The sequence below is a fragment of the Apodemus sylvaticus genome, chromosome 11 (assembly GCF_947179515.1).
Source record: "Apodemus sylvaticus chromosome 11, mApoSyl1.1, whole genome shotgun sequence".
Lineage (NCBI taxonomy): Eukaryota > Metazoa > Chordata > Mammalia > Rodentia > Muridae > Apodemus > Apodemus sylvaticus.
Genome location: NC_067482.1, coordinates 36,740,053 through 36,852,325, shown reverse-complemented (window position 1 = coordinate 36,852,325; position 112,273 = coordinate 36,740,053). Strand labels below are relative to the sequence as shown.

Genomic DNA, 112,273 nt, shown 5'->3' with positions numbered 1-112,273 from the left:
GAGACAGAGAGACAGAGAGACAGAGAGAGACAGAGAGAGACAGAGTGAGACAGAGAGAGACACAGAGAGAGAAAGGCAGACAGAGACAGACAGAGACAGAGACAGAGAGAGACAGAGTGAGACAGAGAGAGACAGAGAGAGAGGCAGAGAGAGAGAAAGGCAGACAGACAGAGAAAGACAGAGACAGAGACAGAGAGAGACAGAGACAGACAGAGAGACAGAGACAGAGACAGACAGAGAGACAGAGACAGAGAGAGACAGAGACAGAGAGACAGAGACAGAGAGAGACAGAGACATAGAGAGGAGAGACAGAGACAGAGAGAGACAGAGACAGAGATAGAGACAGACAGAGAGAGAGGGGGTGGTCCTGGGGGCTCAGTAACCAGCTAATCTAGCCAGCCAATCAGTGAGTGCCAGGCTTGGTGACAGACTTGTCTCAGAAAATAAAATGGGGAGTGACAGAGGTAAACACCTAATGTTAACATCTGGTTTCTACATGTACAGAACATGCACGCATACACACATATGTGCACATATGCACACATCTTACTGGTACAAATAAAGTAATTTTATTTCTATCAATAATCTTACAGACAGGCAATATGAATGAAATTATTTCTGCAGTCAAAGATGCCTGAGTATAAACCACCATCAGTAGAAACAACAGACAAGAAAAGCAGACCTAATGAAGCTTCTAGTATGGGATTTATCAGATCTAGTCAACAAAGTAAATGCAATTTTCAGGTTTAAGGAGAAGCCAAGTTGGAACATTTTGGCAAGAAACTGAAAGTGTAAAGACTTACCTAACAGATTGGAAAAGAGAAAAATAAATCCTAGAAAAAAAATTACAACTGAAATAAAAAATTCACTGAAATGATTTAACATCAGAATAAACAAATAGTTGAAGGAAAGTTGTGACCTAGAAGATAGGTGAGAAAACAAAAACAAAATCCCACTGATCCAGAGACATAAGGACAAAACTCAAACACACTGCACAATGTCTACACAGACAGTATCGCTGTTGTCTCTAAAATTATACATATTGACAACCCCATTGATACTTTATACAACAGTGTGCTCCGTTCAAATCAAGTACCCATGTCTAGGTGCAGGAAGTGTTTAACGCTAGGGTTATGTAATCTCTTTTGATTCATGTCTGTTATCCCTGTGCCTCTAACTACCCTGGCTTCACTGATGTTGGCTGTGCCAGATCAATAATGGATAAAATAATGGCCCTGGTTGTTTGAGTGTATGCATGGGGGAGCGGTGCGGCTGAGCAGTGTCTCTGGTTGCGGGCCTCTCACAGCACAGGTATCGCATTACTGTGGAGATGGAGAATCCAGCCTATGGTAAGTGGTGGGGCTCACATCCCGGTAACTGATGGCAGCTGCTTTACAGATAAAGGTACCCGTGATTGAGATCATCAAACACTGTTGTCATCTGTGAGCTCAGCGCAAGGTCACGTGGTTTTAGCAGTCCTCTTACGACTTTGGAAGAAATCTATAGATATTAAGTAACTTGTATGGAAATCTGGGCCACTTGCTAATCCTAACACCAGAGCCAGTGTTCTATGGTTGAATTCAAGATCATGAGTTGTTCTGGGACCCAATTCCTTCCCTTTGCAGAGAGGGACAGTGTGCAAATCACTCCTGTTTGCTCTGCCTATTAGCAAAGTAAAACACTATATAAATATTTCTCCAGTATTTTTCCATAACAGGAACTTCCTAATAATATCTCTGTAAACACTTTCTAATATTTTTTTGGAACATATCCACTTTCTTTTTTCTTATAAAGTACAGCTGGCTGACAAGATATTACAGTTGGCTTTATATTTTTCTTATATTTCAGATGAGAATAACAGTTTCTCTCGTTTTTTCCCTGTTCCCATTTATTTTTGATGTGCTACTTTTAAACTTCTATTTTTTTTCCTCATTTGTTCTATTGAAATATAACTCTGGCATATCTTTATGGAGTGGGCTCTCATAGCTTGATACAGGACGGGAACATATGACAAACTAGCCAGGGCGTAAAGCACGTTTTGTGTGGCCTTGTGTTTTTATGTGTCAGGAATCTTTTATATAGCAGTTGTTTGGAGATGAACATGGATTGCTTTACCCAGTGCCCGCAGTGCTATGCTGCAGAGACCCAGACATGCACTCAGTGCCTTCTGTGTGTCTTTCTGCTTCCCCCACACCTCCCAGTCTCTAGTGCCCATGGCTCTGCTCTGTCGGTCTACATGATTGAGGTTACAATTTTTATTAAATTATTCTTTGGCAATTCATACACGCACATACTGAAGTCTAGTTACTCTCTTTTTCTCTCTTCCCACCCCTCTCTTCCCACCCCCACCCTTCTCTTATTCCCATCCCACCCCTCTCTTCTTCCCACCCCACCCCTCTTCTTCCCACCCCCACTCCTCTCTTATTCCCACCCACCCCTCTCTTCCCACCTCACCCCTCTCTTCTTCCCACCACCATCCCTCTCTTCCCACCCCACCCCTCTTCTTCCCACCCCCACCCCTCTCTTCTTCCCACCGCCATCCCTCTCTTCCCATCCCCACCCCTCTCTTATTCCCATCTACCCCTCTCTTCCCACCCCACCCCTCTCTTCCCACCCCAACCCTCTCTTCCCACCCCACCCCTCTCTTATTCCCACCCCATCCCTCTCTTCTCACCCCTTACCCATACCCCCCTACTGTCCCTTTCTAAGAGTCATGATTATTAGTTCTGTTTTGTTACACATTCATCTTAACCAGGGCCATCTGTGTGACACTGATGCTAAATTAAAAAGACAAGGTACTTATCTACAACACACCGCAGTAATGAATTTATCTGCTCTTAATCATCTGGGCCCATACAGTAGCCTTCCTTGTCCATAGATTTTTTTTTTCTTTTTGTGACTTCAGTTACTTAAGTTTAACTGTGCCTAAAAATAGGAGATGGGGAAACTTCAGAACTAAACATAGATTTGAAGTTGGGTGGTGTTCCAAGTCGTGCGGTGAAGTGTGTCTCTGTCCATCACAGGCATTCACACCGCGTGTGCTGCTCATCTTTTGTCAATAGCTGCCTTGATGATCAGATCCACTGTCACAGAAACACAGCGTATCTGCATGAACTCTTCCTGAATCTTTTAAATGTTTATTTATTTGTGAAGGGGGTTTACATAAGGGGGGGGTCAGAGACAATTTGTGGGAGTCAGGTCGTGCCTTCTACTATGCAGATCCTGGGAATGAAAGTCAGGTCTTCAGACTTGGTGACAAGTGCATCTACCCACTGAACCATCTCACTGGCCTAAGTGATCTCTAATCTCCAATACTGCTAGCAAAGAGCCAGAGGAGGGCTGCTGGCAATTTGGCTATGTTAAAGAGAAGCCACGAAGTGTTTCCCTTAGGGGAAAGGGGGAGAATGCTATAAGATATTTTCAAGGAGACTGCATATAGTTAATTTGTTACTATACTGTACTGTAATAATTATTCTGTTTTACTTTTGGTTATTTTTATGAAAATCCTATGCTTGATTTAGAAATTGATATCTATATGAAAATAATCAATATGTAGGTATAGAATTAGACAGATGGACAGACAGACAGATAGACATACAGAGTTAGGTACTATTTGGGGTGTCAGTGTCAGGCATCTGCTGAAGGCCTTGGATATATCCCTTGTAAGTGAAGAATAAGGGAGGAGGCTGTGATATCACTTTGATTCCCACGGATTTGGAGAGTATTTGATTACTATGACTACAGCTTTTTACAATCTAATAGCGATGCCATTTAATGTTTTCACTCTCTCTCTTACAGAATTAGTCTGTATTGAGGAGCTCTTGAAGAGTGAATCCCTTCAGTTCCCTTCAATTTATGATCTTCAAAAGAATTAAATAATGGCAGTAGAAAGACACTGCAGGACACGTGGAGCTTGCTGTGGGGATGGACGCCTGACACCTAGCACTAGGGAGTCTGAGGCAAGAGAATTTTGAGTTTCAAGTTAGCCTGGATTACAGAGTAAGTTCTAGGTTAGCTTCCATCTTGGGTGACAGTGAAATGCAGTCTCAAAATAATCATCAAAATTAAAAAAAAAAAAACCCAGAAATAATTAAGAAAAAATGGGAGGCACTTAGCCAAGCATTGACTTGATACACATAATCTGACATGTTCAATACATTTCCCCTGTACTCTGTTACTAGGCAAATCATAGAAATAGGCAAATCATTAGAAAATATTCCCACAGCATCCCTTCCATAGGGCTGACAATTTGCAGCCATCCAGCGGGTAAACCAAACTGGGTAAACCTGAAAGGGGGCTGGAAATGAAAAAGGACAGGTGTGAGAGAAGGATGAAGACAAGACAAAGCTTCTGATCAAGGCTCGAAGTTTAATATTCAGTGCTGTTTATATAGGGAGAACCCACAGACCCTACCTTTGTTTTAGCTGGATTATGTTGTAAAGCAAGCTCAGCGGGCAGTCTATTCCTGTAGCAAACTGCAAATGCAACGAGGCCAGAGATTCCACCTAGGTTGTAGAACCATTGTGGGTCTGTTTAGCCTACTCAAGGCGGGGGAAAGGGCACAATAATTCAGCTCTCCTTACAACCCCAGGTGAGGAAACAGAATTTTGAGGCCTGAGGCAACTTGTGCAAATACAAGGCTGGTAATAGAAATTAGGTAGAGTATGGCAGCTGCTGGACATCTATCTGGTCTAGCCTTCTATCTTCTCTGTAACATTATCTCTTTAAAAAAAAAAAAACAGCAGAGAAAATATTTTCAGGGCAATCTTGAGGACTATATATATATAGTTCAAACTTGTATACCATGAAAAGCGACATTTCTAAATACCAACTTAGCGGCCAACCAAAGTCTCTGATATCTGAAGAGGTTAGTGCTTGGGCTGAGTCTGGCTCACACATGTGTCAAACACATAGAATGCATACAGCCCCAGCTCTTCATCCGGTCATGACAGGAGCTTGCCCTTCACCTACCACCCATTTCTAATTCCTTCTTGCCCCTGGACCTACCACAAGATCACCTTTCAATCTCAGCTGGAGACCCATTTCACAGCATCCTCTATTTTGTGAGTTCTAGTGTTGACATTCTATTGGAAATTTACTCCCTTGTCTAATGAGACAACCCTATTAGGTTTGAATGTGTGAAACCCTATTAGGTTTGTTTTATTTAATGAGCAGAAACTCTCACCATTAGTATTAATATAAACCCATTTATATATGTGTGTGTGTGTGTGTGTGTGTGTGTACACATAAAAATATAAAAAGAAATAGAAGCAGTTTCTTCTTGTACTTCCTCTCTCTACCTGCTGCTGCCTGCTGAGTGAGGTAAGGTGCATGCTGGGTGGTGCAGGGACATCATGACATCATGACAGCTGCCATGTTTAGAGTTCTTAATGTATAGCAGGCCTTTACATAAAATCCAAAATCCATCGGATCTCCACAGGTGTTCCATGTGGGAGACAGTGCGGTTATCATTCTTTTGTTAAAAACAAAACAACTGAGGCTGTAGGTGCCTGAGCTTTGCACATGTGTCTCTTGCCTCTGACAAGAGACAGGGAAGTCAAAGTGAGTCTCTTGGACCTGGAGCAGGTGCCAATCACGGGGCCACAACTCTGCAGGGCTCGTGGGTGAACATTTGCTGATTGTTTCCTTGTGTTATCTCTGTACCAGCACAGGGAAGAAGACAGATAGAGCCTGGGCCATCTTAAACCTCTTCTTCCAGCCTCTGATAACTTACGGGTTCCCCAGATCTGAGTAAGCCTTTATCTGGGTGAATGTATTTTATGATAAATATTTTAAAGTGACTGCATGACATTGGTTGCGAGTTTTTCTTTTCTTCTCATCTTAAGATGTCACCTGGTACACAATCACAGCATGTTGGGTATCTGCTGACTTTTTATCTTAGGATCTTGACTTGTGGCATGATTGCATTGGGCATACACATTTTGAGTTTCAAACTTTCACCTTATGAATAGAGTTATAGAACACAGTGCTGTCAGGAGTTTAGGTTTCCTGAACTCTTTCCTAAGATGCCAGGCAACCTTAACAGGCTGGGGCTAGATTTCAAGAGATAGTCCTGGCATTCTCTAGAGGAGGAAATTATGACTCGATTGAGTGATTTGCCCACACAGTACATTGTGTAGATGGGGAAGCAGACCACAAAGCCCAGTGCCAGTGGGTTCTTTACCCTGCAGCTGTGCATATATTGCTTGACACCTTGCTGCCCGCAAAGAACAGCGTAACATTAGTACAGCTTTTTTTTTTTTAAATCATTGACCCCTTTTGAAGTAAGTTACTGGGGACAGGGTTGAGGACCCTTGAGGACGATTGTCCATCTCTCTATCTCTGCTGACGTCTCTGCAGCACTCGCCTCTTCCCATTCATCACTGACCTTTCTGAGGTGGGACCGACAAAGGCAGCATTAGGGGAAATGAGAGGTCTTTTCGATTAAGAGGAGGGAGGTGGGACATTGGGGTGGATTCTGCCTTTACTGTTTGCCGTTGTGTTCAGCTTATTTTACCTTCCGAGTAACGATTTAGATGAGCGGGGAGTGGGGGGTGTGAATACAGGAGATAAATAATAGGTAGAGAACTGAGGCATCGCTAAAGCGATGTGTTGACTATATATGTTAGCTTACAGGAGATTCCGATAGGTTCCTCCCAGAGACCTAGCGACGGCTTATATCATCACCTGCTGCCAGGCGCAGGTGGTGCACTGGGTGGCATATCAAGAGGAATCTTTGCACCTCAGATCTCTTTTTGCCCTTCTTTCTTTCCTCCTCTGTCCCCACTTCTCTGCCCTCGTGGCTCTGCTCCCTCTGTCTCTACTCCTTCTCCAGTTCCTTACTCCCCTCTCTTCCCCAAAATAAACCTCCCTTATGCTATGTCTGTCGCATGGTGTGATTTCTCAGGGGACCCCTTGACACGTGCCTGCCAGGTATCCTACCCACTGCCACATTATATTTCATAATACTAATCAATACTAATAAAATATTAATACAATACTAATTAGTCCTTAAACTGAGACATTGTCTGTGGAAAGCAAGAGCACATTCCACAGCAACTTTCTTGCCCAGTAACAATGACTGTTTTCCTTCTCTGAGGGCAGAGTTTCAGTCTTGGTAAGATAGTGGTTCTCAACCTTCTTGTGTGTGTGTGTGTGTGTTTTGTTTTGTTTTTCGAGACAGGGTTTCTCTGTGTAGCCCTGGCTGTCCTGGAACTCACTCTGTAGACTAGGTTGGCCTCGAACTCAGAAATCTGCCTGCCTCTGCCTCCCAAGTGCTGGGATTAAAGGCGTGTGCCACCACTGCCTGGCAGTTCCCAACCTTCTTAATGCTTCTGTAAGACTCTGGTGAGCCTTAACTTACCAGAGACCCCTGAGTGAACAACATGGAGATGGGAAGCGATGCAAAAGAGGAATTTTATTTAATCCAGCATGCTAGGGTCGCCGCCCTGCACATGGGAAGAGAATGACCATGCCCAGCCTGTCTAGCAGGCCTTTATACAGTTCTCAGGGCAGCTGCCGTTAGGCACAATGTGCTTGGCAGAAAAGTGTAACTTTTAAACTGACTGGCCTCTAGGGAATGAGGTAGGCGGCCAAGGGTCCATCCTGCGGAATGCGTCCCTACCTGCAGGTCGGTCCCCACCCCCCATCCCCTATGGTCTGAGGAATGTTAATTAGCTTCTCCTTCCAGAGGGGCAATTGATCTATGACCTTTCCAAAGTTCCTGAGCTGACCCTTTCACTTCAACCCCTTAAATCCTCATGTTGACCCCCAACCATAAAATTATTTTATAGTTGCTGCTTCCTAACTGTAATATTGCTACTGTTATGAATCATAATGTAAATATCTGTGTAATCTGATGGGTCTTAGGTGACCCCTGTGAAAGGGTCATTTGACCTGGAAGGAGTCACTGCCCACAGATTGAGAATCTCGGGCCAGGAGCTCATTAGGCTCAGGGTGACCTTGAATTCACCAAAGCCCTCCTTCTTCCTGGGATTGCAGCAAGTTACCACACTAGGCACAATGGCTTTTTCCGCATGACTTCTGTGCTCTGCTCAGCTGTAGGAAGTCCTGCCCTTCTCTAACAGGAGGCTCTTTGTATTTACTGATAAACTCTTTCCACTTTCCTTTATCTCTGACTATCAGAAGAAACTTCCTTTCTTTGGCAGAAGCAGAGGCAACCACCAACCTTTTCCTTGGTTCTTGTTAAAGTGGGATCTTTTCAGAGTAGCCTTGAGATTTAAGGTGCAAACACCTTCCTTCAGTGCTCTGGGATTTGCCTTATTTACTGCCTAGAGGCTTTCCTTATTTTACACCAAATGACAACATTGTTGAAGAGAATCTGGGAAAACTGGTTCACACAGAGAGGGGGCGAGGGGCGCCCCTCCAGGCACTCCTGGCTGTAGCTCTGCTGCATAGCCCATCACATACACAGAGCCCGGACTTCCAAGGTACAGGAAATTCAAATTCAATCAAAGCACTATTCACTCAGAAGGCTGGTCTTTGTGGCTATCAAGTCGAGTGTGTAGTTGCAGCCTCTAGAAACAGCGGGCTACAGATTGCAGGTTTAAGAGTGGCGGTAGCTGCTCTCATGAAGAGAAGAGAAGGAAAGCAAGGGAGAGATTGCATAAGCAGAGTCAGGTGACAAAGGAAAGCAGGTGCCCGAGCGCTGTGCAGCTGTATCGGTGGGAACTTGAGTGAGCTCTGCCTGGTGGTAGCATCCTCTTCCTCTTCCTTTCCGGCAGTGTGGGAGGCCTGGGCAATTTCTTTGGGTTTCCTTCTACCTAACCTCTCTGCTCAGTAAAGCCATGTGCCTCGGGTTAGTGCAATGGGTTCTCAAAGAATGTTTTCTTTTAGATTTGCCTGAGACAATTCCATGGGGTATAGGAAAACTATGAGAGAGAGAGAGAGAGAGAGAGAGAGAGAGAGAGAGAGAGAGAGAGAGAGAGAGAGAGAGAGAGAGAGAGAGAGAAGAAGGAGGAGGAGGAGGAGGAGGAGGAGGAGGAGGAGAAGAAGAAGAAGAAGAAGAAGAAGAAGAAGAAGAAGAAGAAGAAGAAGAAGAAGAAGAAGAAGAAGAAGAAGAAGAAGAGAGCATATGTTTGCATGTGTGTGTCCAGGGGTCTGACTATGAGGTGTCGTCCTCCATTGCCTTCCACTGTAGTTTTTGAGACAGAGTCTCTCATTGAACCTGGAGTTCCCTGATTCAGCTACACTGACTGCTCAGCCAATTCCAAAACTGCCTCGACCTTCCCAGCACTGGGATCATAGGCATGTGTGCAGCTCTCTTACATGCATGCTGCACATCAAACTCAAGTTCTCATGCCTGCCTGGCAAGTGTTGAACCAACGGAATCATCTCCTCATTGTATCTTATCGTATTCTAATATTCTGGATTTCTACTTTTAGCTTATGGTTACAGTGATGCCTCCAAGGAGATCCTCACAGGCAGAGTCAGTATATCTTGTTAAAAATACAAATTCTGGGGTCCCAATCTCTGTCCTACTGCAGGTTGGAAATTCTGTGAAATCTGTGCTTCCAACTGCATGCCTGTCTGGTAGTTTGCAGAGCAAATGGGTTTCCAGTGTATAGAGTATGCATATAAATAAGTGCTCTAGAGTAAGTTTACCAGAGAGCTTACTAATGTGAGTCTGAAGCAGTCATGTCTGAAGACAATGCTATAGTGACAGCTGCAAATTCTCTTATCTCTTAATCTTGAAAGGAAGCTCTGGGATGGGGTGTGGGTGCCACTTTGAGTCTTTTACTTCCTGGGTCATCTTAGGTGAATTATTTTACTCTTTTGGAGAGAAGCATAATGTGGTAGATGCCACATCCTTGAAGGGATCCAGGGACTTAACCTGGCCGTGGCATTGAGGGAATAAGGAAAAGACCAGGACAGACCTACAGAGGAGCTGGGGCAGGGTGAACTGGGCTCTGTTGGAGAAGCCACAGAATCCCGGGAGCTCAGTGTGTCTATTATATACAGTAGAGCATAAATGAGGAGTTATTGTATGCAGCTGAACAAGGAGTCGTTTATTATGTACCAAAAAACAAACAAACAAAAGAAAACAAAAAAAAAAAAAAAAACAAAAAAAACCCAAGAGGCAGAGTTACAGTGTACGGCTACATCAAAGTTTAGGAGTTGTCTCTACAGGGGAACTATCTTCAGGCCATAAAATAATCAGGGAGAAAGTCATGGTGGACATGTTCACTATATATTATCCACATCTGTACTTGGGCCCACAGAAGGCTTTGCTGTCCCTCTGAGCATGCCCCCAGGGAGAAGGCTTTGGTATCTTTTCATGAGTCTGGAGCTAGAGTCCTTGGCACGGTAATGCTCATAGGACAGCATCCATTCACCCAGGACTTCATTCCCTCCAGGCTTCCTCTACTTCCTACAGTGAGAGGTTACCCTGTCCGCTGCTAGCCTGAGTATACACTCAAAGCATGCAGTGAGCTTGGGCAGGAGGCAGATGCTCAGATTTTCTCTTCCTGTGTAAGTTGGGGACCCCATAGTAGAAGTAGTTTATATTCCCCGGCTGTCCCCCAAGCTCATTAGAATATTCCATGTATGGAAACCAAACCTGATATAGTTATTATCTGTTCAGAAGCCGTGACGAGCAAAGGTGGATGGGAACAGTGGTGAACAAGGTCGTTCAACATCTTTGAAAGTCACACATAATTTCCCACCGACATTGCAAGCTGCACAAGACATCAATAAATTCAGCTGCGGCCCGAGGCAGTGGTTCGACACCATGTTGTCCCAAGGAACAACCAGTGAAGCTGTGCGGATGTTTGCCCTGGAGGACAAATTCCTGACTCCTGCCAGGAATGCCTCATCCTCACAGCTGGATGCAGCTGGGCCCGCTCCTGTATGACAATGACAAGTTTGACCGAAAATTTCCACTAAAGACCCCTAGCCACACAAGAGAATCACCAGGGGGAGGGAGTGTCTTTCTAGTTTTGTTGCTTTTGATGCTTTGTTGCTTTTGATGTCACCACCCAGGTGGCGCATGCCTTTAATTCCAGCACTTGGGAGGCAGAGGCAGGTGGATTTCTGAGTTCGAGGCCAGCCTGGTTTACAGAGTGAGTTCCAGGACAGCCAGGGCTATACAGAGAAACCCTGTCTCGGGGGGGGGGGGGGGGGGGGGAACAAAACCAAACCAAACCAAACAACAACAACAACAACAACAAAACAAAGAACACTGTCGCTTGTCTGGAGAACCACTTCCAAGTGTGATGCTGAAGAAAAGGGCAGATAGATTCAGGCCTGGTGTGCACGACTTTGGCCTGCAGTACATATTGAGAATGACTCCAGTGGAATACAGTAAAGTCTTAGGATTCTATTGCCATGAAGAAACATCATGACCATTGCAACCCATATAAAGGACAACATTTCATTGGGGCTGGCTTACAGCTTCAGAGGTTGAGTCCATTATCATCATGGTGGGAAGTGTGGCATCACTCAGGCCGACATGGTGCTGGAGGACCTGAGAGTTCTACATCCTGATCTGCAGGCAGCAGAATTGTCTCACTGGGCATAGCTTGAACATATATGAGACCTAAGGCAGCCTCCACAGTGACACACTTTCTTCAACAAGGCCACATCTCCTAATAGTGCTACTTCCCATGGGCGAAGCAATCAAACTCACAAGTCTAGGAGGCTTGTACCTGTTCAAACCTCCATAGTGTCTTTAACTCTCATGTTACAGCAGAGAACTTCAGGCTGAGTGGTTTAAATAACAGACTTATATTTCTATAGCACTGTATTGTAGAAAGACCAAGCTCAAGATATCGGCCTATCACTGGCTTCCATTAAGCATCTGTTTTCTGGCTTGCAACTGGCTATGTTCTCATTATGCCCTTGTTTGAGAGAACCAGGTAGTTTCTCTTCCTCGAGGAATATTACTCTTGTTATGGGGGCCAGCACCATTACTTCACATATATTTAATTCCCATTCAAAGGCCCTATCACTAAACACCATTACATTGGGGGAGAGGTATTATGTTAGGTATTTGATTGGATGCCATAGCAAAGCACCACAGACTGGTGTCCTACAAGCAACTAAAATTGATTTCTCACTTTTCTAGAGGCCAGAAGCCCAAGATCCAGGCATCAGTATACTTAGAATCTGGTGAGGGCTGACTTCCTGGTTCATGGGTATTGCCCCCTGGCTGGGCCTTCATGTGGTAGAAAGAGCAAGGTACTCTCGAGAGACCACTTTTACAAAGTCATTCATTCATTCCACTCATGAGAAAAAGGCCAACCATAATCACCTATCACAAAATCTGCTTCTTGAGACCATCATATTCAACATGGGAATTGAGAGGCACGGTGACAGGGTGGGAAGTGTTATTAAACCTCTAGTTTAGCTGGGCGGTGGCACACACCTGTAATCCCAGCACTCTGGGAGGCAGAGGACGGTGCATTTCTTGAGTTTGAGGCCAGTCTGGTCTACAGAGTGAGTTCCAGGACAGCCAGGGCTATACAGAGAAACCCTGTTTTGAAAAAACCAAATCCAAAAAGCCAAAAACCAAAACCAAACCAAAACAAAAAAACAACAAAACCATCTAGTTTAATAAGGCATCATGGTAGAACCTGACTTAGGAAACTGGAGAAGACAGTATATTCATTAAACAAAGTGGAAATGCCTCAAAAACGTGTTGTTTTGAAAATTGCTGGTAGTTGACGATTTCATTGATGTGTTGGAAGAGCAAACTGAGACACTTACCTAGAAGTTAGTAACAGTGAAACAAAATCAGTGCAGGAGAAAAGCTAAGATACACAGTGGAAGCTCAGAAGTTCTCACCTTTGGGTGGAGGCAAATAATGAGAGCAGAGAAGAACAGAGAGCGGGGAAAACAAGCCCTGAGAGGTGGCTCCAGGTAAGAGCTCTGGCTGTCCTTCCAGAAGATTCCATCTGGGTTCTGAGTAGCCACACTTGCCGACTTGCAACTGTCCATAGCTCTAGGCTTCAGGGATCTGTCTGATAGCCTCTTCTGGCCTCCCTGGGCACCTGTCCATGTGTGCCATATACTCACCCAGACACATGCACATTAACAATAATAACAGGGGAAGGTACTTTCCGATCCTGGACAAAATGGAGGAGACAAAATCTCCACTGAGGGACAGATGCCCTAGAGACTTCTCGCAAGTCCTAGCTCTTCACAGGATGCAGACGGATGTCAGGTGGCTTAGGATTATAGGTTTGTGAGTTATTGCTTCAGCACCTTTAATGCCTGAAATAGCTATTTCTATACTCAAGTAGCCCATGATTGCATCCAGACTGATGTGCCTCAAGAGGAAAATATTCACAAAAATAACACATTTAGATTCTCAGCATAGCATCAGGCGTAACAGAATACAAAATAATAGCAAGTTGGGTAAATAATAATTCATGGAGGAAATAACTGTTTTATGTTGGTGCCCCACAGAAAGCAGACCAGGGGAACCTGCCATTTATGTGAGCTGCCTTGATAAAAATCTTACTAAAGAGAACTCTGACCTTGACAGAATAGCTTCTCTGTCATGTCTCCATCAAGGAGGGAGCTAGGGATGGGGCACTTGTGGGCTTTGGACTTTCAGAGACAGGGGGTACTTTGAGGGCAAAGACTGATTGAATTTGTATTTTTAAAAGCAAATATAGAATTAATGTTAGGAAATTTTTTGTTTCTTTGTTTTGTTTTTGTATACAATCTCTATCCAGGCTGGACCGGAACTTCTCCATGTCATTTCCCCATGACTTTATATTTCTGTCCTTCAAAGTGTGCACCACCATGCCTGGTTTATGGGGCACCGGGAATCAAACACAGCACCTTGTGCATGCTAGGCAAGCACCCTTGGCCACTCAACCAACTGAGCTACATCCCCCAGTTCAAGAGGGTTTTATTTTAGGATAGATGGGCTCAAATGAGCTGCTATTGAAATTACTTATGCTTAGGCAGTTTGTGCTGGACACGGATGCCTGATGGGATTTCTGTTTTGCAAATCTCATCTACAAATTACAGTTTCTACTATGTTCTCATTGTAGCACAGAGCACAGTGTCTGTGTAGGTACTCTATAGACATTCATAGAATTAGTAAGTTAGTTATTAAAGAGAGGGAGAACAAAGTTAATGCTCTCCCATGCCTATACAGGCAAGCATATGGTAGTGGATTCCTAAGGCTATCCCCCTAGAGTTTGATTTAATAGCTGTAGAGGGCAGGTGATCTGGGGACTTCGCTGTTGAGGAATGCAAGCATAGTTGTATGGTGATTACCTTACAACACACATCAGAACAGAAGTGGCACACATCTTAAATACCAGCACTTAGTGGGAGAGGCAGGCAGAGCTCTGAGTTCAAAGTCATCTTGGTCTACAGAGTGAGTTCCAGGATAGCCAGGACTACATAGTAAAATCCTGTCTCAAAAAAAAAAAAAAAAAAAAAAGACTTTTAGTTTTAGTGCTAATATGAGGAAAAAGCTAAGACCTCAGAGCTGTCTTTTACTACTGATCCTAGGTAATCTAAGAATGATGTCTCAGGCTGGAGCAATGGTTCAGAGGTCAAGATCACTGGCTGCTCTACGAGGGGTCCTGAGTTCAATTCCCAGCAACAACATGGTGGCTCACAAGCCCTGTAATGGAATCGATCCCCTGTTCTGATGTGTCTGAAGACACTGGCTGATAGAGGAGAAAGCAGAATGAATTGCAAATCCCAGCTGCATGACCCCTAGCAATCTGTGCACCTGCACGTGGAACACACACGTGAGCACATGAGGGAAGAGGTGAGAGTTAAGGCAAAGAGAAACTGAAGCGATATTGTTATATGAAGACCCTTTGGATTGCAGTGTCTGGTCACAGTAAATGTTGTCAGAACATTATTTTTATCCATAATAGCATGCCTAAATTGGAATGCTTTATTAAGTATTTCTATTGAGGTGAAATTCACATAACACTAAACTGTTTTAAAGACAAACATTAGGTTTTCCCTGAGATTGCACAATTCTAGCTCAAAAATATTTCAACATCGTGATTAAAAAACCTTCCCACTGAGCAGCTCCTTCCCAGGAGTTACTCTCTGGAGTTCCTGCCAGGCACCACGGACTTTCTCTCTTTCTAAATTGTCAAGGGTGGCCTTGGACATGTGTTCCTTCTGCCTCAGCCTCCACAATAGCCTGCTTACAGGCCCGGTTGCTGCACCGGGTCTGGTATGTGAGTGCGTTTCCTGAATGTCATCTGAGTGGTCATTCATACTGTGTGTGACCTGCCTGGATCTTTTCACTGATCGGAGTGTTTCAGGGGTCCCCCATCCCCCCTCCCCGTTCCAGCATAGACCTACACACAGTTCACCCCCCCCCCCCACGGATAACGATGTCCTGCTATGGATAAACGATTTATTGTATTTATTCATATGAAAACCTTTGCAGCTTTTTGGCTACTTTGAACTGTGCATTGTTTAGAATTGCTAGGCCATTCTATTCACAGGTAATTCTATGTATAAAAATTTTAAAGGAACTGCCAAATTATTTCCCAGACTGGCAGAAACATTTTATGCTGAATCAGAAATAGATAAAGGTTTAAAGGCCCACACCATCACTGACAACTACTGTTTATTAGCTTTTAATTACAGTCATACTCAAGGGAGTGTGCAGTTCCCTGTGGTCTGGTCTTTTACCTAACAGTTAGTGGCCAATATTTCCTTTGCTCATTGATGATGTGTATTTATCATCTGGGGAAATGTTTACTTGATGATCTTGTCCATTTTAAAATTTGTGGGTGTTTTTTTGTAGTTGTTATGTTATAAAAGCGCTTCTCTCTCTCTCTCTCTCTCTCTCTCTCTCTCTCTCTCTCTCTCTGTGTGTGTGTGTGTGTGTGTGTGCATTACTGGGAATTGAAGCACTGAATACACACACACACTCATACACACATACTCTCTCTCTCTCTCTCTCTTTCTCTCTCTCCTTTTAATTTTGAGCTTACTAAGTTGTTGTCAAGGCTGGCCTAGGACTTGTATTTCTCCCTAGGGACCTGATTACAGGCCTGGTATGAGAGTTCTTTACATACTCTAGATGCCTGGCCTTTGCCCAACCATGGGCACTATAGTTTTAAAATATTTTTTATAGCTATACTTACTTCATTCTTATTAGTGGTCAGTACCTTTTCTCTCTTTCCTCATAAGAATCAAGTAAATCGTCTACCTATACAGATTGCCTCTTCTGGATGGTTCATCAAAACTGGGACTATGCAAGATGTAGCTAGCCTCTTTGAGTTGGCATAGTCTTTTCAAGATTCATGTTTCAATATAAATGAATTATATACTTCCTTCTTATCACTAAATAATGCTCCACTGTGTGTGTATGTGTGTGTGTGTGTGTTACATTTTATTCATCCATTAATTAGTTAACGGATAAACAATGTTGCCAGGAACATTTCTATGTTAAGTGGACATGTGTTTTTGTCATTCTTGGATATGTACCAAGGAGAGTGGGTGGGTTATGGGGGGTCTCCATGATTTGTCCTTTGAGAAATTACCAACTGTTCTTTCAGTCTGCGGCAGTCCTTACATTTCCACTAGTCAGGCAGGAAGGCTCCAGCTTTCCCAACCTTTGCCAGCCTCCTGCCTATTAGGCAAGATTTTCAATATTGGCCAGCATAGAAGGTATGAAATAGCATCTTCTTATGATTTGCAATCATACTTTCCTAAAAAATGGGATGCTGAATACCTTTTCCTTGTATGGGCGTGGAGGTATGCATACATATTCAGGTATGTGCATGTGTGTCTGCTGTTATGTGTGTAGAGGTCAGAAGTGAGCCTCCGGTGTTACTCCTCAGGAGCTTTCTATTTTGTTATTTTTGATACAGGGTCTCTTAAACTTGTTCAGCAAACTCTACCAATTCCTGGTGCCTTGGGAACATTTTCATGGACCGATGAATACCTGTCTTATTTGTTGATGAGGATGTGGGATGCCAGACATCAAGAGTGTGCTATTTGTTTTTGTCTTCAAGGTGAGGTTAGTGTCCTTATTTAAGCAGATATGGATTCAAGGTATCTGTCCTGGCCAAAGTCACACATGGACACCCTCTCCTTCATGACAATATTGGGAGGTATGGCCTTGAAGGGGTTGCCACATCCTAAGTGGCAGAGTTCATATGTGTGAATTATGTCTTATGGAGGCTGGAAGGAACTTGCCATGTCTTCTTTGTCCTTCTGCGATGTGGTGTTTGTCCCTTTTTGTGCTTTTCGTTCTTTTCTGCCATTGGAAGCCACAACAAGAAGGCCTTTAATTGCAGCAGATAGAGGCAATTAAAGATCTCTGAGTTCAAGGCCAGCCTGAGTCAGAGCAAGTTCCAAGTACAGAATAGCTTAGGTCCCGACCTTTAATCTGGGTCACTGGGTCATCCTTCTGCTGGAGGCCTACAGAAGGGCAATGGGAGAAGGAAGTGCTCAATCTTCTTCATCTGCTGCACTTACCTGCCAGCACATCTCTTGGAACCTCCTTCTTCAGGATTCCAGCTAACACAGAAGACCAGCTGGAATACCTAGCCTCGTAGGACGGAGCAGCCACGAGACTTCCCATTCACAGCTGCCCATTTTTGGGTTAATTGGACTACAGAATGTAAGTCCTTCCAATAATTTCCCTTAATACAGAGAGACATTCCAAAAGTTCTGTGACTCTAGAGAACCCTGACTAACACACTCATCTTAAAATTCTTTTCTGTTTCCGAGTCAGAAAACCAGCTTTACCTGAGTTCCTAAACAATTATGGGCGCGTATGTGCTTTAGGTTCCTGCAGGTGAAGAGAGTGTCAGCTGTGCCTCTGTTCCTGGTGCCTGAGACAAAATATCCACAAGTGAATCAATCCTTCTTGTGATTCAGGAAATGATTGAGTTTCTATTCTCCGCTAGAGACGGGGTTAAGTCATCAAAGATGGAGGTTTTGCCCTGAGGTTCAGGTGGCCACACGGAGCAGAACTTTCCATGGAAAATTCATGAGAAGGTAAGCCTGGCAGAGAGCATGAGGGCTGGTTAGATCAGAGGGGCAGGCCAGACAAGCTTGGCCTCTTGAGATCCTGCTTGTGACAGAGACCTAATTTGAACCAAAGAGAGGCATTTTGGAAGGGCAGGGGCCAGGCTAGGTGAATGGATGCAGAGACGAGAGATCTCTCCAGGCAAGACTACTGTTTAGTTTGTTCTCTGGGCTTGGAATGCTCTTCTTTCTAATTAGCCTCACCTATTGGTCCTGATGCATGTGATACCAACCCTCAGGGGGTGTATTATTCGCTTTCTTGCTGCTGTGACAAAAATACCTTGAAGAGGGGCTGGAGAGATGGTTCAGTAGTTAAGAGCACTGATTGTTCTTCCAGAGGTCCTGGGTTCAATTCCCAGCAACTACATGGTGGCTCACAACCATCTGTAATGGGAACTGGTGTGTCTGAAGAAAGCGACAGTGTACTCATACGTAAAATAAATACATCTTTTAAAAAAGAAATTATTGCCGGGTGGTGGTGGCGCACGCCTGTAATCCCAGCACTCTGGGAGGCAGAGGCAGACAGATTTCTGAGTTCAAGGCCAGCCTGGTCTACAGAGTGAGTTCCAGGACAGCCAGGGCTACACAGAGAAACCCTGTCTCGAAAAAACCAAATCCAAAAAACCAAAAAAAAAAAAAAAAAAAAAAAAAAAAAAAAGAAAGAAAGAAATTATTTAAAAAATACCTTGAAGAGAGAATCCTAAGAAAGAAAGGGTTTGTTATTCATATTTGAGGGTACTTTATGATGGAGAGTCAAGATGGCGGGAGCTTTGAGGCAACTGGGCACAGTGTGCCCACAGTCGGGGAGAACAGAGCTACTAAAGCGTATGCTTAGCTCAGGATCTCCTTTAAATTTTTTTATATAAGTTTTGGCCTCTGTGAATGTATGTGTACCGCGAGCACGCCAGGTGCCTGAGGATGCAGAGGAAGGTGCTGGGTCCCTTTCTTTGTATGGTCTTGGCTGTTCTGGAACTCACTCTGTAGACCCAGAACTCAGACAGAGGATTGCCTCTGCCTCCTGAGTGCTGGTGCCGCCACCACCCGGTGAGCAGCAGCTTTTAACCCCTGGGCCATCTCTGTGGTCCCTTTGTTCTTCTAAACAGTCTAGGGTCCAAGTCCGGGGAATGGCACCACCCACAGTGGGTGGGTCTTCTCCCTTCCATTCATCTCATCAAGATAATCCCTCAAAGGTACCTCCAGGGGCGCAGCAGAGGGTGATTCTCAGCGTGTGGACTTCTGAGTTAGCCATTCCAGGGTTATCCCCTCCCACTACTTGTCTTCCTGACTGGATCATGCCTGGAGTCTCAGCTAACCTACTCATGACTTTAGAACAAATTAGAAAAGGGTGATGTGTTTGCCAGGATAGAACCAACATTTGAAAAACCAGCCAACTTTCCCTGGAGATGACTGTGGTTCTTGGCTTGGTGAGCTCAGTCCACGTGGGCTTAGCTTTGTACAGTGCCCAAACTACAATTGTTCCCAGGAGCCGAACCACACAGTTTTGGTTACACACGCTCTGAAAAACTGCTCCTTCCAGTTCCCGCTAAGATGGCGCCTTTATTTTGCTAGTTAAGGGTCGTCTAATTAAGGAAGGTTTCCTCTAAGCTCAGAAGCCCCATAAAGAGAGCAACTGTGGCTGTTTGTCGTTTCTAGAGCTGAGTGTGCTGACACATCAGAAACCCTTGATAAACGATGGTTGTTTCGAGAATGTATGAGTGAAAGGTTGAGGGAGTAAATAAATGTTTGTCATCTGCTTCCCCAGGACTGCCTTTCCTCCCCTGAGTGGAAGCTCTGGTCTCCAGCTGCTGTGAGCCCACAGGTAGGGCCTCGGTTTTGCCTTTACTGTTTTAAAATTCCTGGAAAGGGAGTTGATTGGCCCAGCGGAGATCACATGCTCCTAGAATTGGGGTGGGGCTTCCTGGCGGGCTAACTTCATCAAGACTTTGGTAAATACTGGGATGCAAAAAGAGGGTTTCCTTTCGAGTAAGAGATGTCAGGGTAAGCCACGAGAGCGGGACTGTTGTTGTCCCCAATCTATGCCTCTGCAGGCGTTTCAGGGAAACTCCTGGGGCTGCCGTGGGGGTAGTTTTCTGAGCTCACCTCTACCCCGCCTCAGCTCCATCGTTCCATGCCCTTTGTCTTGGTTCTGAGGCAAAATTCGGTTTCAGTGTTAGAGAAGACCTGTGGATAAAGCCATGACAGTGGGCAGCCTTGGTCCCGCAAGGCTTGATGGAGGTGAGTGAGCGGGGAGACAGACAGGAGGCGTGGGCTGGGGGCTAAAGAAAGTAGTTGGGGTGTTCCCCCCCCCCCCCCCCGTCGATTTCTTACCTGATCTCTCTTTCCTCCCAACTCAGTTTACCCAAGAACAGCAAGCCTGTCATCCGCAAGGATCTGAGGAAATGAGATATTGTAAAGGCAAGTTTGTTTGTTTGTTTGTTTGTTTTCGACACAGGCAGGGTTTCTCTATGTAGCCCTGGCTGTCCTGGAGCAAATGGATCACAATATCCATCATTGCTCCCTTAGGGCCCAGTCTGGTAGGTTCCCAGAAGGTCTGTTCTCTGCTCGGGGTGGTGTCTGATTGGCTAAAGTAGATCCCAAGGTTTGTATGGGGAAGCCTGCAAATCTAAAGCAAAATACCAGAGATCATGGAGAGGAAGGGTTTATTTGACTTCTGGCTCCACGGTTCGGGTCGGTGACTGGGTAACTTGTTGTGGACCTGTAGTAAGGCTGCACACTGTGGCAGGAGCTCACGGCTGGCAGGAAAGATGGGCCTTGCAGGGAACTCGAGAGGCAAACTCGAGAGGCAAACTCGAGAGGAACTCGAGAGACTGGAGTACCACAGCCCTTGGTACTCTGGGCCATGCCAAATGGGTTGTTGTTCCTGCCCCCACCCCCACCTCTGCGACCTAAGTTTTGTGCCTAACTGAGGGCTTATCCTTTAAATCATGTTTTTTTTTTTTTTTTTTTTTTAAAGCGGGGAGTCGGGGTGGCGAGGCATTCCAGATCCAAAGGATGGCAGGGAGACCAGGGCAGCAGAAAGAAGTGTCTCTGTCTCGTGCCGTTAAGTTGTTAGATGCTCTCTTCTTCTCGTGCAATCAGCCCCACAGTTTCCTAGGAAGCTCATATAACCTTGGACCTTGTTGACTCTTGCTTCGATTCTCCAGGCTCCTTCCCTGTGATTTTTGTTCAAGCCCAGTGTAATTCTCTTCAACCTATAATACAGATTAGGAACACTGAGGCTTCCCTTCACCAACTAAGGCTAGGTCAGCAATATGAATCATGTTGGACAAGCCATTCATTCAGGTCCCCTGGGTATCTGGAAAGGAAGCCGGAAAAGGTAGAAGGCTCGCAAGGGGAAACTAGTGGGAGGGAGCACAACTCTGCCCATGTGCCTTCCCAGGTGACAGTCCTGCTTTGGGTCCTGCTCTACTATTCCTCAACATGAGATCCTGCTTTAGATCTGCTCTGCCGCCTAACAAGGACAGGAGGGAAGGCTCCTGGCCTGGACCAAAGATCTGAGCTTCTCATTAAATGCTTCATGGGGATGGATAAGGGGCTTACGCTCAAGGGCTGTCCTCAGTGTGCCTGGTTACCACTGAGGACAGCCCTTGGACTCAGACCCACCCGTGTTCAAGGGCTCCGAGAATGTCAAGGGTGAACAAGCAGTCCTGGCTAAAAGATTGTAGAGGAAAATGATAGAGCATCTGGTTAAAACAGAGTGGAGGCGAGCCTGAGGGCTTAACTGTGACCCTGGGCAAGTTACCTTACCTCTGTGTGCTTTGACCTCCTCTTTTGTAAACCGGGTTATGCAAAAGAGCCTACTAGGATGGTTCAGAGGAGTGAGTTAACGCGGGGATTCAGAACAGGACCTGGCACAAAGGGAGCGGCAAGTTTAGTAAGATTTCTGTGCTGAAATCTGGTACTTGTGGATTCTTGGAAGGTTTTTTGCAAAGCTGAAATTATGAAATGTAAATGGAGGTTGTTAGAGTTCGGAGCCAGCAAAGGTGGTGGAGACGGAGGGATAGAAACTAAATGGGCCAGGGTGGCGTTCATGGCTGGACTCAGGATAAACGACTGTAACTGCAGGATGCAGGACAGGCCAGCTAGAAGCCCATGTGGCCCCCTTGGCGGAGGGGCAATCAGTTGATTGGGGTCCTGGAGCCCGGAGAGTGAGGAGAGGACACCATCAGATGACAGAGAAGGCTTATATAAGGACCATGGGGGCTGGAGAGATAACTCAGTGGTTAAGAGCACTGATTGCTCTTCCGAAGGTCCTGAGTTCAATTCCCAGCAACCACACGGTGGCTCACAACCATCCGTAACGAGATCTGAAGTCCTCTTTTGGAGTGTCTGAAGACAGCTACAGTGTACTCATATATAATAAATAAATAAATCTTTAAAAATAAAAGGACCGTGGATAGGGCGCGGAGCCTGGGAGGACAAGGTGGCCTCAGAAGCAGCAGCACTGACTTGAGTCCAAGTTGGAGTTGGAAGAAAAATCTGGAAGGAGATAAAGTCTGTTCTTGGCATTTCTGTCCCAAAGAACAGGACTGCTCTTGCCCAGTGCCTAGGATCCTCACACTGAAGACGCCAGCAGGAGCTCCTTAGTCTGAAGCTGCTGCCCTCACCTACCTACCAGCTCCTCATCAAAATTCATATTCGAGCACGGGCACAGTTGTCAGCCATGCTTAGGAGGAAAACTAACAGAGAAGTTAATCCCACCCTGACAAAGCTACAGGTAACCACTGACTGTTGCCTGAAGTCCCGGGACTTCAAGAAGGCAAAACCTGTCAGCCATGATGAATGTCTTAAACCAGGCATTCTTAGTGGAGGAGGGTGATGGGTTGGTTCTATCTGTGCTTCAGACCTTTGATAGAAAATTATCAATGGCTCTGAAAAGGGTCTGAGACTCCCCAGAATGCTGAGGACATTGCCCTGAGGAAAATAAAGTAATAGGGAAATATCTGGGTTAGTTGAAGGAAATAATTTTCAGGTGGGTAAATACGGGCCGGCATTTGAACTACATGTGGGTGTTTGAATGTTCTATTCCAAGTTTGGAGCCACTGAATTTTCTTGAGTGTGTAAGATACCTTGCTTTTGTCCCATCAGCGTGACACCCATGTAGGTTGTAGGTAACATCCATTAGGGAAGAGTATATGGTTGGAGGTGTGAAGAGTCTAAGGCAGCTTCAGCTATGTCGGTAAGGCTGGAATCTGCTGAGTCGTGGGGTTTGGGCATTCTGCACACTAGACCTTTCTTTCTAGTACAGGAAGTTCTTACCCCATAGTGTAGAATCATCAACGAACGAACATGTATTTCCTGTAGCTTCTGCTCTCCTCCCTCCCCTCCCCCCTTTCCCTACTGCAGTCTGTCTTCTCCATCCACTCTCCCAGAATGCTTCACTCTGCCTTAATGAGATGCTTGGCTGCCTTGCAGCCACTGAGCTCTGGAGATGGATGGGGTCTCCTGTACCGCTCTGAGAGGGATGTTAAAAGACATTGTATTCATGAAAGCAGGAGAGAGGAGGCAGAAAAACAGAGAGCCCGACATCACACAGAAGCCATTGTACAAGGAGAATGATTATTCTTTCTGTCCATCTCCGCGGCTAGCTGCGGTCATCGAAGAAATGCTATATTCATGAGAGTCAGCACCAACGTCAGGCATTGTTTAGAACTGGGAAGTTATTTCTTCTGAGATTGAATCAAAGGCAGCATCATTAGGACTTGATTAGCTCGATGTGGAGTAAGGAGAGAATTCAGAGGCCGTGTGGTAAGGAATGAATACATTTTTATTCAAATTCTGTTAATTCCCTAGGCAGGTGTAATCTTGACGAAGTGAAAGGCCCTGGATAGAAAGGAAAACTCAGCTGAAGCATCCCATATCTGCTCTAGAAAAAATGGCTAGTTAAAAGATCTACCTGATGACAAGAAATCTTGGAAGTTAGAAATATTAAAAAACAAATAAACAAGCAAACCAAAAATTCCTTTATTGCCGCTATAGGCAAAACAAACTCATTGCTAAATGAGACCAAATTGGAAACGTGGTGCTGAGTCTAATTGGAAAATTCTCAGCTCTGTTAAGGGATCCTCCAGATGACTGCTTCATCAAGAAAGAGTCATTTTTAGTTGAAATTATCCCTGAGTTGGGAAGAAGCCAACTCTACCAGACAGGCGTGCGTTAGGCTCATTGGGACAGAGGACGAGCTCCTGGGCGGGGGAGGTCATAAGCTCCTTCTTGCTGCCTTCTCCAAATTCGAGAAGTAGTTTTATGTACTTGACCATGTCATCCTGAATTATACCTTGGTGAAATCATTCCTGTTTTTGAAGATGAAGAAACTAAAGCCCAGACAAGTTGGCTTTTTTTTTTTTTTTTTTTTTTTTTTGACAAACCCTTGCTATGTAGCCTTGACCTTGTCATCCTCCTGCATCAGTCTCCCAGGTACCATTGTACTTGGTTCTTAGATAAGCTTAACGGCTTCCTTTGATGATTGGAAATGGTAGGGTCTTTCGTAATCCCGCTTGCCTCATCGTACTGCTCAAAATCATTTGCTTTCCCGTTCAGTCTACCAGATTCAAAGCATCTTAAGCAGGGTTGGGAAGGTGCCTTGGTAGAGAAGTGTTTGCTGTGGATGCACTAGGCCAGTAAAAAGCTAGGCCCTTAGTGTAGGCGTGAAATCTTAGAGCTGGAGTCAGGCGGACCCCTGTGGCTTGCTAGTTAGCCATTCTAGGTGAGTAACAGATTCAGTGGGACATCCTGTCTCAGACAAAATATCATGGGGGAACAGTTGAGGAAGGCACTTGACAGCACACTGATCATTGCATATTTGCACCCAAGTATATGCTTACACACACACACAGTGTTTGATATCAGCAACTGTGGCTTCTCAGAGAAGAGTAATTATTTCAAAGTACAAAGAAGAGAAATCATTCATTATGGGAATACAATATGAGTCTCTATTCATAGAAAATCTTCTAGAATGTACTTCAGTTGGCTAATTTTTTGGATATTAGCTTTCTGTACTCACGGGACTTCTCTGTGCGAATTCCCAATATGAATGAACATGACTTTTTCTTTGTTAGACAAATGTTGTCATGTTCTGTTGTAGTAGGCCGCACTGGTGACTTGTCCTGGTGAGTTCGCTCTTGCATCTTTGTCTCTACCTTCACTGTTAATTTTAGAAGCTAGAGATGAATCCAAGTGTCCTGGTTTACTTTCTGTTGCTCTCAGAAAGCACTGACCAAAAGCAGGGAGAAAAGGATTTATTTGGCTTCCAGATTTCAAGCCATTGTCTAGGAAAGCCAAGGTAAGAACTCAAGGCAGGAACTTTGTGTAGGGATCTGAAGCAGATAACTTAGAGTTATTGCTTTCGTTTACAACCCAAGGATAGAACATGTATCTGGGGAAGGCATCACCCACAGCGGGCTGGTCTTAGCCTCAGTGATCCTTAATCAAGGGGAAGCCACAGAGACATGCACACAGGCCAATCTGATGGAGGCAAGAACTTAATTATGTTCTTCCCTTTCCCAAGTCACTCTGGTATGCATCAAGTTGTCAAAACCCAACCAGCACACTAACTAGTTAACTATCTACTATCCAGTGAGGAACTAGCTTAGGTAAAAGAAAGCGGTGGTGTGAGCATCAGCACGCAATGGAATGTGATAGTACTGAAGGAGTGGTAGCCTTAGCAACGGTCTCACCATTGCTTAGGGGATGGTCCCTGAACCTGTGTTCCAGGGCTCAGAGTTAAAAGTGTTAATCGTCATTGTGCCAAGTATTATAAGCAAGTATAGAACCCATTGTTTTTACTATTTTGAAAAAGTGAACAGAAGTGTTCCTTAAGCCAAAATGTCCAGTGAGGAGTAGATTCAAGAAGGGTCTTAAAATTCTATGTGTTCATTTAAGAAAATCTTTGGGGGACACGCTACAAAGATTTATCATTTATTTTTATGTGCCTGTGTATATGTGGAGGCAGGTACCCTGGGATGGATTGAGAATCCCCAGAGCTGAACTTGTGTTCTTTATACAAGTAATGTTCTCTCTTAACCACTGCGACACTTCTCCAGCTTCCCATTTTGAGGTTATATAATAGATACAGTGGTGGCTAATAAGAAAATAAAAGCACCATTAAAGTGTCCACCCCTCACAACAGGGTTTTTTTTATTTTTTTTATTTTGTGTATTAAAGTACATTTTAAGCTCACAGTCTACTAACATCAATTTTATAAAGTTTGAGGAAATTGACTACCCTGTCCTCTATGAATACATATAAATTTTTATTCATTTTCATTTCCATATCCTGAATACCTACTTAGCCCGACTGTTGATAAATTGAGGAGTTTCACATACTCTCTCTGGAATCAAAGGTTACATGAATTCCAACATGCTATGTTTCCTTTCTTACTTCAAGCCTTACCAGGGACACATTTATCTACTAATCTAAGCAGGTTCCATTCTATTTAAGTCTTCAGGGCTATGGCATTTTTAATTCAGTACCCCAAGCCTAGTATACATAGGACAAACAGACATACTGGGATTTGTGATATTGGGAGGAAATGTCGAAACCCTCGAACCTGTGCTATTCTTCCTCTCACTAGACTTCCATCAAATTTTCAACTAACAAAATAGGTAAGTCAGGCACCAGTGAGCATTCCAAGTGAGGGCTAGTCCTGATTGTCAACTTGACTCTATGTGGAATGAACTATAATCCAGAGATGGAGGGCACACCTGTGATCCAGAGCTTGAGGATGGAAGACACAAGCTTTTGATCCGGCTCTTGAGGCATAGTGGCCAAGAAAAGCTTAGGCCCAGACAAGGGAGCACACGCCTTTAATCCCAGGAGACAGAGGCAAACAGATCTCTGAATTCAAGACCAGCCGGAGACAGAGCAGGTTCTAAGTAAAGAAGAGCTTAGGTCCAGGCATGGTGGTGCAGATCTTTAATCTGGGCCACACCTTCTGCTGGAGGCCTTTATAAAGATAATGGAAGAAGGAAGGCTTTTTTTTTTTTTCTCTCTGCCTGCTTGCACTTACTTGCTAGCACATCTGTTGGAACCTACTTCTTCAGGATTCCAGCTTATACAGAAGACCAGCCGAAACACCTAGCGTGTGGGACTAAACAACTACTAGATTCTTGGACTTCCCATTCACAGCTGCTTATTGTTGGCTTAGTTGGACTGTAGACTGTAATTCATACCAATAATTTTCATTAGTATATAGACATTCCTATGTTCTGTGACTCTAGAGAACCCCAATATACTTTGTAACTTGTTCATATCGTTAATGTTTTAGATCATAACCAAGAACAATGAAGCGATATGCTATACCCTCAATTCTGCCCACCCCCAAGTTTTAAGACATTTGCTACAACCCCCTCCCCCAGATTTGAATATAAAAGATGGTATTTCAGTAAACATATCTACAGGGGAACCTTGCTATTTGGGAAAGTTATCAAATGAGAAAAAATTGAAATAACATTATTTGTTGAATGATTCCTCGAAAAGGCCATATTCCAAATATGAAGGATAGAATTTGTATTAGCATGGTAGAACTTTTAAGTAGTTGGGGAGAATACTGTCTCAGGAATCTGAGATTTTTCTCATTAGGCCAGTATGGTGATGGAGAGATGTTGACAGGAGCTGGGAGCTCGAGTTTTTAAAACTTACTGCTTTGTTCTTGGGTAGTCCGATAACTTGGATTAGACGCTTAATTCCTTTTAACCTCAGGGTTCATATTCTTATAATGAGGAAGTTGGATTTGGAATCTGTGAGGTTCCTTTCAGATATAAAATTCCCCAATAGTCGTCATCTGCTTCCTTCTTAGGAACAGTGAATCAGTGTCCACTATTGGAAGCCACTGTACTAAGTGCGGGAGGACTGAAAGCAACCCTAACAACTTCCCTGACCATGAAGATTTATAATCTTATGGATGGTTGAGATGTCTGGGTGATATTCACAGAGCATCATTTAGTTGTTTTATTATTCATGAGACTTGTGGAGTAGTGAGGCTCCGCTGACTAAGAAAGAGTATTTCCCTCTCAATCCTAAGGCTCTTGCTGACCATGATTGGCCCTGACACCTTACCTCGGACTGCCCTGGTGGAAGCCACTATTTGGAACCTACCTACTGCCCCTACCCTGATCTGGGTAAATCTGTATTTTACTTGAAAATAATCAGACTGACCCTACTGGAATGTAAGCTGAGAAACAGCATAGATTAGAATTCTGTTTATATATATATTTTTTCCTGGATACTGTACATCAAGGAAGTGCTGAGAGCCAGGGAGAAAGCAAACTGGCAGGTCCTTTAGATTTAATGATCTCACAATGATAAAGTTTGCTGCAGATAAATCAATACAGCAAATTAATAGCTAATATAAATCACGGGCTTATTTTAATTTAGAAGTACAAAGAAGCGAGTCCTTTTCTGTGCAAAACAACATGGGAAACAAAACTCAAACACATACAAATATTATATATATATAAAAATCTCAGAAACACGAATAAACTGTAGTTCTTGCTAGATTAGGCTGAAATCAGGAACAGAATAATGGGCACAAGAAGACTTTGCCCAGAATAAGCACCTTTTTTTTTTTAAATTTTAGAAGCTCTCTACCTAGGAGCCCACAAGTACTTTCCTTTGTCTATGAGGCTTAGTTACAATTCTATCCTGTTAAGGAGACCCAAAAGAATGCTCTATGAAGAATTCTTGTCTTCAGATGCAGTTCTGATATTTGCAATTTGATGAAGTGAATCATGCATTTGAATGACAAATATGAAAGACAGCATTATTGGGATTCAATTTAATTACAGAGAAATAGAGGATGATGAGAGGTAACATCACAGTAATACAGTGACATAGGTGACATGGACTGTCAGCTATTTTGTTCTTGTAACATTTGTCCGGATTTTAGAACTCTGCAACTCAAGTGCCTGGGCTGTAGATTTCAGAATCCTAACGCTGATCCCTTTGTTATCTTTGGTCGCATCATCCAGTGTTTGTGGCGGAATCTACAGGCTTTCCAGGCTGTGGTTGGGCCAGGGTTGTTGGAGGTTTGGAAGTGGAGTGTGTGTTTGCAGTGGGGGCGGGGCGCCCCTCCTTCAGTATCTCATAGCGTTATTACATTACCATAATGATTGTGGAGAACTGGTTTTTAAGTACTGAAAAACGCAAAGAAACATAATAAAAAGCAGTATTTTGATTTAGGACACTTAACAATCACAATCACATTAACGCTTCCCTCTGCTAAACCACGGTTTGGCCAGATTCGACTTTTGTTCCTTAGACTTATAGTCAGGGGACCTGGCTTGTCCTGGTGCCAGGCTGATCCCAGAGCCTAATGTGGTTCTGGGTTTTTCTCTTACTGTCTGGGGACCGCAGTGGAGTCTGACGGACAATGCCTGAAGCATTCGAAACCTTTGGCGCAAGTAACGTATGACTCTGAAAAAGAGGCGCATTTCCAAAGTTGAGGACAGAAAGGTTGTGGCATAAAAGGGAGGAAAGCGGAGATTTTTGTTTGTTTGTTTCTATTATCTCTGGATGGGTAACGATTGATGAGAGCTGGCACGACCTGGGTGCAGGCAGTAGCAGGATCCAGCCGACCGCCACCCAGGGAACACTGTCCCCGTGGCCCGGAGCTTGGCTCCAGGTCCCTCAGCCTGCCTTGTTTCGGATGCTCAACCCAGGTTCTCCGTTGGGCTCTCAGTTGGTCTCCCGCTCCAGGATCCGCCCGCCACAGGGCGGGGCTTCAGGGTCAAGGTGGACCAATTCCCCAGTCTCGCCCCTGCACGCGCTTTCGGACCCCTTAGTGACTGACAGCCGTTGGGTCCAACCTGCGGCTCCGAATAGTGGCCTCCACTAGGGGCGGTCAGAGGCGAGGCGCCGGGGCCAATCATGTTGCAGTCTAGGGGCGGGGCCTCCTTGCCAGCTGCAGGCGGCGCAACCAGCACTTCGTCGGTCAAATGAGAGCCGAAAAGGGGCGGTCCCCCGGTTGGGATCTAGCCAATGAGAAGGGCGGGATGGGCGGGCCGGAGTAGAAGCAGCCGGTCCTCTGTTGCGAGCTAAGGTTTGGGGAGTCGGTAGGGGGACCGCGAGTGGAGCGCGGGAGCCCGGGCGGCAGGCGGGTGTGAGCTGCCCGAAAATGCACTCGGATGCTGCAGCTGTCAGTGAGTAGCACAGAGCCAGCGGTCCCGTACACCCCGTCCGCTCCTGCGCTCCCTTCTCCACTTCTCCGGTTCCGACCGCGCTGGAGTCCCTGGCCCGGGAGCGGGTTGATACCCTCTTGGAGTCCGAGGGCCGTGACGCTGCGGGCGGCTGGGGCGGGGGCAGGGGCGGCGGGGAGGGGGTGGGGACTGGCTGGCTTTCTGCGGTTGGGGGAGGGGGGACGTAGTCTGAAGGCCGGGGGCCGAGAGTCGGTGGTGCACGGAGGTGGAGACGGCGGCGGGCGCTGGCAGCTGGGGTCGGAGGTGGTACGAGCGTGCAGGGAGAGGGCCTACGGCCCGAGTACGGGGTGAGGCTTGCGGGGCCCGAGCGGTGCGGTCTACTGGGGGAAAGGCGGGGGAGTGCGGGGGGGGGGGGAGCGGGGGCGGGGACAATGGGAAGGAGGGCTGGGGGCGGGGGCGGGAACAATGGGTGGGGAGCTGGGGCAGCGGCCGGGCCGGTGAGGGGCTGGGGGTTGATGTATCGGGGGCATGGAGTGGGAGACGCCGCGGTGGGATGGGAGAGTTGTGGAGTCCGGAGTGCGGGACGGCGGCCGGGAGAGGGGAGAGGGCTTGGGGGCAGGTGTTGGGACAGGGGGTCCCTGGAAGAGTGGATGGCGGATAGGACTGCGGCGCAGTTTGGGGGCTGAGACAGGGGTCGGGGAGGGTGTGCGGAGTGAGTTGGGAGGAAGAGTAGGTGGGGAGGAGCTGGAACTGGGAGGGCTGTCATCCTCAGGTTCGGTGCTCTTGGGGCGGGGTGGGGGGAGCGTTGGACTGTCCTTTGGGGGAGGCGCTTCCTCCCGGGAGAGGCCGGGTCCTGCCTAGGAGGGGACCACCCTTGAGCCTCCCAGTGCACTGAGAAGAGGGGGCGGGGCCGGGTACCCGGGAGGTGTTGTCCCGAGGCTGGTAGTGTCCGCCGCGTTTGGCGAGCAGCGGGGAGCGAGGTCAGCGCGGGCTGGGGTTACAGGACCAGGAGGCCGCTGTCGGCGAGCTGACCCGACCCGCAGGGGTCCTAGAGGCGGGGTGGAGGAATTAGCATAAGAGTGTCGGGGTCCCCGGCGGTCCGTAGGTTTGGCAGTGTGTGACGCAGTTCCCTAATTTCTAGCCATCAGGTGTAGAGGCTGATGCGTCAGGACCTGTTACCCTGTACGGAGGGCCGCTTTGGAGGCATAGCAACGCGCGTGCGAGAAGCTATCTCCGCCCGAAGCACCGGGAGGGTGCTTTAGGGGTTTCCTTTAGGGTCTGGCTCCGGGAGCCGGCGTAAAGGGAAAGGCAGGCTTGCGGAATTCTGGGACTTGTAGTCTCAGTCACCCTGGGCCGCGGTTGGATTGGGTGCACGTGGGTAACTGTGGAAACGAGTCCCAGAATGCAGTGCGCCCCTTGGAACCTCCCTACCTGACTAACTCGTGCTTTATGCCGCGGAGACCCAATGCGTTCTCTCCCGGGAGATGCCTGGGTTTCTTGGGACAGTTTCCACCGCAGGGGGAGAGCCCAGGCCAAGCCCTGGCCTTTCTCCGAGTTAATTTCCCCCTACATCTGGTAGTCTTGCAGAGCGAAAGCCTAGTCTTGAACCATCCCACACATATTTGTTTTAAAGCAACATTTATCATGAAACATTTAGAGTCTGTTCAATGTATGGAAGTCTAGGGTGAAGTATACAGCCTTACATAAGTATGGAAACTAAGTAGAGACACATATCACACATATCCCTTGTGAAGAAAATACAGATAACTGCACTGGTATTTCTTGGACTACTTGGTTTGCCCAAGAATTGGGGATTTTTTTTTTTTTTTGGAAGCGAATCAAGAATGGCAGCTTAGTGGAATTTGGGGTTGAAGTAGTCTCATGCCAGAACCTGCAATGAAATATTAAAGGTGAGCTAAGGGGAACCGTGATGTCTTAACTTTTATGTAAGTAAAGCAAATGAGGCTGTTTGCCCTTCCCTCTGGACTATTTCAGGTCTTCCTGAGTTTGTGGACTTCTAGCCACCACATCCTTTGCCAGTTCTCCTTAGTGATTACTCCCAAATCAAATATAGGGGCTATAAGATTATTTTTGTGTGTTGTATTGGATACAGTGAAACATAATTGTAATGGTTTGGGGGGGGGTGTTTTAATAACCCAGTGGTAAACATCTTGAGGACGAGTTTTGAGATCTGGAAACAACTTGACACAGTTAAGACAGTACTGAACTTGTATGTGTTAGACAGTGTTGTTTTTAAATTTATTTTTACCATTTTTTAAGTATGTATATATGTGTGGGGATGTATACATGCATGGGGATGCCAGGGAGATCAGATGAAGGCTTGGGATGCCCCAGAACTGGAGTTACAGGTGCTTGTGAGCTACTCATCTGAGCGCTGGAAATGGAACTCAGATCCTCCGCAAGAGCAGTAAGCACTCAAGTGCTGAGCCATCTCTCAGGACCTTACAAGATGGCTTTTGAAATGAGGTCTGAGAAACTCGTTAGAATATGATGTTTTAGGGAAACTATATCTATCCTGTTTTGACTTACATCTGCAGTAAAATCTCTAAGAACTGTTTTGTATATATTATGGACATTTTTCAAAAAAGTATTTAATCTAGGATTTGCTCTTGCCAAATGATAAGGGCAAAAAAAAAAAAAAAATTCATGAGCTCTATAACTGTCTTCAAGATCTAAAGAAAACATTGGTGTGCATTTCTTCTGTGTTCATTCCCTCTCATCACATCCCAAAGGACGAGTGCCCTTCCTCACACAATCCTCCAGCTAGTGCCCTGGGCACTCTCAGCCTGTGCTGTCTACTCTAGTGTTTGCCACCTTTGCGTTTTGGACCTTAGTTAGGTATTAATTTCTTGTGGATTTAGCTATGCATTTAAACAGTTCAGGAAGTTTTATTGACGATTTTTGACTTTATATTGGAAGGATTTGTCAGGGGTAGTTGTATTAAGGTTTTCTAAGTATCAATTTATAGGATGACTCTATATATGTATATATATACATATAAATCTTAAATATGCATGTGTATATATGTATATACATACATACATGGGATTTATGCATGTATATATGTATACACACACATACATAGGCTGTAGTATAGCTAGTGCAACAATGGCTGTCTGTGTATGAAAGGTCCAAGAATCCAGTAATTGTTCACTAGGCTGGATGCTTCGGCTGGTATATACTGGAATCCTCAAGAAGAAGAAGTAGTCTCTAATGCCAGTGAAGGATTGGCTTTGGTATTGAGGCAAGAACAAGCAGGCAAAGAACAAAAGCTTCCTTCTTCCATGGCCTTATATTAGAATTCCAGCAGAAGGCTTGGCCTAGATTTGAGGTGTGTCTTCCCACCTCCAAGGTCCAAGTGGATTTTTCCCACTTCAAATTAAGCAAAAATCACTCTGAGGCATGTCACTCCAGTTTGGGTTTAATTAATCCCAGATGTAGTCAAGTTGACAACTGAGAATAGACATCACAGTCTTGTCTTATACTGCCAAAGACGAAAGGTCTCTCCTCCTCTGCCTATTGGGGATTTGTGTACAGTGCCTTACTTCACTCTCCATATTGGCTCAGAGAAGGCCCCTACTTAAACCTTGGTGGTATCCCCCCCCTCAACTTCCTTCCTTCTTCCTGTTTTGATGTTTGCATTATTCTCATCTAGATCATCATTATGGTCATCCTTATAATTGTAGCTAATAATTAGTAGTTATAGTTCTGCTGACGTAGCTGCAACATGCAGTCTGTCAGTTAAGTACCTGGTACTTTATAGCATGGTGACTTTGGTAAGTGTCCATTCTCAGGGACATTTAGACTGAGGTTGTTCCAAGGCACTGCCATGTGTTGGAAACAGGCTGTGTATGTGGCCCTAGCTTTGCAGTTAATCAGGGCAATAGAAAACTAAAACTAGTTAGTTGATTTAGTTCCTTTGGTTAATGAAGCTGCAGTAATTTTAATCACCCTCATTGGAACCTTAGATGCTTCCCATCTTTTTCTGTTTGGTAGTGGAAGGGAGAGGCGGTGTATGCAATACTTATCTTGTTGTTGTGGCCAAATAGCTGACCACAGCAACTTGAAGAAGAAAGGGTTTATTCTGGCTTACAGTTTGAGGATACTCTGGCAGAGCAGAGAGGATACACTCTGGGCGTGAGGGGCAGGAGTGGGAGGCAGCTGGTTACACTGTGTCAATAGGAAGTAGAGAAGCTATGGCAGCTGGTTACATTATGTCAGTAGGATGGAGAGAAGAGACTGGTGCTGTGCCACTTTCAATTTTGTAGTTCAGCCCACGGGAAGGTGCTGCCCACACTCATGGTGGGTCTTCTTTCCTCTGTTAATCCCCTGCTCCCAACCCCCAAAAGTGCCCTCCAGAGAGACCCACAGTGTATCTTTTTCATGATTCCAAATCCAGGCAAGTTAACAAGATAAATGACCACAGGCTGCATCTCTTCCTGTCCCCTACAGTTGTCCCCTTTTCCCAATTCATTACCACCATCTTAGGTCTGAGGTTGTCTGTTTTGTGATAACCAGTGATCCTGTGTGAGGTCTAGCCTGTACACCATTGGCCTATCAGTTGACTCACCTTTGCTTTTAGTATTTCCTTCCTTACTCAAAAACCTTGAGGGCTTCCAGGCCTCCTCAGAATAAGAACATGGTGTTATAGGACAGCTTCTGTCGTTGAAGCTTGGTTTCTCTCCTTGGAAGGCTCCCTCCTCCCTTCCTGTCCTCAGAATACAGAACAAAACAATATCATACTCCCCAAGACCTATTGCCTGTGACCTCCAGAGGTTCCATAGTTTTTGCGACCTCCTAGTAACAGTACCAGTTGGGCACCAAGTATTCAGGATGTCAACCTTTTGGGAACATTTCCTATTCAGACTGTAACGTAGCAGTATGTAAACAGCATGTTTGATATGTTTGCTTTGGAGTGATGAAATACTTTAAGGTAAAGTATGTACAAGGGACTAGAAAAAGTCTGTTTGGGACAGAAGGTTAGATCTGTCACCAGGTCTGTTTAGGAGATGGGTTGACACTATTTTAATATTTCTCTTTCTGACTTATGGGCATATCCTGATCCTAAGGCTTTATTTATTCAGTTAACAATACAGTGAGATAGGAGCTGGTGGGAGGGCCTGGTGGTTAAGAGCACTAGCTGTTCTGGCAGGGAACCTGGGTTTGCTTCCGAGCATCTACACGATGGCTAACCACAGTCTATAACTCCAGGTCCAGGAATCTGATCCCCTCTTTGGCCTCTGAGGGCATCGGTCACACACGTGCACAGACATCCATGCAGGTAAAATACTAAATGCACATAAACCCAGAAAACAGGACAATGAGAGTGTTGGTGTGTTTTCACTTACTATGTTAAACAATGTGTAAGTTACAGCTAACATTGACAGAGGAGAGAGTGCTGTCAGGAGCCCAAACTGGTGTGGATTGCTTCCGACAGCTTATTCTTACTGTGAAATTCAGGTCAGAAGTACCTCTTGAGAATTATTATTTTAAGAACATACTTTAGAAAGTGTATCTTAGGAAGGAAAACACTGAAATGCATTTTAAATAGAACTTCATGCTTTAATGACTGTCACATGACAGTTTTAGAGGCAGGACCACTTTTTTTCCTTCTAGAGTGTCCATGCTTCTGGAGAGAGCGCCTGCTTCCTGAGGTTTGAGTTGCTTTTCTTTTAATTAGAAAGTGTTAACTGAGTGATTGTCACCTAGGAAGGCACACTGTTGTTTTTGAAACTCCTGAATATATGGAATGAAAACACTAAATGAGAGGAAAAAGACCCCTACCTCGAGGTAGCACCACCCCTCGGTGCAGGATGGGTTTTTGTTCTGTTTTTTTGTTTTTGGTAGTTCTTGAGAAATTCCTTTCCTGATGATTGTTTAGCAAACCCTTGTGTACCACTGCCTGCATCGGGAGGGCTTGAGGACTGTTATCCCAACAGTGCCATCTGGCCTGGGGATCTCTTCCTTAGCAGGGAGCTACTCCGAAGTACCCTTCCCCCTCCCATGCCGCCTGAAGGTGGAGGCCCACGAAGGGAAAAAGGCCGCAGCTTGAGGAGAGCCCTGTGGAGGGTGCTCAGCCCCGGCAGCAGCTCTGTTGATTTAGGAGTTGGGGTTGGCTCTGTCTGTGGGGAATCTCGCCATGTGCCCATGGGAATTCTTTCTGTTGTGTGGTCGGAAGGCCTGGCTTTCTCATTTTTCCTAGTGAGTCTAGTGCTGTATTTAAAACAAAAATCAAAACAAACCCAACACTTTTTTGCTTAAACTCACCACAGTTGGTTTGCAGTGCTGGCAGCTAAGAACTCAGACCTAGCCCCCACTGTCTGCTTACTGGCACAGGCTTTTGTGGAGAAGAGCTGCGTTTCCCTTTTCAGGGTAGCTGTCTGTTGGCTCCACTCCGAGGTGGCAGAAGCAGGTATTGCAGGTACTCAGTGTTGGCATCCCTTCTAGGCTCCTCCCAACAGTTACCTGGCAACAGCCAGGTAGGCCAGCTTGCTATAAAAGGGGATGTTTGGCCCCCTCCTCTAGGTCTCTCTACCTCTCTTCCCTCCCTCCCTGACCCTCCCTTCCTCTCCCTCCTCCTCCCCCTCTCTCTCCACTTGTTCCTGGCCAACCTCTCTCTCCTCCCCTACCCTCTGCCTCTGCTCCCTTCTCTCTCTCTTTTTTTTTAAATTGAATATTGTCCTCATTTACATTGCCAATGGTAAAACCTTTCCCGATTTTCCCCCCTCCCCAAAGACCCCCAACCCCTCCTTCCACTCTCTGCCTTCACGTATATGCCCCTCCACCCGACATACTCCCCCACCTCCCTCACCCCTCGGTTTCCCTTTGTTGGGGCATCTATTGAGCCTTTACCTGACGAAGGACCACTCCTCCCACTGATGCCCAACAAGGCCTTCCTCTGCCACATTTTTGGCTGGAACCATGTGTACCCCTTGATTGATGGTTCAGTCCCTGGGAGTCTTGGTGTCTGGGTGGCCGAAATCATTGTTCTTCCCATGGGGCTGTAAACCCCTTCAGCTCCTCTGAACCATCCTCCAGCTCCTCCACTGGGGACCCTATGCCCAGTTCAATAGTTGGTTGTTAGCTTCTTCTGCCTCTGTATTTGTAAGGCTCTGGCAGGGCCCCTCCGGAGACAATCATGGCATGCTCCTTTTGGTATATGTCGGGATTTGGTGACTATTTATAGGATGAATCCCCAGGGCAGTCGCTGGTGGCCTTTACTTCAGACTCAGCTCCACACATTGCCTCTCTTATTGTTCCTGTGTTTTGTTCCCTTTCTCAGAGGAACCAAAGCACCTTCACTTAAGTCCTCCTCCTTCTTGAGCTTCCTGTGCTGGGTGAGTTGTAACTTGTTTATTTTGAGGTTTTGGGCTAACATCCGCTTATCACTGAGTGCATACCATGTTCATTCTTTTGTGTTTGGGTTACCTTGCTCAGGGTGACACTTTCTAGTTTCATCCATTTGCCTAAGAATTTCATGAATTCATTGTTCCATTGTGTATATATACCACAGTTTCTGTATCCATTTCTCTGTTGAGGGACATCTGGGTTCTTTCCAGCTTCTGGCTATTATAAATAAGGCAGCTATGAACATAGTGGAGCATGTGTCCTTAGTACACGTAGGAGCATCTTCTGGGTATATGCCTAGGAGTGGTATAGCTGGGTCCGTAGGTAGTATTATGTCTAATTTTCTGAGGAATCGCCAAACTCCTGCTCCCTTCTCAACTCCCTTTCCCATGCTCCAAATAAACGGTTCTCCACTATAGCTGTCCTATGGCTGGCACCTAAGGGGGAAGGGATACCTCAGCATGGGCCCACCCTGGCACCCTCCCACTTCACCATACCGTGCTCTATAAAACATATCATGGTCCTTTGTAAAACACAGCACTCAGCCACAGGCAGGCCAGCCAGCTAGCTCTCAGCTGGAGCTGTGTACTCTGTCTCTCCCCATGGGTAGAGAGCCTCTTTTGTCTCTAAGAAATCCATTCAGAGGTGGGATGCTCAGAGGTTGACCCCTAACCTCTTGTAGGTTTTTCTTGAGTGGAATATTTTGTTTAGCCAGAAATGTCTGGTGGCTCTAAAGCTTTCCTGGTCAAATTTACTGAGGTTATAATTTATATGTTAAGAAATTATAGCCACTTAAATGTATAGTTGGATAGACTGGTATACAAATACCCTGGCAGAGCAATTACTAAACCCAGATACAGAGCATGCCCATCTCTCCTAAGAGCCTCTCTATGTCCTACCCATGAGTCAGCGCATCCCTGAGGGGACCCCCCCATACTTGGCTCTTAAGATGTATTTATGGCCTTTGGTTAGTTGCTTTTCTTTTCTTGAAGATACTACAGCATCACACACTGATCTAAAGGAAACCATCGAGACTGTGTGAACCCTGTATCTCTTGATTGGTGCTTTTACCACAGAGAATGATGACTCTAAACATTTTCTGGGGCAGCATTTCTGTGGCCCAGTGACATGCCCACCCCAGCATCTGCTCCATGGACGTGATTGGATGGTGTCTTCCTACTGCTCTGTGGCAGTTTGGGAAGTAGTAATGTGCTTGGTAGGAAAAGACCCTGGAGTCAGAATGTCTGGATTCACAACCACCCTATGCCATTTTTTAGTTGTGAGATCGTAGGTGAGTTCCTCAACTATTTGGTGCTCAGGGGTTTCATGTATACAAAGTACCCTCTCTGGGGCACGGGGCTGTCAGTCACCAGGTGTGAATATTGAGTACCTAGTGTGTGCAAGGCCCAGTTCTTCATTTGTCTGGAAGTTTTCATTATGCTGTAGGTGAGAGGCAGACAATAGATATGTTCCGTAGTGATCAGTACTGTTGAGGAAAAGCAGAGTAAGCACGTGTGTATGTGTGTGTGTGTGTGTGTGTGTGTGTGTATGGGGGGGCAGCTGGATGTCGGGGTGGCAGGGAAGGCCTGACGGGAGGGACACTGGTGCACAGGCTCTGGGTGCAGGGCAGGCCTGATCTGAGGAACAGCAAGGAGGCTGGGATGCAGGGAGGAGAGCTGGGGAGAGACACGGCCCCAAGGAACCCATGTTGCTGTTGATTTGTAATGGTGGCTTCCTTGGTAGGTGTGGCATCATAGGAGCCATGGAGGAAAAGAGACATTCTGTTGTTCTAGCATGCTCACTCACTCAGCTGTTGCCAGACACTGCTATAACCAACAAGGTCACCAGGAGCTCATTTTTCAAGAAAGATTGTGGAGGAGAGGGGAGGAGGCAGGTGAAGGGTGAACGGCATTAGGTGCCCAGGACCAGGAGGAGGCACACAGTCAGACAGGTGCCTGGGACCAGGAGGAGGCACACAGTCAGACAGGTGCCCAGGACCAGGAGGGGGCACACAGTCAGACAGGTGCCTGGGACCAGGAGGGGGCGCACAGTCAGACAGGTGCCTGGGACCAGGAGGGGGCATACAGTCAGACAGGTGCCCGGGACCAGGAGGAGGCACACAGTCAGACAGGTGCCCGGGACCAGGAGGAGGCACACAGTCTGACAGGTGCCCGGGACCAGGAGGAGGCACACAGTCAGACAGGTGCCCGGGACCAGGAGGGGGCACACAGTCTGACAGGTGCCCGGGACCAGGAGGAGGCACACAGTCAGACAGGTGCCTGGGACCAGGAGGGGGCACACAGTCAGACAGGTGCCTGAGGGAGCACACAGTCAGACAGGTGCCCGGGACCAGGAGGAGGCACACAGTCAGACAGGTGCCCGGGACCAGGAGGAGGCACACAGTCAGACAGGTGCCCGGGACCAGGAGGGGGCACACAGTCTGACAGGTGCCTGGGACCAGGAGGAGGCACACAGTCAGACAGGTGCCTGGGACCAGGAGGGGGCACACAGTCAGACAGGTGCCTGGGACCAGGAGGAGGCACACAGTCAGACAGGTGCCCGGGACCAGGAGGGGGCACACAGTCAGACAGGTGCCTGAGGGAGCACACAGTCAGACAGGTGCCCAGGACCAGGAGGGGGCACACAGTCAGACAGGTGCCCGGGACCAGGAGGGGGCACACAGTCAGACAGGTGCCCGGGACCAGGAGGGGGCACACAGTCAGACAGGAAGGTGCCCGGGACCAGGAGGGGGCACACAGTCTGACAGGTGCCCGGGACCAGGAGGGGGCACACAGTCTGACAGGTGCCCGGGACCAGGAGGGGGCACACAGTCAGACAGGTGCCCGGGACCAGGAGGGGGTACACAGTCAGACTTCCTAGGAGAGTCAGTAGTTACCTGTCAGCTTAGCCTTTGGTGTTTCCCTGAGGAAAGAAACAAGTGAGTTCAGGAGCAGGTTTGAGAGGACAGGACCTACCCGGCAGACCTGTGACAGCTCAGTGTGTGTGTGGGATGGAGTGCAGGAGGAGGTAAGGTGCAGAGTAGGGACTGTGGGATGTATGAGTGGAGAGGAAGCAGGAGGGGAGTGGGGAGAGGCCCTTTATTACCGGCTCCTCCACCCTCCCCAAGTAGATGGCAGGCAAGGAGCTGGAGTACAGGAAGGGGGACCTCGCAGCCCCTGGTGGCCGTCCAGCTCAGCGTCCGTGCTGTCCACTGCAAGGGGACGTCTCGGTTGTGCTCTGCTTTTCACTTGCTCCTCAGAGAGGGCGTGGTCCTGGCCTGTGACTGGACAGGCCAGAGCCCACTGGGACTTCCTTCCCTCCTCTGCCTTGGGTTCTTCGTCTTGGAACAGTGTAGCTGGTAGGGTGTCTGGGGTCCTGCAGTTTGCTCCTCTGCACACCTCTTGGCAGGGTGATTTGAAGTGACAACAGGTATTTAACCCTCCTGAGAACTGTGGCCCAGAAAAGGACTCTGTACTTTATTTGCTGCCGAAGCAGTTTAAGTTGTTGGAGATAAGGAAATACTCCTGCAAGTTGAAAATGCAGGTGATAACTAACACCATTGCAGAAAAGCCAGAGAATGAGACCTGGCTTAGAGCCACCCAGTAGCTTTTATAATGAAGTTAATCCCCCATCTCCTTTTTCATATCTTAGGGCATGGTTTTTATTTTAACATCTCTTTTTATAGATGACATTCCCCAAACTATTTCAAAAATTCCTAGTCCTGATCAATAGGGGACGTTGTAAGTCAGCCCGGGGGGATATTATACTAATGGCCTTAAAGATACCTCTCCTTGCTATCCCTTCTTCTGTGTCTTTCTGTGCAGCTATTGGGGTGTGGGGTGTGGGGTGTGGGCAGTACTCTGTCGGTGTGCTTTGTGCACCCACTCACTGCTGCCCCCAGGAGCTTGTGGAGAGGCCTCTGCCATTCTGGCTCTAGAGATGGGGCGCTGAGGCCCACTGTAGTTAGATAGATGGCTGATGTATGAGGTGACTCAGCTGGGGCTCTGCATTCGAGCGCACTAGGCCTGACATTCTTGCTCTAAACCTGGGCCCTGCAACATTATTGAGAGTGAGTGGTATTTTGTCTCTGAGTGACCCCAGGAAGCTCTGTTCTCAGTGGTAGGCAGGGTGAGAAGGAGGAATCTGGAGTCCTTTGTACCTTGTCACATTGGGAACACAGCCAGCCCATGCGTCCTGAAGTGACCCGATCCTTTGAGACGGCAGTGGCAGGCACAGACGGCTCTGGACGGCATGTCTCCTCGTCGGTTTCTTCTTCCAGCGTCTTCCCTGGGTTCTGTGAGAGAGAGGGGAAACTGCCTGTGGCCAGATGCTCGGATACGTGTAACTTTGGATCATGTGCTCTACGCACATGCTCAGTACGCAGTGGTCTGTTTATCAGGGTTCCTTCCCTAGCTCCCCTCTGCTGGCTCTTTGCTCCAGTAGCAACTATTCATTGACCAGACAAATGAAGTTAACACTTTCCTTCCTGCCGCCTGCCTTCCCTTTGCCTGCCCTGCCTTGACCCTGGTTCCCACACCGCGTTAGTCTTGTTGGTGTCCAGGTTGTTGGAGTGGCCAGTGATGGCGGAGTTGAGGGGCTGAGTGTTAGAACCAACGCTTCCATTTTCATGAATTGATTGGGTCCTACCCGGCTTCTGTGGGCATATAAGCTACTTTTGTGTTGCTTAAGCGGGTAGCAAGCTGGGGTTGGCTTGGCTGTGTTGGGAGAAGGCTGCAAAACTGCCACCCTCTGACTCCTTGCTGGCACTAGGTGTTACTTCCTATGCTCTAGATCAGCTGAGATGAGCGGTTTCATTCTTGCAGCATCTTTGGGAGGTAGGCACCATTAGCCATTTAATGCCTACTTCTGTCAGGGAAGGTCATGCTGTGTGGAACTGACTGTGTCTCCTACCTAGACTTACAGTGTGAAAAACACCACAGTATTCTAATAATTTTGCCTTAAAAGTCAAAATGTTTGGTTACACAGATGAAAGACCTGTGCTGTCTCATACAGCCAGAGACTATTAAGCTGGGATTAGAGATCTCTTAAAAAATTGTTTTTAGTTTTCACAAAGTGTAGCTTTCATTTTATGGAAGATACTGTGTCCCAAGTGATTTTTAAAGTGAATTTATTTTACTGTAGTAAAAAATTACATACTGTATTTTTCAAAATCCCACATACTGAGACTCTCTGAGCTCAATTCCAGTCTGTAATGTTTTGTGATTTGACCCACATTTTGTCCAATCTACCATCTGTGTTTTTGATTTTTGGTTTTTTTTTTTTTTTTTTTTTTTTTTTTTGGCGGAGGGAACAGCCCAGGCTGGCCTTGATCTTGATTTTGGGATCCTCCTGCCTCAGCTTCCTGAAGTCTGGGAGGTAGCAGCATTTTAAACACGTTCAAGCCTTACCCTCAACCACTGCTCTGTGCACACACACACACACACACACACACACCCCTACTTGCCCTCCCCTCACAACATCTTGAACCCTTTGTCCCCCTCCCCCGCCCTCCCAGCCTACCACGCACTCTGGCGTCTATGTGGTCTTCCTGGAGCAACCGCCATGTGGCTGAGGCTGTTGACTGTTTTTGGAGCATGCAGCTCTCTTGCATATCCATACCCGCCATGTGCCAGGTTTGTGCCCTTGGAAGTTTGGGGTTAGGGTGAGCAGTCCTGCCCTGAAGCTTGGACTCCGGGAGTAGAGACAGAGATGGAGGGGTAGATAATATACACAGTATTCTGATTGTGAAAGTGCTGTCCTGGGCCTGTCTGTGCTCTAAAATGTTTAGAAGATCTGTAGAGGCAGGAGAAAGAGTCGTGGTGGCCTCCAGGTGAAGGAGGGCAAGTGAGGTCCGGCAGTGCATGTGATAGAATGGCCCGGAATTTGATTGTGGCGATGGTTACATAACTCCCTGAATACACTGAAGCCACTGCATTGTATACTTCAAATGGTGACTGATGTGGAATGTGAAATGTATATCAGCAAAGCTGTTGAGAATACCCGCAAGGGGCAGGCCCGTGAGGTCCCCGAGCCCCCTGAGGGTTGGGAAGCCAGAGCCGATGAGGGCGAACACCAATAGATACTAGGTGAAGACAGCTGTTGAACCTTGGGCATTCCAGGTGTCAGGGCAGAGGCTGGAGGGCGGAGGGCGGAGGGCGGAGGGCGGAGGGCGGAGGGCAGAGTAAATCCCAAGGCTCCCACACAGGACATCCCTTGAGTGCTCAAGGAGTGGAATGAGCCAGTGGACATGCAACAGTTGGATGGGGTTCTGAATGAATGGATGTTTCTAGAGGGAAGGAAGCCAGGCAACCTTAACAGTGCTGGCACTCCAGCACATTCTTGCTTTCACAGTGGATTTTCCTTTCCACAACGCTTAGAAAAATGGAGGCCCCCTCGACATGTTGTTTTGAAGCCCGTGGGAGAGTCACAGCCCCGCGCTGCGTGGCCCTGGGATACATACAGTACTTCTGATAAGCTTTCCCTTTGTTTTGGTTTTCTGGCAATAGCATGGCTGTTATCCTGCCCTTACCATTGAGCCCCCTCCTCCGCCCCTGCAGGGTCATCTCATGCTTTTCATTGTCACAGAACACAGTGGCGCCTCTGCTGGGTAGTTTGACATCTGCAGGCACTTGTCCTGAGTGCTGAGCCTCCTGCCTGGCTTTGCCCCAGACTCCCCTTGCCAGGCTCCGCTGACCAATAGTCTGTTCCTTTTGGCACTGGATCTTACTCTGTAGCCCAGGCTGGCCTGGTGCTCACAGTAGCTTACTAAGCTGGCCTGGAGCTCGCTCTGTGGGGTAGGCTGGCTTGGGACTCCCGCTAGTCCTCCTGCCCCTGCCTCCTGAGTGCCTGGCCTGTGCTTTGAGAAGAACTTGTTAGCTTTCACATTGATTATGCATATTTCCATGGAAATGACAATTGTCTGAGGTAACTGACATCCTGATCTGTTCACCACACACACACACACACACACACACACACACACACACACACACACACACACATTGAGTGGTGTCACACTGTATCTCCAAAACATGTACAATTACCACGTGTCAATTAAAGCCAAGTGAAAATATGCTGTTTGTCCTCTCTGCCTTATTTCTCTTTAAATGGCCTCTAGTTCCCTCAGTGTCTTAGGCGACAGATTCCATTCTGTTAGAGCTGTGTAGTGTTCCACCGTGTACATGTACTGTGGTTTTGCATTCGTCTGGTAGTGTATACGAAGGCTGACTGAATGTCTTAGTGAGCTGTGTCCCAGTAGATATGCGAAGCGTCTCATGCCCTTCTCAAGTCCCTCTGTGCACACCCAGCAGGGAGGCGCTCCATTGGAAGGGCTCCATCTCCTAGATTGTGAGGAGGAGTCCTACACTGTTTCTTAACGGCTAAATATTTATGGCTAATTAAAGTATTAATATAACTAAGTCCTGATTTGTTCCCAGCAGCTGCATGTAAGCGTTCCTCTCACATCCGGTGCAGCAGTTTCTTTCTGTCTTTTTGGTAATGCTGTTGTAACCTACTAACCTTCATCATGACTGAACGACATTACCCTGGTTACTGATGTTGAAAGTTGCTTGTATTCATTGGTACTTCTTTGTCTAATTTCTTAAGCCAGTGTCCACATAGGTCATTTGTCCATTTTTAAATGAAAATTTTCTCGTTTCTTTTTTGCTGTTGCCATGTTTGACTGTTCGTGACTTAATAACCTCCCAGGCGACACAGACTCTGACTCTCTCCTGCTCTGTGGGCTCGCGCTCTCCATTGATTGTTTCCTTTGCTGTATGTATAGGAGATTTTTATTTACCATTTGTCAAATTTTGCTTTTGTAGTTTATTTTTTCTGGAGTCCTATGCAAAACATAACTTGATCCAGACCTGTACCTGAAACTCTTCCTTATATTTTCACAGTAGTTGTATTAGTTTTGGGTTTGTGTTTAAGTCTTTGACCTCTTTTGAAATGATTTATAATTCATTCTGTTTCTGTCTGTCTGTCTGTCTGTCTGTCTGTATCTATCTATCTATCTATCCATCCATCCATCTATCTATTGTCTGTCTGTCTGTCTGCCTATTTTGTGTTTGTTTTTGAAGCATGGTCTCACACTATAGCCCTAGAATCCTGGAACTCAGGACGAACTCCAACTCACAGAGAGACTCACCTGCTCAGTCTCCTGAGTGCTGGGATTGGATGCAGAGACCTTGATTTTTCTTTTAAGTGTGTGTATGGAGGTAGGGAGAAAGGGAGGAGAGAGAGGGAGAGGGGGAGAGAGGGAGAGGGAGAGGAGAGATTGATTTTCTTGTTTTGTCTGATTTTGTAAGAATCATTTCGTAGTAAGATTTTATGTAATGCATGTCCTTGTTGCATTTCTTGACAGTCTGGCTGTAGATAGATTTATTCTTGGATTCTTCAGTCCATTTCATTGGTCTGCGTGTTCTGTTTTTAATTCCAGCATAATGCTGGGTTTGTTTTGCTTTTTGTTTTTGTAGTATTATTACTATTGCTTTGAAGTATTTTTTTTGTTTTGTTTGTTTGTTTGTTTGTTTGTTTTAAGACAGAGTTTCTCTATGTAACTTAATCTGCCTTGAAACTTAATCTGTAGGCCTTGAACTCAGAGATTCACCTGCCTCTGCTTCCAAGTGCTGGTTGATGTTAAAGGCCTGTATCACCCTCTCCAGGCTTTGGAGTGTGTTTTTAAAGACAGCTATTAGAGCCTCAAGACTTTTTTTTTCTTTTTGCTCAGGAGTTTTTTCTTGTGAGTTTCACACAGATTTTTAATTTTTTCCTACTTCCGTGAAGGATGTCAGTATTTTAATAGTAATTTCTTTGTATTGAGATCACTTTGGGGGGTATGGGCATTTTGGCAGGATTCTTGTCCATGAACATGGGCCATTTTTTTACTTTGTGGCCTTTCCAGTGTATTTGGTGGTTGATTTCCTTGCAGGTATTTTGGGTCTTGTAGCTATCATAAAGTGGTACTGCATTCTTAGTTCCTTTCTGAACAGTGCTGTTCTTGGAGAGTGGCAAAGATCTTGGTCTTTGCATGTTGTTCTATCCCCGGGACGTTACTGAATTTATGAGTTCTAACCACTTTTGGTCTACATTTCCTATCTGTCTCAGTCAGCTAAGCAAATAGATCTTCTGTCTGCAGATGGAGAACTTGGCCTCTCCCCTATTCTGTGTTCTTTATTTTGTCCTCTTGCCCATTCCCCCCTCCCCCTTAAAGATGGTTGATAGAGATTCAGCCAGTTTCAATTTTTTTCTTAAATATTAAAATAATTTGTATACTTGACAGGGTAGTACCTTGCGTGTGGGATGTAGTCTTAGTCTCATAGGGAGGTAGACCGGGAGAAGTGGCTTTGGGCTAACATTTAGGCAGTGTGACTATCCCAGGTTGACCATGACTGCCATCTGCCCCCCGTATGAGATGGCGAAAGGAGGAGAATGGGGCAGACACAGAGCAAGCCATCTCCATGCAATCCCATTTCCTGCTCGCTGCATTCCAGTAAAGAGTTGTGGGCGGGTCATTTCTTAAGTTCTTCTCTGAGGCAAATAAAGACTTCCTTTTGGCTTCCGAGTGTGAGTATGTGTGTTCTCTGAGGGAGTTTGCTTGCAGCAACAGCAGCAGCAGCAGCAGCCGCCGCTGCCACAGCTGGTCTGCCCTGTTAGTGCAGTAGACAGTGCATTTGATGTACAGGGGTCTGGCAGAGTGGTGAGGGCAAATGAGTGTATGAAACCAGTGGCTCCCCGCCCAGTGACGAGTGAGCGGCTGTCTCTGGAGGGCTCCGGGCTCAGTGACGAGCTGCTTGTCTCTTGCCTTCTACTGTGGCTGAGATGGGAGCCGATTTCACTTGTTTTTTTTTTTTTTTTTTTTTTAAGATTTATTTATTTATTATATGTAAGTACACTGTAGCTGTCTTTACACACACCAGAAGAGGGTGTCAGATCTTGTTACAGATGGTTGTGAGCCACCATGTGGTTGCTGGGATTTGAACTCAGGACCTTCAGAAGAGCAGTCGGTGCTCTTAACCACTGAGCCATCTCTCCAGCTCCTTCACTTGGTTTCAAATGCTCCCTGATTGCTCTTGATCTTCCTGAAAGACAACCTCTTTCTAAGAAGAAGAAATGCTCTATTATTTAGTGGGACATAGTGGTGCACTTCTTTAGTCACAGCACTTGAGAGGCAGAGGCAGGAGGATCTCTGTGAGTTCAAGGCAGAAGTCTGGTTTACATAGAGACCCTGTCTAAAACAGATAGGCTCTTTTCCAGTGTTAATTATGTGCATCCATTTATCCACAGAGACCCAGGCTTGCCCCTTCTGCTCACCCGTGGTCCTGCACAGTCCACTGTTGGATCTGTTGCACAGTTCCACCAGGTGGTGGCTCACAGTGGCCTAGGGGCCCAAAACTACCAGTTTTTACAAATGATATTTTTCTGGCAAACAGCCTCACTCCTGTTTCTGTGTTAGCTCGCTGCACTCGAGCTGTAGCGACCAAGCCGTTGCGGAGCCCACAGAGCCCCAGCTGCACAGTCTGCCCCCTGCCGTTTCTCTGCCTCTGCTCCACATGCCATGTTGATCATGGAGGAGAAAATGCACATTCATTTCAGCAGTTGCTTGACAGGGCCAGTATCTTTGTTCTCAGGTTCTCAGATTGGTTGCAAGCCTTCCTTTCCTTTCTCTATGTTTTTTCCCAGGGGTAGGAGATGGTTGTGGGGGGATGAGGGATGGGGGATGGGTGGGTAAACAAGGGTGGGGTGTGTGAGAATTGCAGGGCAGGCAGAATAGGAATTTGATTGCCTTTAATTTGTAGTTTACTGAAGGGAGAAGCCATTGCTTCATAATGTTGGCATTTTCCCCTTCCAGCGATGACATCTGTCATCAAACTTGATTGTTTCCGCATTTCTGTCTCACATTTTGAAGTTTATTCCTATATGTAGTATTGTTTTTTGATACTATTATAATTGAAATCTCTTAGTTATATTTTACAATTGGCAATATGTATATTTAAATTGTTTCTGATACTGATGGATATATAAACTATTAGAACTTGTTGTTCGACGTTCATGTCTGAATTTACTACCCCAAGTCGTCTGATTCCTAATTCTCCTGGGTCATGCCGAAGCGTTCTGTAGCTGCCGGGGTGCAGAGTTCTCTGTGCCCTCTCTTCCCTTTCATCTTGCGCAGATCACGGCAAATAGCAATTAAATCAAACCACATTTTCATACCCAGTCAGCATTTGTTGGCGGTTTTGAAAACACCCAGGAGATACTTTCGGTGAACTCTTTATTAGACAGACTGTGCTCTGCAGAGCTGCTGGTTGCCTTGATGCGGACTGTAGATGGTGTCTGTCCGCTGCAGTCGGGCCACCACTGCTCACTGTGGGAAGCCTGCGGGTCGTGGAGGGTGCTTGACTTAACCTTGTATTTATCCTTTGGAATTGAAAGATGAGCAGATTTTTATGAATCAGTTAGTGCTTTCCTGAATGTGTTCTCTGTAAAGTGTTTGATCTTTACCCTGACATCTCTGCCTTAAGAATGTGAAATCTATTTTAGATTTCAAGGTCTATTACTTGCCCTGAGCACGGAACAGATGAACCATAAATCCAATATCTGTTAACCTTTGTGAAGTTATCTTTTATTGCGATTTTTTCCCTCTTTTTTCTTCTAAATTCATGTCTTCTTACACTGAAACGAAAGGGCCATTCATATTGGTGGTTTCATCTGTTTTCTCTTTCAGTCACTGCCTTTTGAGTGCCGTGACAGCCTGTGGCTGTGGTAGGAATGGGTAGGAAGTGCATAATTGACACAGTATGTTGACTTGTGAAATGAACCCTTTCTTTGCCTTTAGTGAAGTACAGCTCCATATAGAGAATGTAATTGACGCACTCCTGTCTTTTCTAGGTGTGGAGATTGCTGGCACCATCATTGTGTATATACAGACACTTCGGTGTAGAGCAGGGCTCGCTCTCTCGTAGGTTGTGGAGATGTCTGAGGCTGCTCACCTCAGTCACAGAGGCGCTCTGACTTTCAGGTCTTTGATACAGGGCTGAAGTTAGAGTGTTTTCTCTGATTATTTGCTGGGGAGTTGACAGTTTTTATTGAGTACTTACTGTATTCTAGGTGTTATGATTGGGTCCCAACACATATAGGTAGGCAGTTACGTAGTTTCATCTTTACCGAACTATACAGAACAGTATCTCATTTTATAGATGAAATTGAAAGTTGGGTTGATTAGCTAAACTCAACTCCAGTGTGTTGGAGTTGAGCCAACTTGTAGGCCCAGAGGTCAGAATGCGAAGCCCACTGTGCTTTTGGTGTGTGCCCTGTGGACCAGGCTGAGTGTAGTGGGAAGACTGGTGTGGAGGGGAGGGAAGGGCTTGTGGACTGGGGTGAAAGACACTTGGAAGCCAGGGCAGGGTGAGTAGCTCATGAAAGTCTGGGAATTCAGTGTAAGGGCAATTTATTTCCTAGCTTGTGTGCCTTCCATCTTTACTACAGGAAGAGGAAGGTTTAACAATCTCAGTTTGTTTTGACACTTAGGCAAAGTCTGTCATGGCCTGAGCCGCAGGCTTGTGAAGTGACATACGGTGGCCACGAGGATGCATGCTCTGTGTGCACCGCTTCCTTTCTGCCTTCTCTTCTGTTGTCCTCTGTGGCTAGACAAGCCATTGTCTCAGCTTTGGTTGAGGGCGGGGCTGTGGAGCAAAGTGATAGTGGAATGTGTTGGCCTATTTTCTGTTTCTAAGCAGAAATACTAAGATGGTTTCTGTGGTTTGTTAGCAGCTACAGAGGGTGTGGACGTTGTGTCTTTCAGTTCCTCACAGCCTCTAGTGGTCTGAGTAAGCACCATTGTTTCTGGAGAAAAGTGGAGACCCCTGTCCACTTTTATCAAGGATAACCATTAGGCTTACAGACACTACGCACAGACACATGCACATTCTCACCTGTGTGCTTTTCTGGACAGTTCCTGAGTGGTTGTGCTAAGTGGGTCATTTGGATAGATCCTGTGCCATTTACCTTCAGTATGGCTAGATTATTCAGATGCAAACAATTATCAGGGGTCTTAGCTTTTGATTTTTTTTTTCTGTGCGCGCGTGTGTGTGCATATGTGTGTGTGTGTGTGTGTGTGTGTGTGTGTTCTAAGATTGGGTCTTGAGCATGCTGTCCCCTTACCCCCGCAGTGCTCCAGCACACCTGGCCAGGAGTCTGTCTTTAGGGTCGATGGATGTAGAGGCTGAGGCCCTGCTCTGGCTGTCACTCAGCCCGCCCTGCTGGCTCTAGATGGCAGTGAGAGTGACTTGAAGACAGGCACGGTGTCGTCTGTTCCTGTGCCCACCTGTGAATGTCAGGGACATCTTGCTGCTTGGCTCCCCGCCCTACAGGGCTGCTCATGAATGGATTCCTAGTGAAAGTGAGTCTTTTGCCAGAGGGTCCAGCCCAGCAGACAACTCTCCGGGTGGCACTGACCCCTGGCTGTGTTCTCCATATCTGTGCACGTCCCAAGTGAGAACTCAGTGAAGTGACTCACTGCTTTCTCCCTAAGAATGGTGTGACTCTAGAAGAGTGTCTCTTTTCTAGGCCTCTTTCAGCCTAACATTTGTGATAGGAAAAAAAACAGAATTAATGCAAATCCTGGTATTTATAAAAATACATATTAATGCTTTTTCAAATATGAAATTATTAATAACCATTCAGTGCCTCTGTATAGCCTGCATATATGAATATGGGCATACTTTATACAACGTGGTGTTTGCATGTGTGTGGTGCTAGGGATTGACCTAGGGCCTCCCGCATGCATTCTGGGCTAGGACTCTACCACTGAGTTGCAGTCTCAGCCATGACCACATTTGAGGTGGGAAATTCCAAAGCCTGGATATGTACTGCAGCTGCAGGGTTCTGGGACTGAGCTGCTGTGGAGTCTTTTGTGCCTGAGTTAGCACACAATCCTGAGGTGCTCAGGGGTGGTGGAAGCATGCTCCTCTGTACTGGGCTGCTTCCCCAGGAGTGCAGTTTTAGAATCTGGCATTCTCCACTGTTGCAGGGCCTGCAGGTAACTGCACACTACTACCCCATGTTCTGGAAGCAACAGTTCATAAAACAGTTCTTTATCTGCATGCTTAAGGGGAGGTGGAAGGTGGTAGATTCCTGTGATCGAACCATATAATCTGAAGAAATATATTGTTAGGTTATAAAGTGCTGGACCTTGGGACATCATTCTGTCATTTTTCTGCCCAGGAGTGTGCTTATCATACCAAATTCTGGGGAAGGATGGGAAAGCAAGCCAATTTCCTCTGAGATCTGAGCTGTCTTCTATTTGCGTGATTGTTTGAGTTCCTAACATTATTTATATCCTCCTAAGAAATGCAGGCCGGCTGCTGGCAAGATTTCACAGCCACTGCGGTATTTTCTTTTTACTTTAGAGCAGACATGAACTCCCATGACTTTTAGCATTTGGTTGGAGATTTGACTTTACTGTCAGAGCTTATTCCTGGGGGCTGGTTCAGTAGTTACATGCTGCTGTTTCCTTGTAAGTATCCTGTTAGTTGAGCTACTAAGACAACTATTCACGTTTACATTGGAGCTTTTGCAGTTTCTTGCTGAATGAGAAACAGCTAACACCGATTTCTTTTCTCCCTTTTCTTTTAAAGACTTTCAGCTGAACTCCCATCTCTCAACACTGGCAAACATTCATAAGATCTACCATACCCTTAACAAGCTAGTAAGTCAGTCTTTAAAGATACAGTGGCCAGTTGGGAAGCAGTTCTTTTGGGCAACTGTGTTTGATAAAAGAATTTACACTGTGGCTCTCACTTGCTTATGACAATACTGAGTTTTCGTACTTACTGCAGGGTCTGCAATTTCTTGGTGTTAACGATAGTGTTTCTTACAGAACCTGACAGAAGACGTTGGCCAAGACGATCACCAAACAGGTAATGCAAACAACCGTAGTGACATTTAAGTAACCATGCTGAGACGGGATTGTGCAAGGGAAGTGGTGGCCATGACGCTCGATCCCCCTAGTGCCCTCAGTTAACAAGTTGCCACTCTTGAGGACCAGGTGTCAAAAAGCAGTCAGGCTACAGCTCCTTCCCAGTAAGGACTCTATTCCTGAGGTACAGGAGTATGATAGCTAGCTGTCTGCTTTCTTCAAAGGGCCTGAAGATTTTCCAGTAGCTTTTAGGGGCAATCTTTTCCTTCCCTCAGTGTCTCAGCTCTTGCTGCAAGGCCCTGGAAAGGTGGGTGTCAGTTATAGGGTGGAGTGGTTTGAACTGTGAGAAGGTGTTTTATGATTTTGTCCTGAGGGGGTCCTGAGTGAACTAAAAGAAATCAGCAGAGTACCTGACTGCTCCTAGGTATGGTAGAGAAGAAGGTTTATTGTAGATATGAGGGAAGAGCAGTTGGGGGGGGGAGGGGGGCAGCCCGGCCTAGTCCCTAGCTAGGGAAGTTTGGGGTAGGGGTGGGGTTTACCAGTCAGGAGGAGGCTCTAACCTGCTGGGAGAATCTGGCTGACAGTGTCAGCTTTTATGTTAATAGGCACCTCAGGTAGCCCTTTGTCCCAGGTTCAAGACCTAATACTGAGGGCCTGTGCTTGGGAAAGTGGAAATCTTAAAGCTGTGCCTTGGCCTGGAGGTCCTCAGGGCTCGAGCAAGCGTAGCTCAGCCTTAGCTTAGCCCTCTGCTGTAAGTTCAGGGTGTGGTCTCAGTGTTTGCCCATCTGACCAGCACCTAGGTCATGATGCAGCCATCCAGGGGAACCGACTCAGAGAACCACTTGTCTAAGCCAGTTAGGATCATACAGTTCAGGGAATGTGCATCTGATCTACAGTTACAAAGTTCGTGGTAAAGTTCCTTTAAATGCATTGTAAAATAGAAAAATCAACTACAGCTCCATGCTAGCTGACTCAGGCTGCTGCGACAGAACACCCTAGAGCAAGTATCTTATAAATAGTCATGTCTGACTCTCAGTTCTGGAGGCTGGAGAGGCAGGTGGCAGATTGCTGTCTGGTGAGGGCCCCTGGAGGGGGTGGGGGCTCCCTGCAAGGTTCTTTTCTAAAGGTTCATTCTCAGTCGTTGGGGTTTCAGCCCATTACCCAGTCAGCCCAGAGCCCAGTCTCCATCCCAACACTTGGGGGAGTCGATGTGGGGGGGGGGGAGTGAGTTTTGGAGTGACACATTCAGGCCACAGCTTAGTGAAAACATTTGAATAGCACCAAAGAGAATGGAGTGAAACTTGGCGGTCTTCTCTCTCCCAGTCTATCACTCTGCTCAGGACTACTCTCTGTAACGTATTTCCTTCCAGATAGTCACACACATGCACATTTGTGTCTTCTGAAGCTTCCATGGTTTTTACATTTTCATTTAATGGTAGACTGTTAATATGTGGTTCCATCCTCATCCTCTCCCTAGACTGATTCAGAGTTAGTTGAACTTTATCCCTGAGATGGAGGTTGAAGAAATAGTCCTCTGGAATGTGCCGTCTTTCAGTCAGTGTGTACAAGGTCCAGGCTGGCACGCCTGCTGCGTGCTCTCTGCTGGCCCTGTGATGGAGAAAGACTTCCTGCTCTACTGGGGAGGCGGCATCTCAGAGTAGCTTGGCTCTCTGCTCAGCATCCTTTCTGTCTCAGACCAGACAGGACCCTCGCTCTGTTCCTGGGAGGGAGTATGAGACTGTGGCAGGTGTGTTGAGGTCGGCGGCAAGTAGTCCATTTTTGGTAGCACGTTAAATAAAAAAGGATCTGTTCTCTTTTTAAATTGCTGCTTAATTGTCCAATTCATGGCTGTGTCATATGTTCTTCAGTCTCCTGATGTGCCATTGTGTGCTTGAGCCTAACTCTGGGCTAGTTTCCAAGTGAGGTGGAAGGAAGGTGATCCCAGGGAGAATGAGGGTCCACACAAACCGTCAAAGACCACCAAAGAATGGAAATGGTGGGGGATTTAAATTCTCTTTTAAAAATTCTGATTGCTTAAAGTAAAAGTCATGTGTCCAAAAAAATGAGAAAACCACAATTCTCTGCTTGAAATTGCTAGTGCTTGTGAAGGTATTTTTTTTTTTAACTTAAAAGTTGGAGTAGTTTTAGTTTTTAAAATAAGATTTTATATTAGACTCTTAAGACCGCTATGGTAGCAACACCTCTTATTTCTGACTTGTGAATATTATATAGTCAACTTTGGAGTTTAGATTTAAATAGGTAATTGCTACTATAGTAATTTCATATCTAAGTATTATGCTTGAAAATGGCAATATGATAACTAAGTTTCAGTTAAGAACAGTAATGAAGGAAAGGGTATTTGGCCCTGAGCTCTGTTTGCCTTTGGGTCCACAGCTGTGTCTGAAGTTTGGTCACTAACATGTCACAGTGCCTGGACTGTGTTGATTAGTGCTCATGATGTATGTGTGCTTGGTGTGTGTGTGTGTGTGTATGTACTGATGTATATATGTGTGCAGGGACATTGTGTAGATGATTGTATAGGTGTCAGAAGTTGACCTTAAGATGTCTTCACTTGCTTCTCTACCCTGTTTTTAAAAATAGTCTCACTGAACCTTGAGCTCAATGGCTTTGGTTAGACTCGGCTGGCCAGCAAGCACCCAGATCTACCTGTCTTTGTCTGTTCCTCTGGGGCCAAGGTTACAGGTACATGCAACCATGCTTATCTTTGCCTGCGGGTGTTGAGGATCTAAACCTCCTGTCCTTTATCCGTGGAACCATCTCCCTGGAGCAGGGCTTGTTTACCAGTCTGTCACCACAGTTCCACCCCTGGCTGTGGCAGCTGTTGTGTTTCCTCCTCTACAGTATACACTGTAAAAGTTAGGCAGCCAGCCTGAGGCTTGGAGATGTGAGCAGGTGTTTTCCTTGGACTGTCTTGGTCTAGCGGGAATCTGAGCAAGGAGCGTTGTGTGCAGTAGAGCCGAGGCCATGTCAGAGGGGGGGCATTGCATGTGCTGCCCGTGCTCCTCCTCCGCTTCCCTGGGACAGATAGGGAGATGAGTGTGAGCAAAAGCATCTGGAAAATAGCGAAATGACGAACAACAACAACAATAACAAAAAAAAACACAGAGGGAAGAAGAAAAAGTCAGGAAAATGATGGTATATCATTTTAAAATTTTCATTTAAAAGTTACTAGTTTTATTTGAATGGGTAATTTACTGATGTGTTCAAGATAATGCAATACAATCCTATGCACTGGTGAGCTGCCTAAGACTGCTGTGTATTTATTAGCCGAAACTGAAACCTCTGACATTGAGTGAGTCTACTCAGTGGAAGAGCTTCCTGAAAGAAAGCCCTTGAGGCAGAATGCGCTGCACACAGTGTGGTGAACTGAGACAGCAGGCTTGCCACAGTGACGGAGGCAGGCCAGTCTGAAGCAGCCTTCCTTCATGTTTGGGAATGAATAGAAGCTGGGCACACAAATTGCCAAGTCTTATGGGAAATCAACTCTAATGGGACTCTCGCTGAAGCTTATAGTGTAAGGTGATTGCAGGAGGCCAGAAGAACCTCCTCAGACACCTGCTGGTGAGTTAACTTACTCAGGTAAACTGCCAGCAAGGTGGGTAAGCTAAATCAAAGGCCTTTGGCTTGTCCAGGTGACCTCAAGTTGTCTTTAAACTTGATTTTCTGAGACAATATTAAAATAGAACTACTAAAACATGCCAGCAGTATTTTAAACTGTTGGATGTGGGAAGAAAGGCTACAGTAGTAATTGGCTTAATTAAAAAGATAAAATTTTTCTCTTGAAATACTGAATAGAAAAATGAATCCAAAACTTTCAGGAAAAAACAAGTAGGTTTTTAAATTGTGTTTTGTGTGTGTGTGTGTGTGTCCAGAGAATTTTCTGGAATAGTTTTTTTTCATGTGGATTTTTTGAAATCAAGCCCAGGTTGCCAAGTTTTTGTGACAAATAACCTTTATTGGATGTGCTGTCTTGCTGGCCCTAAATTTTATTGTTATTGTCTCTTTAATGATTATTTCAATGCCACACCATTTAGAAGAAACGTGTGTCTGCAGTCCCAGCATTCTGGATGCCGAGGCTGAATGAGAGTCCAAGGGTAGCCTGACCCAGTCTGAGACATGGATGTAGCAAGATACTGTCTGAGAAAGCTCAGGGGCTGGGGTACTGGGGTGCTGGGGTGCTGGGGTGCTGGTCAGGTAACAAGCTCACCTGGCTCTCCAGAGGTCCTAACTCCACACTGTGTCTGTGCCCTCAGGCTGTGGCTGTGCATCCTCCCCCCTCCCCCTCGAATGTCACGTGGGATGCAGCCTGTTTTCTGAAGTCAATAGACTCCTAGGAGTTCTCCCTTGTATTATCTTTCTGATTTTTTTTTTCTGTAAAGGTATAGTTAAATGGAGGTAAAGGATGTATCTAAGCTTTGAAGCCTACATTTATTGATTGAAATACCTGAGAATTTGTAGAACATTCATTTAGATTTAACCTTTTATAATTGTAAAGAGAGTCAGCTCAGTTGTTCTAAGAAGCATGCGCTCTACCTGCCAGGGAACATGAAGTCTGCTTTGCTGATGGGGGTGGGGAGAGCTGGAGGCCTGGTGCATTATCTGCTCAGATCCTTCAGGATCTGGAAATGCTCTGATTCCAAGCAACTCAGTTTATGCATGCTGTGTGAACACATTTGTTCAGTGAATACTTAATTGTCTATGGAGTTCAGTAAAGTGTATTTTACTATTATAAATTATTACATTTGCTGTATATATTACAAATGAACCACCAGGAAGCCATAAACAGGTTGCTGCTTGTATTTTTGTTGTTGTGTTGAGCCTGTGTCTTAATCTTTAGCTCAGGTTGGCCTTGAACTCTCTTGGGTAGCCCGTATTCAACTTGTAGCCTTTCTGCCTTAGCCTCCTGAGGGAGGGAGGGAGAGAGGGAGGGAGGGAGTACAGGCCGACAACAGGCACTGAGCACTCCTGTCCACGACGCACTTTAAGAAGTCCTAGTGGTCGGGATCTGCCAGCACTGAGGAGCGGAGGAGGCAGCAGGCAGAGAGATGGTCAGCAGAGCTCTGTACGCTGCTGACCTCAGGTCTTCTTGGTCAGTTGCAAAGATGCAAAAGATAGCCTGGAAAATTCTCTCTGAGTCTGGAGTTTCCCCATCTGCCTTGTGAGGCAGCTGCGCAGGGCAGGGGCAGAGTGCTTCAGTAGTGGTCATCAGAGAGTAGTCATGGCATATTTGTGGAAAATGGCCAGTAACAGTTACTCACTTTTGGGGATACTTAGAGCAGAAAGATCTAAAAGAAAGTCATGTCTGCTAGCTAGGAGATGAAAGTTTTGAATAAAGTAAGGTACCAAACTTGAGGATACGAGTAAGGTCTACATAGATACGAGGAAAAAAAAATGGTTTGTGAAGGCTTCAGTGTGTTGGTTTGAATAGGTGTGACCCCCCCCCCCCCCCCATAGACTCATGTGCTTAAATGCTTGGCCCATAGGGAGTGGCACTCTTAGGAGGTGTGGCCTTGGAGGAGGTGTGTCATTGTGTGGAAGGGCTTTGAGGTCCTTTGCTCAAGCTATGCTCAGTGTGGCACAGTTCCGTCCTCATGGACTGAGGAGATAAGTGCATTTTCCTGTATTCGGTAAATACTGTGAGAGGGAAAGGCTGCTGTTAGCCCAGATGCTTTGGGAAGGAACGGCCTTTCCCTCATGTGTGTCTGTACCTGGGGCAGCGGAAGCCTACTGCAACAGTAGGCACACTCCCAGCTCTGGACTCTCTCTCAGGCTGTACAGTTGTCAGTACAGTTAGGTAGCAACACCTAGGTAAGCAAGGTTAGCATCATCTTCAGGGCCGATAGTCCTCGGAAGCTTAGGTCAGTACTGTGACTGAACCTTGGCACGCCATGGCGTGTGGTTTGAGAACTAGAGACTTCTCTGTAGGGAAGATGAATTGAGTGTGTTGGGTGGTAGGCAGTATCCTCTCTGCTTCTTTCCTGTTCTCAGCTGCTGTTGCGAGAGGGAGAAAGAGCTTTGTATCTCTAAGGAACTTTTCACTCTAGGATAGATGTAGTTAGGCTCCAGGTACAGTAGTTGGGAGTGATCTGCCTAAGCCTGCTGGAATCAGGTCTGGGTTAAGGGAGCAGACAGGCTCTGATGCCCAGGGACTGCCCAGTATGGGCTGAGGACCTGCGTCTGTTTGGGAGACCCTGAAATGTAGCAGGATGGCACAAGCCCAAGTGTGTCCAGGATTGGTTCCAGCTCATCCTCGCTGTCAGCAGGCTGTGGCTCTGACTGCTGGCACGCCTCCCAGCTGCCTGTGATCTGCCCTACCCATCATCCTAGCTCTCTGCTACTCAGTGTAGCTTAGGCCATCCCACACAGTGGCGTTCATGTGGCCCTGGAGCCACTGCCGCCACCCTAGACTCTTCTCTGGTTTCTGGGACACCATAGAAGTTACTGACTTCCTTTTCCTGTGTTGTTCCTTCCTTTTTGACCTCTTGAATAGCTGTACTTCCTAGGGTTAGGGGTTACAGAGCTTACGGCTGATGGTGGGTGAGAGCTGACCGCTTGAGTTCCCTTCCTACTTGGCTGCACACCCCTACACACAGTGTGTGTCTTCAAATGTTTGCCAAATAACTGTTTGTCCTCATGATAATTGTGAGAGAGAGAACAAGAGGGACACCTTTGCTGTTCTTCCAATGATGAAGGAATAAGATGCCTAAACTAGGTTAGCAGTTGCCATGTTCCAGTGTTAGCTGGAAGCTGACTGTGCATGTGGATTGCTGTAGCCTTGGGTGCTTGCCGCATGGCTATCCACGGCCTTTTAACCATTTTAGAGACCTTGGAAAGTTGCCAAATGCCTGAGCTGCGGTTTCTCTGAGCTGTGTTGTAGAATTACCATTGCCCATTATGTGCTGGGCTCTTGTGAGAATTAAGCACTGTGTCCATTGGTACGAGTACCACCCCAGCCGGGGTATCTAACATAGATACCCTTCTAATCATGGTCTGAGCATCTGCAGCGAGATGGCTCAGATTCGATCCCTGGTTTGCCACTCCTGGGTCCGGCCTTCTTTTCTTGGTTGTGCCTTTTTCTTCATAGTCCTTTTCATTAGGAGCATGACTGAGTGTGACCATGCAAGGGTTGAAAACAGGGGAACATTGTGGATGTGTCGGTGTTACTATTGCCAGATTTTCATATCCTTTCTAAGTTACAGTTACACTTCCTCACACAAGCCCTATTTGAAGGAGACAGTCATTACCAAGTCACAGAAACAGGGAGCAGTTAACTTGAGACTTCTATTTTGAAGTTAGATTTCTGCCAATCTCCCAACCCCCTGCCCTCCCCAACCAGTATCCCTTGAAGCCTGTGTTAGGACGAGTGTGCCTGTGTGTTCTAGTCAGGGGTGCTGGGTAGTCTGCTTTGCCTCATGAGGTGTGTGTCTGTGATGGGAAGACAGTTTGTCTTGAAGGAACATGTAAGAAGGGATTTCCTTGAGTGGCATCTTGACAGTGACGCTCACCTCTGCTTCTGCTGTGGTAGGGTGATGGAGGTATTTACTTGTGTAATGGCAAGGTTTATTTCTTGACTCTACCTTTTTCCTAAAGGAGGAACTAAAATTCACTTCTCTGTAATGGTCCTGACTGATAGCCTCTGCCCACTTCACAGGGCAGGCCCAACTTGGGGTTGGGTATTTAGTGGTGACTGTTCAGAAGTAATGTGTGCCACGCCTCAATTTTGTGTGCTCCAAATTTGTTCCGTAGGGAGCCTGCGGTCTTGCAGTTCTTCGGACTGCTTTAGCAAAGTGATGCCACCCAGGAAAAAGAGAAGACCTGCCTCTGGAGACGACTTATCTGCCAAAAAAAGCAGGCATGACAGGTAGGGTACAAAGGCCACTGACCCAGAGCATGCGCAGAGGTGTGAGGTCTGCCCTGTGCAGTAAGGGTCACTGTTGCCTGGGGCCGGAATCCTGTTTCTGTAGGTCATTCTTCAAAGTATAATTATTTCATGATGCTTATTTTATGTCTTGGTTTGTATTTAAGAAAAGAAAATAGGCAATTTGAGTTATTAGAAATCAGTTTCATCTAATCAGTTGATTTTCTGGAATTTGGGTGGAGCATCAGTTTATTCCCCTTGAAGCCTGGCCAGCATAGCCTGTTAGGACTGGGTGTCTGTCCTTCAGAGAGGGTCTCCCTAGCTGCAGCCACAAGGCCAGAGCGAGGCAACTGTTAAGTGTCCTTCCACATTATCAGCCAGTTTCTTCTCATAGGGCTGAGAATTGAATGAAAACTGAAAAACAAGGCTGTTTAAATAACACCCAGACAGGTCACATGTTAACCATGGTGATGCCAAGAACGCCATATGCTTTTAATGTTTTCTTAGGTATCTTTATTGTTTTGCCTTTGATCTGAATAAGTAACTTTTTCTTTCTTCACATGACAGATTTCCTGCCTTGTCTTCTCTTCATGTTTCTGTTTTTCCCCATGCCTGCCGGCTGGGTCGTTTCCATCCATGGGCTGCAGTGTTTGGCTTTACATGGAGAGAGTTAGATGGGCTTGCTTGCTTTCTTGCTGTCATGCTTCATTTTTTACAACTCAGTTGGAGGAGCAGAGACAGACAAGCAAAAATGAAAACACGCCACAGTTAATATCTCAGAGAAAATGTTATCCAGGACAAGAGAGTGACTTCTAAGCTAACCACCAGCTGCCTTCCGGCCAGTGGTTTTCAGTTTTACAAAGCTAAGTACTTTGCACCAGGGGACTGATAAATTCTCATACTCATGTATGAGAAAAAAATATGCTCTATTTTTTTCTTCATCATCATAACTAGGTATGATACTGTGCTATGGAAAAGCCAGCTTCAACACTGGCAGTTAGGTAAAGTTTTTGAGTCTGATTCTTGGCCTTTTAGTGACTTTAGTTAGATATCATAAAGTCAAAACATTCTAAGTGTCTATCTAATTGAGTGTGTTTTAGGTTAACTGAGTTGTACAGACTGCTGCTCCGAGCGAGCCTGTGTCGGACATTCCCACTGCCCCAGGCAGTCGCTGTTGTGCTTTCTGGCAACCAAGGCTCCCCATCCTGTGGCCTTCTGGGCTTCACGGCTCTTAGTTGGCGTGATGTTTTTGAGGCTCTTGTGATGATAATGTGCACCAATATTTGTTTCTTTTAATTGCTGCATTATTTTTCCATTCTGTGGTTTTGGGTAAATTTTATTTATAGAGAATTCTTAATGCTGCCATACCGGGGAATTGCAAGTTTATTGATGAATAACAGATTCTGTGCTAAGTCAGGAATGCCCTCACCCCTTTCTCTCTGAGCCCTTTCTTAGCTGGTACCCATACCTTATGTAGGAGAAAGAAAACTTGGGGCTTGTGGTTTTGATAACTTAATACTTTCCACCAGCAGGATGTTCTAGAAGTAGTAGATGTCAGCATTTCTGTCAGAGGTCTGCACAGGCAATCAGTCACTCACAAATATTCATATAAATTAAATCAGATAATTATTTAAGATCTTTATGTTGTTATATAAATGAAAATTATACCCATAAGTATTAACATACCTGGGTATGTGTGATAGGTTACACTATGTACACGTTTTGAATCTAACTCACAATCTGAGGTCCCTGCTTCTGTCTACCTATGTGGGAAGCTCTCCTCAGGCATATGACAAGAAGGAGGGACTCCTAGGTTCAGGACTGCTCTGCCCTGCCCCTCCTGTCTCCAGTCCTGCTGCCTAGCAGGCTTACAGTGGAGGGTGAGGAGCCCAGGAACTGCTCTCTCCCGAGGCCTAAGGGTTATGTTAATACAGGAACCACCAGAAGAGATGCTTTTTTCAGCCTTGTGCATAGATTAATTTTGTTCTAGAAGGTTGGACATGAATTGATGTTTCTCTTTATTTGCATAAAGTTTTCGGGCATCATTACTGACAAATTCCCCTTAGCCTGTGCCTGTGCTTAACTCAGGACACAGAAATCAAAACTTAATAGAGAGAGAGAAGAATTAATGTTTTTAAGGATCATTTTTAATACCTAATTTCTTGCCATATTTTACTTAGAATCTTTCTACAGTGAATCTAGGTTGTGAGGCAGAGGAAAGTTTATTAAATAACTAATCTATTCTAATTGATTATTGATAAGATATATTAAATACTTACTATTTAGTTCTTAATTAAAGTATGGGTGTATTTCAGCATGTGTTATGAAACTGCTAGCACTTAAAAATGCAGCAAGTAGAATGTTTAACATATGTAAGCACTGGTAGAATGGATGGCTGATTTAGGCCAAAGTGAAAATTACCTGCTACTTGAATCCAGTGTCTTTAAATAACATAAAGATGCTTTTTTAATTTGTAGCATGTATAGGAAATACGAGTCAACTAGAATAAAGACTGAAGAAGAGGCCTTCTCCAGTAAGCGATGCCTGGAGTGGTTTTATGAATATGCAGGTAGGTAATGGCCGGTGTCATGTTAAAACTGATCCCCAGGGAGATAAGTGACATCTTAGAAGAGATTATAGAATTTTAAAGCATTACTTTAAAATTTGTGTGTGTGTGTGTGCTCATGCTGGGGTAGGGTCATGGCTGGTGGCAGAAAGTCAGAACCGAAGAAAGAGACGTAGTTGGAGCCAATCACTAATACCTTATTTATAGCCTGCAGCTAAGACCAAGAGCTGAGAACTCTAGACCAGAACTGAAAAGATGAAATGTTCTTGGGAGCAACCTTTCAATGGCTTAGAAACCTAGTTGGAGTAGATAATGGGTACTTACTTGGTTAAGCCTCCAAGTTAAAATTAGCATTGCTGTTTTGAACTTCATGGTGCAGTGGGATTTTCTTATGCCCAGAGTCTCTATTTTGGAAGATCACCTGGCAGAAAATGTTTACTTTGTTCTTTAAAATGTCTTGAGGTTTGGTTTTTGCAGTTTTCTGTGACTGGTGACGGCCTGCTGCAGCTTGGGCCCTGTGGTCCACACCTGATAGGGTGAGGGTTAGGGAGAATCTCTCCTAGCCGGAGGTTTTCTGACCTTCTGTCCTCCTCACCATATTTTAGGCCTTTTCAGCCCGACTGTTGGACTTCTATGCAGTCATCTTGACTCTTTGGCCTTCACAGCCACTTCTTTGTCACCAGTCTTGGGTTGAAACTGAGTCCCATGGGCCTCTGGTTGTCTTATTTAGAAATAAATAGAGCAGCCATGTATGCCGTGCTCCCTGACATCCCTGTGCCTGCCACTTGGAAATCTCTGCTGTCCCCAGGATGCCAGAAACAGCTCAGCCATCCCTCTGCAGGGATGCCCTCCGCACTCTCACATCTGACAGTAGCACTTCTCTCTACTTCCTACCAGTAGTTGCTGACTCGTGAGATCTGGGGGGGGGGGGGGGGGAGGGAGGTCCTGAATTACAGCAGCCTTCTCTGCACTTCTGCAGGACTTTGGTCATGACTTGTTTTGTCCAACTTCGAGTGTAAAAGTTGGTTTTCCTTTTCCCTTGCTGTCCCTGGACTCTTTACTCTATTGAGAGTCTTGCTACTTTCACCACAGAGACTGAGCACAGAGACCAGGCTCTGGCTTTGTAGACATGTGCTGGGAGAAAAGCGTTGTCTGTGTGCATATGGGGCAGGGGACCGTGCTGTTGAAAGGACTCGGCCCCGACTCCCTTAGTTTTCACTTAGTCTTTGTGAAGTTCCTCTGTCCATCTTGTAAAGTCCCAGCTGGATCTTGTGTGCAGGGCATGAGCAATGGAGAGACGTCCTGGCATTGGGGTGTATCTGTTTTCATGCTTCATTAGAACGTGAATCTCTGAAGACGTTTCTAATTGGACGTACAAGTGGTTGTCAGTTCCCACAGGGCAGAGAGGCGAGTAGATGAAGAGCTGTTCCACAATTCTGTTGAGTTAGGAGGATACTTGGTGGCCTATATTGAGTCACATTATCTCTATAAAAATATTATAAAATGGAAAATTTAAACAAAACCTGGTATAGTAACATAGCTATTTTTTGACTGTATGTTTTTCTTTAAATGCAGATGAAAAAAGGTCTTTTTTTTTTTTTAAGAGGGCAGCATGTAGTTGCCATCTTGCTTGCTTTTCTTTGACTTCAGAAGCTGACATTTTGGAATTAAAAGTTCAGCCATGTTCTTTAGTTTCCGCGGGGTCCCTGCTGGGTAGCTATAGACACTCATCCCTGCAGAGTGTGAGGGGGAGTTTATCTGTGGTTCATAGTCCCTTACGTCCTCCCCCATTTTATCCTTCTCTCCTTTCGTGCCTTATCAGTAGGAAAAGAGCCTTCAGACTGGGAGTGACTGAGAGCCCCAGTTGGCACCACATTCTCTCTCTCTAGAACACATGTCTTGGGAGTACAGCTGGTCATAGGCTGTGAGGCACCGAGGTGGACTTGGGTGTGCACTGTGGCATAAGTCTGTAGGGGAAGGCTGTGAGGCTCCACAGGGTGGCCTAGGAGCGAGGGCACTGGCTTGCGCTGAGGGCAAAAGCACTCTCCAGCCTTCTAACCTGAGGTGAGGGTGGACAGAGTAAGGCCTTGGGTAGACGGGTACACATGGGTAGTCTCTAGACCAGAGGCTCCAGTTCTACTGCTGCTTCAGGGAGCTCGCAGCCTAAGTTCTACTGCTGCTCTGTGGAGCCTGTAGGCCAAGGCCAGCATAGTTTAACACATGCTAAGGTGGAGTTTCTCAGCTTTCCAGACGAGTGTAAACTCAGTCACTGATTCCAGATGTTCAATAAATAAACGCTTTCCTCTGGGACTTCTTCTTCCTGGTATCTGTGGTTGTACACTTATTCCTTATTCTACTTTGGAAATAGGATTGGTCAGGGGAGAGGCAGAGTTTAGTTTCAAGTCCTTCTGAGAAATGAAAATACTCAATTTTATATTAACAGTTTATCAGACACTTCTAATTTCTGAGGTCAATGTAACAATAAGAAGTCAGGGTAGTTTTTACAGGTTTTAAGTTTTTTTTTAATTTATTTTTTAAACAGTGTTCCAATACAGCTCACATGCATAGGTCATGTTATTTATGTAGGCTGTGACTATAAGTCCTTTGGCTATTTTGAGTTAAGTTCTGTGGTATTTGTCTTTTGGTCCATGAGGGCCTTAAGGTGTCAGGAGAGTTAGATGTGTTTACTTAGATGCCCTGTTTAAGGGGCAGGGAAGGGGGGGGGGCATCACTTAGCTTTTGGCTTTTCTCATATCTGCCTTTCCCAGTTCACCCCCAGTGCCTAGTAAGCCAGGGCACCCATCGCACGGCTCCTTATTTAAATACAGATGCATTTGCTCTCTTAAGTCCTCCTCCCTTTCTACCTTCAGACCACCCTGCTTGATCCAATGTGCGTGACACATCCTTGCTTGACAAAAGTTATTATCTTAATTCTAGAGATGAGCTGAGAGATTTACTCTAAGTGTTTCTATTGTGTCAATGCACTCCGTGACTGAAAGTAACTTGTGGGGGAACTTAGAACTTGCAGGTTTGTTCCAAAGCTGAGGGAAGTCAGGGCAGGCTCTCAAGGCAGGAACCTGGAAGCAGGAACTTACCCAGGAACTAACCTGAAGCAGAGCTTGCTCAGCCTGCTTGCTTACAGCACCCAGGACCACCTGACAGAGGCGGTACCACCCACAGTGAGCTAGGTCTTCCCATAGGGGATCCAGGAGAGACAGCTAAAAATTAAGAGCCATTTGAGGGGTAATATGGAGGCCTAACACAGTGGAAGCTTCTTAAAGCATACACATATGTGAAAATGATCTAGATAAAGCTGTCAACTAATGGAGGAAACAACCCCAGCTGGCTATCTCTTGTCACCACCAAATGAAGCTTCTAGGCCAGGGATTGGATTCCATCTAGCTGATATTGGCCCCATGAGAATCCTCAGACAGCTCAGGCTGTTGCTAAGACTGTAAGTTGTTCTCCACAGACTGATAGCAAGGCCCCATTGCTGAAGACAACACACACACAGAACTCATTGAACATGGCGATAGCAGGTAATGGTGAGGATGTGGAGAAAGAGGAACACTCTTCCACTGCTGGTGGGATTGCAAGTTGGTACAACTACTCTAGAAATCAGTTTGGTGGTTCCTCAGAAAGTTGGACATTGTACTACCAGAGGACACAGCTATTCCATTCCTGGGCATATATCCAGAGGATTCCCCCACAATTAATAAAGTCACATGCTCCACTATGTTCATAACAGCCTTATTTATAGTAGTTAGAAGTGAAAAGAATCCAAATGTCCCTCAACAGAGGAATGGATATAGACAATGTGGAACATTTACCCAGTGGAATACTGCTCAACTATTAATGAATACATGAAATTCTTTTTGGTTTTTGTTTTTTTCTAGACAGGGTTTCTCTGAGTAGCCCTGGCTGTCCTGGAACTCACTTTGTAGACCAGGCTGGCCTCGAACTCAGAAATCCGACCGCCTCTGCCTCCCAAGTGCTGGGATTACAGGCGTGTACCGCCACCACCTGGCTGAATTCATGAAATTCTTAGGCAGATGGATGGAACTAGAAAATTACCACCCTGAATGAGTTAACACTTGGTATGTACTCACTGATAAGTGGATATTAGCCCAGAAGCTTGGAATACCCAAGATACAATTCATAGACCAAACGAAGCTCAAGCAGGCCTTTTTTATCAAAGGGAGGCGAGGCCCTTGGATCTGAGAAGGCTGGATGCTCCAGTATAGGGGAATGCCAGGGCAGGGTAGTGGGAGTGGGTGGGTTGGTGAGCAGGGAAGAGGGATGGAATAGGGTGTCTTTGGAGAGGAAACTAGGAAAGGGGATAACATTTGAAATGTAAATAATGAAAATATCTAATAAAAAAAACCCTACGGGTTTGAGAAAAAAAATGATATTGTCTTGGTCTGCTAAATTAAAAAGCATACTTATATCAGTCATATAGCATAATGTTTAGTGCAAAGGAATTATTTAATAGATGTATTTCTCATTTTTCCAAAAAAAAAAAAATAATCCAGCCATTGTATAACTGCATTCACAGTGTAATGAGCCTGGGGGACTGTATGCCTAATCACTAAGGAGGGGGAAATGAAGATTCCAGCCTTTTACTTTGTATCTTTTATACCTGAATATTTTATCATGTAAATTCATTAATGTGTAATTCCTTTGGGAGGGCACGCGTGATCATGAGTGTATTCGAGCCAGAGCTGTAGCTCCATCTGCATCAACTAAGTGTCTTCCCACTTGAGTCGTGAGTGACATAAGCTTGTTCCTTCTTACTGCTCTTATTTGCCGTTGCCTGGAGGTCATACAAGAAAAAGAAATGGCTATAAATAGTGGAAAGGATAGGCAAGTGGCTATTCTAAGGTGAAATGCTGGTAATTTATGGTATTCTGGATGGCCAAAGAGAATTTCTTGAACAAAGGTGGGAACATGATATCAGTATGTATATATTCCATACATTTACATTTTTGTGAAGGGCTTAGAGGGTAAGTCTGCTTTTTAAATATCTTCACTGTTAAATGATATTTATAGTATATATTAATGTACAGTTATATCGCCTCCCCCATGTTCAACTTGATTTCTCTAATGGTCAAATTAAAATTAAGGAATATAGAAAAATAATAGATAAGAAGGGAGGTCCCAGAAAGAGATGGCAGTTGACAGTGGAAGAGAGAACAAATAAAGGGAAGGTGGCAGCACAGAGAAAATGGTTTTCTTTGTTAAGATTGTGAGGAAGGGGCTGATTCGGGGCAGGAAGTGACACAGGCCTTTGTAGCAGATGCTCCTGGAGAGTAAGCACGGTGTACTTTGTCTGTGGCTTAACCATTACTCTACATTGGAACTGCTCTGGTGTTCTTCTCCCTTAATAGGGCACAAGACTGAGGTACCAATGGCCCCTTTTGTATCCCAAGTAGTGTCACAGTGCATAGTCTGTGACTTCTCCAGTAAAAGTTATTGATGAAACAGCAGCATAGGAAGATGATAAATTCTGCTGGACTCAGTGACTTACTGGATCTGGAGGCAAAATTCTGCAAGAATTGCCCTATTATGGTTTCACTGTTTAAATAATCTCTCACTAAGTAATGCCAGGTTAATGCTACCGTTGTAGGAGAATAAATAGGTTTCTCTCCCAAGCTTTCAGGGAAGGGAAAATGGCTGGTACTCTTGAATGTGGTGTGCTGAATGGGGACACTGTCCTCAGCATTGAATAGAGTCACAGTGGACATGGTCAGTATGGCTTGAGGTGGGAGTTGGGGGAGATTGCCTGGTTTCATTCTCATTGTTTGAGTTATCTCCGGAAGAAGGGGAAGGAGAGGACAGGCCAAGGCACAAAGCACATTATGGTGTCTGGCATATGTCCTTCCTTCCTTCCTTCCTTCCTTCCTTCCTTCCTTCCTTCCTTCCTTCCTTCCTTCCTTCCTTCCTTCCATCCATCCATCCATCTGTAGTGGCTATTCCTGGTTGTCAACTTGACTATATCTGGAATGAACTACAATCTAGAATTGGAAGGCTCACCTATGATCCTAATCTGGAGGCTCAGAAATAGAAGTTTCTGACCTGGATCTTGGCATGGAGATCTTGAAGCATAGTGGCTATGAAGGCCAGAAGATTAAGGCAAGGAGATATCTGAGTTCAAGATCATCTGGGATTAAAGGCATGGAGGCATACATGCCTTTAATCTGGGCCACACCCTCCCTGGAGATCTATATAAGGACATTGGAAGAAGGAAGATTTACTCACTCTTCTTGCCTGCTTGCTTCATGGGACTGCTAGATCCTTGGACTTCAATCCACAGCTGCTGCTAACCATTGTTGGGGGAGTTGGACTATGGACTGTAACTCATCGACAAATTCCCTAACTATATAGAGACTGCCCATACATTCTGTGACTCTAGAGAACCCAAACTAATACAGAAGTTGGTACCAGGAGTGGTTCTAGAGGAGCAGAAGTATAAGGATGAATGTTTCAAAATTTTGGAGTTGGTTGGTTGATCCACTAGCACCTTCAACTACTGAAACCTCTCCAGATTCTCTCCCTCCTGGGAGCTCGGAGAATATGGAAGACCCATGGATGAAACTATATCTCAAGCTTAAAGAAGCTAATGCCTTTGATTATCTTGATCAATTAGGTGATTCAGTGGTATAAAATACTTTCTCCAAGTTGGGGAAAAATCGGAAAATGATTTTGCTGGCTGGTTGATCTTAGCATCTCGGGGGTGGGGTGGGGTGGTGGGGAAACAATGAAGGAAAGGAATAATCAGACTTTCCGGGGGCTGTTGGAAACTGGTCCTGAATCGACACTGATCCCAGGAGATCCCAAGAAACATTGTGGCCCTCCAGTTAGAGTAGGGGCTTATGGAGGACAGGTGATTAATGGAGTTTTGACTGATGTATGACTCACAGTAGGTCCAGTGGGTCCCCCAACACATCCTGTGGTCATTTCCCCAGTTCCAGAATATATAATTGGGATAGATATACTCAGAAATTGGCAGAATTCTCACACTGGTTCTCTGACCTGTGGAGTGAGGGCTATTATGGTTAAAAAGGCAAAATGGAAGCCTTTAGAGTTGCCTCTGCCAAAGAGAATAGTGAATCAAAAACAATGTCGTATTCCTGGAGGAATTGCAGAAATTACTGTCACAATCAAGGACTTGAAAGATGCAGGGGTGGTGGTTCCCACCACATCTCCCTTTAACTCTCCCATCTGGCCAGTGCAGAAGACAGATGGATCATGTAGGATGACAGTTGACTATCGAAAATTAAATCAGGTAGTAACTTCAGTTGCAGCTGCTGTACCAGATGTAGTTTCGTTACTTGAGCAAATTAATACATCTCCTGGAACCTGGTATGCAGGTATTGACCTGGCAAATACCTCCTTCTCAGTACCTGTCCATTAGGACCACCAGAAGCAATTTGCTTTCAGTTGGCAAGGCCAGCAGTATACCTTACAGTTTTGCCTCAAGGATATATTAACTCTCCTGCCCTGTGTCATAACTTAGGTAGAAGGGACCTTGATTGTTTGTCTCTTCCACACAATATCACATTGGTGCACTATATTGATGATATTATGCTGATTGGACCAAGTGAGCAGGAAGTAGCAACCATTTTGGATTCATTGGTAACACATATGCGTATCAGAGGATGGGAAATCAATCTGACCAAGATTCAAGGACCATCTACTTCAGTGAAATTTTTAGGAGTACAGTGGTGTGGGGTATGCAGAGATATTCCTTCTAAGGTGAAGGATAAGTTATTGCACCTGGCCCCTCCCACCACCAAGAAAGAAGCACAATGTTTAGTGGGTCTATTTGGATTCTGGAGACAGCACATTGCTCACTTAGGTGTGTTATTCAGGCCTATTTACCGAGTGACTCGGAAAGCTGCTAGCTTTGTGTGGGGCCCAGAACAGGAGAAGGCTCTTCAACAGGTCCAGGCTGCTGTGTAGGCTGCACTACCACTTGGACCATATGATCCAGCAGACCCAATGGTATTTGAGGTGTCGGTGGCAGATAGAGATGCTGTTTGGAGCCTCTGGCAGGCCCCTGTAGGTGAATCACAAAAGAGACCTTTGGGATTTTGGAGCAAAGCTCTACCGTCATCCGCAGACAACTACTCTCCCTTTGAAAAACAGCTCTTGGCCTGCTATTGGGCCTTAGTGGAAACTGAATGTTTGACAGTAGGACACCAAGTTACTATGCAACCTGAACTGACCATGAGCTGGGTGTTATCAGACCCTCCAAGTCATAAAGTAGGGCGTGCACAACAGCAGTCTATTATCAAATGGAAGTGGTATATACATGATTGGGCCAGAGCAGGTCCTGAAGGCACAAGCAATTTACATGAAGAAGTTGCTCAGATGCCTATGGTTTCTACTCCTGTTACAATGCCATCTGCTCCCAAGCATGTGCCCATAGCCTCATGGGGTGTTCCCTATGACCAGTTGACTGAAGAGAAGACTAGGACCTGGTTTACTGATGGCTCTGCATGTTATGCAGGCACCACCCAGAAGTGGACAGCTGCAGCATTACAACCCCTTTCTGGGACAAGCCTGAAAGATACAGGTGAAGGAAAATCTTCACAGTGGGCAGAACTTCGGGCAGTACACATGGTATTACAATTTGTTTGGAAGAAGAAATGGCCAAATGTACGATTGCTCACTGACTCATGGGCTGTAGCCAATGGATTGGCTGGATGGTCAGGGACATGGAAAGATCACAATTGGAAAATTGGTGAGAAAGGCATCTGGGGAAGAAGTATGTGGATAGATCTCTCCAAATGGGCAAAGGATGTGAAGATATTTGTGTCCCATGTAAATGCTCACCAAAAGGTGACTTCAGCTGAGGAGGAGTTCAGTAATCAAGTAGATAAGATGACCTGTTCTGTGGACAGTCAGCCTTTTTCCCCAGCCATCCCAGTTATTGCCCAGAGGGCACATGAACAAAGTGGCCATGGTGGCCGAGACGGAGGTTATGCTTGGGCTCAGCAACACGGACTTTCACTCACCAAGGCTGACCTGGCTACAGCTGCTGAGCCCCAGATATGGTACCATTCCTCGAGGTGACCAGCCAGCAACCTGGTGGCAGGTTGACTATATTGGACCACTTCCCCTGTGGAAATGACAACATTTTGTTCTTACTGGAGTAGATACTTATTCTCGTTATGGATTTGCCTTTCTTGCACGTAATGCTTCTGCCAAAACCACCATCTGTGGACGCACAAAATGCTTTATCTATCATTATGGTATTCCACACAGTATTGCTTCTGACCAAGGAACTCATTTCACAGCCAGAGAAGTGCGACAGTGGGCCCACAATTATGGAATTCACTGGTCTTATCATGTTCCCCATCATCCTGAAGCAGCTGGTCTGATAGAAAGATGGAATGGCCTTTTGAAGACACAGTTACAGCGCCAATTAGGTGGCAACAGCATGGAGGGCTGGGGCAGAGTTCTTCAGAAGGCAGTATATGCTTTGTGCATTCAATATATGGTACAGTTTCTCCTATAGCCAGGATCCATGGGTCCAGGAACCAAGGGGTGGAAAAGGGAATAGTTCCACTCACTATCACTCCTAGTAGCCCTCTAGGAAAATTTTTGCTTCCTGTCCCTACAACTTTAGGTTCTGCTGGCCTAGAAGTTTTGGTTCCAGAGAGGGGAGTGCTCCCACCAGGAGCCACAACAAATATTCCATTGAACTGGAAGCTCAGATTTCTCCCTGGCCATTTTGAGCTTCTAATGCCCTTAAACCAACAGGCTAAGAAAGGAATAACAGTGTTAGGAGGGGTGATAGATCCAGATTACCATGGGAAAATTGGATTGCCTCTCCACAATGGAGGTAAGCAGGATTATGTCTGGAGTGCAGGAGATCCCATAGGGCGTCTCTTAGTACTACCATGTCCTGTGATTAAAGTCAATGGGAAACTACAACAGTCTAATCCAAGCAGGATGACAAAGGACATAGACCCATCAGGAATGAAGGTATGGGTCAATCCTCCAGGAAAAGAGCCAAGACCTGCTAAGGTGCTTGCTGAAGGTGAAGGAAATACAGAATGGGTAGCAGAAGAAGATAGTTATAAATACCAGCTAAGGCCATATAACCAGTTGCAGAAATGAGGATTTTAAGTAATATGAATGCCTCTATTTTATTTTGTTAAAGATACATTTGTCTTTCTTCCAATTCCTTTAACATCAATTGGTATTAAAACACTAAAAGAATGTTCTCAAGGGACATTGCCCCTTTGTAAATTTACAAATGTGTTTGCGATTGTACGAGGAATAGTTATATCATGTTAGGCATATTCATGACCTTGTTATTGTTTCATGTGGACATGAGATATTATTTGTGTCAAGTTGACAAGGGGTGGATTGTAGTGGCTATTCCTGGTTGTCAACTTGACTATATCTGGAATGAACTACAGTCTAGAATTGGAAGGCTCACCTGTGATCCTAATCTGGAGGCTCAGAGATATAAGTTTCTGACCTGGATCTTGGCATGGAGATCTTGAAGCATAGTGGCTATGAAGGCCAGAAGATTAAGGCAAGGAGATATCCAAGTTCAAGATCATCTGGGATTAAAGGCATGGAGGCACACACGCCTTTAATCTGGGCCACACCCTCTGCTGGAGATCTATATAAGGACATTGGAAGAAGGAAGATTTACTCACTCTTCCTTGCCTGCTTGCTTCGTGGGACTGAGCAACTGCTAGATCCTTGGACTTCAATCCACAGCTGCTGCTGACCATTGTTGGGGAGTTGTACTATGGACTGCAAGTCATCGACAAATTCCCTAACTATATAGAGACTGCCCATACATTCTGTGACTCTAGAGAACCCAAATTAATACACCATCCATCCATCCATCCATCCATCCATCCATCCATCCATCCAGGTTTTTGAGAAACGGTCTCCCAGAACCCATGCTGGCCTTATCTTGCTTGTATAGCTGACCTTGAGCTCCTGATCTTCTTGAATCTACTTCCTGAGTGCTGGGATTACTGGCTTGGACCATTATTGTTGCCCTAATATATGGGACGTGTGCGTGTGTGCGTGTGTGCGTGCGTGCGTGCATGCGTGCGTGCGTGTGTGTGTGTGTGTGTGTGTGTGTGTGTGTGTGTGCACGTGCACGTGCGCGCCCTCTAAATCATAGAGACCCTTAGCTGATGTGCTGAAGACTTGGGCTTAGCCTTTAGGTAATGAAGAGCCATTGGAGGATTTAAGCCAGCATGGGATTTTACTTGGAGAGAGGACCTCTTAGTGGCTGTGTACAACATGAGTCAGTGGTCTCAGAGAATGGAACCTGAGCCAGGGCTGGACAGGAGGGGCACCAATAATTAACACTGAGGAGGCATGGGGCATTGTTATCAAGTGGCTAGTGGGAGAAAAGAGAGAGTGACTCCCAGGCTTGTTTCTAGTGGGTAGGCTGACACAGGCCAGGAACTGCCTTGAGGTGGGGCTGGAGAGTGAAGTGGGGTAGCAGTGGGCTTGGGGAGAAGGTTGAGCTAGTTTCAGATGTGGAATCAGAGTGGTTAGGTGGATGCTGTAGATTGGTCAAGATGAAATCTAAGGAGTTAAACTCCCAGTGGTTGGGAATTTTGGATGGATGAGAGACTAAAGCAGTGGTCCTTGCCCTTCCTAATGCTGTGACCATTTAATATACTACTCATGTTGTGGTGATGATCCCCAACCATAAAACTACTGTGTTCACTACTTTATAACTATAATTTTGCTACTGTTATGAATTATAATGTAAAATGTTTTGGCAGATAAAAGTTTACCAAAGGGGTCACAGTAGGTTGAGAGCCTGCAGGTCTAAAGACTAGCAATCAATGTTGACCTGTACACACCCATTATAATGAGCACAAGAACCTGCAAAGAATCTAGAAGAGGAGGAAAACCAGATGAGAAGACATTTCTGGAGGCTGTGGAAGTTTCTTGAATAAAGAGCTGTGTCAAACCTTCAGAGATCAAATACAATACAGAAGGAATTGTCCATTAGATTGGAGAGTTATGGGGTTATTGGTGACTTTGGCAAGAATTTCAGGGGAAAGATAGGTGTAGGAAAGAGAAAATTTCAGGAAAGAACAAGCATGAGCTGAAGTGGAGATGTAGCACATGTGGAACTGGGGTGTTGGGGAGATGGTATAGATCAGTGGTAAAATTTGGCCGGACAGATTCACTGCACTTCCTGGGGACTGAGCTCGGCTCCTGGCACTCAGTCATGCCACTAGTAACATCTACAGCCCAGCTCAAGTGAATCCTACACCCTCTTTAAGCCTCAAAAGACAGGCAGACAGACTCAGAGAGAGAGGGGGGGGGGGAGGGAAGGAGGGAGAGAGAGAGGAGGAGGGAGAGAGAGAGAGAGTAGAAAAAGGGAACAAAATGATAGATGTTCCATGATTCATCTGGGCATTGGTTCCAGGACTGGAGGGGACCAAACTCCACAGTACTCAAGTCTCTAGTGTCAAATGAGCTAGCACTTGGATCTTATGACCTATAAAAATCTCCTGCCTACTCTAAATCATTTCTAGATTTTATTTCTAATACTAAATATATAGTATAATTTATATACTGTGCCAGTATTTGTTATATTATGTCCCTCTTAGGAAATAATGGCAAGGAAAAAATCAGTATGGATTTAGTATGGAAATAATTTTTTTCAAAAACTTTAATTGTTTGAATTTAGAGATGTGGGATTGCATTGGATTTTTTTCTACATAAAAACTCATTATGTTCCCTATTTTATAGAGACTAGTGTGTGGCTCTTTGTGATGATTATTGCATGTGTTTATTATAGGTATCATTACCAAGGCAGATGTAGAGTTTTCAGATACTTTAAAAAGCAGTGGTTTGAAATAGCCTTGTCCTTAGAACTGACTGCCCTCTCCAAAGGTCAAAGGGCACACTGATGAGTCTAGTGAGAGTCCAAAGTAGACTCCTTAATGATTTAATCCTAAAGGGCTCAATTGAATATTTTCTAATTTCTACTTCATTTCTTCCCAGAGGGGTTGTTAGGGCTGTTCATTCTTCTCAGGTGTATCTGATAGTGTGCCACATTTAATTCCTTGACCCTGCATTTCATTGCAGGGACTGAGGATGCGGTGGGTCCCGAAGGCATGGAGAAATTCTGTGAAGACATTGGTGTTGAACCAGAAAATGTAAGTCTGCCTTTGGGACAGCGTGGAATAGCCTTTCTTTCTTGCCTTTATTTGTCTTTTGCCAAGTAAAACAGTAAAACAAGATATAATTGTGTTTTGGTTTGTGTGAGGCCAGCTAAGAAATATGTTCTAATTCTAGTTTGATTTGAAAGTGCAACGTTTTCTCTCCCTCAGCACCTCCCCTTCCTTTGTTAGAGACAGGGTTTGTCAGTGTATGCCAGGCTGTCCTGAAACTTGCTGTGTAGACCAGGCTGGCCTCAAACTTAGAGATCCGCCTGCCTCTGCTTCCCAAGTGCGGGGATTGAAGGCATGTGCCACCACTGCCCTGCCTGGTTTCTTCCCTTCAAGTGTTGTACTGTAACTGTGGTCATTTCCTGGGTTAGTTTCTTGTACATTAAGTGATTAATTCTGATGTATAAGAAGGATGTGGGCACAGGTACCCACAGCGCCAGATGAACCGTGGGTACGAGCCACCCACCGTGTGCGGTGTGCCTTCATCCCTCCGTAGCTAGTCCCGCTTAAAAAAGAGTTCCAGCTTTGAAGTAATTATTCATAAAGGTGAGTGGGTGGCAATTACCATACATTTTCCACAGGTCTTTCACTTCTAATTGAACTTAACTCAAAAAACTGACTGATTTTTAGTATGAAAGTGCTAAATATTTCCCTCAGAATTTAGAATTTTTTAATATATGCTTAATTATTTTTGCCTAGTTCTCTGCATCATTGTCTATCTTGCTCTCACATAACATGTTTTACTAAGGTGAAAAATTAGACCTGTGTCCTGGCTCGGCTCATAAATGATGCAAGTTGGTTTTTCTCCGGCTGCCAGTATAACATGGCAGACCCTAAGGGTTTATGGTCTGGAAGAGGTCTCAAGGGACTGTCCCTTTTAAAGACATCTGGTGCCCACCAAGTATACTGTGCTTCTGATGAAAACTGGGAATTGAGGTTTTACACCTCTGGCTTTCCTTTTTTTACACCTCTGGTTTTACACCTCTGGTTTTCCTTTCCTGCCTTGCTGGCTGCTCCCTCCCTCCCCACAGTGTCTCCCAGGGAAGAGGAAACTTTTGCAAAGAACCTTTAGGATGTGTTTCATTATGTAGACTTTTGTTTTGAAAATTTTAAAAATTATTTCAAGGTGTTTTAGTATTTTGGTAAATTATTTACCTTGGTCTAAACGTTTAGAGAGGAGCAGGTCATCAGTGTCTGACGTGGTGGCCTCTGTTGTGCAGGGTCGATGGCAGCCGCTGGCTTTCAGGAGGTGTCAGCAGAGTGGGAGGGAGTTGGCCTGGCAGGGGTTAGAGAAACTGACAAAGAGGAGATGGGAGAGGGCCCTGAGAGTGGGACTCCAGCATTAGGCGGTAGGATCTGAGGCCCAGCTGAACACCTCACTGAGGCAGAGAGCCTGCCTCCACGTGGGTGGCCTGGCTTTGATTCTGACTGGAAAAGGAAAGTGCTCGAAGCTCCTCACCAATAACAGCTCTTGAGAAAAGGCAGCTATTCCTGGCCTGCGCTGGCAGTCAGGAGCCCGTTAGAACTGTTTCTGTAGGAATAGCTGGTCTTGATATGTAAAACTATGTGCAGTACGAAAAGACTAAATTCAGATTTGGATTGTTTCCAAGTATGTGCTGCCGTGCTTCAGTTCTGAGTGCACGGGAGCAGCGGTGCTACTTCTCATCCTGAGGTGACAAGGGCTGTTTAATAAACCATGCTGCCCTGTGTGCTCAGGCTGAAGCTTGCAAAATAAGCAAGGCCACGGTCAGGGTAGGGTGGTTCCTCTACTAATGAGCCTTTAAAGGATTTAACTCCCTGCTTCCTGACTTTATCAGGCCCATAAAATCCAATATCCTTTCATTTCCTAAAGGGTGGGGGTCCTTAAAAACACATAGTTTTCTCACTGATTTAACCCGAGGATGGCGAGTGTCCACTGTAGGTGTTTAACTAGTGTGTGCGCACGTGTGTGTGTGTGTGTGTCTGTCTGTCTGCGCGCACGCGTGTGCACGAGTGTTCATGTGTGTAAGTTCATGTTCCTTCACTTTTAGCTGCTTATTAAACATGTTTTTATGCAGAACTTTAAAAAACAGTAAAACATCTATTACAAATTAGATATAAATTAGTATCAAATACTAAAACACTATTCCCTTTTCTTGATCTGAAACAGATCATCCCTTTTCTTCCTCAAAACTCATTCACATGCTCTTTAAAATTCATGACATTTTTTCACTAATTGTTACGTGTGTGTGTGTGTGTGTGTGTGTGTGTGTGTGTGCGCGCGCGCGCGTGCATGTGCGCATATACTCTTCCCCAGAGAAGACTATTTATCCCACTCTGGGCAGTCCTGACTGGAATTCCTTACTGGCCTGCCGCTGTCCATGTTAGCATGTCTGCTGGCCCCATCCTTGTTGAGCTCACGGTTAATTCTAGTCTTTGTGACAGAACTGAAGCCACTAAGCGTGATAATCCGCACAGTCAGTTAAGAATGTGGGCTGATTTACCTGAGTAAAGTGATACTAACACATCAGAATTGCAGGATACCTCTGAGCTAGGAGAAAACCTACTGTGGGTTATCTGAAGAACATAGAGTGTGCCCTTTGGGTGAGAAACCTCTTCATAGCCCACAATTTATAAATCACATTTCTTTTACCTTTATTTAGCAATCATATTTTGACCTCTTTAAATCTAAAAACTCAGTGAATTTTTTTTAATTTAATGTTTTAAAATAGAAATAATTTTATCACTAGTTTTATTACATTATTTTTGTCAAACCTATACTAACTCTTGTTTTGAAGCCCTTCATACCTCCGTGACTGGACCACTGTGGGCAGAAGCTCTTGCAGGATGTTGGAGTAGCTAATTGCTGAGGTCTAATTTGTCACTGTATCTCTGTATTTTAACAGGTAGTTATGCTTGTCCTAGCTTGGAAATTGGATGCACAAAACATGGGCTATTTTACTCTACAGGAATGGCTGAAAGGAATGACTTCCCTACAGTAAGTCCGGGGGCTGTGAGGGTCTCGGGTGGTTAGTAGAGGGGCGTAGAAGATGGATACAGTAAGGGAGGGGCCTCGTCAATCTCCTCTGATGGTCACCTTACTCCTGGGAACTCATGATAGCATAGGAGAGGAGAGAAGCCTGGTAGTGTAGCAAGCCTCCCTTTGGCCAGTTATAGAGAGACCACAACCCATCCTGAGGAGAATGACACTGTGGTTTAGTGACCGAAGTGTTTACACATTGTACATGTGGCAAAGAAAGCAATAGTATTTCCCTGGAGTAGCTCTGGGAAGAAGTAGGTCTCCCTTTTCCCATGCATGTGAGCCATGTATGTAAAATAAAATTTTTTAACAGCTGCATTAAAAAAATAAAGTTTTAATACATTTTATTTAGCCAAAGAAATCCAAAACATTATTATTCTAGTATATAATTGTGCTTTAAAAATTTAGCTATTTTATATTTTCTTTCTTTTAAAAATTTGTTGTGTATTTTATATTTTTAGTTTATCCAGTTTTATTAACCATGTTGAACCCCTCAGCCCAGACTAAGAAGAAAAATTAGTAGCTTTATGTATTTACTTGGGGTGTGTGTGTGTGTGTGTGTGTGCTTTCTTAAGAGTTTCATTGAAAAAGACAAATTATTTTACTCTATGGGAAGGAGCAACTTGGGAGAGGGGGACGATTCAGATGGTGTCCAAGATGAAGCACTCGTTAGCTTTGGCCTAAGAACCAGGAGTATTTTATCTTTTTCTTTTCCCCTTAACTAAGAATAACAGATGTACAATGTACTGGATTAAAGTTGTAACTGAAATGGTTTCATAATTTTATTAAAACCATGATGGAGTTAATGGCCTTTAGTGTCCCTGTGCCTGTGGGTACAACCTGCACTGCGTGCATTGTGTATTCTCTTTGATGTTTTCCTATTTGGACCCCACAGTGTGAAAACAGGCAGCTCGGCTTACTTTGAACATTGCACAGATGGGGAAACTGAGGGCTTAGGGAGAATGATATGTGACTGAGAGTAAGGCTGGGAAGAAAAACCAAGACTTGGTTCTTAACTCGGTGTTCTCTGCCAGCGTCGTCTGTGGTGGAAGACTGTTGGGTGGAAGTCAGCATTGCTTTAGAGACACATTTCTTGTCTGTGTGCACTACAGTTCTAGGGTGGTGGCTTATGGAATGCCCGTGTAATGGCGTCTGTTATGTTGGAGCCTGCTCATCCATCCTTTCCCTCATCGCTTTTCCTACTGCTGTCAGAAAGAGTATATCGTAGCTGTTCTCTGAGTGTCCTTGTGACGGATGTGGATACATGGCGTGTGGAGATTTTCTTCAGCTCTTCAGAGGCAGCGCCATCTTTCAGGCCTGTGCTCAAAGGCCCGTGCTCATTTGTTCACAAGGGGATGGTACTCATTTCATATAGTCTTGGGTTCTGTCAGACATTTATCTTCACAAGGTTTCCTATTCACGCCAGGCCGTGCCCATATGCTACATGTCCTGAAAGAGGCCAGTGTCTCCATTGTAGGGGATGCAGGACTCCATGAAGCTCTTGGTTGTGGGCTCTGTTCTGTGATGTAGTACAGTTGGTGATGGGTGATTCTTGAAGGTTGCTATGATCTAATTGATCTAATTCTAGAAATTCAGGGCTTGGCAATGCAATGTATGACCCACTGTAAAGGTAGAGGAATCTGCTTTTCTGCTTTTTTTTTTTTTTTTAATTTTTTGGTGGTGTAAAATTTGGAGTCTGGGTTTTCTTATCCAACATGGAAGTGATCATTCAAGATAGAATTATTGTTCTTTGTGGTTCAAGTGTTGTACAATCTCAAGTTTTTAAGGACCTTCCTTCAGTCTCCCTAGATTAGCCATCTGTTTAGGAAATACTTGAATGGCTCTGATATGCCAGTTCCCACACCCTGGGAAAGAAGACAGAACAAGATTCTGTCTTCTCAGTGGTTCTCAATCTGTGGGTGATGACCCCTTGGGGGGGTCAAATAGCCCTTTCACAGGGGTTGCCTAAGACCTTTGGAAATCTCAGCTAGTTATATATAATTCATAATAGTAGCAAATTATCATTATAAAGTAGCAATGAAATAATTTTATGGTTGGGGGTCACTACAATATGTAGAATTGTATTAAAGGATCCTGACAAGAAGTGATTTGAATGTGCTCCACTGCCTGGGTATTTGAGCATTAGGTCAACCAAGTTGCTGGCACTATGTGGGGACATTTAGGAGGTGTGTCCTTGCAGGAGGAAATATGTCACTGAGTTAGGATTTGAGATCATACAGCTTCACCTTCTACCTCTCTCCCTGCTTCTTGCTTGAGGTTGAGATGTGATCTCTTAGCTTCCTGCTACCATGCCTGCTGCCTGCTACTGTGCCATCCGCATGATGGACGCTTAACCATCTGGAATTGTAAGAATAAACTTGTTCTTCTCTATGTTACCTTGACCAAAGCCTTTTATCAAAATGACAGAAAACTAACTAATGCAAGAAGCAGCTCAGAGAGAGGAGAGGTTTGTTGGCACACGCCGTGAGTATCTGTCTGACGTGGGAAGCCTGGCAGCAGAGGCCTGCAGGTCTGCTTCCTCGAGCCTGGCCCCACCTCCCGAGGGCTCTACAGCCTCCCCGATCCATGCTGCTCACTAGCTAGAGACGAAGTTTTCAGATGTAATTCTTTGGTGGATACTTAGCTTAGACTCATGCCACCTCCTAATGCCAAATGCATGCAGTTAGACCAACTTGGACGTCTTCATAGTCTTAGGGTTCCAACACTATTTAAAGGTCCAAAGTTTCTTTTGAGAGTCAAGGCAATCAGTTAGTTGTGGCCCTGTAAAATTAAGAAAGTAGGAAACATACTTCTGGTATACTATGGCATAGAGTAAATACTCCAATTCTCAAAACGGAATTGGGAGGAGAGCCTGAAAGCTCTGTGTAAGTAAGACCAGAAACCCTAAATGATCACAGACCCTTGAAGCTCCGTGCCCAGCATCTGAGGGCTCGCAATGGCTTCCTCTGTGCTCCACTGGGCTGGAGTAACCGTGCCACGCCCACTGTGTCACTCGTGGAACAAATGACATCTCTCTCGGGTGGGCCAGCTCTCCTTGTACTTGCAAAGGTTCCTCAGGAAGCTGCCCGCCTTCCTGGCTCCCATCCCTGGGATTTTGGGATCTGTGTCACAACATGGGCTTTAGTCCCACTGCTTGACGCACTGCCCACTCAGAGTTCTGTGCAGAATCTCCTTTCTGCTACATGTGGCGGGCGGCAGTGTCCTTAGAGAACCTTGGTAGTTCTTTCTCCATGACTCCATAATTCTTGTACTGTGTGCACGTCTAAAAAAATAGCACATGTGGACAAATTGTGCCAAGTTGTGTTGCCAGCTCAAAGCACAGCCTGACCTGAGCTGCAGCAGCCCTGGAACCCGGGAAAAGACCGTCCTAAGTATTCCTAGGTGGCCTCCCTCCAGGTGTCCCTTGAAGGAGTCACTGTCCAAATTAGAGTTTTCAAATGAGTCTGCATTGCTGCATTTTGAAATGTGATCAGTGAGAGCCAGAGGCTGAGGGGTTTGCTCAGCAGTGTTGTTGGTCTCTCAACAGTGCCAGCCGGCTGCTCTCACAGCTCAGTTCTCGTCTCCATCCCATTGTTAGCACGGCTGAGTCCTCGCCAGCGTCCGCTTCTGTCTTCGCCTCTAGCCATGGTCATGCTCCTTTTCCTGTTCTCTTGACTGTAAGTGTAGGTGAACGCATGTGAGCCGTGCCACAGCTTGAACTTTTTACACAGCCTTGAAGTTTCCTGTTAGACAAAGCAGATCATTGCCTTTGAACTCAGCCTTCAGGTTTTTAGGGCATGAACAGGCAGTTGCCAGTTCCTTGGCAAAGATGATTGATCTCCAGTCCAGTTCCCAGAGCCCCATCCCCCACCCACACACCCTCCCGAGAGCTGGTGCGTAGTCGTTCCTGTGTGCCCTCCGTTGGCACTCTCGTCTTCCACACTTTGACCAGGCTTGCCCAGTAAGCACTGCTATGACATTCTAGAACTTTGATAGCCTTAAAACTTTTGCAGCTCTAAACTCTTCCGCATTCCTCCAGTAAATCTGTCCCAGAAGCATATGAGCCACACTGCCAGGCACTTAGGTTTTATCCTTCCTTCTGGCTCAGTTCAGGACCCCAGCCCCTGGGCACTGCTGCCACTCACTGGTGGGCGTTCACCCTTGAGTCGTCTCTCCAGAAACACCTTCAACAGGCACTGAGAATTAAACTTCCTAGGTGACTCTAAGGGCAGCCAGGTTGGCCACGAAGGTAACTCGTCACCAGAAACACCTTCAACAGGCACTGAGAGTTAAACTTCCTAGGTGACTCTAAGGGCAGCCAGGTTGGCCACGAAGGTAACTCGTCACCAAGACAAAGTCCGTTAGGGGCAGGACTGAGAAATAACACTTAAAAAGTTGAGAGATACTAGTCATTCTACTCGTTGAATAACTAAGTCCTGTGTTTGTAAGGTGTGTTTACCTGGTCACAGGAAACCTCAACTGAAAGTTACTGTGCATTACTAAAATGAAAGTGGTCTGTCTTTGTTTTGTCTTCCATTTTAGATTTTTCCCCCTGGTTTTGGTCATTTTCATTTTATTAAATCTGTCCTGGTAAATACTTTAGATTCAAGTTGGAGCCCACGTCTATATGATTAAAACCTGTATTTATATGCAGTGATACACATTTTATTTTATTTAAATTGATATAGCAAAGTACCATAGACAAAGATACTTATAATAGCAGAAGTTTGTTTCTTACAGTTCTGGGTGAAGCTCTAGGCCAAGGCTCCAGCAGCTCTGGTGTCTAGGGACAGCTTGGGTTTGTTTGTCAAGGAGTAGTGCCTTAGGCTGTGTGCTCACCCATTGGCTAGGCTGCTTTCAGAGGACGTTGATCCCCTTCCCAAAGGCTTGGCCTTCATGACTCAGTCCAAAACTCACCTCCAACATTATAAAAATATTTTTAACTTGCTTGTTTAAAATCTTATGACACATATATGTATTTTGATCATAACAGTTTACTCTTCCTACCTTGTCCTGGTGACCCTCACCCCATCTCCCTCCTACCTACTTCATATCCTCCTTTTTTTTTAAAACTGTGTTTTAGTTATTATTAACCTCTGAATGTAATGAATTCTTCCCTGTGTGCCTGGGTGTGAGGTCATCCACTAGCACTGTGCCCCACAGTTTAATACTTGGGGGTTAAGATTTCAGCATACAAATCAGTGGCATGTATGAGTGTGAGAGAGGGGCAGATGCAGATGGGAAGAGACCTTTGGTGAACAAGACAGCCTCTCAGGGCAGTTATTACCCCACAGTGGGGATGTGTTAGAACTCGAAGGGCCTCGAGTTTGGGAGGACGTAGCACGGTAGCCAGTGTCTGTGTAAAGCTCTAGACAAACAGCTTTGGACCAAGTGAAGGGTGCAGGTGTCGAGGGCTGTGGGGAATGCTGTCTGTCCTCACTGAGGTGCTTCCTTCACTGAGTTCTGTGACTTACCCTGTATAACACACTTGAGGTGGGAATACAGCTACTTTCCAGCAAGCTCTCTGGGTTGAACACAAACCTGTTTCTCCACTGTCTCTTATCCTCTGACAGGGTCCTTGTTGGGTGGTTACTAGGTGGCAATCTGTTGTTCCAGGCAGGGCAACTGAGCCCTGTCTTATCAGCATGAGCTCTGAGTTTACAAAGAGCCCCTGTGATAGATGTACCAGTACTACTGGATACACAAGGTGGAATTTTGGGTAGATGTTTCATCTCATTTAAAATAGGAGACTTGCACATTTTTCACCGTTGGATGTGAGCTGCAGGCGTCTTTCTATAGGAGAAAGGCCAGCCAGGCCTGGCACAGGTCTTGTTTTGGTTTCACACTGTTCTGCCCCAGCACCCACATACACTCTCTTCTCTCTCAGCAGTCCTCTCTGTTCAGCTTCCTGCACCTGAATCTGTTGCTCGGGACCAACAGCCCCTCTAAATGTGCCCTTGGGTTTCCTTCCTAGTGCCGACTAGGAGCCTTACATGGTTTGGATGGACTAGCTCCCCCCAGCCCCTCCCTTAGTATTAGTAACAGTATTAACTTTGCTTTAATTAATAGGGTCTTGGTTCTGCAGTAGAACAGCCAATGCCAGCTAAGCCTGGGCCAGCTGCCCCTCCGTGTCCCAGCCATCCCTACCCCATGCTGCCTTGGGGCTTCTCTCGTCTCTGCCATCCTCATTTGCTCTGACTTAGGTCTGTGCTTAAGACTCTCACCTTCTCAACTCTTTTTCTTCCCTACCCCAATTCTGAGAGATCTGAAGAGCTGTTGAGGGTGCAGGCCTGGTCTCTCCCATGGTAGGAGGTTGCCTCTGTTGTTTGTAGGATTCAATAGAAAGTTTTCACAGTGGACTGTGGGAGACTTGTACAGCTATTCTTTTGGTTTTGAATGAGTGAGATCATTAAGTATATCATAGCAAATGAAAGTAAAAGAATAAATATAGTTAGTATTCTTCACATCAACTTGAGGGTTCAAGCTATCGAGCAGAATTGATTGTGGCCTTTTAAAGCAGCCCCCATGTCATTCCTGATAGAGTCCCTGGCAGAGCTGAGTCCCCACGGGTGAACCTCCAAGTAAAAGAATGAAAACACCAGGACAGGCAGTCATTGTGTGAGGAGCTCACACATCCCCCACACGCTGACTGGGAAGGCCCACTAAAGCATTGGTTCCCGATTGGGTGGTCCAGGTAGAACAGCTGGAAACCCACTGGAGAAGTTGAGGCAGTCTGTGGAGCTCCCCCACCCCCACCCTGAGCTTCCAGCCTTTCCCACTCTCCACCTCTCCTTCCCTCACGTTAGGCACGTTCATATTACTGAGTAGACAAGCCATGGTGACTTGTATGCAGAAAAGCCTTGCCTCCAAGCAGTCTTTAAGGGCATCTTGTCAGCTGGTCAGTTGTTCTCAGTAATCCCCGCCACACTTGGGAAGGCAGCCCATCCCCTGACAAAGATGACACTTAGGTGTGTATGAGCAGGGGCTGCGCAGGAAGGGACTGGGACCAGAGGACAGTCCACTCCTCTTTGAAGAGCCAGCCAGTGAGTTCCGATGGTCCGTGACAGTTCTCCAGTGCACCATTCGTTCCAGGGTCAGAGTAGGACTTTGTACCATTCAGTGAATTCCTGTGACAGAACTTAAGTCACCAGATTTGTGCAGCAAGCACTGTTACCCTACATCTTAATTGCCTGGTTCTCATTTTTTTAAGGCTTACATGTTTCAAACAAAGTTAATCTGTAAAAATAACTAATTAGTGTGCTTTCTTGTCAAAGATAAACATGGTTACTTACTGGAGAAAGCAGGTTGTCAGTATCAGGATTCCCCAGAGAAACAGCTGCTTTCAAGTTAGAAGCAGAGAAAGAACAAAACGGGGCTGGGAAATTCTGTGCCCGAGAAGGAGGAGGTGTGCCGAGATTGGTGATGCGGCCAGGTTCAAGGGCCATCGCCCAAACTGGACAGTTCCCATTGCAGAGAACCAAGTCAGCAATGGATAGACACACCGAATTAAAAGAAATGGCAACTCTTAAGTCCACAGGGCTCCCCACAGGAGGATGGTGGGTCAGGAATCCCTGTGCTGTGTCTTCAAGTGTGACCCTAGCAGGGGCATAACGCTGCTTCGTGTAGGTGGGGTGTTCAGTGGCCATCCAGCCCTGCTGCATGTGCTGCAACGAGAGGCACGTGAGATGTCAGAGGCCGGGAGTGGGGGTGGGAGGGGAGGTGCTTGTAGTGGCTAGGACCCCTGAACAGGTGTCTTTTTAGGGGCTGCCGGAGAGCACTAGCAGAAGACGTGAAGGGTTTTCACTGATGTATCTTAATATCACCATGTCACAGTTAGGAGCAGTGTCTTTGCGATAGTACGTCTGATCTATAAGTTTATTTACATACTACTTAAGGGTAAATTGAGGCATCAGGAAACAGTTGAAAAAAAAATGATGAACTGGGTAGTCACAGTCTTGAGGTGGCACCCATAGGCTTTTTTGTATTTTATAGCTAGGAGAGTACACTCTGGGGTTGGGGAGAAGGCTCGGTTGGTAGAGTTGCTGTACAGGGTTAGGGTCTGAGTTTGATTCCCAGACCCCATGTTAAAAGCCAAGCATATTTATACATGTATACATGTAAATCCCAGCCCAGGGGAGACGGAGACAGGTAGGTCACTGGGGATCACTGGCCAGCCATTCTAGCTTCCTCGGTAGATTTCTGGCCAATAAGAGACCTTGTCTCAAAACACAAGGTTTCCAGCACCTGAGGAGTGGTACTTGAGCTGACCTTTGGCCCCCTCATGTACACACACAAATGTGAACACACAAGTAAATAATAAATGGAGAATTTGGAGCGTGCTCCTTCCTGCATTAGTACAAATTAATTTCGGCAATGGGGAACAGCCTGATGTGGCAAGGTTCCTCATGGTGTGCCCAGAAAGGACATTAGGACTCACAGTGCCATGTTCCCATCAGCAACATGCGTGATCATGGGGAACCTACGTGACAGTGACATGCTGCAAAGACTATTGTAATGGTCTCTACAGAGCAACTACAAGGGCACTTTGCAGAGCAGTTGGAGGCAGTGCAGGCTGTGTGCTCGCTGAGAAAGGGAACACTGAAGCGGTGTGAGGGTTGATGGGAAATGTCACTAAGGCTTTGAGGTGGCACAGTACACATGTGTGCACACATGAGACAAGCATAAATGTGAAGGGGAGTGTGTAAGTTGTGCTGGACTGCTGTGTATCCACTCTTCTATGTCTAACATTTATTAAAAAGTGCAGAAAGCAACTGGTCGTTATGGACACAGCCCCATGTCCAGCTTTTTATTCTTTTGGGTTTTATATTAATTACTCCAATTTAAAAAACCACTCAAGTTGTAATTTACCTTTATTCTGTTTCCTAGATGTGATACAACAGAAAAACTCAGAACTACTTTGGATTACTTAAGATCATTATTAAACGATACAACAAACTTTAAGCTCATTTACAGATACGCGTTTGACTTTGCACGGGTGAGTTCTCTGGCCCTTCCTCCCCCCCCTCTTTTATTTATTGTTTTGGAGATTTTTACACCACAGCAAAGACCTTGAAAAGTTACTCCCAGGGCATGAGCTAGTGTTTCTAATGCTTTGAAAAACTGATTCTGGGCAAACGTGTGTTAGCTAGAAGCTCCAGTGACTGCCAGCGAACAGCTCCTGTGATGGCCTTAGGAGCTGGTTGTCTGTAGCCCATATCTGATTCTTAGAGCTCTCGAATAGTCTTGGAAAGGCCGTCCCTTTTCATATGACAACCCTTCTCCCCTAGAGAGGCTAGAACACTGACCGTAGCTAATCCAGTTTCACTTTGAAGAATGTGACAGGAAAGAATATGAATCCAAGCCAAGGCTGATTTCCTGTTTGTTGATTTATCGATTCAAGTCTGTGTTTGTGACAGGAGTGAATAAAACCCTGGTCACTTGAGTGAGTGAATTCCAAAGGACTCTGGTGGTGTGTTCATGGAGACCTGGCCTCAGCCCTTAGAGCTATACTTTACTCTGGATTAGAATCTTCTCTGGGTATGTGTTGGGTTTAGATGACTAGCCTTTGGTTGGCTGTATTTTTTTTTTTATATTTCTTTCTTATTTATTTATTTATTCCCAGTAGAGCGAGGAATGATTCTTCCCTTTTCTGTGCTGACCTTTTTTATTCTTTACTCTGCCTTGACCAGTTTTAGCACCAAAAATGTATCCCATGATGAATTATAGCCTGCAGCAGAATGTCAGTTGATGATGCTGTGTGGAGTCATAATTCATGTCATTCTGAAACCGCATCCTTACAGAGTCACAGTGTGCGTGGAATTAACTGAAGCTAGGCATGGAGGGTGAGAGTCCCTCGTGGTGCTTGATGGAACGGTGTTTATATAACTATACATAAGACGCAGAGCCTGGTACTAGTTTCTAGGTTTAGTACATAATCCTCCCCCACCTGCCACCACTGCCCCTTTAAACATGTAGAGGTCTCTTCAGGAATATCCTAACTTTCTGCACCCAAACAGCTCTTTTTGACTCTTGCTTAGGTGTCAGAATTCTCTTAGCCTCCCTCTGTGCTTTAGAGTCACATCTCCTTGCTCCTTCCTGGCTTGGTTCCATTCTGGGGCAGTCACCGTGACCCGCCTTACAGGAGCTCCTTCCATCTCCTTTTTCTTGCTGCAAGCTTGTCAGTTGAGGTCCTTGTTACTCATAACCTTCTTATGCTTGGCGTCTTTCCACACTCAGCTAGCACCTACGTCACTAAGGAGTCATCAGTCGTCCTCTGTCCCTACCTGGCCTCCTGAAGCCTTCAGCACCTCTCGCTACATTTATGCCAGCACGTGCATCCTCATGGGACTGGTGCAGCTGCCCCTGGGCAGTCAAGAGGTCGCATCCACTTCATACAGGAGGAAATGGCCTCTCACATTACTAACAGACAGTGACCTCCCACTGAAGCACTTGGATCTGTGACTTCCTCCAGCCCCACATAATCATGTTCCCAGCTCCTGACTTTGAGATGTCTGCAGGGACCTGGATTCTGTGTGAGCTGCTGAGCCTGGCACCTGACCTTGCAGCTTCTCTGCAGTCTGTTTCTGGTCATGCTGGGCCATTGCCAGAGCAGTGTTTACACTCCCACCTCCACTTCCAGACTGTGAGCCTGCCATGCAGCCTGCTGGGTGGTCAGCCTGTGTTGGAGGGCTTGGGCCAAGTCACTTACACAGCCCCAGTAACCGCTTGGTGTGACACTGGAGTTTGGGTGCACACTCTTCAAACTCTGTAGATCGAGGACCGTGGATTTTCTGTGTGTTTAGTAGAGATCTTTGTTTTTGAGGGGTATCTTCAACAGGTAGTGGTGAATTATTCCTTTTTATACAATGATGAATAACTACTACTCATTTTTATCATTTAATTACCAAGGCCATTAATTTCAGCTTTAACACACACTGAGGTAAATCTGTTAATAGTATTTCTTTTGTTTAGCTGTATCCTATAAGTTGGGGAAGTTGTATTTTCATTTGTATTCAGTTAGGATATCTGAAGGCTCTGTTTTGATCAGCTTGCTGTGCAATCCAGCAGCTCCTAATGCTCCCCAGCCTCTCTCCCTTGCCATTTCTTTTCGATACATTGGTTATTTTGCAGGTATTTCAGATTTCCTGGGTAACCTTTGTATTGTGGATACCTAGTTTAATTCTGTTAGTCAGAGAAGTACAATTTCAGTCTGATTAATATATGGTCCAAAATCTGACCTGCTTTTGATTGTTGCTAGATCTCTGTTGTCTGATGCCTCTATGTCGGCTCAGTTGGGTTGAAGGTACTCAGGTCTTCACGGACTGCTGTCTGTTAAGGTGCACAGACAAGGTGCACATGACTGCTGCATGTCCTCACTGTCAGCTGAGGAATGGTAACTTGAAGCTGTGATGTTAGGTTTAGATATGCTGTTATGTCCTGTATGAACTGACCCACTTTGCATTTTGAAGTGTGTCTCTTCTTTATTCCAAAGTTATTGTGTGAGAAACAGTGCATCCTGCACTCGTGGGCTAAACTCTGCCGGCATGCCAGTTCTCTCCTTCCCTTAACCCACTGTGTCTGTGTATTTAGAGTGGATTTCAGATAGATGGTGTGCATGCGGATGTGACAGTGTGTGTCTTACAGATGCTGGTGCTGCGTCTGATGTGGATGTTCTGACACCATCCTCCTGTTTTGCTGCTTCTGCCCGTTTATCCGACCTGTTCTTCCAAGGGAAAAACGCTATTGCGTGCCTTATCTTCTTTTCATGCCTTCTTTGGGACTGAGGTGGGGTTTTCTGTTCCTTGTGAGTCTGTCATTTCTTCCATGCTTTATCAACCATATCTATTGTATTATTTCTGCTGCTCACCCCAGACCTTACCATGGTATGTTAAAAGTTTATAATTTCCATTTGCATGTGTAACTATGTAAGAGTCTCAGCAAAGGTGACTCATTTTGCCCATCATAGTTTGTGCGTTTTACTTAGTCTGTGAGGCTTACACTGTGGTTTTGTTTAAACAGGCAGATGTGTCTGTTACAGGTACCTAGGTTGATGTTGCTTCCGAGTTCTTTCCTGTTGATAGTAAGTTCAAAGCAGTGTTTCATTCTGTAAGCTCATTATAAGTTCAAAGCAACAGTTTTCCATGGCCTTGTCTTATCATAGTGCACACCTGTGGCTTCATCCTTGGACCTGACCTAGAATGAATGTTTTCCCTGATCATAAATTTGTCCCAAGTCTCTTTCTCCTTTTAGTGTAATTATGAACACTTACTGTATTTCTAATTATGCAGCCTTTACTTACTATTATGAGGAGTAGGCATATTTTATTCTTGATTCTAACTTTATTACATCTTTCTAGGAAAACACCTAAAACCATCTCTTAAAACTTTAATCCTTTAATCCATCAAATAATCCTAAGATTATTTGAATCAAATCAGGAACTCTATAAAATCATTAATTCATCTAAACAGCAATAATTCATGAAAGTTCATCTTTATGTTGATCTGAAGGAAATCTGATCAATAGGGTGGGGTAATGCCCAGGAGTTATTGTATTAACTTAGTAATGACAGGAAAGGCATATCAGCTGGCTGCAATCCTGAGATGAAGTCTCTTTGGGACCTTGACTCTCAGAGCTCAGTGATCTTAGTCCCTGCAAAGAGGTGGGTCACCTCCAGGAAGGCTGCCTGCTAACCTTAGCCTTTCCTAGATGGCTCCTGACAAGGTTCAACTGCTCCTCCTGTCTCAGCCTCCTGAAGAGCTGCACTGCATATGCCACCACAACTGGGGTTGGTTCCTTATTTGAAAAAGACTTAAGGAAAACAACTTGATGTTGAATAGAAAAAATGAGATAAAGAGCTAAGTAGAGAAATTTCCCCTTTGATGTGAGAATAGCCGCTCTGAGTGTATCTGACTGTTCTATTCTCCCTAGTGGGAGCGGCTCCTGCAGTGAGAGTTGGAGAGGTTGGCTCTTTGAGAAGGTTATAGCAGTAGGGCTGCTGTCAACAGAGGTGGTAAAGGCCAGGGGATACTAGAGACTGAGTTTCCACTGTGAACACCGTCCCTAGTCCACCGTGGCCAGCCTTCCTCCACAGCACATTCTGCCCTGATGCAAAACAGCCATGGCCTCACAAGCGTGTGGGCTTGGAGCCTGCTGGGGAAGAGAGGTGAACTGAGGTGGCACTTGGGAGGCAGTGGGGTCAGGCAGAGCTAGAGTATGTGAAGATAAGAGGCCTTCAGGATGAGGACAGAGGCAGAGAGAGAGAGAGAGAGAGAGAGAGAGAGAGAGAGAGAGAGAGAGAGAGAGAGAGAGAGAGAGAGAGAGAGAGAGAGAGAGAGAGAGAGAGAAGAAGAGAAGAGAAGAGAAGAGAAGAGAAGAGAGAGGGGAGAAGAGAGAGGGGAGAGAGAGGAAAGAGAAGAGCGAGAGAGAGCGTCAGAAGAAAGAATGCTGTGAGTGTGGGGGCTTGATTTTTTTCCTACTTCTTGAAATAGCATTTGAATGGAGGATGTTTGTAAAAGCAGAGGACACAAGTCTGAGAAAAGATCCTGTGACAAGTTAGCTGGTTATCAGATTCAATTAGTCAGGGCTGTGATGGTCTGCTCTCTGTTCAACAGAGGTGAAGCTGTCAATTACTGCTGCTCAGAACCTCTGAGGAAGAGTTTCGGGAACTAGAGTGTTTACACAGACAGTGCTACCTTCTCCTTCCAGGGACAACAAACTGCAAGAGATTATGGATGCTACTGGCTGTGCTAGGTCTTGTGCTCAACAGAACTCTTCCTGCCATCTTAAATGGAATCTGATATGAACAAGAGGGTTTTGCTCTCTAGTCTCCACCGAATTCTCACTAACCAATGTATTTGTCTACTTTGATTTTCTGCATAACCCCCAAGACAGACTCTTGACAGCTGCCCCCTTCCCCCCCCCACAAATACCGGTTTTCCCTCATAACCTCATTGTCCAATTCAGTGGGAACAGAAACTAGGTCTAGGTGAGAGGCAGGATGGGAGGAGCAGTAAGACACTGTCCTCTCCTCTCAGGTCCATAACCCTGGAAATTGGTTAGTTTAGCTTTGGACCTGTCTGTGGTTGCCGTTGCTTGTGCACCTGGTGCCTTGGGAGTCTAGGCTCTGTTCTGAATGCCCAGGGAAGCACCTCAGAAGGAAGTGCTCAGGCCTGGGATCACAATAGCCCTTAGAGCATAGATCTCACCACCATCTGCCACTTCCTTATGTGAGGGGAGCATGGCATGAGTTTGCATGTAAAGATTGGGGTGCATTCTCATCCCTGCAAGTTGGAATAGCTGGGAGTCCTCTGACACAGCTTCAGGACCGTGTCCTTTCTCAGTATCTGCTTGACCAGATGGTAAGGGAGGCAGTGCCTCCTGAGGGCGGAATCTGAGTTTAATAGCTTTGTAAACACTGTGAACTGTAGCTAATACTGTTGGTTCTGTTCTGAGAGCATAGTTCTATGGGGCTGTTTCTCAGGTTTTGTGACTTTTTTTTTTTTTTTGAGTTCAGTAAAGCCCCTTAGAAAACTTTGGACTTAAAATGAAAACATAAAATCATCAATGAAAAAAGTAGGTTTACTATAAATCTCAAGCCATTAAACAGTGAAAATTTGAGACTAGAGAGGTGGCTCAGTGGTTAAGAGCACTGACTGCTCTTCCAGAGGTCCTGAGTTCAATTCCCAGCAACCATATGGCGGCTCACAACCATCCATGATGAGATCTGACACCCTCTTCTGGTGTGTCTGAAGACAGTGACAGTATACTCATATACATAAAATAAATAAATCTTTAAAAAAGAAAAAAAACAGTGAAAGTTTGTAATGGGCTGCTAAGGGACTCTGATAAAGCAACACAGACACAGAAAGCTTCAAAGACTCGTAACATTGGAATTACTTTTACATAAGATTCTTTAGTGTTTGCTGAGTCCTTAGTGCCCCTTGAATAAGAATATTTCTGCCCCCCTCACAAGGGTCTCCATTAGGATGCTCTGACATAGTCAAAGGCTCTTTAATAAGCCCGGGTTATTCCTTTACCTTAGTCGTCAGTATTTGGCCTCTGGAATCCACTCCTTCTGGGCAGTGTTCCATCTTGGAGTGCCTCACCAAGGTCCTGCGGTTGAGGGCTATGCTGGCAGGCCCGGTGCCTGCAGCTGTTGCATTTCCTCTCTAAGGAAGACAGGGTCTGTCAGGATATGGGGAGCGTCCAGACCTGCTGGGGGTCTGTTACTTGAAAAATGACCCAGAATGACTCTTCGTTTTAGCAAGTTAAAGTTTACAAAGTGCTTGGGTCTGGAGGCGGGTGGGGAGACAGAAGAGTTGTGTTTCCTTGTCCTTCAGCCTGTCGGGCCTCTTGGTGCTATCGCTGCGAACTTGAGCTTCTATTCCTACCTGCCCCTCTGCCCATGCTCCTCTGTGTCCAGGGGCAGTAGCTCCAGACCTGTGCTTACCGTGCTACTTTAGGACTTACAAAGAGCTCTCGGATACCTTTGCCATGTACATTGAATATGACAGGTGATTTTAAATTACTAAGTAAATAAAGCCCATTATGCCTTTGGCTGCCTGGTGGCATCCAGGGAGAACCACTTCATTTGAATCAGGAGCTCCCTCACAGAAATCACTGTTGTTAGGGGACCTGGGAGTGTCTCTGAGTGCATGAGAAGGCGCTTGCCGTGGGCCTTTCCACCGTGGCGTTCCCGGGACTGTTGGATGTTTACCACTCTGGTCATGGCCTTTGGCCATAAGGCCACCATGTGCACTGCCGGTTGTCAGTGAGATGTTCCTGTTCAGGTGGCACGTGCATCCGTAATGCCTCTCTCTTATTCGCTAGGCAGAAGATGGTGGTAGTGACTGGGAGCTGGCTGCACCCTGCAGAGCAGGAGTGAGCGAGTGCTGTCCAGCTGTCCTCGTGTGAGTCTCACGCCTTCCTTCCCTCCGTGTTCTGGCATGGCTGCCACACACATGCAACAGAGCCCTTCCTGACATCAGTTTGTCAGATTGCCATGTTGCAGAGTTTGTCCAGGTCTTTTGTCCCTTTTTTATTTTTGTCACTGTAGTACCTGTCAAGGATGACAAGGATCCTGTGATGACAGGAGACATACAGTATTTCAAGATGAGAGGTGTGGGTCTAGCGAATGCTTACAAGTTCAGCAGAAGGAAGCTTTTTAGGGTGCCAGTGTGCTCAGGCGGTGCCAAACACTTTTGTTAAATGGACTTTGGCCAGATCTTGTGGTCCCATGTGTGTTTCTCAGCAATTTACTATTTTTCTCGTGGCTTGCTTCATGACATGGTGCGCGACTGCTGTCTGCCATACCTGCATTTCAGCCCAAGTGATGTTTTATATTCATTTTTCCAGTGTATTACAAAAGCAGAAAGACGATACACCAACCAGGGTGTTGAAAGACTGTTGTTAGATTATCTCTTCTGTCCTCTTCCCCTAGCAGAGTTAATGCTGCCAAGACATGATGGGATCATCTACTTGGCCAAACGATAGGCAGAGAAATGGGCACTCTATCCCCCGGTGCAAAGACATGCCTCCATCACCAGGATTCAGTGGTGTAGCCTTTAATGAGGAAGGCTGATGCTACACCATTTGACCTGGCTGATTATGAACCACTATTACACTTAGCGACTGACCAGAAGCCGTCCTATATGTCTTTCTTAAATGGCAAGTTGCTGTGCCTTCTTTTCCATTGCTAGTTTGTTGAATGAGCCTCGTTGCTGTACCACTTTAAGTCCTCTGAGGATCAATGGCACAAGTAGAAGCCTCACTGTGTACTGACCAGCACAACACTGCTCCTGGCAGTGTGGGTGGCCAGTGTGGTCACAGCATGGTTCCTTAGTATGGCGGACACGTAGCATTCTACTCCAGGGGGATAGCCACGCACCTCACCCCTTTGGAGAAAAGTCCTTTGGCAGATTTCACTCTAGTTGATGGACCACATGAAGAGCTGTAGATGTGTGAGCTGCCTCCTGTATTCGAGAATATTTTCCCCTGTAGGAGCTGCCTGCTTAAGTTTTAAAATGGAAATGCATGTGAAATGAGAAGTAGGCTTTAATTACAGCTGAAAGTGGAGCACGCTTACTCTGCATGCACATACGTTCTGTTTGCCCATGCTCAGCAGACACTGCTAGGAGTCAGGTGTAAGACACCAGGTAAGGCAGTGTAAGGAGACACAGACCCTGCTTCCTTCCTAAAGCAGCTGCATGAATGCATCTTCTGACCTGGAGACGCTCCGGAGCTCCAAACCTTCCTAGGAGCTGAATTTAGTTCCAGTGTATTTAGGTAGAAGAAAAATATTTACCACACAAAATAAAGCTGTTGGAAAAATGAGTCTCTGGGGAAACCCAATTCAAAGTACTCAAAAGCAGACTACTTGAGTCCACTGAGTTCCCTACGGGGTTCCGGTCAGCACTTGTAACTCTGGTAATTATCATCATGTAAAACAAGCAGGCCATGTGTTTTATTTGTCCAGGAAATGGTTGTACATATTACCACATGATAGATAAGGCATTAGGGTAACGCTCTTCTCTTGCATCAGCGTTTCTCAAAGTAAATGTATATGTGACACTCAAATGTTAGGTTGTCCGTTGTGTCTCCCCTGCCATCCTTCGTCCCCTCAGGGTTTTATGAAGAAGTGTAATAAATGAGCCGTCTGTTTACCAACTTCTTGCTGAATTGAACTACATGTTTGGATTATTAGAGTTTGTGGCTTACTTTTGTTTCTGTTTGTTAAACAGGAAAAGGACCAGCGCAGCCTAGACATAAACACTGCCAAGTGCATGCTGGGACTGTTATTAGGAAAAATCTGGCCCCTTTTTCCAGTTTTTCACCAGTTCTTAGAGGTACCAAGTTACTACTTTATGAAATGTTATGTTTGCTTGCCTAGAACTAACACATACTTCATCTAACCATTGGATGTGAGTTTATTTGCTGTGACCTTTTGCTCATAGGAATTGTGGTTCCCTGATTGCTGTCTGTCATCAGCTGCATGTTTCGGAGTGTGTCTGTATGTTCGTGTCAAGTTGTGTGTCTGAACAGCCACAGCGCTCCCTCTCTCCTCCTAACCCCATAGAGATTCCACTGGCACTGGATTCCCAGCTCTTTATAGCAACAGAACTCGGGGTTCCTTTCAGATGAATGTCCAGTCTTGAGTCATCTGCCTCTCACCAAAACTAGTTTGTCATCTATTTTAACCAGTCATGTCCCAGTGCCTGCGGAGTCCTTGGGTAGCTGTGAGTCTGGGTTAGGCATACCTGGGATCTTCAGTTTAAACATGCTTAGCCTGTGTCAGGAACGGCCAGCATGTCGCCACATTGTTGCTGTTTGCTTTCACAGTGGTCAAAAACAGTTGAGCCACCAATAATTAGCAGCAGGTTCTGAAAAATGTCCTTTGCAGAGCCTGACCAGAGCAGACTGGAGTTGCTTTGACTGTGGAATGCGGCATGTGCTTTGCCCATGTCCTCTTCCAGCCCTTGGAAGCATGGCCTGTACTTTCAAGCATCAGTGGAGGATTCTGAGGGAATCCTGTGCCTTGCCCAAGTCAGTTCCCATTTGAAATAATCTTTCTTACTACTTGCTTTATGTAGTAGGCCCCAAAACAACTGATGTTATCCTGGTTACTAGAAACTACTTGTAAGATTAACTGGGACTCTGCTAAAAGCTAATACAAGCTGCTTATGAATGCAAGTATTTGTTGGGAGGTTGGTCTGCTCTACCTATGATCACTTCCAGCTTCTAACAGTGCCATGGCATAGGCGGCACTATTGGAACTGGAGTGGAAGTAGGTTCTGTACACGGGGAGTGTAGTAGCATTTGAACCGCCAGGTGAAGGGTCCTTTGGCTAAAACATGGGGCTGTGAGTAAAATTGACATGACCTCATCCCAGGAGCTTAATTGGCTGTTCTGAAGCCTCTAAAGCTTTTATGCTTCAGAAGTTAAAGTCTCTGCTTAGCTCTCTTCCATTTCAGCCTGTCTCGTGCCTGCATCGTCAAAACTATTGACTTGACTCTTTGCACACACACACACACACACACACACACACACAATGTAACTGGTTTTGACATTTATTTATTTATTGCCATAATGATTTTTAAAATGTTAGCTCTGGATTTTGCTTTTAAATCTCTAGGTTATTGTATTAATCTACCTATAGCAGATTTCTTGTCTAAGGTGATAGAACAACCACTTCATGCTTCTCTGGGTTTTTCCTCTGAAAGGCACAGTAAGAGTTCCCAGCTCTGAGGCACCAGGCATTGCCATAGGCCCAGCAATTGCGTGGCTGCCAGATGCCCGCAGCGCAGCACTGTAGTGTTGGGTTTAGCGTTTGCTGCGTGCCAGGCACTGTTGCTTTCTGTAAACCGTGGAGTCCTCTTGTTTAACCCTTGCAGCACTGCTGCGAAGTGGGTGCTGCCACTGGTTTAGATGCGGTCTTATAATGACAGTGCACTGAAAACATTGCCATTTTACCTTGCCTGCGCTGTGATCTTCCTAGATGGGTGCTTCTGTTGAGCTGACCCCGCCTGAGCTCTCTTAAGTTGGCTCATACAGAAACTGAAACCCTCCCCCTTGTTGGTGTCATTAACCATATCACTCCCCCCCATCAGCAATCAAAATATAAAGTGATAAACAAAGACCAGTGGTGCAATGTGCTGGAGTTCAGCAGAACAATTAGTCTCGACCTCAGCAACTACGACGAAGATGGAGCATGTGAGTACTGGGTGCTGAGTGATCTCGCCTTCCTCCCACACTTAGTACACTGTATGTCTTCCTCCCCGGGAAGAGCCTCCGCCCATGGTTTCTCTTCTGCCCCTCCCCTCTTCCCTCCACCCTGTCCTGTCCTCCCTTTCCCTGTTTCCTTCTCTTCCTTCCAGTTGACCTCGGACCCCATGCGTGCTAACTGAATGCTGGGCCAGCGCAACCTCTCCAGGCCTCATGTGGTTTATTGTTTGTCTCTCCAGGGCCAGTTTTGTTGGACGAATTTGTGGAATGGTATAAAGACAAGCAGATGTCCTAGGACCTTATGCATAGCAGCGAGAGTCACTGTTACCACGGCCATGTCACCCATTAGCCATAAACTGCTGTTTGTATCGAAGCGCATGCTGCTTTTCTTGCACTGTCTGCCTGTCGCGGGTGTGTTGGTGTTTGCAATCGAATGGCCGCTCTGCTTGATGTGTAGCATTGTTCTCTTGGAGGCTGCTCTGCAGTTGTTTTCACACTACAGATTGGTGAATTTGCCAACGTCCTCACTGTGATTATGTGTATATTGCTGTTTAAATTTTGTATATGTGTATAAAATGAAAAGCTTCACCTAGAGATTATTTCTGCAATATGTATTGTAAAAATAATTTTGTGGCATTTTTAGTCCCCACCCTTTTTTTTCTCAAATGAACCAGTTATACTTTATTTGGTCTCAAATGTAGCATTTCAGAAAACATAACTGTCCCCATAAGCAAGTATTGCCAGAATTAACCTCACTGCTTAAGAGGCCAACTTATGGAAGAAGTAGGAGCCATGACTTACTGTGGCGTAATCTAAATATGACTTGGTTTCCTTGACAACTTTGGTTTTTTAAAGTGACAAAAGTTATTTATTTGAGTGCACAGACATGTGACATGCTACAAAGCATTTCTGACACAAAAAGTACAGGTTTGTGGGGTTTTCCTTCCTCTTCCTCCTCCTCCTTAAATTGCTCCTTATTTTAAATTGAAGCTTAAGTTTCCATAAACCTGACTTAAGTTTCCATAAACCTTTCTCCGCTGTTTCCCACTTTGTGTTCCTCTGGCAGTGTTTAGTCCGCTGAAGCTCTCTGTGCCACTGCAAGTAAAATGTCCTTTGCCACCTTCCTGAGCCTCCTGGTTTGCTGACAGCAAAACTGCAAAGCACTTTGAACCGTGGCTTAAAGTTTTAGTTACTCTTTACTTGAGATTTTAGTTACTCTTTTATGGTGTCTGTAACCCCCCAGGGTTTTGGAGTTGTTTGTTTGTATTTGTTTTTTTGTTTTCAACCACAAGTGAGAGGTGTTTGTTGTCTGTCTGTTTCTTCCGTGCTGGGCTTTTCCTGGCAACACGTCCATTGCAGGCAGTGGACTCAAACCACCAGCATTGCTAACCAACCCTGTTCTCATTGGGACCTTTCTCAGAGGGGCCACTTGTCTTTCCCTGAGTCACATGTCCAGAAGGGTGAGAGCCGTTGTATGGATGAGAAAACCAGAGCCAACACAGTGGTAGTTTTGAGTTTGTATCTTCTGTCTTATTTTTAAGATTTGTATTTGCTTGCCTTGCCCCTTGTGCAGAAGTATACAGTTAACAGGTTTTCCCAACTATTTGGTGCTATGACTCACTCAGTCCCTGAAGTTTGTGAAAACACATCTAAGATTTAACCTAGTAATGAGCTAATGGCTTGCTTGCTGGGTAAACGGTGTAGTGGGATGATATCCGGGCCTGCCTGGGCAGGTGATGACTGGAAGATGTTGGGATTATCGGCCAAAAAAGAAAAAAAAAGTCTTCTACATTAAATGTGAACCTTTAAATGACATTAAATGAGCAGAGCACACAGACAATGCTACCCCCGACCACTGTCTTACAGTTCCTTTTCAGAGTGTTGCTATTTTCATATTATTTCTTTCCCTGATTGAACCACCAAAGACAGCAATGTTGTATGTATATATCGTGTGCGTGCACATACAAAATCATGGTGTGGTGGAATGCAAATACTTGCCTTTTTCTACCAAACATTGAGGTTTGGTTTGCTGTGAAATAAATCAGAAGTTTAAAAAACCAACAACCCAATATTGCTTTAGCATAATCATCCTTTGTGGTCTCACTTATGATTTAGTATCTGAACACAACGTAAACTTCTTGGAAAACTGTAGCTGTTGAGACTGCCCTGTGAAAGACATTCCAGTGCATGCAGGTGTGTGACAGTGGGGCCTGCTAATGACAGGTGCAGCTCTGTGGAGAAGGATTTCCTTTCAGATGTTCCCAAGGTTAAAGAATCGTTCTCTCAGGGTGACTGTTGTTGAGGTATATCAACTGTCGATTGCCTTTGTTGATGCAAAGATGGATCATAGATGGGATTGTTTTAAATGCTGTGTGGGAATCTAGAGAATGTTTTTAAACACTAAGCACAGGGAATCTGTGAATAAAGTGTTGTTACCAGGGTGAGGAATTCCATTTTATCTACAGTGAACATTTTGATAATAGAGACTTGAGTTACAACCACCGTGATGTATAGGATGGAAGTCAGCATTCCGGAGGGGATGACCAATATTTAGAACTCCGGATAATCTCTGAACTGCCTTGAGAAACAAACCACTGTGACTGTGGCTTGCCTTTGGATCTCTCGGTTTTACAGAGCTGTTTTTAGGGGAGTCTGACCAAAAAATAAGACCCCTTTTCTTGAAGAATCGCCAAGAATGCAAGTTGAACGATCGCCACGAGCACTTCTGGCCAGCGTTGGAAGAAGCCAGGGCGCCTTCAGTTCTCCAGAACCTGAGCCCCAGCCACCCTTTCTCCATCACTCGTGTTTCAGGGCGAGGCAATGCCCTCTTGTTGGGGAATGCAACTTGCAGACGTTTACAGTGCACTAGGTAGAAGTTATCTAACAAGATTTGCCGGATAGCCATGGTAGCCTTAGGCGCGCCTCTATTGAAGCATGAACTCTTGAGTTCAGTATTGATAACTGGTTAGACAAACCTCTAGATTCTGCTTTAACAGATTTCTGTTGCCTCTGTCTCCATCCTAACCATACTTTTGAAGTTGATACAGAAAGCTTTAAGAGTTTAGTTTGTGCCCTTGGTTTTTATTTTTACAACTGCTAAAATACCTCTGTAAGCCTTATCCTTTATTCTTTCATAGTTGTATAAATTGTATAGAATTCATTGACCAACTGAAATGTTGGGTATCTGTAAATGAGACCAAAATGTGGGTTGCTTTTTTTCATAAAATAATTTCTATTGGGCATTGCTGTGAAATGAACAGCAGCCAGCCTATAACTGTGAATGCCTTGTGTCGTCAGTATTTGCATTACATTCATAAAAGTGTGCAAGTCCTGTGACTCCCAGCTTAACTAACTGTTATGCCACTTAACGAGCACAGCAAACTGGTTAGGTTTTAATGGAATTGATGTAAATGATAGCCCATAAATAAACAGATATTTGTGTTTGGTTTCAGAACTGATTTGTGGGTTCTTTGTACACTTGGTTTCTCTGCCCACACCATTTTAATATACTTTTAAAATTTTCTTATCTTTTTCCTTTCTCTCAGCCTGTTCTATTAAAAATATCTCACAGGTTCAGGGGAAAAATGCAGAGTGATACATTGAATATGTATATTTCTGTTACATAGACATACCTTATGGCATTTCCTGGGCGGAGGTTGGGGGGGAGGAGATGGACAGACAGATAATACTTCATTTTCTGAATCGTTTGACAATGAATTACATTATGATACAGCACACTGACATTTTGGAATAAGAGAGGATCTATACATGGTGCCACGTTGGGCGCCAATCTGTAGCTGCCTAAGGGAACCAAGGTCACCTGGAAGGAGGGCTGGGTCTGAAAAGTACAGGCAGGCAAAAGAAATGAGCCAAGACGAATTTTCTGACCAAGGCTCAAAGTTTAATGGCGGTCTCCAAATATATAGGGGTGTGTGTGTGTGTGTGTGTGTATCCTTCCCCTTAAGGCTGGACACTCGCAGAACGGTTGTTGCTCAGTAGATAGCTAGTGCCTCTCAGGAAACTGCAGGTCCTTGAAGAACAATGGGTAGAGCTCCACCCTAGATGGGAAGTAGTGGCTGGCTGGCATCGAAGTCTGAAATTCCCGTTCAAAGGCTGACAGAGGGCACAATACTTTGCTGTGATCACACTCAAGAATTTAGCAATGGCAACGTTACTTGATACACAGAAATAAAATCTCTGCAATTGTATCAATAGTAGGTATTTTATTTCCCAACCAAGAATACACATTTTGTAAGAATGTTTCTATGTAGAGCATCTTCAAAGTCTCTGCAAGGACAATTTAGACACTCATCAAATTGTGATGGCAGAATGATTATTACCATCTACTCTGTTGTGCTTTTCTAGACATTGAATGCTAATGGTAAGTAATTATGGGCCAGGAGCTAGGCAGCAATGACCATTTTACTCTTCCCCCAAGGGCACCGTGCAGGAAGCTGTGTGTACCAGGCTGCTTTCTACTCTGTGTTCCATACTAGAATGAGAGGTGAGGACACGGCCTTTGACCCATCCTGGAACACTAGAAAGTGTGTGCAGAAGAAAGTCATGGTTTCTAGTCTGGCAAAGCACTGTCAACATGTAAGTTAATCTGGGAAGGCAAGAGGCCAGTGTCTTAGAGCTTCCATTGCTATGAAGAGACTTCATGACCATGGTAACTGTATTATAAAGGACAATATTTAACTGGAGCTGGCTGTCAGGTTCAGAGGTTTGGTCCATTATCATCAAGGCAGGAGCATGGCAGTGTCTAGGCGGGAATAGTGTAGGAGGAACTGAGAGTTCTTCATCTTGTTCCAAAGGTAAATAGAAGATTTGTCTTTCAGGCAGCTAGGAGGAGGGTCTCAAAGCCCACACCCACAGTGACACACTTTCTCCAACAAGGCCATACTTGCTCATGGTGCCACTCCCTACGCCAAGTATATTCAAGCCACCACACCAGGAAGTGATAGTTTCTGGAGTCTTACAAGCTTTGGAGAGAGAGAGAGAATAGCAAGATAACTAGGAAGTCCAAATGCATACTCTTCAAATTGGTGACTGGCATTTGGCCCAAAAGCAAAGGACCAAACCAAGGAAGTATTTTTTCAGATACCCAGGACAGAAGATGGCAAGTGGACATACTTGTAAATATTGTCTTTAATTGCAAGCTAATGGTAAGGATCTGGGGTGGTCCTGGCTTCCTATAGAGGTTAAGCCTGCGGCAGAGAAGTATGTAGTATGTTACCTAGTAGTAGAGTCCTGATCAGTGTCCATCTACACCAAGAGTCATGACATACGTGTTTTCCAGCAGTATAATTGGACCAAGATAGATAAGTCACCATGGCCTAGTCAGACCGCCTGAGGTGCATTGCAAACACAGAGAAGAAAGTTACAGGACAGTGACTCTCCAGACACAGAGAAGAAAGTTACAGGACAGTGACTCTCAAGGACCGTATACCCTCTGAAATAATGAGATAGAAAGGGGATCTGGGAGTGAGACATAGAGAAAAATTGGGGCTGAAGACAGAGCTTGGTGGTGGGGTACTTGCCTAACATGCACAAGGTCTTTGTTACAGCACCACACATGAGATTCACTCCAGAGTGGCAGTTCTCAACCTGTGGTTCTGATCCCTTTGGCAAACCTCTGTCTCCAAAACTATCCACAGTAGGATTCATAACTAAAATTACAGTTATGAAATAGCAACAAAAATTATGGTTGGGGGTCACCACAACATGAACTGTATTAAAAGCTTCAGGAAGGTTGAGAACCGCCGCTCTATAGAGTTTTCAAGACTGAGCATGGTGGTATGTGTGCTTCTCAACCCCTGAGAGGCTGAGGCAGGAGTGCCATGAGATTTAGGCCAGTTTGGGCTACAGTTTGAGAGCCTGACCGAGAAAGTTAAAAACTAAAACAAGTGGAGAGGTGGCTAGTGGTTAAGAGCTGCTCTTCCAGAGGATTGGGAGGTCCAGACTGGGATTCCCAGCACCCATACCACAGTAGCTCACAACCACCTATAACTCCAGTTCTAGGCCACTTGATATGTTCTAGCCTCCACAGGCACCAGGCCAAGTATGCACGTCATGCACAAACACTGACAGAAAATAGTATTTTAATAAAATATTCTTTGCAAAAAAAATGAGTATTTGATAAAAAAAAAAAAAAAGTATTGAGTCAAACCCAGGGCTACTGAAATGAGGAAACTTGGCACTGTGCATGATCTGTTTGTGCCTAACAAAGGCAAGGTGCATTTTTTCAGAGGTGGTGTGTGTGTGTGTGTGTGTGTGTCACAGTGTCTCCATACTGAACTCCTCTTGTATCTCCAAATTCTTATGTGAAGAATAACTTCTACATAGATGATCTCAGAAAAGTGTTTCTGGTTCCACTAGAGGTCACTTGTCTTTGTAGTTCTCTCAGCCAGCAAGACAACAAATGACTCTTGTGGCAATGACACCTCAGACTTTCTGGCTCCATCCTAAGCTTCTGGGGCAGAGGACCACCCAACATGGGCACGCATACTACTTTTGGCAGAAGAGTTTCATTTTTTCCCTGGTTTGAGTCCATTGCTGGCATTTCATCTCCAATCACCTGATCAGAAAAGACGTACATTTTCAGAAGTCATGCTCTGCAGGCCACAGTGAGAAACAGACACAAAATAATAGGAACATTGTGAAGAGTGTGTAAAGGGAAGCCCCATCTCCCAAGGAAATGTGTTCACATGCAAAGACATTCCCTTGACGGCACTCCATGGTCAGTCTGGGTTGTGTGAAAGTCACCTCAACAGGCCCTAGGTGTTTCTCCCTTAGCAGTGACATTTGGGGATTGTCCTAGTTTGAAGTTCTAAAATTACAAACTTGGGTTCTCCAGAAATGAGAACAAAAATGAGAAAGCTGTAGTTGTCCCCATTACCAGTGAACTGCATCCCGGAAGTTTGGGCCTGGCTTCTCAGGCCACACTGTATGTCTTCTTTCAGCTTAGCAATTCATTTGTGTTCCTTGGCCTATGGTGGTTCTTTTGTGTTGCATCCTGAGAGAGAAGGTTGGGTGAGGCTGAATTCCTTTGACAGTCTGAAAACATGACATGGCATCATACCTGTTGGCAGCTCATTCTTGTGTCTCGGTGCACATGAACCCTTTATATCTCCTCTTCCACCTCAGTGCTGATTTTCAGATTCTCAGGGTAGCTATCAAACTTCAACCATGCATTAGGCAGACTTTCCATGTGAAATTGGTAAGAGGGTGTAGAAGCGACCAAAAAGTAGAAAGTCAACAGATTGAAGAAGAAGAGGGCCAAGAATAGATCATGGACAAAAGAGTTATTTGGGCTTATGGCTCCAGAGGAATAAGAGTCTATCATGGCTGGGAGTTGTGGCAGCAGGCACTCATGGTGACCAAAGCAAGAAACTGAAAGACCACACCCCTAATTGCAAAAATAAAATGGAGAACTGGGTGAGAGTATGTAATCTCAAAGCTCACCCTCAAGCGACGCACTTCCTCAAGCAACATTGCACCATCTAAAACCTCCCCAAGCAGTGCCATCAACTGGGAATCAAGTGTTTATTTCTGAGACTGGAGGGGCACGGGGGGGGGGCCCGGATTTCTTACTCAAACCACGGCAGTGGGCATGAGCCCATGCCCACAGTAGACCAGAAAGACACTGACTCGGCTCAGCTGAGACATCCTGCTGTGTAGGTGGAAGGATAGATGGAGAGGACGTAGGGCTGCCTCAGAGGCCATATGTGCACTTGTGGATCTAACTTTGCTTGATAATCAGTGTGAAGCCTGGGTTTCTACAAGCTGTGAGTTCGCAGGTGGAGTTGAGTCTAGTTGATGGCTTACTGATGTGACAGTTACAGAAGAGAAGGCATTCAGCCAGACAAGGCTCTTCACACTGGTTTCATTGATACCCTGGAATATTTTAGGGGCCATCTAGAGAAAATGAAGAGGGTGATATATTTAGTTTTTGGATTTCATTGTGGTTCCTGAATTATCCCTCCCTAGCACAGGCTAGAACACATACAAGCTAGAATGTCTCCACCCAATTAAGTCATGGAAGATCTTCTCAAACTCCCTCTTGGTCTTGGGGTAGCCATAAATTAGCTATCTTGATCTGGTCATAGACCTATTCCTTCCAGAAGGGTGCTGCCCCATACCTGGAGAGAGGAATGAAGACCAAGAAGAATCTAAGCCAGCCTTGCTATGTTTCAACCCAGCCCACTATTGCCAGGGCGTTCATTTGATCTCCCATCATTCCAACACACTTCCCTCCCTTCACTTACACCCAGTCAAAGCCAAAGCACAGGAGCTTCTGAACACATGGCAGTTATGGGGTGTGATGGTACCAGAGAGGGCCTAGCAGCTCCATACCCCTGTCATTTCATTTGTGTCCTTTATCACCTGGTAAATAGGGGTGTATCCCCCAAGTTCTGTGAACTCACACAAATTAACTCCAGGAGCAGGTATGGACATCTATTTATTAGCCAGCCAATGAAAAGCACCAGTAAAACTCCCAGAGCTCATGACTGACATTTGGAAGTCAAGGACTCAGTCCTGGGAACTGACCCTCAACTATGGGGTTTGATGCTATCTCTAGGAAACAGTGTCAAAACTGAATTATAGGACATCCAGGTGCCACTTGCTCTTATCAGTCATCAGTGTTGTAGGGAGATTTTTGGGGAAAAAATTATTTTTCCCACACAGAATGTAGGTTTTTTTTGTTTATGGGGGGTGCTTTTGTTTTTAAAGTTAAGTCCTTTATCTGAACAATTGGGAAGCTGGTATTTCTCTCCATTCCTATTTGGCGGGAAGGCACAATATACCACAGACATCTGTCAGGAGCTACAAAGGTTGAAGTGGGTAATCTCTGTGGGCTGCATGGTTCATTTAAAGGTCACACATGCCCTTTACAAGAGTTCCCTTCTTTGTTCTGTCAAGCCTAAGTACCCCTTCTTTCTTTCTTTCTTTCTTTCTTTCTTTCTTTCTTTCTTTCTTTCTTTCTTTCTTTCTTTCTTTCTTTCTTTCTTTCTTTCTTTCTTTCTTTCTTTTTCTTTCTTACCTTTTTCCAGAATGCCATATAAGTGGAATCCTATAGTAACTACGCTCTTTGGCATATACCATGACTTACATGCTAGATATAAAAATAAATAGCTGAATTTATAGTATAAACGTCACAATTGTTATAAAATAAGGGACTAAGAAGGAAGAAGTGGGGAAATGGAATGTAGAAGAGAGAGAGAGAGAGAGAGAGAGAGAGAGAGAGAGAGAGAGAGAGAGAGAGAAGAGAGAGGAGAGAGGAGAGAGAAGGAGGAGGAGGGGAGGAGGAGAGTATTGGAAAGAGAAGAGAGGAGAGAGAGACAAATCTGATTTTGTGGCTGCCACAAAATTTGAATGTTGGAATTTCCACTTTAAGTATGAGGGACATTATTAGGAAGTATCTGCATCATGAAAGGATTAGTATCTTTATTTAAAAAAAAAAAAAAAAACAGAGCCCAGACATTATTGTTTGAGAGAAATCAAGGGAAGTTGGCAGAGTGCAGCCTGGAGAAGGGTGCTGCTCTGTAGGCTCTGACCGTGCCAATACTCTGGCCTTGGACTTGCTGTCTACAGAGCTCTGGGAAGTGTATTTCTATTGCTTATAAGGCTCCTGGTCTATTGTACTTTGTTATAGATGCCATAATTGATTAGACTGGCACATAGGTTCACAGTGTGGCAGTGGGAGGAAATACCGGGACAATTACAGCCCTTGTGTCTGTAACTGGTCACGTGGAAGCCTGACGTGCCTTTTACTGTCACCAGTGCTGCGTTCCCTTTGCCCTGAGCAAGAATGTCAGCTGGTCATAGCTATTTACCAGGACGAGTGGGCCAGGAGTCTTTTCTAGATTGGGACATCATAGTTTCCTTTCTTCTTCTTCTTTTTAAAACATTTTATTTTTACTGTTTTAAGATAGGGTCACATGTAGGCTACACTGGCCTCAAACTCACTACGTGGCAGGCGATGGCTTTGAACTAGTGATCCTTCTGCCTCCAAGTGCTGGGATTATACAGATGCACCGTCATGGCCAATTTATGTTGTGCTGGGGATTGAACTCAGGGCTTTGTGCACACTAGGCGAGTGCTCTTCCAGGTGAGCTATAGGTCTGGATCCTTTCTCATGAGATATAATGCCTAAAGGATCTCCTGTCTTCTGGGCATACTTCCCTTATATGTGGAGTTTGTCTTTGTGCGCTTACAGATGCCTTCCTCACCAACAATGGCATGCACACAGCATTACTTGCCATCAAGAAACTCACCTCACAGAAAAATAAACCAATGCAGCCATGAGCCATGCCCGTTGGATTGGCTGAATGTGTTCCCACCATTGAGAAATGAGCACAGTTTCTCCTTGACAGGATCAGTGTCCCTAAACCACCTGTAATCCCTTTGTCAATTCATAGATATGACAGTTTCAAAATGGCCAGCAGCAGTCTTAACTTCCAGCTCAATGCAGCTATTGTTCTACCCTCTGGTGGAAATAGTTTCCTTTTGGCACCAAGATGTCTTGGCCAACAGAGCAAAGGCTGCAGACTGAGGAAGCACATTTTGTAAGTAAGTCACAACAGGTGATAATGAATGATGCCACTCCCATTCCTACCCCTCAACTGCTGTACCCATGAATTCTGGCTTTGAGAAAGTAGCACAATCGATTCAGGGTATGTGCAACCTTGTGGAGAACCTTGACCCAGCTCCGTAAAGTATTGCCATCTTGAGAGTTGTCAAAGGGCCACTCCATAGTTCTGTTATGCCATCTACTTTAGGATGGTGGGAACATAACCAGTAAATCCCATGAGCATGGCCTGTGGCTGCATTTGGTTTGCTGTGAAGTGAGTTTCGTAATGTAAGCAGTGCTGTGTGGTGTGCTACTGCTGGGGAGGCTTTCTGTAAGTTCACAAACAGGAGTTTGACAGAATACGCTGCATGTAAGGAAGGTGAATTCATACCCAGAGTTAAGTGTCTAATCTGATAGAACAAAACATTGTCCTGTCCACATTGGAAGCGGTCCAGTGCAATCCAGCTGCTGGGAGATAGCTTACTAATCTTCCCAGAAGAATGGTCCTTACTGTGCTTCAGCGTTAGTATTTGCTGCTGGCACACTGACCACCCAGCAATGACCTTAACCAGACCAACCTTGGTTGCTATTAACCTATGTATAATTGCCACTCCTGATACCTCAGTCATTTGTTCATGAACCAACTGGACAATGGCAGGACTGTCTGGCAATAAAGGCTGGCTGGTATCCACAGGGAAGATCAACTATCCCCTGATTAGTCAACTCTTCCTCTGTTGTGAATACCTTTGGTGAGCTCTTATACGGGATGCACGGGGGTTGCGTTAGCTCATCCTTTTCCTTGTCTCCAATTTTACAGTTTTGTTTGTCCCAAGTCTCTGATCATCCAGCTAAGATATGAGTCATAGTTCATGTAATGATGTAAGTCTGTTTTGAAGATCTGGGAAGATGTCCCTTTACCACTGTTCTTCAGAGATGTATGTCCCAGGAATGGCGATGAGGCGGCAGCTACCTTCTTTGAGGTGGTCCCTACATATCCCAAGGAACCATTTATAACAAACACCTAAATCTCTGTTCCATTATCAGTAGTTAGTGAAGGAATTAATCCCCGCCCCAGGTCCCAGGGATAGTTGAGAGGCAGAAAGAAACATAGAGGGATGTTTCTCTCAAGGACATATGGACCATTTCTTCATATGATTTACATAGGCCTTCCAGGCCTGCTCAGGCCTGGTCTTATACACTCCACTTCTGCTTGGTGATGAAGGTCTGAAGTGCATGCCTAACCTTTCGGAGGGTCAGCCAACACCCATCTCATAATGGGCAGTTCAGGTCTTGCAGTAATTTAGTGCCTGTAGTTAGGCACTCAGTGTTTACTCGGGCCCAGTAACTGATCAAGATATAAGATGGATCTTCCCACCTCAAAAGATCCAGAAGAAGGTGGATCATCCTACCTCAAATAATCCAATCAAGAAAGATCCTTCACAGGGGTACCCAGCTGCTTGAGTTTTGGTTAATTCTGGATGTAGTCAAGTTGACAACGGAGACTAGCCATCACACTGGGTCATGAACAGTCCGAGAATAGCCTGGACATTACAAATATTGCAGACAACATCATCTTGTAGTCTGGATCCTGCTCACTCAAAATGAGCAGTCACCTGGCAAGTTAACAAGAGCAACAGAGACAATGAAGAGCATATTCCTTCACTGATCCAAAGTGGGTCACCAAGAGAGACCCGTGTAGGAAGGACCAGATGCAGCACCTTATCTTCAGCTTCAGATAGACATTTCAACAAGGCCCAGACCACTGACTAGATCCCTCGAATTTTCCTGTGTGGGAGAAAGCTCCCTCCAAGTTGGCTGAGTTTTTTTTTTTTTCTACCTCTGACATGCAAGTGTGTTACCAACAGTATTGTTACAATCTCTCTCTCTCTCTCTCTCTCTCTCTCTCTCTCTCTCTCTCTCTCTCTCTGCTTGTGTGTGTGTGTTATATTCACATATGCATATGCAAGTGCCAGAGGACATTACATGTCATCCTCTGTTACTCCACACCGTATGTTTTTGAGACAGGCTTGCCTTCTGACCCCAAAGCTCATCATTTGGGCGAGGCTAGCTGGACAGAGAGTTCCCAGGATCTACATATCTTTCCTAATCACTAGGTTTACAGGCACATGCAGCTCTGACCAGCTTTTTATGTGGATGCTAAGGATTTGAACTCAGGTCTTGCTTTTACAGCAAACACTGTTGTTCACAGAACCATTTCTCCTGCTTCTCGTTAAAATATCTTTCTTACTGTGTCCAGGCAGTATGATGATCCATCCATATAATATCCATTACACGATCTATCCATGTAATAGATCAACGTGATCTTATGTGAAAGGAAGATAGTCAAGTCCCCATTAACTATTGTATGACACAGGCAGGGCTGGTGTTGGATAGTGAAGTGTTCCTGGCCTTGCCAGGTTAAGTATTGCTTTCTTGTGTGTATCTTTGTCCGGGATGGAGAAAGACATCTGTTGGGGCAATAGATTCATATCAGACACCAGCGGTGAGTGGAGCTGCTCAGGCAATGAAGCCATGTCTGACATAGCAGTGGCAACTGGAGTTGTTGCCTGGTTAAGCTTATGATAATATTCTGTGGTTCTCCAAGACCCATGGACCACTTAACCTCCCTCAGTGATGTGAACCACAGTGATACACTGTTGCTCCTGGAACCCTGTTAGCTAAGCATCAATGTCCCCCCAGTTTGCTAAAACTTTAATTGTTTCCCTTTCCCCAAAGCACAGTTATTCTTGTAAAGATTGTAGAACTGCTTTGGGGAAGCTAGGAGAAAGACTCACATTATAAATTTGGGGCAATCTGGGGTCCTTATAAGAGAACCTAGGATCCCTTTCATTTGAGAGATTTGCTGTCTATAAATGGCTCAAGTCTGGAAGCTGAT

General features: G+C 45.4%; 1 protein-coding gene across 6 annotated transcripts; it reads left to right on the top strand.

The window, feature by feature from the left end:
- The first annotated feature begins 30,042 nt into the window (after positions 1-30,042).
- Dcun1d4 (defective in cullin neddylation 1 domain containing 4) lies at positions 30,043-102,258 on the top strand. Of its 6 annotated transcripts, XM_052198653.1 has the most exons (12): positions 30,043-30,158; positions 35,388-35,457; positions 52,160-52,230; positions 52,402-52,441; positions 60,208-60,322; positions 62,797-62,888; positions 75,984-76,054; positions 78,952-79,043; positions 87,972-88,080; positions 96,824-96,928; positions 98,690-98,792; positions 99,044-102,258. In XM_052198653.1, the coding sequence occupies exons 5-12, from the start codon at positions 60,252-60,254 to the stop codon at positions 99,097-99,099; spliced, it is 699 nt and encodes a 232-aa protein (XP_052054613.1). In that variant the 5' UTR covers positions 30,043-30,158; positions 35,388-35,457; positions 52,160-52,230; positions 52,402-52,441; positions 60,208-60,251; the 3' UTR covers positions 99,100-102,258. The 6 variants fall into 6 exon arrangements, with proteins under 6 accessions (XP_052054613.1, XP_052054610.1, XP_052054611.1 ...); XM_052198650.1 differs by lacking the exon at positions 35,388-35,457; XM_052198651.1 differs by lacking the exons at positions 35,388-35,457; positions 52,160-52,230.
- Positions 102,259-112,273: the final 10,015 nt, after the last annotated feature.

Excerpts from the sequence above, each read along its gene's own strand:
- Dcun1d4 (XM_052198650.1), top strand. The coding sequence starts at position 30,134 with ATGCACTCGGATGCTGCAGCTGTCA. Across the intron at positions 62,889-75,983 it reads GTGGTTTTATGAATATGCAG|GGACTGAGGATGCGGTGGGT; the intron begins GTAGGTAATGGC and ends ATTTCATTGCAG. Across the intron at positions 98,793-99,043 it reads CTACGACGAAGATGGAGCAT|GGCCAGTTTTGTTGGACGAA; the intron begins GTGAGTACTGGG and ends TTGTCTCTCCAG.